Source organism: Ascaphus truei, chromosome 7 (assembly GCF_040206685.1).
Source record: "Ascaphus truei isolate aAscTru1 chromosome 7, aAscTru1.hap1, whole genome shotgun sequence".
In the NCBI taxonomy this organism is placed as follows: domain Eukaryota; kingdom Metazoa; phylum Chordata; class Amphibia; order Anura; family Ascaphidae; genus Ascaphus; species Ascaphus truei.
The window spans coordinates 78,900,072-79,044,250 of record NC_134489.1 but is presented as its reverse complement, the minus strand read 5'-3'; the positions used below and the strand labels follow the sequence as shown (position 1 = coordinate 79,044,250).

General features: G+C 41.7%; 2 protein-coding genes across 6 annotated transcripts in view; both read right to left on the bottom strand.

Annotated features, from left to right (window-relative positions):
* The window catches only part of GALNT3 (polypeptide N-acetylgalactosaminyltransferase 3), a 45,340-nt gene extending 27,402 nt beyond the window's left edge, over positions 1-17,938 (bottom strand). Inside the window, exons 1-3 of one of the 4 annotated variants that reach the window (XM_075609180.1) lie at positions 17,680-17,938; positions 5,808-6,394; positions 255-427 (exon numbers count right to left, since the gene is read on the bottom strand). In XM_075609180.1, coding sequence (XP_075465295.1) covers positions 255-427; positions 5,808-6,316 — 682 coding nt within the window. In that variant the 5' untranslated portion in view covers positions 6,317-6,394; positions 17,680-17,938. Of the gene's footprint in view, positions 1-254; positions 428-5,807; positions 6,395-7,597; positions 7,693-13,165; positions 13,556-17,679 lie in introns of those variants that run through there. The other 3 variants (XM_075609181.1, XM_075609182.1, XM_075609183.1) reach the window with 3 other exon arrangements.
* Positions 17,939-28,589: 10,651 nt separating this feature from the next.
* TTC21B (tetratricopeptide repeat domain 21B) lies at positions 28,590-107,999 on the bottom strand. 2 transcript variants are annotated; one of them, XM_075609179.1, is made up of 30 exons: positions 107,688-107,999; positions 105,053-105,182; positions 104,830-104,940; positions 101,120-101,286; positions 89,171-89,293; positions 88,654-88,811; positions 87,922-88,006; positions 85,946-86,044; positions 85,134-85,326; positions 83,390-83,487; positions 82,958-83,158; positions 82,109-82,238; positions 81,197-81,354; positions 80,692-80,916; positions 79,246-79,484; positions 77,153-77,225; positions 76,165-76,275; positions 75,808-75,946; positions 74,401-74,507; positions 73,981-74,169; positions 73,537-73,647; positions 71,221-71,302; positions 69,983-70,133; positions 69,560-69,721; positions 67,107-67,302; positions 64,958-65,182; positions 61,765-61,885; positions 61,433-61,500; positions 53,478-53,568; positions 28,590-28,686 (listed from the first exon to the last, which is right to left on the bottom strand). In XM_075609179.1, the coding sequence occupies exons 1-29, from the start codon at positions 107,724-107,726 to the stop codon at positions 53,491-53,493; spliced, it is 3,969 nt and encodes a 1,322-aa protein (XP_075465294.1). In that variant the 5' UTR covers positions 107,727-107,999; the 3' UTR covers positions 28,590-28,686; positions 53,478-53,490. The 2 variants fall into 2 exon arrangements, with proteins under 2 accessions (XP_075465294.1, XP_075465293.1); XM_075609178.1 differs by lacking the exon at positions 28,590-28,686 and having other exon boundaries at positions 50,257-53,568.
* Positions 108,000-144,179: the final 36,180 nt, after the last annotated feature.

The window sequence follows — 144,179 nt, the reverse complement described above, 5'->3', positions numbered from 1 at the left end:
TTTATTTTTTTACACTTCATTAACACCTATTCTTACTTGTTATCTATTGTATCTTAAAGACGGGTTTCAATATTTTATTAACTGATTTTATGTAATTTTATAGAGATTATTACATATCTTTTGGTACTACTACGCAGTTTAACAATTTAAATGTTGTAGAGGCCGACAATATATTGTAAAATTGACATGCTGGTTACTCTACTTCATTAGCAACTTTACTCAATTTGTGTTCCTTTCAAAAACAATTGGCTTACCATCTACACTTGCATCGTCCACCATAATGATTTCTTTGAGAAGTATGGCAGGAGATGTATACATAACACTGTAAACAGTACGAAGTAGTGTGGACCATGCTTCATTGTGAAACACAATTATAATGCTTGTGGTGGGTAGAGGTGGGCAGCGCTTAAACTTTTGTTCAATACATCTGCAGGGTATAAAAACATGAATTAATTTCCAGTGGAGCACCTAATCTAAAATGTAAAAAAATGTTTACGTAATCTATGTATAAGTGTCCCGGGAGACCAGGCCAGTTACACCTTTTTATCCGGATCATACATTGAACAAAACAAGATTATGAAATAAATTGTAGTTTATTCAATAGGCATACACACAATGATACACAAACTACAGGCAAAAATGACACTTACTTGGGAAATGAGATAACAACCTAACTTTCCTAGGTGCAGGGAAACCTTAATTAAGGATTTTCCCCTGATACCAGTTGCAAAAACAGGATAGAAAATTCCAGACAGCTTTAACTGAAGCAGCCCTTTCTTGCTGGAGACTTAGGGGCCTATGCAGAGAGCAGCGCTAGAATAAATTGTAGAGTTTAAGAAAAAGTAGCTTTAATGGAGAGTTTTATTCTCCATATGCAGAAATGGGCGAAATCCGCTATTTTTAGCATTACTGCATGTGGATAATTGTAAATGAGGAGATGCGCGCAGCTTAAAGGGAGAAAAAAAAATCGCGCATTTTTTTTTTTCCCCCTATAGCCGGCGAGCTCCTGCTTCTTGCCAACTTTAGTTGGCGGAGAAAATTGAAGAAAATCGCGCCAAAAACAGCCGCTAGATGGCGAGCGCGCCTTTCTGAATTTGGATATTTTTCAGACTGGCGAAATGTAGTTTCTCGCCAGCCGCGCGGCGAGATTTTCAAATAGAAAAAAAAAATGGCGCTTTTTTCCTACCTCGCCTTTTTCAGCTGTTTTTTTGCGCGATTTTCGCCGGAAAATGGCGAGATTGTAAATAGCGCTGCTCTCTGCATGAGGCCCTTAGAATCTAGAGAATCTTTAAACATTGGAGAACCTTAAAAAATTGGGAGAATCTAAAAATCTGAACTGCGTAAGGGTTTTTAAAACCTCTCAATTTCATTCACAAACTAACTGCCCAATTAAAAGCATGAGAAAAGTCTCAGTAGCCAATCAGAGCAGGGCTCACCTGGCTGATGTCAGAGGCAGGGGGCGTGTTGAGCCGTCTTGAAAAAACCTTGTGGGCTGGGAATATGAATCGTCAAATGGAAAATATTCCAACAAGCAGCAACTTTCCCCCCCAGCTAACTCCTTGTCGGCTCCGCTAAGTCTGGTGTCACAATCAGGGCCCCAGTGGGGTGCCCTCTAATCTCTGTGACGGGCACTTGGCCTTTTCCTGCTCACCAAATGGTTCTCCCACCTCCACATCCTGGATTCTCTTTGAGGCTAGAAGGCAGGGTAGGCATCATGTCTCTTATGCAAATGTGGCTAAGGCGGACAGCATAGATTTTCATACATACAGTATAACACCCTCTGAACCATACTTTACCAACGTATAAACATTGGGGACCATAAACGCCCCTAAACAGGTCAGGTTTTCTAATACTTTACAAGGGACTTCCATAACTCACAACCCAATACCGGTTCTGGGACACCTTAGCACAAACTGGGGTACCCCTATGTTACCTAGAGATCCCCGCAGCTACAGGAACACTTTTCATTCCTGTGCATCATTCTACTGTGCACAAAGCATACATGTACTTAAACTTTGTTAATAAAATATATCTTACACTTTTATGCTGCTAAAATGTCTTTTTGGTGATGAGGGATAGAATGACAACTTGTACTTTTTATTCCCACTAGCCATATGCCTCACATTCTGCAAAACCTGACTTTAGACTTTAACAAAACCTCACAGTCATATAGAACTGGAGCACCCTCTGAATCTTTATACTGGGTTTAGGGTGATCTGTGCATCCTCCCTTATACTAGGAACCCCTACACTGTTCAGGGACACCTCACATCCCTATTTTACCTTTCTGGTCTATGCTGAAGCAGGGAACCCCTAGTGGCGAGTCGCGAAAGCGTTTTCAAGGGGAAGAGATTATTACCAAGACCATGTGTCTACATGCATCCAGGATTCCTGGGTACATTTTTAGGGGATCCAGTAACTCTGGGCCCTGGCTAGATAGACACAATCTGGCAACACTTTCTCCACAAACCCCCCCTTGAAACTCATACCACAGCAATCTCTGCTTGCTGACACTCCTGGAAAGGTAAAAACACCTCAAATATTTTATTGGCACAGATTACAGTTTATGCATGAACACTGGGCTCAAGAGCTAACACTCTATACGCCCAAACACAGATCAGGGATAACCAAACAGGCTTAAACCTTTGATAGCCTGGCTACCCCCTACCGTCACAATAAGTAATCTATAAAATAACTTTTATAAAGAGGTCTTATGACCAATGATACTGTACTAGTATGCAGGTTGTAAATGGTAAATCTATCAAAAATTAGAAGGAAAGATGTTTTTAACACCTGTACCTTCTAGGTTGTAAATTGTACTTTAAAAAAAATTAAATATTTTTGCATACCTAAAATTAATGGTTACAAGATTTTCAAATGGATTAGTACAAATCTGCATGAGTTGTTTCACAATGTTTTAATATTGGCATAGAAACGACACTATGCTACAGAGTGTAGGAGTTTTTGTTCCATGTTCTTTAAAAAAAAAAAAAAAAAAAAAAAAATACAAATTTAAAAAAAGCCAGTTCTATTTACGAGATAGGAAAATATTTTTGAATCAATGTAATTAACATCCTTGGAAAGATTATGACTCTTAAAACAAAAGGAAAGCAAATGTGTGGTGCTCAGAAAAAAAAAAAAAAAAAAAAGCCTATAATATGGTACCAAAGGAAACCACAATGATAGTTCAAATATACTTGATTGAAGAATCCTGCAGTATAAACTCCCTGGTGGAAGAATAGGGGATATAAACCCAAGACATGTACAGTATAACAATCATAACTCCTTTATAACCCGACTAGTGGACTAGGGTCCCCACAAACACTGTTGTAAGAGACCTCAATATAAAAGTGACCCAGCATAATATATCGGAATGGAGAGTGACCAGGTGATAGAAATAACTCACTCTGAGTAGAATATGTCCTCAAGATTGTTCAATCTTCATCCACAGTAGGGGGTGGGCTTCCGTTTTTTCAGAGTGCTGACAAAAGAAACAGTAGGAAAAAGCAGGCACCAATAACACAGGATAAAAAATATTGAAGGATATCCAAGGCAGCGTGTGCCCATTAAAAAATGTATTTAATGGATTCTACAAAAATAACAGCAGCATTATGGGGTACAGGGTCCCCCACCAATGGGTTTCAAGCGCAGGGTCTTTTTCAAGGGGACTAAAAGATACTCTCCGAGTCGTTTTTATAGTCCCCAGAAGCGCGCCATTATCCACCAGCCGTCCACTTCCTGAAACTCTCAGAAGCAACGTCGGCGTGATGACGTCAGCGCGCGACATAGGGAATACAAAAAACACACACAATATACAAACTTTATTAACAATATGAAAAACGAACACATCTAATACTAAAGATACCAATAGGAGTACCTGGTATGTCCTCCTATAGCGGAGAACCACTGAAATAATTTTTTTTAAAAGAAATAAAGAGAAAAACTATGAATATTCCTACTAAAAACAGGAAAAAACATACCAAACAAACGGATAGACTTAATGATAATTATATAAGTCATTTGATATCATTTTGATAATATATTATACCATCTTAGTGTTACCCAATGGGGTCAAACACTACAATTGTTTAGGATTTATTTTCAATTATTTTAATGTTGACCATAGTTTAGTCACTTCTAAATACATTATAGCACATTATACTACTTTTTCGTTTTTCAAATGGATTATGACGTTTTTTTGATGTGCATTTATTTAAACAGCTTTAATCTACACCTTGTGTATGCATATGCACTTATATAATTATCATTAAGTCTATCCGTTTGTTTGGTATGTTTTTAGTAGGAATATTCATAGTTTTTCTCTTGCTATTTCTTTTTAATTTGTATTTTGTTTTTTATTTCAGTAGTTCTCCGCTATAGGACATACCAGGTACTCCTATTGGTATCTTTAGTATTAGATGTGTTCGTTGTTCATATTGTTAATAAAGTTTGTATATTGTGTGTTTTTTGTATTCCCCATGTCGCGCGCTGACGTCATCACGCCGACGTCGCTTCTGAGAGTTTCAGGAAGTGGACGGCTGGTGGATAATGGCGCGCTTCTGGGGACTATAAAAACGGCTAGGTGAGTACCTTTTAGTCACCTTGATAAAGAGCTTGCGCTCGAAACGCGTTGGTGGGGGGCCCTGTACCCCGTAATGCTGCTGTTATTTTTGTAGAATCCATTAAATACATTTTTTTAATGGGCACACGCTGCCTTGGATATCCTTCAATATTTTTTATCCTGTGTTATTGGTGCCTGCTTTTTCCTACTGTTTCTTTTGACTCTTAAAACAGCAATCCGTACTAGTCATTTATTCTACCCTCAGGGGCACAAAATGGTGGTGGACCAGGACCAATAGAAAGCCACATTAAAATCGGAAAATGTAGTCGACATTCTACAGGTGATCGCGCAGTCATATTTTTAGTTTTTGTCTCTCTCTCACCGACACAAAAATACAAACACCTTGTGAACTTGCTAGAAAGTGAAAGGTTTGTGTTCTGAACATATATTTTTCTCTTTCTGCTGATAAAAGCAAATTCTTATATTTTCAGATATTCCACGCTCGTCTTCCGATTGGTCCTACATAAGTGAAATGGTGGGCTAAAATTTGAGCAAAGCTTAGTTGACATGTATTTTCTTGCTTAGAGACCCCTTACAAAAACGTATATATGTCGATTCCCCCAAAAGTAACAATAAAACAAGGTGCAAGCATTATGGAGCAATCCAAGCAATAACCTACATGTGTTTCTCTCCAATAAATCAGTTCTGCAATATTAAATACTTGTATTGTTCCCTTTGTCCAGGTTTGTATTTGTTCCCTTTGTCCAGGTTTGTATTTGTTCCCAATATTAAATACTTACTACTTTTTTATTTTAAAATTCAACTGTTAATGCCATTTTTACTGAGTTTTAATATAAGGAGCACCCTTTGGTTTCTATAGCAGGTTTTAGCTCACTTCCCCCAGCAGTGCAAGATCTTTGTAAAACGTTCCTCTGTGATAATTTGTTGCCACTGTTCCCAGCAGTTTGAGCTGTAAACTGTAACAATAGATAATGTTACCTTAGTAATACAAGAATACATTGTAGCTGCCAAGTTACACTGACAAGGATTTATTTGAATCTGAAAGACAGCCATTTATTGAACCCTGGTAAACTGGATTTAACTGATCGATCACAGGACACTCAATCGGCAGCTTAAGTAATTAGTTTTCAGTAAATCTGTCGCTTCCATGTATACCCATCATCTGTGTACATACAAACAAGTACCAAATAAAACAAGATAGAAAATGGGAAGAGAGGCATACATACTCAGGAGGCCTTGTATCTGGTCCCAGATCACGGTGAAGTGAAATCCTATCACTAGCAAATGCATTAAAACAATGTTTTTTTTCTCCACTCTTCCTTTCTTCTTCCTCTTCTCCGGTAAGTTTCTCCATCTTGAATGGTTTTCCAGAAGCTCCAGGGGCATTCGGGTCTTGAGGATGTCTATCACGGAAAGGCTTTAACTCTGCTGCTGTATAATATCCAGGCAAGCACTGCCTCTTGTCGTCATTATCATTCTGCCTTTCAGGTGCATTTATTTGCATTTTTGGTAGTGCTTCTTTAATATTGTTCACAGCTTCCATCATGATGTCCAACATTTTTTTCTTCTTGTACGAGCCTTTGTGGTCCCCAAGTCCATCCTGCTCTCGGTCAACTACTTCTCTTTGTATTAAAAACAAAAACCCAATAAAAATAAGAGTTACTGCACCAAGCTTCCAATGCATAAAACGTCTTCCTAAAACTAGCCTTTTAAGACCCGCCATCCTAATTTTCATGCTTGCTGTCTGACAAAGTACAAAATCCGCCTAGAACAGATGTTCCATTCCTGAGTATTTGCCTTTTAATATCAAATCCTGAAAGAAAAAAAAAAAAAAAAAAAAAAGAACATTTATATTGACATGTACAGATAAACAACATATGAACACACTGTATGACAATGGTATCAAGAAGGTTGGCCACCATATTGTGTCCAGTGATGATCATGGCAACATCAATGACCATTCACTGTGTTCTGCTTCTTATGGAAACATGCATTCCGTGAACACCCATAACAGATCAGGATCCAAAATCTGTGGCCAGGCACAAGCGGTTAGAGGGAAGCAGGGAAAATAATAAATATATCCGCAGCTATTAGAAAAATGAGAAATAGATACCTTGTTCTGGAAAAGTCTGTTTCACTACATTGTTTTAAAAATAAATGTAAAAACATTTTAGGTATCAGCGTAGGAAGATCATTTTTGTTATTATAAATCACTAAGATTATAAGCTCTTTGGGAAGGGCTTCTCTTTGCCTTATGTTCTCATTTACCTGTTGCACTTGTCCTTATTCTTTGTACTTATTTAGAGTACCTTGTATTGTAATTTTGTAAAGTGCTGCATTCACTTGGCACTATATAAATATTATACATTATTTCAATAAATGCGTTCATCTAAGGTACATTAAAAAAAAAATATACACTGCCTTTTGAGCCTCTATTTTTTTTTAAATGAATTCTAGTTGTCAATATAGAAGGATTAACGTAGTTGTCATGAACAACTACTTCAATAACAAATAGGATCCTTTTATACCACTGTTTTCCGAGACCTGATGACAGTTACTGTCCCTCCCAATGCTTTCATTTTCACTAAAGTTCATGAAATGAGTAATGTTAGAAATTTGCAGCATTTCACTGAGCCACGCAATAACCATTGGATACAAGTAATTACCATTTGACAGGCACTGCAACGCCTGCATGCAACAGGTGAAGAATGGTTATTAAATGGGAGTAGTCATGTATTATTACACAAACATTTCTATAGCCATCACAACTTTCTTGCATAATTTAAGAAATTGAACGATAAAAGTTAAGTTACCAAGTTGTGTGTGCTAAATTAAGGGCAAAGTGTTTTAAAACGATAACACAAATCATCTAAACTGAGTCAATCAAAAACAGAATCAGTCCAATGGCAACTACGGGACCAAAGATGAACTGTACTAAAATATAATTGGGCACACATGATTACTGTATAATACAACACACAGTAAATATGCAACCATAAAAAAAAAAAAAAAACACCACAACAGTAGCTTAGCTTGTCCTCCAAGAAAATCAGGGGAGCGGGAACCCGGAAGTGACAATATTGGTTGAGACTTTGAGTGGGTGAGTGCGACTCACGCGGCTCTTATGCATCAGACAAATGTTTTAAACGGATCACCCTGATGTAGGCCTTTACTGCAGGGGGTCTTTTTGTGATAAAAATACACTTTTAGAAGTACCATCTGCACTATCCTAGTCTTTTTTCTTTCCCCTTGGTCCTGCTGAACTGAGTGCACATCCACCCATGGTTACCACCGTTTTGGATATGCCTATATATTTCTTACATGTGTGATTAGAATTATTGGAGGTTCTATTCACAACTGAACCACAAGGGTCCTATGTCCATTTTCTCCTCTCTCCTTTGGTGATACATCCCCCCCTCCCCTGATTTTCTTGGATGTCGACTGTGGAGGATATCGGAAACATATCCTGTGCCAGGGTTTTGAGTGAAAGAGTATATCATGTGACATTTTTTTTTTTACATTTCACAGATATCACTCACTTATTAATTGATACATGTATTCTATGCACTAGTGTATTATCACCATTACCATTCTTATGCACTGATAGAAAAACAAAACTTTCACAGATTATTTTATGCAACTTTAACTAGTTGCGTACTTTATTATTAACCAGTGTTGAGCATCACTTTCTGCCCTTTTATAGTAGCTTAGCCTGTGTAATAAAACAGGCTTGTTGATTTACTGGGTTTTTCCTTTACATACAAGTTGTGTGTACTCAAGGAAACTATACCTATATCACTGCCACCATCCATAGCACTATATTTGTTTCTGACGTCAAGGTTAAGCAGATATGACTTTTCAGAATGAGCTAGTCTGATGCGTCTTAAGTTTCCTTTACGGTAGGCTAGAGGTCTTAGTGGCAGTAGACACACAGTCATGGTTTCTGTAGTAAATGTCACCCCTGTCCTGTTCTGTTGTGGTTACACGCTCGTATTAAGTGTTGAAAGATGAACCTGCTTGTGTCAACGTGTTATCATCTTAATACTTAACAAAATAGTGGAGGGTTTTCAAATGTGAAATGCAAGAAATTACTGTGGCACTTTAAAGCCAGCATACAACAGCTATTGTTACATGGTAGTGTACAAAAAAAAAAAAAGGAAGAAGTTTAATGCCAGGTCGCAATAATGCATAAACAGGATCTAGGGTCAATCAGCACTACTAATCTAATACACATACACTGGCGACACACTTTATTCGAGCTCGGCTAGTCCCACGAATTCGGGTATACCCGGGTGTATTGAGGTTTGTGACTGTTTTCTGCCCGAGTGCATTGAGTTATTTTCCAGGCAGGGATTGAAGCATTTTATTCCCGCTGGCTGCAATACTGCACAGTATATATATATATACTGCATTACAATTCATGAATTTATGCCATCTGGTAGACACGCGAAGCATTGCAGCCTATTAAATCCTAATCATTATCATTTAACAGATCAGCCGCCCATCAGCCAGGCATGAACCCAGGCTGGGAAGGCAAATGCAACGGGGCTTGTCAGAGGTGAGGAGCGGCGCATTCCAGGTATCTGCCAGGTACATACTGGGTATTTGCTCAAATAAAGTGTGTCGCAGCAGTATAAACAAAAAGAGTGGTGCACGCAGGTATAAGGGTTTCCCTAAACCCTGGACAGATACAACAATAATAAGAGTACCTAGAGCACTCCAACAGCTGTGACACCCCTCTCTGGGGGAGTATTTGTCTGGCTAGTTGCATCCTGACAGTGCCCTGTGTAGTATGCTCTGTGATGAGATTTTTTTTCTGCTCTCTCTTTGCATTAAACTGTTTTGTGTTTGACCTCTATTGGTGTAACAGCTGTTTATGAGTGTCGCCAGTCCTCTTTTATTAATGCCTATACAGGCATCTTTTATGCCTATTACATGCCTGGGAGGGGACCCCTTTAATTCAGCACCATGCACATTTGTATACACAGGGCAAATTTCTGTGGAGAAAAGAATAGGGCTCACATTTACTAATTGATGCCGAGCCATTAGGCATATTACGACTCATTCAAGTAAATTAGCCTACATTTAATTTAAAAAAATGTTTTAAGGCTTAAAAGTTGTTTCTTATTACAGAATGTCACCATCGCTTCTTTTATTGGTACATTTGATTAAGCACGGACAGGAAAAAAGTACTCCTACTCTAGTGACCAAGTAAATAATGTCAAAGTTTAACTGACTTCCCTAAACAAATATAACCATGCAACATGCAAAAATTTGTCTGGTTTCATTTTTTCGGGGTTTTAAATTAATGACATCTTTAATTTCTAAGGGGCCTCTGAATTGGGAAGTGTTTGACAATCAAGTCGGGTTTTTTTTACGCTCATCTCACCCGGTCCTCAGAGAACTGAAATAAAGGTGAGACGACATTGTGCCTGGCTGTAGAAGCATTTACTAAACACACAGGGACAGAAACAAGAGAGCAGTCAGAGGAAATCAAACTCCTCAGCTCACCATAGTTACATAATAACTTTAGAAGTCCCTATAGGTACAGATGAGGGGTTAAAAACAAAACAAAAAAAACCACACACACCAGACACACTGCATCTATCACCTAGATGTAACCCCTTAAATACGTCAATGCCATTATTACAATTTGGCCACAAGAGGCTATGTCCCCTAACATTTTGAAACTCTGCATTTTTTTCCCATTACCATCCTTATTTTTTTTTTTTTTTAATAAGTTTCTTCTCTGGCAGGAAACAGCAGCCATTTGCCATTTTAAAATTGGTCAAAATCATTGACTTATATGGCAGTTAACACGGGATAAAACCCCTTATCGGAGCCTAGTGAATCTCTACCCTAAACTTTTTCTTGGAAGGACCGGATGATGGAAAGAGGTTATAATTCCTGAATGCTTGAACGAGTACAATAAAAATGGTTACATCCAAGTGTTTTCTTGTTATTTCACAGTTGCAATTGGATGAATAAGATTGTCCAATAACATCATATTATCCAATAAAATGGGGAGTAGAAATGGGATCAGAGTACCTAAGTGCTTTCCTATCCTTTCACAATTGCTAATTACTATTACGCCACAAATGGATCGTCCAATATATAAAATAGTGGCTTATTCACAATGGACTACTTGATCATGGTGATTTACAAAAATAAATGTGGCCAGGTCCCCCTCACCTCTGCTACAGCTGGGGAGAGTGGCGGGCAGTTAGGGAGGTTGCTGTTGGGCGAGGGGGTCGCCGGATGTCCGCGGCACACCCGGAGAGCGGGGGCCGTCATGTTGGGGTTGGCGCAGGCGGCGATGACATCTCGCGCATTCGCAGACTTTCTAGGTTGCTGTAGCCATTAAGTGTATGCGCAAAGCACAAGAGAGAGTGGCGGCCATTACACATAAGCTCCGCAGGGGAACTACAAGCCCCAGAATGCACAGGGGCAGCTAGTCAGATGGTGCACAACAGCCAATAGGGCTGTGGATATCCCCTACTCCCAAAGAGATACATTTGGTGCACTGGGACCACGCACCCTCAGTCTTGAAGGGGAGCAGAACAGAGCAGGTAGTGCCCAGGGAGCTGTGCTTCCCTGGACCAGGCCTAGTTTGTCCCGCTTAGGCCCAGAGTCCCCAATTAGCTTGTTGGTGCTACAGGGACAGGCCCGTCAGATAGGGACATTGCCCCTGTAGTTGTATAGTGTCTGGGGCACAGTATGATGCCGCGCAGTATTTGTGGCCTGTGGTTTGGGACTAGACCACCGCCACGAGATACAGAGACTATCTTCATGGTGGGAAACTCCAGCTGTAGTTCACCCCACGCAGGAGGCAAACGCCTTCGCAGGCGACGACTATGTGGGACCCGACTGATCCCTTCTACAGCCGGCGGTATCCGGGTGCTGGAGCACCTGGCAGGTATCACATCACAACAAAGTGCACCAAACGGCCATACATACTGCGAGCAGCGCTGTCACACACACACTTGGGGTGGAAGTGACAATTGTGGGCTGGACACTGGTGCCTCTGCACCCAAGTACAGTCGGGTACGGTGCGGGTATGGCCGTGCGAGGCCTGTAATAGTACTGTGGTTACAAGGTACATATTCAGTAACACACACACACACACACACACACACAGTGTGTATTTATTGCATTGGGTCCTGTGAAGGGGTTATCCGGCACTGCCAGGATCCCTCACAGGTGGAGGCGCTGTTACCGGAATTAATAAGATACACCCCAGGCTCCCTGCAGCAGAGGATCAGGCCACCTGTGAGCCATCAGGTAAAGCACAGCACGTAGTCACCCTACACACAGGGGAGAGGCCAGGGGGCTACATTAAAAAAAGTAGACTAATTAATACATAGCTTATCCGGACCCAAGAAGTAACAGTTTTAAAATTGTACAGCGCAGAAGAATATATGATACAGGTATTATTAAGACACAGTAGAGTCTAAAAAAAGAAGCCCCATAGAAACCATGCAATGCACCCAAGGGACCACAGTTGTCTTATAAACACATGATCATTCCTTAGAGAAAATTATGTATTTATAGTATTTTAAGTGATGTAATATACAAAAGTGCACAAAACATGAAATAGAACGTAACTTTTGGTAACCCAATTGACTTTCTTGGCCTCAAAATAACGGATGCCTAAAAAAACTAAAATATATATATATTATATATATCCTGGAAATATTTATAAATATTATAATCTAAGTTTTAATGGGATGTTTACTGCCCTCGTCTCTCTACCTTGTGCCTTTTGTATTATTTTTTTGCCATTTTCATTGACTGGCTTTCTAACAAAAGGTTCCTCTTTCCAACACACAGATCTACTCCATTAAAATACATGGAAATAAAATCTTCTCCAGGACCAGAAACACACCTTCCCATTACATTGAATAAGGATCAAAAAGGTGTGTGTGAATTAAAAAAAGCAGAGAAGAGAGACTTCTGCAGAACGGACACTCAGACCCCAACAGTGTGATAGCTAGTATATAACGGTAAGGATGGTGCTGCCACACTGCAGCACTTGCAAAGGTGAGAAAATATGCTGCACTGAAGTGGGGTGATGATCACTTAAGTGAACCAAGCATATAAGTGTAACTGCAATGAAGGTGATTAAAACATAACGTTATTAAGTAATGGGTAAAATATGTAGTGCTCACAGCAATGCAAACGAGGGGATGCTAGTTCCCCAACAAAAAGACACCGACGGACAAATATATCCTAACACAAAAAACAAATGGTAAAAAGATCCACACTGGTGTTGATGATAATTACACACTCAGAGGATCCCCACTAGTGTCCGTTGCTAAGCCCCAGGATGTCGGTCGCTGAGGTAGATATGAACCAGGTGTTCAAATAGAGAAATGCCCTGATCTCAGGCTCATCCCTGGGGAAAATTCAACTGCTCATGGTCAATTGCACACAGTTTAAAGCTGATGGCTTTTGTGAGAGATGTGCTGCTGGAGCAGTATAAAGTACCTGCTCTATTTATGCCACCTAAACTTAAATTAACCCCCTATCCTAGCCACTCAAAGCCTTAAATTAACCCCCTACCCTAAACAGTAATTAAACTTACCATAGAAACAGCCGGTAGTGGAGATTCCAGCGACGGATCGGCTGAGGCGGTGTGATGAGTCGCGGCAAAGCACCAGTGGCCATGGCGAAACAGCCGCAACCAAATGTCCCATTCTGGGTGTACCATGCTCTCAGGTTTGCCTACACACTGAATAGTTCTAGAGAAAAATGTGCTGTAGGAGCAATTTAGGATACCTGCTACAATAGTGTCTCATGTTGTCTGTCACTGCTACTTGGAGAGGTCCCAACCACATACAGGGAGAGGTAATCAGAGCTAATGTCCTATAAATAGCAGATAGTGGGAAAGCCCTGGGTAGTGGAGGGGGGGAAAGGGTGTGAGGGGGAGGGTTAGCAAGCCCAGATCAAAGATAAAGGTGTCTGGTGACGCTAGCCAGAAAGTCTCCTGAATACAAGAATAAATAATATATAGTAATATATACCGTATTGGCCCAAATATAGTGCTATGTTTTTTTCCTAAAAATGTCCTTTCCGAAAACTGTACTCGTATTATATGCGCAGCCTAGCACCTTTTACTTTTCATGTAGAACACCTTCGAAGCTTTAGTGTCGTGTTATGTGCGAGGCATGACTATATTCGGGCCAATACGGTAGTAAGCAAATAGCTGGCTGCTAAATATATAAGTATATAACCATCGTAGGTAAGTGAAAACAGTGATCCGGAGGGCGGCAGACCCATCCCAAGCTGCATAACACCTCCCCCCAATTCGGATCAGGAACAAACTAATGACATCAGTGCTGGTGTCAAAAACAAGACAGCCGTTTCAAACACAAGTGCTCTCTGAAGGTGACACCTACCCGTTCATGTCTAAAGGGGTTTTTAAAATGGTGTTGGGTCATCAAGGCAAAAGGCGGTCACATGATTTCTGGTATCCATGAAATGTAAGCAATTAGTTGCCGTGATCGCTGGTGCCATCCTAATGGTATTAAACATCTAAAAAGTGACTAATGATTACTGATATATAGTAGATAACCGCTAAGTTCATAGACACGTTTATCAGCTTAAATATGGCCAGTTGCTGCTGGCACAGAAGGCAGTAGAGCGAGAAAATAAATGTGCTGATGCGTTTACCCTTTGTTGAGACTCCTGATTCCTAGCACAGAGCTGGCTAAATATGTGAAGAATATATCCATAGGTAAACAGCACTAATTGAACTGGTGCAGGAACTGATAAGGAGATGAGTGGAGATATAATCTCCATTGAGGAGATGGAGGTGTTTGTTTTAGAGGGATAAATAATATGTATTAGTGTTTAGGATTTCCAACAGATGGCTGATTACACATATAGGAGATCCTAGCCATAAATACGTAACAGTGGTTGAGTCAGTGCAGATGATAAACTTCCAGGGGTGGATAGAGTGGAGAAGTGGTCCCCTATTGAGGTATCAGGGAGCTCTCATATGAATGGTGACAAGACAAAGCCCTCGTTGAGTCCCTGAGGTGATAAAGTTTTGAGAGTGAAGATCCACCTGGATTCCATCCTTAGTAGGGATTTATCCCAATTCTCCCCCTCCCCCCCCCGTGAATCCAAATATACAGTAGAATAAACAAATGAATTAACTGTCTTTCCACAGGGATGATATATCTTTCAGTTGGCGAATGGGGGAAACAAAAATGATGTGGGCAAAACCAAATAGGTATTCAGATGCAGAATCCTCAAGCATGTTGGCTCTATCAGTAACCACCTAGACACTCCAATTGCCAGACATATAAATTATACCCATTCTGGTAATATCAATGTTCAGAAATTCATGGGCATCAACCACGTCAGTTTGGGCTCTCAAGGGGGGGGAGGAGGTGAGAGAGAAAGGAATCCAGATGGATCTTCAACCTGAAAATGTTAGTTTCCCTGGGTTTAGCAGACATCCACCAAGCTAAATACATGCAAAAACAACGTCCCTTGGTGATCCCATTAGTATAGACTTAACGCCATGTCAAGTTAGCACTGTTTTGTGTTAGCATCAAATAACTTTGTGTTAAGCCTGTCTTACCCAAAAGGTGTTGGTACTTCTATCAGGTCCATTAATTGTTGTTTAATTAAAGTTAAAAAAAAAAGACAGGAGGGGAAAAGAATCCGGCAAAATAACAATATGACCGTTAAATCATACCCAACTGTGATGGTCTTACACTTATCCAGAGCCTGTAAAATACCTATTTCAGGGTTTGGATGTGAGCAACAACACCTTTTGCTATGACCCAACGTTAAATACCTACATTAACAAACGGAGCCCTAGGGATGTGTTAGAGTGAATGCCTCTTTTGCAAATCATTGGAATATTGCGTCCATAATTATCAGACAAGGGCTCATTACAGCTGAAAACAACACTTAACGCATCGTTACTGAGCTATGAAGATCCCAGCTAGCATTTAACGATACGTTAACTGAAGTTAACGAACCGTTAAGTATTTAATGAACTCCTAAAGATCTACCCCTGTGACAAGGGGGAAATGAAAGACTAATGTGGTATCTATACATGGATAGGCAAAATAAAGGCATATCACTGCAAAACACATTTCTTCCTCAATTAAAAAAGGAAGTAATTGCGATACCATCACCCTGAAAGTTTTCTTGAGAAATATAAATATGGCCAAAGCTCATATTCTTGAAGTGCTCTTATATTGGTCAAATAAAAAGTATTTCAGCTCTGCCACCAAACAATAGTGATGAAGTTAAAGGGCACACGTGCACTGTGTAATACAGACATGTAACCCATTCAATTAACACCAAGCATAAAAGTCTAACAATTATTTTACCTGTTAATGCAATAAAATTCAAAATCGAGTAGAATCAACTGATGAGGGCAATAAATGTAACCTTGATTGATCAAACACTGCACATCGATGTGCAATGTTTACACTGATATACATAAAACAGCATATAAAAAGAAGAGGCAAGTTGATATAAAAGGCAAGTTACCTTCTCTAAAATGGTTAAAAGTACGGAATGATAGCTTGCTATAAAATTAATTAGTTGATCTGTAAAATGTCATAGAACGTTTTGCAACAGAATCAACATGATTTTTGAGCTAATATTAAAGTTGCTTTCAAAGAAAAACAAACGTATACAGTAGTTAGCACATTGTCAATGGTGACATCCAAAGCAGGATCAACTTGAATGAATGACTATGGTAATTTGCCCTTGTTTTTATAGCTAGTCATTAGACAAGGGGATAGAGATAGAGACACACATATATACACATATATATATACACATATATATATACACATATATATATATACACACTATATATATATATATATATATATATATATATATACACATATACATATATACACACACAGTATATCAGATTATTTTATCATAACAAAGTTATTTAGGTGTCACCAATTAAATTTGTCATTAGTGCTACTTGGCCCTGCATGGGAATAAGGTCACTGAATAATAGGCTAACAAATGCTTTCATTGCAAGATCCCTTGGGGACCTGCATACAAAGGAAGGATACAAATGTTTGACACCAACTACTAATATTTATAATTATTTTCTTCCATAGCAAAACTCTTTGGGATTCCTACATCCTAAACCGATTTCACGTCAGACCTCCTACTAGTCCCCACACTAGAAATCTGGGATCAACACCTCTAAACGTCAACGCAGGTAGTTCTCGCTATCCATTGTTTCACTTTACAACGAATGGCATATTCAACGCTTTACAATACAACCCTAAGGGCCGTTTTTCAACGCCGGAATGCGTTATCCAACGCTCACTGCCACTGATTAACATGGGACTCACTTTACAACGGTTTCACTATCCAACGCTACTTCCAGAACGGAATCCGTTGGATAACCGAGGACTGCCTGTAAATCAGATGCAACCGTTTTAACCCATTCATTGCCCAACGAGTACACTAAAAGTAAAGCCACACATTGCAAGCCTGACACTATTGGGAATAGGATTGACACCAAACATACGTTACTGGAATATAAAAGAGGAACTCTTATCTGGAAAAGAATGTGTTGCAGGCGCCTCTTGTATTGCATGAGAGACAAATACATCCAAACTGTATTAGCAAATTGAACATTTACACCAAAAAAAAATAATTTCTTTTTTTAAACAAAACCGATAACATGATAACACTATGGTGCATAGTTTGGCTGCCTTTCACTGGTCACAAATGGGTCAAGTTGTGGGCAAGAAACTAGCTTTTAAATTGTGACGTGAATATTTAAAAACGTGACTGATATTTCACACTGCAAAGCAATCCTCCGGCACATTACAGGTTAATTCGGGGGCTCAGCATGCGCTGAGCTATTGCAGAATGGGGGGTCCCCAACTGTGACTTGGGGTGTCATCAGAAAACACAACACACCAACAACATCCAGGGGAATAAAGTTTTCAGATCTCCCTTCCCTCCCTATATCCTCTCTCCCCTATATCACGCGAAGTTCAGGGGGGAGGAGGGGGGGGGGGTTGGTGGTGTCAGGCTGTAACCCTCCAGCTCTGCTGCTGGACAAAGTTTGGGAAGTTTGTCACTTACAGAGATGGAGAGGAGGACTGAGCTGACCCCTCTCACCGTGGCAGGCGGACTCCCAGCGCCCCGTACACTGCCTGCCCTCCGCCGGTCCCCGGGTTCCAGCTCAGGCAGGTGGTAGGAGAGGAGGCGGAGGATCCGGGTGACGGGGAGAGGCTGTGACCTCGGTGGTGGTAATGATGACAGTTGCAGCGCTGTGGCGGCTGCACCCACTTCCGCTTTGCTGGACCCAGGTGAGATGATTGTGGAACGTAGTCAGAGGCGAGGTGGGAGCTGCGCATGCGCAGTGCTCCGCCTCACCTGCTGCACGCCCTTACCTGTCAACCCCACACAGGTGGGCAAACCGGAAGAGCCGGCGGAGTGTGTTACAGTCACCCTCCCCCCTCCTCCCTCCAGCATTAGGGTGTCTACCAAATACATCACCTCTCCATTCACCCTCCCTCCCTCTCTCACACATCAGCAGTCACCATACACTTCACACACATCATGTATTCCTATAGACTACAATTAGTATATCATTTGTTTCTATAGCTTTTATTGGGTTCACTTTATGACTATCGCATAATGTTACTGTAGACCTCAGCAGTTGTTACTATAGATTTGAGTTAACCTTATTCAAATCATTTTACTTCTATAGACCTCAATGGATTAACATAACGCACATTTGTTCCTATAGATTTTAATGGATTAACTTTGTACAAGATAATAATAGATAAAGCTGCACACCAAATTAAATAACAAAAATACTTGCAATGACCGGTGCTCTTGGTTCTGGGGTATTGTAGCACAAAAAACACGACGTTTCGTTCTTCCATGCCAGTAACTTGAAAAAGTCCTCATAGAAGGACGAAACGTCGTGTTTTTTCTGCTGCAATACATTTTTGAAAAAGACGATGTGCCCTGGATTATTACTTCTCATCCTTAACTTTGTACAAAACATTTGTTTCTATATACCTCAATGGGTTAACTCGCTTATGCACATCATTTGATTGACCTTGATAGGTGAACCCTTTTATGTATGGTAAATGATTTGTTCCTATAAACCTCAATTGGCTAACTTTATGCACATCATTTTTTACTATAGATTTTAATGAACCTTATTCACATTATTTGCTTCTGCAGAATTCAATGGGTTAACCCTCTCATGCACATCATGTGTTCATGTAAACCTTAATGGGTTACCCCTACGCACTATATTTGTTCCTTTAGACTTTTTGGGATTTATTTACTTGGGTCTTTTATATGCCCGATGTGGTATTAACTGCCATTTAAGTCAATGGCATTTAACGCTGGATCGGGTGTGTTAACTCGCAAAAGACTTTTGTGGATTAAACCCTCTTATATACACAATTTGTTCCTATAGTCTTCACTGGGATAAGCACGATTTGTTCCTATACATTTCGGTGGGTTAACACTCCTGCATACATGCATTGTTCCCATAGACTTCAATGAAATCATCATGTTATAAATATCTGCAAGGAAATCTGGCTCATTAGAGAATCGGTAAGTTTATGGCTCTGACAGTGCCATCAAGATTTACTCATCTGGACTGAGTCCCATTCATTCTCTGCATTATTTAGATACCTAAATGTAGAGGTACTTGTAGAAATCAACACTCTGCCATTAGGTTATTTTTTAGTGCAGATTCCTGAATTATCACTTATTTGGAATCTTGGGACCTGACTATGTGCTTTCTTGTTCCAGTTTAGTGGGCACCCATTAAGAGTCATAGCTGTCCGCATTAATGCTGCAGACCAAGCAATATCCTACGTTTTTTTTTTGGTTTTTTTTAAATAAATCAGTTCTGTACCATGTGAAAATACTTGTAGCATTTTTTTTAAACTCTGAAATACATTTTTAATGTACTATAATGTAACAAGATTTTTTCTTTCTATAGCAACCATTTACAAAGTCACATCCCCTTCCTATTCTCAAACAGACTCTGGCACACCCCTTTTTGAGCCCTGTCCCTCTCTATAGCAGTGCACTAATTGTATCTAGTGACTGCCTGGTGACATGAACTTCCCCACAGAACTTTACTTCTTTGATCCCCTTCTGCTGCACTGACAGCCATTTAGTGAACCCAGAGCAGAATCTTCGCTGATTGGCAATTTAGCTAATTACTTATCATTGTGTGCATTGTATTGATGCATTTTAAAGGGGGGGAGGGGGGAACGGCAGCTTGGACTGCTGCTTTAAAACATCTGCGAGCAAATTCTAAAATACCAATACCAAGTTCAGTTAGTGAGTTTTGTGCTTTTTACATGTATTTATCAGTTTACCAAATTTGCTATGTTGCCTACAACAGCAGACACTTTATTTATTATGGAATCTTACAGCTATAACTTTCTTTTTAATATCTTTGGGCGGCTGTTAAACCGGTCTCTGTTTCCTATCATAGGAATTGTTGGTTTTTGTTCTCTATAATTAAATATGATTTCTGCTGCTCTGTGCCTTCCCAGAAAAAAAAACATAAAACTGAAAAAGGAAAAATTAGAAGTGTGGTCATTTGAACTCTTGAAGGTCACTGACCTTTTTGCTGCAAGTTGGGCCATCCCCGCATTACATAGCAATGCGTTGTTAGCTTCTTTTGCTGCAAAAGTGTGAACGTGAGAATGTCCATCCGCATTGCTTTCAATCAGTGACTCTCTTAAAAAAACTTACTGATCTATCTCCATTGCCACAGAGAAACAGAGCGCACGGTTGACACATTACGGTCGAAAGGAGCCCGTCTGCGGTCAGAGTTCATGCAACCTATGACCAGAACCCTGCCCGAGTATATCTCCCAGCCTGGAACGTCGGTGACTGTTGTCTCCCCGTTGGGAGATATGTATACCCTTGCTTTCACTGTATAGAGATCTTTTATGATTGACCAACTCTGAACCATGATGACTGTGAAAGCATGGGTATACCTTTAAAAGATCCCTGTTTTCATACCACCCTCATGGTGTATAGTTTAAAGGTATCTAAGCATACTGTTTGGACAAGCTTCCTAAATGCAATTAAGCAGAATTAGTAAATCATATAAAACAAATCCTCCCTAATTGTTTAGCCAATTATTGTAAGATAACGTTCCCACTACTATCAGCTATAGAAGCACAAGTTTGGGCTTCCAATGTACAGTTTGTCTCGGAAATGGCGGGATGCGATTAAATATCTAAAATAATATATATATGTATGTATGAGACCCGGATGTTCAGATGTATTACGTCTCCACGAGCGGCTAGTGTATCAACACAGATTTATGGTATGTGGTATGCGCCTCTTTTCTCTCTCTCTCTCTCTCTATCGATATACAGTATATATACATATACACACACATACACACGTTCTATGTAAAGTGGGAGTTGGAGGGGGGTGATTTTTTTTTAAATTAATCAACAGTAAATTCACTAATCACTGTCACAGGTCACTCAATAGTTGGGTTTCTAAGGTTCTTACCATAAATCATGATTAGAAAATGGAGAGCTAGCCCTCAAATTAAGTGGTTACCAACATTCTCGCTGACACTGAGCATCCTTTTGGACCAGCTGTGCTATCATGCCATTTCCTGTTTCTCTTGCCTCCGTAAGTTCTCAGTGCTGAGTACTGTGTTGCTACAGTGTCACCCCCAAATAGTGTTGTCTTTCCTCTTTGGACCGTTTAATCTGGCTTAAGCTAAAATACTGCATTATTTTTCCCCATTTAGTCATTTTACCTTTCCTCTTTACATTTCCTTTTTTGAAACTCGTTCTAGGTTTAATGCCAGGGTTCAGAGGGCTCATTTTGGTCCATCCCAGAGTAGGCTATAAAGATATTAGTTTTTTCATAATTAAGTTTAAAAATATATATACTAAGATCTTATCAACCACATGCCACTTAGATAAATTTCCCACAATACAAAGGGACTTAACAACCCCACTGAGACAAATCGCCATCACCAACAACACAAACATATCTGGTGACATAATGTTTCTTCAAGAAACTAATTTTAGCACTACTTCTGCCCTGAAGTTCTTTGACAGACATTATCACAAGGTGTTTTTGGCCTCTGCAAAAGTTTGAAAGGGGTCATAGCTATTCTCATTGGGGTGAAATGGCAGTTTCTGGCAGACAGGGTGAAAAAAGATGTTGATGGCAGATAACTCATTGTCACAGGTGAGATGAATGGTGTACAGATAACATTAGTAAACATCTAAGCACCCAATGAAAACCAAGGGCAGTTGAAGAGTTTATGCTCTATATTTAATAAAAACGCATCGGTCACATAATAATGGCTGTAGACTTTAGCATTAGGCTGCGCTTATACTGCCGATGACGTCACCCGTTGCGATACTTGTAATGTAAGTTTAGGCGATGCCGCTGGCTACAAGGCCAGTGACGTCAGAAAGGGGAAAGGCAGAGGGACGGAGAAGCTCTGATTGGCCACAAGGGGAGACCGTCGTTGAAAAAATCAATCAGATTTTTATAGCGCTGTCGCTTGGTCGCGCCCACTATAAAAGCCGACGATGGCAACAATGTAGTTCTTTTGACGCGACGTCGCAGGCACTATAAGCGCAGCCTTACACTCAATCACTCAGAGTATTAGATCTAAACCTCCCTCTGGTACCCACTTAACCTATAGAGCTAGTGAGCTAAAAGCCCTGAAAATGGGTCTTAAGGAGTTTGAGTTGGCAGACACCTGGTGGGAAATGCACCCTAAGCCGAGAGACTACTCATTCTACTCGGCCCCTCATTAAAGTTACACTAGGAATGATTCCATTTTTGTTGACTCTCCACTTCTGCCTAAAATTACAGAAGCCAAAATACAACTATAACTTGGTCAGATCAGACACCAATAAAAATCCTAATTAATAACGTATACGTTCAAGCAGGCAGAAGTTCTTGGAGATTAAACTCATCTCTTCTAATGATCCCGGATGTTCTCTTAAAAGTTTCTTTATTTTCAGACTAAAGAAAGTGTCACTTTTTCTTTCATTCTCTGGGAGGCACCTAAATAAGTTAAGAGGTAAACTAATTAGCATGCAGCTCATAGAAAAAAGACCAAACTGTTACAATCTTCCTGCTTACAAGCTAAAATTATAGAATTAAAAGAATTCATAAACAAACTCACTATGTAACAAATCTGAAGAAGTTATAAACACTCTGAGGTGAACCTCTGCCCCTTTGATGCGACTATGAAGTCCATGACCTGGTGAAAACAGAAATATTTAAAGAAATCAAATAAATCAAGACACCCTTCTGGCTGCCCGCTGAAAAACCGACAGGTTAATCTAGAATCCAATAAATCCACAAGAAAAATGGGAACCTTACGTGAAGTCCACATATGCTAGTCGGTGTACAGTATTCACTATTTTTCATAATGATCTTTATAACAGATAATGTTACTCCGGGCAGAGACTACACTATCAAACTCTCATTTTAGCTAAAACAAACAGCCCATCCTAGACTAAACCAACTTAAAATCAAATCACTCTCTCAGCCCTTCACTCAGGAAGAGGTAGTGGAAATAATGAAGAACTAATAAACTCTAAGTGCCCAGATACAGATGGCTTCTCTAATTTATATTATTAAAAGTTATCTCACTTATTAACTCCATATCTCCTATGCCTATACAAAAAGATACAGGGGGATAATTTCCCACAATCCATGCTGGAAACAAGGATTATACTAATAAAGAAAGAGGGCAAAGACCCCGCTAGCCGTAAGAGCTATAAACCCATTTAGTTGATCAATGTAGATTTGAAGATCTTCTCCAACAATTTGGCTACTAGGTTAAATAATTACCTTCCCAAGATGATAGAGGCTGACCAAGTAGGTTTTGTACTAGGCAATATGGAAAATAGCTGAAGCGCTCAAATGCAGGTATATCTCAAAATGATAATAAGCCAGACCACTGTACCAGGGTACTAACAATTGATATAGTACCTATTGTATCATATAATGGGTACTATCCTGAAGACAGGTGGTGTGGTGCATTGGATGGGTCTTTTGCCACATTAAAGTGCCCTTTTAATCATTTTTTTGTCCTGGTTTCTTCCTGCTCCGTTTGTGCTGGTGCGCTTTTTGGTCTCCCTTTTCTTTGTACTAGGCAAATAGGCTGTGGAAAATATGAGAAGAGCAATACATCTTATACATCTTATACAGATTGCAAAATACCACAATATGCTTTTGACCAGGTTGACTGGGTCTACCTGTTTGAAGCCCTGAGAGCATTTGGGATCAGGAGAACATTTTTAAAGGCATTCAACAGCCTTCAGTGCAATCAGTTATATGAACATGCCTGCAGAGATTATCTTAATCAAGAATGGCATATGTCAGGGACCCCCCTCTTTCGCCACTCTTGTTTGCGCAAGCAATCAAGCCACTGGCAGCCCTCATCAGATTAAATTGAGGCATTAATGCAATATAAATATCCCAGAAAATATATAAGGTGTCGTTGTTCGCAGATGACATCTTGTTAACAATTTCCCATCCCTTGACTTCTCTCCCAAATCTTTTCTGTGAATTGGACAAATGTACAAATTTATCCGACTTGAAAATGAATATCGATAAATTGTAAACATTAAATATTAATATCTCACAATTTCAGATAAAACTAATTTATTTAAATATCAACTTGAAATGGAAACCCCATGTTTATTATTGAGGGCATACTGTAGCAAGACATTCTATATGTGTCATAATCAAAGAAAATGCCTTCAAAATGTTACATCACTTGTCCTGTCTCTATCAGAATACACCCCTTTTATGCTCAAGAGGAAGTGCCTAGATAGGCTCTTTATTTCATATGTGGTGGCATCCACGACATGTTAAAAGCTATTCGGGACACATATTTCCCTCTGAATCCCTGGTCCACTTTTCTATGCAAACCATTGAAGAATTTTAACAGATATTTAAACAAACAGGCAGCTCACATTTATTCAGCTGTCAAATGCAAAATAGTTACTGCTTGGAAAAAGATTACCAGTTGAGAGTTTGGCGGGTCTTCCTTGTGGAAAAGATAACAAGTATACTATGCGACTCTTTTATAGTACAGGTATGGAGTACCATGGATAGTGGCCGTTGGCAACACAAATTTCCCAACAGCAGTGGTACAAATCTAAGTGGGCTTTCTTTTAAGTTCTCTATTTCCCTGACCATGCTTATGAGGCATACAGAATGGCTAACTTGTGTATGAGAAGATAGCCCTCTCATTCTTCATGGAACTAATCCAGGATAATTATCATTTATACAGACGTACACTACTAGCCTAATATGTTAATCTATCAATATATGATCTTAATGTATGATTATTATTTTGTCTTTTCCCCAATTTGAGAATAATAATGACGGATATGACAACTCTGCAAATTCCGTCATGATTTTGGAGCTCCATTTCATAAATGATTAACTGCAAGAAGTCTTGGGTTTATAGTTACAGAAATGTTAGAAGCATGATTTGATACATTTGTAAATAATAACAAGGTTTTAACCGGTTTGTCACCATACTTTGCACACCAAACCGCGTTCATACCTCACATCTCAAAATGTTTGCGTTTATATATTGTAGATAACATTGTCCTGACAACAAGGGCACAACCAGTGAAAATTTTATTGGTACATTAAAACCCTATTATAATTCACATTTTCGTTCCTGGTTTTGATGCAATGTATTTGGTGTGTTGATCCTTTAGCCTATAATAATATTTTTTTCCATTATATATATATATATATATATATATATATATATATATATATATATATATATATATACACACACACTATATATATATATATATATATATATATATATATATATATATATATATATATAACATTTCATATTTCCTTTTGTAACCTGCTGGTTCCATAAGGTCGTTCAATGTTCCAGGAGACATATTGATCTTTGAGAATTGGAGATTTGCTGTAGGTAGTAATACTTTTTAATCGACTAATATGAGTATTCTTAATAGAGGAAAGTATAGTGTACAGATGTTTTTAAACCACGGGTCTCTTAACACAGTACACAGGGGGGGGAAAGGATCTGTCTGGTTTCTTAAGCTCTGTACATTATAATTTCAACTATTAAAAAAAACCCTCTCAAATTAATCCAGTAAAAGGATTCACAACCTAAAACAAATGTAAATCATGTCATAAGGCATCCATATTTAGATGTACTACAGACCTGGGCTTGAACTTGTTCATAAAAAAAATATTGGTTCATTAGTTCACTTGATCAAATATTAAGAGATAAACTATTACTGAGTCTTTCTCTCACCTTCCTTTTACTAGTTGAGCAAAGTAGAGAGTGATGCAGCGCACCGCGATCCAAATGAGGAACAGGTCTGGCCAAAAATATCCAATCTTTATTGAAGTGTCATAAAATCAAGGGATGCAACCCTTCTACGCGTTTCGTGCATAGCACTTTATCAACGAAACGCGTAGAAGGGTTGCATCCCTTGATTTTATGACACTTCAATAAAGATTGGATATTTTTGGCCAGACCTGTTCCTCATTTGGATCGCGGTGCGCTGCATCACTCTCTACTTTGCTGGACTACATTCTCTACAGCAGCACGCGATGGAGGGGAGACTCTGGTGAAAGCAGTGGTACAGTGAGTACTCAGGGCCAACCCAATGAGGTGGAGGAGGCTGTCTTTGGACTACCTACCCCCACCTTCAGGGTATCTGGTGCCCCAACCTTTGAATACTCAAATGCATGTATTGATAATAATCAATATCCAGATTGTACTCCCCTCTTTCCTGTGTATAGGACACTACTGAGCACCTTAAATCACCCTAACCTCTTTTACTAGTTGAACCTGTGCCTTATTAAGTAAGACTGTATTGTTAGCTCATATGTAAAGTATGCAAACAGTAGCCTTAAATCAGGTAAAATCACTCAATTTACCATTAGTTCTGGTAGCATCATTGTGAAAGCTATTTCAAAGTGACAAAAGCTGATTAAATATTTCATTGGCACCTTAAAACGTTTTTCTTGGCTGCATGATAAATCTCACATACATTTGAACTATATCCGTGCCAATGTCAGCCAACCTAAGAGACATTAATAAGGCTACCGTAGTTCATGTGATGAAATTATGTTGAATTAGTTCCAACTTTCAGTGTCATTGTCAGAATATGTTGGAGATTAAGACATTTTTCAATTAGATATAAAGTTGCAGATTCTTCATATTCTTTAAGAATGAGTGTGTGTAGGGATTTCCCAAAATCAGGAAATGTTACGCAGGTGGATTTTTCACCTTTTTCAAGATGCCCACTGTCTGTGGTGAAGCAATCAGGAAACACTGCCCTTACAGGTCACAGATACTGACTGTCTTACAGGCAGCTTCCTGTCGGCAGCCATTTTAAACTCCCAAAATGTTTTTATATCAACAGTGAATATATCCTTATAAGACAGGCATGGGGCTGACGCCCAATTCACACAATATCAAAAGAAAATAATAGCAGAGCAGCAAAAACCCTAAGGCCAAGCTCATGGTTGTGGTGCGAGCGCGCGCTAGCATGCGTGCCACCGCGCGCACTCCTGCAGCCCCACCCCCACCGAGCTGGTTCGCCTTCATTGGCTGAACCAGCTCACGTGACGCTGATGTCATGCGACTGCAGCCCGAAATCTCAATTTGAGTTGTGGCAGCAAAATGTAGCAGAGTAGGCGCGCGCATCGCCACGGGCACTTGAGGAACTTCCATAGGTAATCAGGTAAGACTCCTGGACATGCGCACGGACGCAAGCACTCGCACGTAGCACCGCCGTCACCATGAGCTCGGCCTAAGGCACACAAAGCAGTACAGAGCTGAAGTTTTAGGACTTGGCATTTACAGATGCCAATGTGAGGTATGTTTGTCCGAAGAAAGCTTGATGTGCAACACGGTGTAATTTTTATGATTAGAATACAGTAATAATGCTCCCATATTAATAGAAGCAAAAGTGCAGTATGTTTCTTTAGTAGTAATAAAGGGAAGTTATATTGTTTACTTTTCCAATAGCACAAACATGGGGACATATCAAAGTTATGTATGTGTTAAGATACAAGTGCCCTTCAGATGTTAAAGTGAGTATATTTAGATAAGGGGAATGTTGCTATGAAGAACTGGCAGGCGCCAATTCTTAATGCTAGAATGAATACAGTTTTTCATGAACCAATACACTCCCAAAAGCAAATAGCAGCATGTTCTTGTACCAGGGCATGCCAAAAACAGAGTTTATTGAAGGGATTACTGCTTTATTAAAGTGACGTAAATCCAAACCCTTAAATCAGCCGGAAAGATGTTTGATACATAGACGGAAAGGTACAATGATACAAATAAGGTCGTTTTCATGGATAAGTGACTTCTCTTATGTTGCTGCTCACTACTACCTGGTCAGGTAAAAGTCAAATTGCAGCAATCGTAGAACAAATGTTGTGAGTCACTAAGTGCCGATGCTGGGTATCGTACTGACTGGAATAGTAGTTAACATACTGTAGGGGTACCTGTGCTATACCTTGCATCAGTGGTTAGTGAATCTCCCCCAAGGACAGAGATATTTAGGGCCGTTTTCTATATCTGCTGAAGCCTCCATTTAGGCTGTTTGTGGATGAAAATCATTGTTGAAGTCTTATGGGTATTTTCAGCCGAAAAACAACCCAAACAGCTGCTTTGGCAGAAACAGAGTTACCCCTAATACAGGGGTTCTTAACTCCAGTCCTCAAGACCCCCCAACAAGTCAGGTTTTATGCATATCCCAGCTTCAGTCTTCGTCTGAGCCGGTGATTGAGCCACCTGTGCTGAAGCAGGGATATCCTGAAAACCTGACCTGTTAGCGGACCTAACAGTTAGACGAACACACTGAAACAGATGTTGCCACCGTCTGTCACCATGTTTTATTAAGCTTACTCATTTTAAATGACAATACTCTTGGCTAAGGTTACAGAAATAGAATTATACCAGGCATACTGCATTAGTCTCAGTGTATTTGAAGAATGCACCCATCATGTCTGCATGTGATCTGATTCAGAGATTTAAATCTCCTTTCCAATGGTAGTTTTATTCTGCTGTGAAAAAAAAAAATCAAATATTAGTTTAAAAGATTGCAGTTTTAGATGGTACACTTTTGAGCTCTTGAGCAAGCAGTTAAATGCAGGAAGTGTATTAATGTGTTCACGTCAGCTGGTTTGTATAACAAGCAAGTAGCTGCATCAAGATGTGGGGATTTTATTATATTGCCATTTCTGCCCTAAATTTGTGATTAAAATGCTAAAGCTGTTTAGTGAGGTTCTATATTCATTTGTCAAGAAACACTATGCAGATTCTAAAATATAAAGAATGTTTTTCTTTTTTTTTTTTCAAATAAAGTTCACGTTTACTTTTATGTTATTTTCATTTCCTTTACAATTAACATGAGTAAAAGCAGACCTGTCAAGTTGCAAAATATGTTCGTGTTTGTTCATAGCGGTATGCATGATTAAAAATAAAAAAACACATTGTAATGCTTGTAGTGTCATTTTTCTACATGAGCTGCCGCACTTGTGAAAATGTTTCTCAAATCATAGTTTAGGACTGAAATATGGTGTAAGAAAATATTACATAAACCTTCAAATTGGAATAACTGACATAGTGGAATCTATGAACTTTGTAGTCAATATGACTTATATACTGTTTTCCATTTCAACATTTTTATTAATTGGTTGTGTTTTTCTACACAGAGAAATCTGTATGGGATTTTCCATGGTTCCTGTGTGATATGGTAATACTAGCTGTACCCAGCGTAACATATGCCAATCTAAGAGATCTGAAAGGTTCTTAATTAAACATTACTCTTTGTTTTCACTCCTCCCTGTAATGCCTTGCTGTCTCAGGGCCAGCAAAAGGTGTTCCACTGCTGACGATTTGTAGCTGTTCACATTCTAGAAAGGTTTTGTTTTTTATTTAGACAGTACTTATTAGTAGCTCGGTGTATTATATGTTATTTTACAGTGGAAGTTTTGGCCAGACATAAAACTATTGTTCCAACCTATGTAATTATTGTCATATTAATGATAGTTATATGTATTCTAAGTATCCAGGATACTCATGTATTTTTTTTCAAGACCTAAAAATGTTATGTGCAATGTTTACTATAATGCATAGCAAGTATAAAATGTATTCACTGTTCAGTTAACTGAGAACTTTGGCTAAAGTTGTTTCTATATTGTCCATATAGGAGCAGATTAATTCACAAGGTTATGTTCAAATGGACTTTCCTTCTGTGTCTTCTGAAAAGGCATATACCATTTCTTTCAAATTACGTAGGAAACCATTGATTTTCAGATAGTTTACCAACCAGCTGGATATTAAACTCATACTGCATACCTATGTATTAAAAAATATGTAGCCTTTCTTAATGCAGCAAACATTTAAAACAAACGCTATAGGTCTCCTGATAATAATTTGTATTAATCTAAAGTCTGCAGCAACACTTGCTCACAATAGTGTGAAAGCCAGTCTTGTGTAAAACTCACAAAGCGGGCAAAGCAATCGTTTTCAGTTTTTCTGTGATTCATTTGAAAGGAATAAACCACTAGAATTCCAGACATTATTCAACATCACCACAGGGAAACACAGACAGAATATACATGCACAAATGACTTCTGTACTGCTGCTGCTGAAAGGGAGGCACGAAAAACATTGTTTAGTGCTGGCAGAATAATTCTGTGGCTTTCAGAATGAATGCTGAAACTCGTTATCACCAAGACATCCCGTAGCGCCATCCTACGGAAGTGTGCTCTTACCAGCAACAATGAGAACACTGTTGTATCCTCTACTTCATCAATTTTGTTGGGAGAAAATACATGAAATAATTGAGGACAGCGCTTAAATAAAGTACTTTAACTTTGCTAAACATTTTAGTCATTGGGGATTGTTTATAAGGTGCAAACAGAAAACAAATAGCGCAGTTGAACAGTCCAATGTATTGTTCGCACTGATCAGCGCAAGTTACCCTCATGTAGTATGATATACTGCGGGGAGTGGCAAATTGCTAAGGAGAATGTGTGCTGTAACATAAATGTATGTTATTTTGGAGCATGTTGGCATATTTAGCTGGATTCACATCAGACGTGTGTAGCTGGGCCTTGGCCTTGGCTGACATTATTTAGGGTAAGCCCTTTAGTTGTTGCTCTGTGTTTTTGCAAGCACACCGCTCCCTCACCATCTACTGTTGTTGCACAGTCTAGGTATCTAGAAAAGCATCCAATACTATAAAACAAGCTCTACTGAAATAGGCGTTTAGTATTCCTTGTTTGAATCTACTGCATGTCGTCTATGTAGATACTTACAACTGGATGTCTAATATTTATTAGACCATGTCCCTTCTAGGCTGCCCTATTGATTTTGCTGTGTTCCATTGCCCTATTACAGGGGTTCTCAACTACAGTAGGTCAAGTTTTCATGATAGCCCTGCTTCAGCACAGGTGGCTCAGTGTTTGACTGGGCCACTGATTGAGCCACCTATGCTAAAACAGGGATATCCTTAAAACCTAACCCATGGGGGAGGGGGGGGGGCGTCTTGAGGACTGGAGTTGAGAACCTCTGACCTATTTCACTCAATTGGTCCAGGCTCCTTCCATTTGTAGACATTCAATATTATTGATATCTTCTATGCCTACCCCATTACACCTGTTGCTTTCATTTTACCCTGATTAGCCCACTGAACTGTGCCCGCAGCCAGTGCTCTTTTTTTTCCGTTCTCTTTTAATATTCCCTTTAATTTCCTTTACCTGGAGAGGACGTCGCCGGTGTTAACTTTAAGTAGATGGACTTCCTCTCACCCCACTGCTTCTAAGCACTGCTTCCAAGCAGCAGTGTGGAAATGTAGTACAGATCTCGCTCTGTTATTTTTTATTGGAGCCTATTCTTGCTGAATGGTCAACACATCACCCTTGAAAAGAAGTTAATTTCAGCTCAAGGATTTTTTACTAGATTAAAATTAAACATAGTCGTTTAAGCTGTGAATCAAATCGCAGAGGTACATTGGCGACTGCATTGCAAACTTATGTTGCTATGCTCTCTGCGTCTGAAGACGTGGTTTACCACCAATAGAAAATGCATTTTGATGTGTACAGTATATGGTCATTCTTTCATCTGTTGCATTTGGCATGATCTGTGTATACATGGTATCTTGCATGATGATCCAATCCTTACACGGACTGTCAGTGCTTTCCTGCGGCTGCCCAGGCTCCCATCGCGATGCAGGGCATGTCCTTGTTTACATTTGGTTACCTTGGCTACAGTGTGTGACGCGGGACATCGCGAGCATCATGACGTCATCGGCGTCACGCGTGATGATGTCAGAATACCGCTGTGAACAGAGAAATACTTAAAAGAAGAGAGGGGCACACAAAATCCTACACCATTCACCCCTGAGTAAGCTCTTGTGAGTGAAACGCGTAGGGTGAGTGTGCAGACCCTTTGGAGCCTCCTAAGCTGTGTGAAAGACCATTCTGAGGATCCTGGGCCTAGTTCTGCCTGGTCTCTGCACCTGAGTAGCATTCCCTTTGGATGGTCACCACAACTGCTAATCCCAGGAGCAAGTGACAAGATCCTTATCCACTTTCTGACCCAGGGTGGTCCACATATCTGCACCTCTAGCACTGTAAGTATATTACTTTTGAATTTCTGTCCATAAAACAATGTATACTATTTGTGTCCTCTTTGTTCTGTTCACATATGGGAATTACCCCATCTCCCTAGCCTGTTCCTGAGGATTATCCACTAGTATGCATTGGAAGAATTCCTCTACGAGTTGGTGACTCTGAATAACCACAACACTTATTTTCTACTTCTCAATTGTGAGATACCTTCTATTATAATCATAACATTGATTTATACGTTATTGCACTATTTTGTCTCTCGCTTATTTTTCCAAATATTTGGGGAGTATTTGCGCTTCTGACCCCTTGCTTCAGTGTACCTGTTTTGGACACCGGTTTGAGTCCTTTTCTGGAGCTGCACTACCTCCATATGAAATATATTTATGTCTGGTATCACAAGTGTGTTCACTTACAATATTGTCAAATGGTATTTGCACTTGAATTTCTTTTCTTCCTCCATTGCTTTTTAATGTGTTGCATGTGTAACCCCCCCCCCCCCCCCCCAGGATCACTATGGCTTTATGGGTTTAACGGTGCAGGCTCACGCAGAATAAGTCCCGCCCAGTTCTGCCTGGCGACAGTGACATAAGACTAAAGTATATTTATAATAGGGTAGAAGGTTCTAGAAGTTAGGTTCTAGAAGTTAGGTTCCAGGAGGATTTCACTGTTGAGGGACCTCACTGTGTATAGTGTAAATAAGTTAGTGTCCAGATGATTCTATAATAGGGCAGGTATAACCTTTCTTGTTTTGTAGTTAGGGACAGTGTCCTTACCAGCTAGTGTCAATAGAAATGGCTCATCCTTACTCTCCCAGCTCACACGGAGGAAGCCTATGCCCAGATGGGATTCCCGAAAAATAAACCCAATGCTTACATAGCAGGATCAGCCCAACTGGAGGGTCCCTAGCTAACTACTCCAGAAGGCCATATAGTGGCATTCAGTACCTGAGGCAGGGATACTGAGATCAGTACGAGAGGAGAGGAAGTAATGCCCAGAAGGGGGTCTCAAAGGGATGAAGCCCCATAGACACTACCCAGGAAAGGAATCAGTTAGGTAACACAGGATGAGTAAAGACTAAGCACCTCCCTAGCGTGCTGAGATTGGGGCAGCTAGGAAAGAGAAAAGAAACTATACAAACAGTGGAGAGAACAAAGACTGTACATGCTTAGAAAGTGTATGATGTGATTGAACAGTTATCTACGGCGGTAAAGATCCTGTTTGTATAAATAAAGTTCATGGTGCCCTTCATTGCGTTGTCAACGCCTACCATGCACAAATCCAGCACCCTGATAAGGTAACAACAAAGCACTGTCATGTAAATAGACTTAGGAACCGGGCAAGGAGGGTTACACATGGCATTTCTGCCAGCAAGCAGGTTTAAGAAATATGTTGATCTGGGCATCGTGCCAGTATTGAGGCAAGCTTGAGGCAGATTTACAGGTAACAAGGATCCCACCAGGGAAATGGGGAATTTCAGCTGAAAACAGGTTGATCAAGCAGCCCCATAAGTCTGGGTGATTGGTGCCTTTGCCCAAATCCAACACCTAGAAGGATGTTAAAATATATTGTTTTAAGTTAATTGTAAACATAGTAAAATGAGACCTGGTTGAACAAATAGAATTTGCTCTTATTTAGCAAAGAAAGAAAAGCATCCAAATGTTTGCTTTAGGGATAATTACATTTGTTTGAAGAAACTAATTAGATTGTTAAATTATTTTTTGGTCAGCTGCAAGGGATTGCACATTTAAATCAGTGTTTAAATTATTCTCAAATTAAAGTACACATCCTTGTTTTTAAAATAATTTTTAAAAACAAATTATGACACCGCAAAGTGCTATAGTATATCTGTCTATTCAACATAAACACAAGATATTCCAAGAAAAAAAAACCCAATAAACTACAGCTGTTTGTTTATCCAGGTAAATATGCAGTATTCATGCATTCATTTAAAAATAAAAGTGAAGATGTTAAATATTCTCCTGTATCTGTCAGACACCATGAAAGTGAAACGCATTAAAACTACTCACCCCTCTCCCCGTCATGGTATGTGGCGGGAGGGGGTGAGGAGGTTTGGCCTGGGAAGCAGCCGACAGGTCCCCATATGGGCCTGCTAAAGAATGTGGAGAGTGCATAGAAGGGGGGCTGGGGCCTGAGGGGTGAAGAGCAGCCCCCCTTTGGGACTTGCAAATGGGGGGGGATGGGGGGCAAGTCTGAGGAACGTTTTTATATCTTTAGTTCAGCTATTTATTTTTTATCTATTTTATTTTACAAGAATAATCACAAAGTAGCCAAAATCAAATACTGTACTTTTCATTGTAAACAGTGTTTTGATAAATTAGCAAATAGTCAATAGTGAAGCATTAGAGATCAAATTATTAGCCAGCAACTAGTTCACACACTGCTCTCGAGATATATTCTTCTGTCCAGCTGAATCTTCCCACACAGAGCACGTCTTAATTAACATCCTATCAGGACTAATATATACTTTATTTAAAATATTAATATATTTACCATTGTATTTAATTATCTGCAATCTTTTCTATTTGCAATGTGTGGCTTATTCTAGTGTATATGGCTATATAACATACCTAGTCATTAAAATAGCTCTGTCTACAGCACGACTTGTTTCCTCTTTTACCTCCTACCTAATTTATGACAGGCTATGATTCTTTTCCATTCTCCTTTTATCTAATCGATCAATGCTACAAAAAAAAGAGTAAGCGATTCATAAAAAATGTAGTGTTGGTGACACACACCTTCTATATAATAAGTGGATTGCTTCATCAGCTCACTTTCAGAAATATGGTGCATGAAGCACCTTCTTGTTGCATAGGAGGTACTCATTTAGAATGGCATTCCTGCTGCGACAGGTCACTAGTAACCGAGTGTCAATCATCACGAGACAGCTGTGGTATATGTGTCTTATTCATTTTTTTTTTTCCTTTGGCGCCTGCTATAAATCACATAATTGGCCAATCTCTTGGTCCTAATCATGAGTCTGTGCATGGAGAGCAAAATTAGCAGGAGCAGCATGGAAAAGCACAGTGATTAATCTAATACATAGGCAGATATATTTTTTTTTTTAGAAAATGTATTTTTACAACTACCAAGAGTTTATGTAACGTTAACCCCTTAACTGCTGCATGATACTAACATATAAGTCACACTATAGTTCTGCATAACGTAAATAGTTAGGTCATAGAAAGGGGCCCCTTTAGTAGGATTTCCCTTTCTCCGCAAGTATTGAAAGGTTATAGAGAGATGCCTCTTTTGAAATTAAATTGGGGGACATCAAACTTTAGATATTGGGTCAGGGGTCCCCTCTGTGAAATTCCATAATTTCCTGGTGTCGGTCTCCTGTAGCTTACAAATCTCTATTAATGGCAGCAACCATTGGAATAAGAAGGGGGGGGGGGGATAAGGCAAAAACATTGGAGGGTTTTTTCAGATCCTGTGTAGTTTAGAAAATGATAGAGCTTGGGATAGGGGTTCTTTCTTAATTGTGGGTTCCACAATTTTTCTCGGGTATAGTGTTTTCCCACATAATATGGACTGCTGCTGAGGGCAGAACCTGTGGCAAGATACTAGAAAGTTGTATAACTTTGCAGATAGAACACAACTGAAATAAGAGCCTAATTAATCCTAAAGAAAATATGCATTAATAAAATAAAATCTTTGATAACGTTTTATGCCATGTTGAATCCTACACACATATTTTTATATTTACTGTTAGACGAGTTTATCACTGTTTCCAGTGCTTTTATACTGCTGAAGCAGTTCTTTACAAATAACATGCTTAGACATTCTGGTAGCTTTAAGGGTTGTAGACATAATGCTATTTAGATTGTGTATGTGTGACATGGATTTAAGGATTTAATCAAGTTCATATTCATTTTACTTCATTCAATTGTTGTTGTTTTTCTATTCTTTTTTTAGCAATTGGGCTAACATTTCTGTAATATGTGACATCCTTTTTCACTGACTGCCCCACACCTCTGGAATGCCCTTCCCCTCAGTACCCGACTAGCACCCTCTCTATCCACCTTTAAGACCCACCTTAAGACACACTTGCTTAAAGAAGCATACAAATAGCACTGTGAATATTCTGAACACGATACATAAAGCTTGGCCCCCTGCAGACGCACTTACCAGAACTCCCTCCTACTGTCTCTGTACTTTCTCCCTACCTACCTATTAGACTGTAAGCTCCTCGGGGCAGGGACTCCTCTTCCTTAATGTTATATTTATGTCTAAAGCACTTATTCCCATGATCTGTTATTTATATTATCTGTTATTTATTCGATTACCACATGTATTACTACTGTGAAGCACTATGTACATTAATGGAGCTATATAAATAAAGACATACAATACATACAAAACATTAAACCATGGATATAATTATAATCTACAGGTTATTCTGAAAAAACAAAAGACACAAAGCCCTAGTGCTACATTCAAATGGACAAATTATATAGTTAAATACTTATCTGTTTATCTTCTCATAAGCAATAGTCATTTAGTTCAATTACAGTATTTGGCCAAAGTACAGGCAGTCCTCGTTTTACAAAGCTTCGCTTTACAACGAATGGCTTATCCAACGCTGTGCAATGCATACCTATATTCATTTTTACAACGCCAAAATGGCTTATCCAACGCTCTGCAACATTGTGTATGTGTGTATATATATATATACACATTCACATAAACAATGTTGCAAAGCGTCGTAAGAGCGTATAAATATAATTTTATACTATAAAATATTATATTATACTATATAATATATTATTTATTATGTTATATTATATATATAATACAGTATATACACTATATAATTTATGTGTGTGCTGCATATCTTATTGCCTGCATAAAATATTTGGTGTATTTTAGTGTTAAAAATGCTTTCAGCAACGGAACCTTTCATTTAAACAGTGTTCCTATGGGAAAGCGTGTTTACAACGCCATTTTGAGTAACGCATTGTGTCAGATAACCGAGGACTGCCTATATTTTAAGCCTACAACCATGGCCCATCTGTAGGTCCTAACACTGCTGTACCTGCAAAAAGCTCTCATGACCTCCCTAATGGAGGGAGAACTGTCTGAATAGACTGGTCATTTACAGGTGCTTAGCAAGAGCTGCTATTAAAAAGGGGGAATGGGCGAGCTTGAAATCATGGAGGGTTCTACAACCAATTGATGTCCTTGTAGGCTTAAAATTCTTTGGCCAAAGAATTGAAGTAAATGGCCCTTGCTTGTGAGAAGATAAACAGATAAGTATTTAACTATATAATTTGTCCAGTTGGATGTAGCACTTGTGGCTTTGTGTCCTTTGTTCTATACAGGAGTTAACAATCATAGTAGCAGTCCCTTTGACACACACGCGCGCGCGCACACACACACACACACACACACACACACACACACACACACACACACACACACACACACACACACACACACACACACACACACACACACACACACACACACAGTGTTTATTCTGAAAAAAACCTGAATATAATTTGTCTAGGTTTATGTTAAAAATATTATCATTAATGCATCTTGATCATTGATAGCCCCCAAAAACTCCAACATTTCTATCACACTCTGGTACAAACACCCTCAGCATTTAAAAGGTTAAAGATGACTATTTGAATGTTAGCTGCTTCATGGTTTAATCGCTGCCACTGTGTAGTTCTTTTCTCTCTATGTACCTTCTTTCTCATTCTAGTCTTTAAACGTAATTTCGCAAATCTATTTACCCTTTCTTCAATTGGGTATATTTTTAGACAAGGGCAGGGAAAATTTTATTTTAGATGACGCTCTATTGCATTTTCTCATTGGTTTTGTGCATTAACCTGTTCACTGCCAGGGGCGTATAAAACATTGCTTTTTAATAGTGTAGATGTATTACACTGCACACAATACACTTGGGTAGGCCTTTATTTGGATAGAAAAGCTCTGTACGCTATAATTTCATTGATAAGGAACGCTTATGTTTTTCCCTCAAAAACTAAGACAACCTAGAATTAATTTTCACTTCTCCAGAAGCAACACGGCTACTAGAACTTGGACTCACTTTTTAACCCCTTGAGTGCCCGCAGGGCCGCGGCACCTTGGCCCCTCCAGCAGAGGGCGTCCCTTAACCCCGGAATGTAAAGGAGTCCTCTTCCATTACCCTTCACTGCAGATTGTGTCCTGCGCCCCACAGCGGAACCTGAAAAACAAGCACTCGGTAGGCATGACGTAGCCATTACATCATGGAGCCCCCGGAGTGCCAAACCCCATGACGTAGTGACTACGTCTTGAGGAACCCAAAGGGTTAATGCCTATCTGGCAGCCATCAGGTTAAAGAAATGTTTCTTTGGGCATCATGCCACTAGTGAAATATGCTTGAGGCAAATTTACAGGGCACACAGGTAACCACACACACACACAGATTGTGTTGCCATAGAAACTCCGCACAGGCTTTTGCTTCCAGTCTGAATAAATGAATGAACAGGAGAGCAGAATAGGCTTCAGTCCCTTCGCGCAGTAAATGCAGAGACGGGTAGGTGGGTTGCCAAGCAACAGTGTACTGAAGGCTGGAGCCCTTTGAAATTAACAAAGCTCACCCAGTCGCAATTTTGAGACTCATTGAAGATCCTTTATTTGGAGGTCAGTGGGAAAAGCTGCAGCAGTAGGAATAAGAGAGGGCAGAATAATTGGATACCATGTCTGTAGCAAAGACAAAACAGAAAGGAAATGGAAGGATAATATTGGAAAAGTAAAAGACAATGGGGTTGGTTATTAATTATGCCGGAAACTCAACTGTGAAAAGATTACACCTTTTTGAAGGATGAGGCAGCTGTCTATTGTATTTAGAACATGGCATTTTAGAACATTTATGAAAGCAGCAAAATTTGAAATTATATATATATATATATTTTTTTCTCAATAAATCAGTTCTGTAGTATGAGATAAGTGACTTTTTTTATTATACTCTTCAATGCCATTTTTAATGAGTTTGAAAGCATCCTTTGATTTCTGTAGTAGGTTTTAGTCCACCTCCCCAGCAGTGCAAGACCTTTGCAATACTTTCCTGTTTTGTATTCATTTGTTGCCAATGTCCCCCAGCAATTTGAGCTGTAAACTGTAACTGATAATGTTACTGTAGTAATATAAGGATTGTTGTAGCTGCTGAGTTACACCTAATGAAAGATTGATTGAAACTGAAAGGCAGCCATTATGTTAGGCACACAATCAGGATTTATAACAGGAGCACCAAACAATTGTCAGCTTAGCTAAGGAAGTAGAATTATACATTGGGAATAAAAAGGAAAGGGGGTGGGAGGATGGAGTAGTATTGCTGCTTGAATACTATGTTGGCTGTGCCTATTTAAGTGCCAGATTTAAAGTGGTTGTGGAGTTGAACAGGAGGTGAACAAGAAAATAAATATTAGATTTAGACTTTAAAAAAAATGCTCTGACAATTTATGCATAACTGAAACACTAACTTTATATGCCAGTCTAACCTCCAGTGCTACTCCACCTTCTCAAGCCTGATTTATACATCTCTCAAATTACACACCTCATATCCTGGAATATCTGTGAACTTTCACCTACTGCCTCTCTATCCCTATTTGTATCCCCAATATGCCCTCCCGATTGCTTTTTCTGTTGGCAGTTTCCTCACGCCTTTTGTACATTTTTTAATTCTCTCTACCTTCCCCACTTTCCTTCGTTTAATCTACATTTCATCTCTCCTTCCCTATGTCTTTGCCCAGACACTGCACCACTATTTACAAACCTCTAGCCTTGCTACTTCTGCACTTCTCAGTAACCCCATCCCACAAATCTTCACCTCCTTTCTCTCTCACTACTACTCCTTGCTGGTGGTGATCTCTCCTAATTCTGGACCTGGCCATATACACACCTGCTCTCACCCACACCTTCCTCTCCCTCCCCATTAAAAGTTGTTAACACATCTAACTTAATACCTACAGGTGCGCCAACGAGTATTCTAAAACTTGCCTTAAACTTGCCTTGGAAAATCTGGGGCTATCACCAACAAGACCCAGGTACATGCTGGGTACATGCTGCAACATTTCTGCAGACTAATGGCCCAGCGGATTAACACAGCAGGGGTCCCTGGCAGACCCATTCAGTTTGAATGGGACTGCCAGGGACCCCTGCTGTTAATCCGATGGGCCATTAGTCTGTCTGCAGAAATGTCACTGAAATGTTGCAGCATGTACCTGGGTCTTGTTGGTGATTGCCCCAGATTTGTTTTAGAATAATCGTCGGCACTACAGTATTCATCAGTATTCCTTGTTTCACTTCTCTTCTACAGTATTCTCCTGTGCCCTATGTAATGTCCGTTCTCTGACCACAAGGCTCTGGCTGTACACAACCTTTTCTGCTCTCACACTTTGTGATGTAACAGAAACCTGGCTCTCACAACATGTATCTGCTAGGAAGGCTGCAGTCTCCTATGGTGGGCTCTCTTTCGCCCACACTCCACCTTCCCTTCAAGCCTTTGTTGACCACTTTAAAGACAAGGTGGATGCTATCCACAATGAGACACTTTCTGGCTCTTCCCTCTCCTCTGCTTCTTTATATACCACCTCCTTCCAATCCTGATACCCTTTCTGCTGTTAGAGTTGGTTGTTTCTAAGCTGATTTTCTCTTCTCCCTCTACCTCACATGTGCAAACATTTCTGTTGTGCCCCCCCCCGGCCTCCCCTTAACAGCTCTCTAACATCGGCAGTATCATGCGATGTCACGTCATGCCATCCATTTGACCCCGCGGCTGAGCAGGTAAGAGGGAGCTACAGAGGCCTCACGCCTACCCTGGCATTTCATTTAAATGTTGTGGGGAAGAGTACGGGGGCCTCTGTAAACGCCGCACCTCCACAAAAAAATCCTGCACCCCTGCTCTGCCTCATGCCCTCTCGATCCCATGAGTACACTGTGGGCACTATATAGTAAATAAGGAGACCGATAATAAAAATTTTAAGGTTATTGAGAACAGCAAAAACATTGGGATTCATTTTTACCATGCAAGATAATGTCTCCAAAATGATTTCCACTTAGTACTGAACACCGTTTCTGGTTTAAATGATAAAAGATGGAGATTTTATTTAAACAAATGAGCTAAGGTATTGGGCATTTCCTAATGCCTTTACACAGCATTGTATGGAAGCTAATGTTAACAGTATGCTTAGAAGGGTTTTAATGGAAAAAAAAATTGCCACAACAGCTGACTAAATATAATTACAACAACAAAGAAACCATAAATGTAAAAAAATTTCTTAAGACGTTTATTAGCCTTAAGGGTAATTCAATCAGAACGATACATTTATGATCGAGAACATGGTGTATGGTGGTATGTGTATTACAAACATCTTTTCATTCAGCGGCTTTGTTCTCTAGAGACCTGTTTTTATCAGTGTTGAGTTTGTATTTTGGGTTAGAAACGTGTATCACTTTGTGCTAAGTCCCACAGGTCAAGTCGCAGATTATACAATTGAATAATAATGTAATGTAGCACTACTCTGATAAATAGCAAGTCATATGGGAGTCCACATCCCCAGGAAAACCAGATGCATCATTCATGACAGCATGGACCAGTGTCCTGATGTTTCAGATATGACTGACATGCTTTGCCCATAAGTAAAGGGATTTTATAGTACAATAGTTGTTTTATTGAACCTTTATAGTATCTTACCTACCAGAGAAACCATTTCCTTATTAACAGGGCCATCTACTGTACATAAGAAGCCAAGTGGTGGAGAGCCAAGCCCAACCAGGATATTTGTTCACCTTTGTCAACACAGATACGCAGTGAAAGTTTAGCAAACACCCATCTATTGCCAGCTTACCTTTAAAGTAGTACACACCCAGAGCACTATGTCACTGGAAAAATATTGTTCAGATTTAAGAGGACAACAAAAAGATACTAATTCACCGGAAGCTGACTTTATATTAATTGATTTCAGAAGCTGAAAATCAAGTTTGGGAGGAACTTTTAAAATTAATTTAAAAAATAATTACGGATATATCACTTTGTACAAGAAATATAATGGAACAGAGGGAGTGGCTCAGTAGGGAGAGGGAGCGGCTCAGTAGGGAGAGGGAGCGGCTCAGTAGGGAGAGGGAGTGGCTCAGTGAGTAAAGACACTGACTGGCACTGAGCAGGGGAGCCTGGTCCAATTCCCGCTGTCGACTCCTTGTGACCTTGGGCAAGTCACTTTATCTCCCTGTGCCTCAGGCACCAAAAACATAGATTGTAAGCTCCACGGGGCAGGGATCTGTGCCTGCAAAATGTCTCTGTAAAGCGCTACATAAAACTAGCAGCACTATTCAAGAACATGCTATTATATAAGAACAAAGTTCTGGCACTTTACCATTTTTATTCAGCTTTTTTTGTGTTTTTATTTGAACTTTAAATTTGATCCGTTTTAAACAATATGTTGGGGTACAAAAGAAAATTGGGAGAGGGTTAAAAAAAAGGGAGTATCACAAACAGTTGAGACACATGAAATACATTACATAAGAAGGGCACACTGATGCAATGAATTGAACAAAAAAACAGATAAGGTCAGTAGTTGGTAAATAACAATTCCATTTTTTTTATTTTTTGTAATTGAGGATTAGCCATATTTCATTCTTAACAGCTTGAAGCAGGAGGCTCGTTGCTTCCAGGAAGCCGCTACACAGCGCTTGGTGGCTGCAATTATGTGCGTAATAATTTTGGTTAATTTCTCGTAACTTTGATGTGTTTGTTTAGAAGTGCTGACCAGGGATCCAGCTTAAGATGAATATCAAGCAAGTTATTTACGAGAGTAGATTCCAGGGAGACACAAGTCCACCATATATGTTCCAGGGAACCTATTTGCCTACATCCTCTAAAGCAGGGAAACGCAAACTTTTGCTGCTGCGTCCCCTGCTTTGCCTCCTGTGGTGCTCGCGTCCCCCCCCTGCTTTGATGCGGCGTCAAATGACGCCGTGGGGTCACACATGACCCGCAGCGTTGCCATCGTGAGACATCACATGACCCTGCAGCGTCATTTGATGACCCGTTGCCATGGAGACAAGTCCTGACGCCGGCAGAGTCAAGGTAAGTTGATGTTGCAGAGGCCTCACGCGATCCTCCGGCATTTAATTGAAATGCCTTGGGGAAGCGTGCAGGGTCTCTGCAACCGCCACATCGCCCCAGAAAAATCTCACACACCCCACTTAGCGCAGCTCTGCTCTAAAGCATAATGGCAAACACTGGGCATATAGTAAATTTAATTTTTGGTGTGATAAGTACCAACGGTACAGCAATTTGTACCCATTTTCTTCCATAACGATGTTTAGAGGTCTTAGATACTCGTTACCAAATATCCTGCCACGATTCTCGTTACCAAATATCCTGCCACGATTCTCTCTCAACCAATTAATTAAAATCTCTTTCCATTGTTGCATATTGTCATGATAATATCATGAGATATTAAGTCTTTTAATAAATCTGGTGCTTCAGGGGTTAATCTAGCTACAGTTTTAAAAAATACAATATATTGGGTTTATGGCAGGTCAAGACTTTTTCTGTGTCTTTGCTGATCTTCAGGGGACTTAATTGGAGGAACGCCATCACTAAAAGTGACGTGTGTCATTTAGAAGGCAGTAAACGATAGCCAGATACGATTCTGTCAGCCTCAAAGAAAACAAAATGTTCCTGAATAATTACTGGTGCATCCCAGAGAGAGGCGACCCAGGTCACAACTTAGTTGGAGGACTTTATTAAACAATTAGGATATTCGGTGACAACCTCTACGCTAGAGTATAATGTTCAGATATCTGTAATCGTTGCAATTATGCCACGCACAATGTGAGTAGGAAGTGCCAAGGACAGACATCCTTTTGTCAGTCAAATTTAGGCAAAAGATGGTCAAAATTAGTCTTGTCACATCCATCATTATAGCCTGAATCTGTCTAAGTATTGGGGAAATTAAGTTATTATGAGCGTTTATATATTGAGTCAATATTTTAAACGCCTTTTTCAGAGCAGGGTTTTTGTTCGCTGTTGTAAAACAGTCAACCTAGCAGCTGATTTACAACAGGTGTGGGCTTATGTGGTTTCAATGGGGGGAAAATATAGTACATAAGTCTTAGCAAGGTATTATGAAAGGCAGAATTCAATAGGTGTGTTTTGGACTAAACACGTGCACTTTCCCTCCCTATTGCTTTTCTGTTTAATGTTTTCTCACTCCTTTGTAAATGTTTCTGTTCTCTTCAACTTCCCCACTCCCCTCCTATCCACATTTCTTCACCTCTCCTCTCCGCCACCTGTGCCCATACACTGCACCATTATTTATACACCCCTTTACCAACAACTTCTTTACCCCCTCAATAAAAAGCACCCCACAAATTCTCTATTCACAACCTCTATCTACTCCTTCCTGCTGCTGGGGATATCTCTGCTAATCCTTGACCCAGCCATGTACACACCTGCTCTCATCCATGCCTTCTTGCCACCTTTTCCCCTGATAATGGCGTTAACCTACATTTTCTCATTTAATACTGAGTAACCTTAAAACTCACCTCACAAATCAGATATCCCAATAGCCTGCACTCATGGCTATTGTCCCACATTCAGTCACTCCTACCAACCATTGTGACAAAGCATTGCCATCTACAGCACGTATTCCTTAACCTGCTGTCTGCAAGTTTCCCATCATACCACTTAGATTGTAAGCTCTTCAGGGCAGGGATTTCCTTTCCTATTGTCCGATTTTGCTGCGCTTATTTGTTATTATAATTCCCTGTAATGTATGCTTTGTGAAGGGCTGAGTACACCTTTAGCGCTATTTAAATAAAGACATACAATTTTCATATTTCTATGCCATAAACTCTCTGGGGGGAAAACCTATGACATGGTAACATACTGTATAGGGATTTATGTTTTATCCTGTTATTTTAATAAACTGTTCTGCATTTACTGTAATTGTATATTCTTGTAATTATCTTTTTCTGTAATCTGAAGTACTGTATTTTTATATATTAAACAATTCTTTAAGTAATGCTTTGGGGCTCTGAACAAACTGTTGCATGCTCTGGAAAGTATTTACATTTTCGGACATATTTTGCAACAACAGGTGTGTTAGGTACATCGTTTTCTATAATAAACAGGGACCTGAGACCCTGGTAGATATATTAATTTACATATTTTGCATAATTTCTCAGGTGGTGGAGCGTATATAGGATTGCAATTGAGTAAGGGGTTAATATTAACTCATTGGAAGTATCTTGCGGAGGAGAAAGGTGAGTTGGTTAGAGAAGCCATGTGAATTAACCCTTGTTGCATATATAAGACACATGCTCACTTATGTAACATGGTATATTGGGACAGGGGTAAGGGGAGATATTATTAATTTGAGGAACCTTGTCAAAGCTGAAAAGTGGGCCAGCTTGAAAGCTGTATATTAACCCTTGTCCCATATACAGGTCACGTGCTCACAGGTGTGCCATACGTGACACACATACTTATCTGATCAATTTCAGGTGACATTTGTTGACAATATGAGATTAGTCCATTGCTTAAGGGGGAAGCCCTGCAAATGTGCTTAAAGTTTCAGAATTTGAAACTTTACTATTAAAGTACTGAAAATTGAAATGTCGTAATTGCACATATCTGAAAAGTTCTGAACTTTGGATATTATATTGTTTCCTTAATTACACAGAATATTTAACATGATCCCAAGTAATAAAGTCTTTTGAACTCTTGATATTTTCTTTGATCCATCAATTAAATTGTCGGGTCCATGCCCGGTTTAAAACAGGACATTACAAAAAAGTAGTGTGGAATTATTATGGCTTTGAAGCTGGTCTATCCTCTGTTAAGTCCCAGATCCAAAGACTGATCAATAGGTTTATATTTTGCTTTTGGAGCTCACATTAAAGCTTCGTTATAAAGCGCTACTCTGTCCTTTTCTATTTTCACCCACCTGACGAACCTTGGCAAACATGCTATCTTGATAACTGAGATTCTTGTGCTGCTCTATAGTATGTCCACAGGCAGTGCACAGACAATCCATCCCCCTCCAAGCCCCTCGTCTAACTAAAATCTGCCTGAAACTCTCGCTTTCGTACCTCCCCATCTAAAGTTGATTGCCTTCTGCAGGGCTAAGATATCTGGTTCTTAAAATCAATAGGAAGTGCTCTAAACAGGTAAAGTATTTTTGGCAATAGAAAATTTTAACTGAATAGATTTTACCAATCCAGGAAATGTTAAGACTCTATAGTTCTAGTTAAAATCTAGTCTCTTAGATCTTTAAGAGATTTATATAACTTTATATAGTATTCTTAACAGGAGCTAAAGGAATTTATGTGTACTGTACATGAACCAGAAAGTTTGTATGCAGCACACAAGAAAATAAAGCAGTTTATTTTTGTAGCATAATATACTTCGAGCTTGATACAAGACAAGAAAAAATAGAGCAATAACGTTTCAGGGCAGCAGCCTTTTCAGCAGACACCCCAAGTGTTATGTTTACCTCAAAGTTAAAGATTTCTGCTGCCATTGGAAGTTGAAAATTAAGGATAGCCATTTGACCACTTTCTTGGGAAGGTTCATTTTTAAAGCTTCCAATTTAGAGTGATTTACATTGAAGGCATCTGTCCAAACATTTGGCGAGAACGTCAGAGGTTCAGTAGAGCCGTGAAGGGTTTCATTACAGTGAGCAGGATGTCGTCTGCAGAGACTGGCCTTGTATGCCTGCTTTTCGTTGTGAATGCCTCAGGTATGAGTCTTTCCTTATTGTTAAAGCAAGAGGTTCTATGCAAAATAAATGGGGACAGGGAGCAGCCCTGCCGCATGCCATTTTGTATCTTGAATGGATTTGATCAGTGGTACGCAAACTGGGGGGCGTGAGATTACCGGCAGGGGGTGTAGGGTTTACAGAGGCCCCGTGCGCTTCCCGAAGGCACTTAAATTAAGTGCTGGGGGAGCTGCAGGGCCTCTGTAAACAATACTTACCTTGATTCAGCCGGCACCTGGAGACGCATCGCCATGGCAACGCGGCGTCAAATGACGCCATGGGGTCATGACGCCCAGACGCCGGGTGGAGGAGGGTGCGCTGAGAGGACATCCGGCAGGGGGGGCGCAGGGAAAAAAGTGTGCGCCCCCTGGATTAGATGCAAAGCTGGAGCTTCTTACAGCTGCTTAGGGGGAACCTTGCAACACCCCAATTAATTTTAGGATATTTACTTTCAAACCAAAAGCATGAAGGGTTTTAAACAGCTAGGGTTCATTCAACCCTATCAAATACTTTTTTCACATCTAAAAGTAACAACATAGATGGGATATTAAGGGCCTTCGCTCTATGTATTTAAATTTGTGACTTTCTAAATGTTGTCGGAAGTGTGTCAGTCCGTTATAAACGTGACTTGGTTAGGACCAACAAAAGCATAACAAGCAGAGCAAAAAAAAAAAAAAAAAAAAAAATTAGGGATTTATATAGATTAGGCAGATGCTATTTTCAAAACCTGGTAATACTATTAATAAACTGTCATTCATCCATTAATGTATGCATTAGATTTACAATAAATAAATGCTTCTTTACAGTTTAACATACAATAAAGGCAATTCAATGTACACAATTTTTATTTCTTTTAGAATTCGAAGCAATTTTTCATATGCATTATTTTTTTTTTAAACACACATTCAGTATATAGACATATTTGAATAACTCAAGTGTTGCTTGTTGCTACAAAAAATTGATTCACCATGGACGAATTAGAATATCTGACAATTTACTAGTAACAGAACCAATGATATTATAGAAGCACTTTAACAGTATGCACTCATCTTGAAATCATTTTTCGTTTCAGATAGAGTTCATTCATAATACAAAATAAAGGTTAATGGGCAGTGTACCTAATTCACAACTTCTAAAATGCAATAGTACCCTCTTCTGGACAAACAGAAATTCACAGGTCCTCCACACAGGCTTCTTGTTACAGTATACGGTGAATCTCTTGTGGTTGCTTAGAACAGGGGTGTGCAAATTGGGGAGCAGGCACGGCAGTTAGAGGCCCTGCACTTCCCCGAAGGCATTAAAATTAAATGCCGGGGGACCGTGTGAGGCCTCTGTAACTTCACTTACCTTGGCTTCCAGCGACGCAATTCCATGGAAACCTGGCGTCATATGACACCGTGGGTTCACACGACGTTGGGTTGCCAGCAAGGGGGCCGCAGGAAGAAATGTTTGCCCACGCCTGGCTTAGAAGACATGGAAGGTAATAGCCCCACTTAAGCAAATGTTTTTTTTTTCTGTTCGCAACCACTTCACCGCATTGTAAATAACCACTTTAGATTCCCCCCCCCCCCCAAGTAATTCATTAGTGTATTATTGGTAATATATGCATTATTTTATGCAAAGTCAGTTAATTTATCCACAATGTAAATGAGTAATTAACACCAAATTACCAATTCACTTAACTCCAATGCTTGGGAAATATCAGGATAAAGTAAAATAATAAAAATAAAAATAGTGGCAAATTTTTATCAACTACCCCAGTCTGGCATTAAGCTCATCTTGCCTATGCATATATGCATATAAGGACACGGACACACAAACTAGCCAACCTAGAACTGGTAATAAAAACACCCCAAATTAGGATTGCAGAATAATTCTATATTAACCTTTTATAAACCCAAGTGGTCAGCTACTCATGATCACCCCATGACTACGTGGCCACTTGGGCTACTAAAGGCTTAACCTTTTGGGTGCCCCATGACATAGCCACTATATTAATGGGTCCCATGCCCACAGAGTGCTCATTTTCTAGGGGAGATTGCGACCTGTGCTCCAATCTGTAATGCAGGGAAATTAAAGAGGACTCTTCCGTTTCCATATGAAGTGGTGCCCGATTACGTGACCACTCTAAGGTTCGGTCAAATTATCAAGTTTTGCTGGAAGGGCCATGGCAGTTTTTTTTTTGTTTTTTTTAATCTGTTGTGTAGTATTATATAATTCCTGCATTTTTTTTCATTTCCATTTTTTATGTATTACACTTCCTTTGGTTGCTATAGCAACTATTTAGCAAGCTATACCATGTCTGCCTTTGAAATAGGCAGCAATATTGCGTGTCCTGGGAAGCAGAATCTTCACAGATCGATCACAGGAGAGCAGAGTGATCAGCAGCTTAGATATTATTGTGTTTAAAACCAGAGACATAACATAAAACACAGACAAAGCTCAATGCACATCCAGAAAAACTTATATACGGTACAGTGCCTAAATATACATGTATAAATAAATAAAATGACCATTTTATTTATTAGTTATTAGTTATTTATACATGTATATTTAGGCACTGTACCGTATATAAGTTTTATGTTATGTCTCTGGTTTTAAATATATATATTGCCATGCTCAGTAGCACTCCTCTGTGAAACTTATATGCTTATATATATATATGTTGTGGGTATTTTGGGGGTTCAATATGAGCCTGTAGGTGTTCTGTATGTTTTATAATTCTTGTTCAGCTAGTCTTAGCTGATTGGAGGGTGGCAACCTCCTACCTAATTGAAGCTCACTCCCTCCCACATTTAAATGGTTAAAAGCTCACTCCATGGCATCTCCCACTATCAGGGGAACTTGCCTGCTTACAGTGTGATTGTGACAAATCTATTACAGAGTGCTTTTCCTGGTAATGTACAGGTTAATAAAAGCTTCAATCAGACTTAGAACTTTTGCAACTAATATTGACAGATTTATTATAAATCATTCTTCCTGGCAATGCACATGTTATTAAGAATCTATATTAGTGTAGGGACCCTTGAAACATGGTCTGCCGTGCAGTTGGCTCAGGGGCTTACAACAATTTGGCCAAAATGTTAAACTAAATGACCATTTTATTTATTAGTTATTTATACATGTATATTTAGGCACTGTACCGTATATAAGTTTTTCTGGATGTGCATTGAGCTTTGTCTGTGTTTTATGTTATGTCTCTGGTTTTATATATATATATATATATATATATATATATATATATATATATAGCCATGCTCAGTAGCACTCCTCTGTGAAACTTATATGCTTATATATATATTGTGGGTATTTTGGGGGTTCAATATGAGCTTGTAGGTGTTCTGTATGTTTTAGATATTATTGTGGAAAGGCAAGGAACTGCTGCATTTATTAAAATCAAACTAAATATGGGCAAGAGGAAATTGCCCTTTAACATATGGCTGTTCTAGTTTTTCTGTTTTATTTGTAGTGTATTTATGTTGTATGTAAATCACTTTGGTGCCTGAAGGCATTCCTTTGGACTGCATTGGCAGCCTCAGGAGTCAAAAGTTAAATTATTTTGTTTTCATGTGTTATTTTTGGTAAGCTCACCCAGTACAAACAGCACTTAAAATGTTTATTTTTTTAGCATTTACTGAAGTGCTGTTGGTGCGACCAAAAAAGCTAAAATCACAAGATCAACGTACATCCAAATTCATCGAAACCCTTTTTTACGACTTGTCATGCTGCATAAGAACCTTCACATTTAGGCAGCGTTCACACTGGGGACTTTGTGACGCAGCGTGCGCGCGCCTCTGTCTGCTTTGCGATGTGTGATCATCCCCAGCAGACGGAATGATTCAACAAGGCGGCATCCAGGAAGTGTGTGTGAGAGCGTGTGTGTGTGTGAGAGCGTGTGTGTGTGTGAGAGCGTGCGAGTGCGTGTGTGTAGATTTTTTAATAACGTTCTCTCAAAGGGAAATGACCATAAGAAGTTTAGAAGTTTGTGGATAAAGTCCAATGGTCTGTGTATATATATATATATATAAAAAAAAAAAGATAATTCCTACCTTAAACACACAGGATGAGACATTTGTTTTTAAAAATGACAGCTGTTAAGATCTGTGATTTACTTTTCAAGTTTAAATGGTTTTGCATTGGAGCCAAGGAAGGGGGTTAACATTACAATCACTTGTGGCTGGCTCCCAGTTTGGGATGTGTAGGGTAAAGTGGGGGTACTTAATGGGGCAGATCCCCCTATAATATTGTTTATGGAAAAGGAGGGTCTGCTCTGGTTGTCTGTCTTTAGAGTCTGCAGGATTGGCAAAGTGGGACTCAGCTGGGAGTAGAAGGACTTTCTTCCCAGCTCGTTGCCAATGAAAGTAGGCAGGCTGGAGAACACGGAGGCTGGTGGGGGTATAGGGCAATGTGTTGGTTGGAAAGAGAAGTTGGCCCCTGGGTGATGCTGGTGGAAGTTCTGCAGTTGAAGTCCATAATTGTAGCCACAATGTCCATATCCAAAGCCAGGCATGAAGCTGCTAGGGTCTCCGCCGAAACGCAGGTCAATTTCAGCAGCCAATCAATGTAAACGTCTGGAACTTGATTGGCTGCTGAAATTGACATCACACTGCTGCAGCCAGAGATCACAGATTGAAAAGACTCCCGCTACTGCAGCAGCGTCGACGCCGTACTGTGCAGCCAATGGTAGTTTCAATACTGAACACTACCATTGGCCGCCAGGAATATGTGACGAGCGCACGCACGTCGTGTAGCGCGCTGTGTGAGCGGGGCCTTACCCATTCCTATTATTTCATGTACATTGGGGTTTTAATTACTTATTTTGGCCAAAGTATGATTATCTTTCCCACCATGCTATGTAAATCGCAGACCAAGAAAGTCATAACTTGTAATCTTATTATTATTATTTTTTTTACCATGTCCATGGAGCTGAATGCCTCTTGTTAAAAAAAAAAAATACATAATGAAATTACCAATTGGGACTTGCGTGACCTGGGGTTACACTCTGGCATTGTGGGCAAGATGATCATACTTTGGCCAAAATAAGTGTAACCCCTTTAAAGTGGAGGCAGCTTTCTCATACTGTATACTACTTCCTGGCTGCAATAGGAAACTACAACTTCCAGCTGCAGCAGGGTGTTGGCGGTTGGGACGATCAACAACCAATCGGGTTACCGGTGTCGTGCTTAAAGAACAAGGGGATCCTCAGTTACTGACAAGGGTACTGAAGGCTTTGCGAAGAACAGGTCTGCCACCATTACACAGTTACTAAGAGCTCCAACATTGTCCCGGCACCAACACACAGGCCCCTCATAACACAAGGTTGTGGGAACTTGGAAGAGATATTGGTACATAACTGCTTTTAAAAATACAGTAATAGTAGGTGTATCATCCTCTGATTCAGGATCAAGGTTATGTCTGTATATCTGTGGCAATAAGGGGTTTATATAAATACGTTTTGTTATTCAATGCCTAGTGTCGTGTTCTATTGTCTGACCTTTGGGCTATGTGTCCAGCACAGGGTATTGCACGGTTATAACAGGATGTAGGACTTGAGCCCCCACCGTAGCGAAGAAATCAGTCTAAGGAGGGTTATATACTGTATGCAACTAAAACCTAAATTGACACGAGTAAAATGTGTAGGCTTTTAAGTAGAATGACATAAGCAATAATGATAATAAAAAATGCTCAATAATGAAATGCAGGGTTTCAGTGAATTTGGATGTACAGTGATCATTTGCTTTTAGATTCTTAGGCCCCAATTTGAAAGCGGTAGACGTGTCAGATTTTATGCAGCATGATATAAGTTATAAGAGAGGGTTAATGAAATGTTGGATTTCCGTAATGTAGATGTGCGTTTACTCTGTCTTTTTTGCTGTAAAATAATTCTGTACCATAGGATTTTCCAACAAATCCTGCTACATACCCCCCTATTTACCACCTGCAATATTAACTAAAGTTTAACAAAGTTTAGTGAATCTAGGCCGTAGGGGATTATTCATTAAATTGACAGGGTGAATTGAATTGTGTTTCCTTGCATGTATTGCAGTTAAACTAAGAATTTAGCTGGAGAAGATTATAGTTTCATTCATTTGAGTGGAGATCTTTTCCAGCACCAGGAAGAAGCTTTAAGGCATACTGAATAATGCCATAGAATAAATAAGTTAACTCAAGGGTCGTCAATCTAATCTGCAGACCACTAGTGGTCTGAGATATTGAGCATGACATTACATTACACTTACATCTGGACATTACATATTGTATTTGCCATAAATAGATTGATTTTTATCATTATTGGTAGGTCCAGTATTTTCAACATGCTGATCAAGATGACTAAGCAGCAATGAATTATGTTTGAGAGTCACAAAAGTTAGAATTAATCTTTTTAAACTTTTAGAACCAGGCTAAATAAATAGGTATATAGGTTTTTTTCACCATCTTCAACACTTCATGTCCTTAATGCAGCTCTGCATTTGTCAAGTATATCCTTTCTTATTTTCGGGTAATTTGGATGAAGTTCTAAAACCTGCAGAAAGAATAAAATAAAGTGATAATAAATAGCATATATTTAAGCTAGTCCTGTTTTGCACATGCAGTATATACATACAGAAAAATGAGTGCACAGAATATTGACATCAATAGTGCCCAATAGATGTCCCTTCATTGACAAAGCAGATAACCTTTTCTACTACCCCATTCAAATATTCTGCAATAGGGATAGAACATTATACATTACAAGATTTGATATTCAATTAATTAACATTCAAAAATACAAATATATCGGGCATTATCCAGGAACAAGGTAGTAATGTGCAAAACAAAGCACAGCCAGCGACTTTCAGCTTTGAAAAAAATCCAAGGCAAACTCCAAAATAGCAAATCAAAATTTAATTGCAAGCTTCAAGCAATACATGGACTACATGAACGCACCTACGCGTTTCATGCAACAGCACTTTATCAAGGTAAATGTGTAGCACTTGATAAAGTGCTGTTGCATGAAACGCATAGGTGCGTTCATGTAGTCCATGTATTGCTTGAAGCTTGCAATTACATTTTGATCTGCTATTTTGGAGTTTGCCTTGCATTTTTTCCTTTTTTTTCAAAGCTGAAAGTCGCTGGCTGTGCTCTGTTTTGCACATTACTACCTTGGATCTTCTACACGGACGGATTGCACGCCACAGATGCTGTGAATGTCCCCACAAGTCAACAGGTAAAGGGCCGTAGTGCCCTATAATTCTTCCTGTTTATACTGGACATTAAACTATATTCGTTATAAATCCTAAAAAAATAAACTGACAAACAAAATGGGTTTGAAAGCCTGTGAGTGTACTGATTTAAACACTTTATTTTGCCCATTACTTTTAAAATAGAAATGGTATTTACAAGATAAGTTTCTAGGGAAATGTTCTTGAAAAAGAAAGAAAAAAAACCCACCACAAGTGATATGTTGATTGTCATTTCTAATGGAACATATGATTCACAATTCTATTATTCTTAAGTGCAAATTATTGCATGAATAGCTACCATGTTACATTTAGATATACTCAAATTATTACAACCATTGTAGTACAGGGGAATTTAGATTAGTAATAAAAAGGGTTAGAGATAAAATGTAACGATAAAAGGGGATAGCGTAGGCGGTCTATACTTCAGCAATTCAAAGTCTTTTGTACACTAGTCCATGCATCACGTTTGTAAGAGAGCTGAAGTTGAAATTTGTTATTAAAACGTAATGTAATGGAGGTCGAATGCACATAGTGTTGGAACATGATCACTTGAAATGATAGCTTTGCTGCACCCCAGTGGGAAAAAGCATAAATACTGTGTCACATTTTCATATAATTTGTTTTATTGGACTATCTTGTTAAACTTCACCCATGCCGCATTGTAAGGATCCGTCATTCGCGCCCTCCGCGGTATGCTCTTAGCCTACCTAGACCCGCGATCAGGTGTCCTGCCTCCTGCGGCGCATCTCGTGGACCAGCGAATGGCAGCGTTCCTTCTAGGGGCGCGTGCGGACCGCACTCGGCACTAAGTGCCATTCCCGCTGTCCCCGCCTCTGGGCTTCGCTCACGTCATCGTCCCGCGGCACCCGCGCACAGTGTCTCCTCTGTTCCTGTCTAAAGGGATACACCTGTGCTGCCTCTCTCAGCCAACCACAGCCAGGCATACTCCTGAGAATGCTTCCAGCTCATTGGACCGTTCTGCCTTATATGCTCAGCCTGCCCTCTGGCACATTGGCTGAGCATAACCTCGTTTATGTGCACTGTGTTCACTGCAGTCTTGCCCCGTGAGCCTTGCCTGTCTTGTCCTGTGTTGCCTGACTTTGCTTGTTTTTGTATTCCGCACTTCTCTGCTCATGGACTGGCTTACCAACGACAATTCGTACATCTCCGCTCCTGACCCCGGCTTACCCACGACGATCCACACCTCTCCAATCACGACCGTGGCTAAAGTACCTGCAACAATCCGTACCTCTCAAATCCAGACCTCGGCAGATATCACTGACCATCCTGACCTCTCCTACCCCGACCCGACTACCTCGACCTATCTACACTCCAGATGCATCCGTGGATTTGCGTTTACCAAATCCCCACCTCGGCCTCGCGGTCACGCCTTGTTTGTGGTGAGCACAGCGTTACACGCATCAACTGAAAGCAGGTCAGGAACACTTGCAACAATAAAAACAAGACAGTTGCTATATTCCCAGAAACATGGAAATTTGCTATGTGCAGAGTGACGTTCCTCATCAAATTCTGAAGATAAACAAGCACCTACTAAAGCTTAGCTAAACAAGCTGTTTTTGAATATCAAGTCCACTCTTTCAAAGGCTCTAACAGAAATCTTTCAAGAAATCGCATGCCTGGGCGAGAGGACGGACAATCTAATACAGATTAGACTAAAAGAACCAGGACCAAAAGGAGTCAGAGAATGTCATCTTTGATCTCCAGGTTCAACTCAGAAGTAAGGCCTCCTTTCTCTGACACAACCTGATCAGACAGGATTTCTGCTGGGCAGATAGACCAAGGACAATACCAGAAAGAGTACAAATATTTTTCACAAGGCTAAAGTGACTAAATCTCAATTACTGCTTTTAGCTTTCAGTGCAGCAAAAACCTTTGACCACATTAGTTGGACTTTCATTTCTGCTGTCCTAGAGAGACTTGGTTTGAGAGAGAAGTTTGAATGTAGTCCGTTATACACTTTACCTCAAGCAATACTCAATCCTGTGAGTGGTACCATGACCCCTTTGACAGAGTGCCACGGCCCCTCCGGCACATGACCGCAGCAGCCCGTAACACGAAAAGGAATAGGAGTCGTCCTCTTCCATTTTCACGTCACTGCAGATCACATCCTGCGCTCCATGGGAATGAAGGACATGATCCAAGCTGGGAACAATTAAACAATAAAAAATAAACCCTTTCCTTGAGCATGACATTGCCACTATGTCATTGAGCCTCTGAGTGCCAGACCCCATGACGTAATCACTATGCCGTGGCGTGCGCAAAGGTTTAAACTCAGATTTATGGGATGAGACAGGGGTGTGCACTACTGCCACCTTGCCTTCTTGTCCGAAATAGAAACAATGGCAATAATAATAATAATAATAATAAAAAATGGTCTAATGTGAATATTTCTAGTTTCCAAATTGTGTGTGATGAAAGAAAGACTAGGGCGCTTCCCAAACTGAAATGTTTGTTAATATATGTGATCAACACAGTATAGACAAGATGGTGCCGATATGAAAGAAAGTACAAATTTTACAATACTGGCCCCAGCTGTATCCTGCTGCTGGACCCGATAAAGAATCTCCCATGATCCTTAGGTTAATGGTGAAACACAGAGTAGGAGAGCGCAAGACAAGTAAGAAAGATATACAAACAGTAGTCAGAAATTATGCTACTAGTGTGATACAAACAAAAGGTATATGTAATATGCTGTGTGCCAAAGGGGAACACAGTGGGTGGGAGGTGGAGTGAGAAGGATATAATATACTAATGACTTACACGGCCATGTGCAAGTCATTACTTCAAACAGTTTCTCTCAGTCTTCTCCGGCAAGTGGTATTCATGCAATCTAGGTGCTTCACATCTATTCACAATAAGTGCAGCAGTAATGACGGTACGGGGGGATAGGAATGGTAATAATAAATAATTGACTCAAACGGCCGTGTGCGAGTCACCACTCTGAAATTGTATCTTTATCTGGAGTCCGGTAGCCTCGGGCTGTTCTCCCACATCAACATGTGCTTGTAGTAGGTCAAGTGTGGGTGTCCCGTATATGCCACAGATATCCAGAAAAGTATGGGTTAAGATAATATATTTATTCGATGGCTATATAAAAAACAAACAAGGTAAACCACTCACAGTGTGGATAAAAACGATGAATATGGCTTTTCCGTTTTCTTGCTGCAAGCTGCTCCGCTGTCCACTGTGTCCGGAGTTCAGGGAAGGCAGCAGTCGCAAGTTGTAAACTACAGCAGCCGGCAGAACCTGACGAAGCACGAATTAGTGCAAAATGCGTTGTCCTATGAGCGTGGACACTTTTGGACTCTGACGGCTGCCGTAGTTTCCAACTTGCGACTGCTGCCTTCCCTGAACTCCGGGAGCGGCAGACATCGGAGCAGCTTGCAGCAAGAAAACGGAAAAGCCATATTCATCGTTTTTATCCACAATGTGAGTGGTTTACCTTGTTTGTTTTTTATATAGCCATCGAATAAATATATTATCTTAACCCATACTTTTCTGGATATCTGTGGCATACACAGGACACCCACACATGACCCAAGCGCATGTTGATGTGGGAGAACACCCCGAGGCTACCGGACACCAGATAAAGATACAATTTCAGAGTGGTGACTCGCACACGGCCGCTTGAGTCAATTATTTATTACCGTTCCTATCCCCCTGTACCGTCACCGTACTGTGTTTCATCAAATTGTGTGTGATGAATGCAACATCACTTTTCAACGACAATGTCATTCGTTATATAACATTCTTAACATAAATCCAAATAAATCCAAACTCTTCCAAATCCATGCAAAAAAAAAAAAGAAACAATTTAAATCCATGTTCGGTCTGAATCCAAAATCAATACATATTAAAACGAAAGGCACTAGGCCTCAACATTCCATCACAAGTAAATTAAGCTTAATTTCAACTTTAAGTGAAATTAACAGTGCTTCAGTTATTTAGGAATTTATATTACTAAAAAGTAACTAACACTTAACAAAAGGCATGGGTAATTTACGATCACTAAAATGTAGAATGTTGGAGTAGTTACTGCATATTCTGGGTATGCACGTTTGCTTCCATAAAAATGAACTTTCGGCCCAGGGTGCGTTTATCTTTTTCAGAGCCTTCCTTTTCCTTTGTGCCACTTAGGATCCTAGAGGACATTCCCCACTTATTTTTTTTTTTTAAAATTTTTGTTTGGAATAAACAGCTCCCTGCTTTTGTGTCCTGTTCAGGGGACTTGCACTCCCAAATGTACAAAAATATTTTATGACTGCTCAGAGGAGTCAACTCCAACAGTCACATTTCTTTTGGGGTATAAAGATGGGTAGATATTGCAATTAGCAAAACGTCAGCCAATCTATATTGAGTAATTTGGCTCCAAAAGAGGCACAGAGCTCCACACCTTTACTCTCACCCAATTATAGGTTTGTCTGCGTGTGAGAGACAAAAGCGGTTTTAGGTGTTCACCGTTTACATCCATTATGGGCAATCTCATTTGCTCATGGATCCAACTTAAAATAATTTAAGATCTGGGGGTGGGGTGGGGGAGTTTAACTTCATAAAGGAGAGCATGTAATTCAAAGATTGTCCTCTTTAAAAATTTACAGTAAGTTCTGCATTAACCAGATTAATTTAATTGCCGCCGGGAAGCGCGCTGGGCCTCTGTAAACCCCACCCCCCTCGCAGCGGCGCGCCCCCACTTTGCGCACCGCTGAGCTACAGGGCCCACATTATGCAAGATTTTAAAGATAAACATTTTAAAAGCTTGGGAGTGGGATCCACAGAGTGAGGTGGACGAGGAAGTTTGAGTATATTTGGGAAAGTTTCTAAAAGCTCAATTTGCTCATCCCCTAAACCACCCCCAAAAAAACAACCTACAAGCGTTAGTTAGGTGGTACCTCTTGCCTGTCAGACTAGAAAAGATGTATCAAATGTTAATCGCACATCAAGGCACACTTACATATTTGGCGAGTCCCAAAATTCAGCCCTTTTGGAAGAAAGCATTTAGAATGGCATGTACTGCGTACAGTGCTGTTGATCTGTTATCTGCTCTCTTGGGCAGCCAAACTAAAGGCCAGTCTAAAACTGAAATTCTGTCCTTTATGTGAAATTGTGTCCTTTATGTCTTGCAGCAAGATTTAAAATTAATTGTGGAAAAAGCTTTAACCCCTTCTGGTTTCACAGGTAGAAAAAGTTTGGTTACGTCAATGGAATAGAGTCCGGGGGTCTCCAAACACAGTCCTCAAAGACTGAGCCACTGATTCAGCCACCTGTGCTGAAACAGGGATATCCATAAAAGCCGGCCCGTTGGCGGCCCTTGAGGACCGAGTTTAGAGACCCCTGGAATAGACCACTACTTATTTAAGGGGTACTGTTTGTATGTTTCATAAGATTTTATCGCCTTAGCTGGCCCCACCTAAGGCCTTGCCCCTGCTGCCTACTACAGCGTCCGCCCCACAATGGCGCCGGGCCCGCTGCGAGGGGGGGTTGCAGCGCGCGCGCGAGAGCTACTCCTGCTCTCAATAGAATTGAGAGCAGGACTCGCGTCGGGCGATTAGGCACGCCCCCCGGCGGTTCAGCCAATGAGGGCGAACCTGCCGGGTGATGTCATGGCCGCGCCCCCGTCACTCCTCCGCCACGCCCCCCCGGTCTCTCCTCCTGCAGTGAGCTGCAGACCGAAGAATCGGCTGAACGCGCCGCCAAAAGCGCGGGCGCGCGTTACAGCGGAGAGACCGGGGCCTTAGCCTAATGCGGTCTGATCATAAAGGGACATTCCCTCCTAGGACCAAATTGAATTAATTCCAATGACATGTTTAAGGGATCCCATCTGGGTAATTGCTACCAAATCTGACAAGTTCTTTACTTTTTAAACTTAAATTTTGAAGGGGTTTGATTTCCTCTAGCTACTCCATTTCGTCTGATGTTGTTCAGCAAGTGCTTTTACAGCCACAGCCTCCTCACAACTTTATTGGTTCTCTGATGAGGACAGGGTGGGAAAAGGGTACATAAAACATTTTATTGACTAACACCGCCACTCAGACCTTTAACAAATTAAACTAGCCAACTATTTGGGATTGCACGTTTAAGCCTGTGTAGTGTATACTGCCAGAATAGTGAATATTGATAGAACCTAGACTCTAGGTCCTAGAGCTTCTAAAATTATTATTGATGGTAGTATAGCTTGTGTAGGGTTTATTGAAATGAGAACAGGCTTGCATCTAATCCATTTGATTAATTAATTTGTCACTCACCTGTTTTGTTCATTGTAATGTTATATCATGTTACAGTCCTCTTTCCCCACTCCCATGCCCTTTTTTTTCTGTACCTCTTCCCACATTTGAAATATGAAGTTAAGAAATGCAAAGGACAGCAAAGAAGAACATTTTTAGTTACAGGCAGTCCTCGGATATCCGACACAATGCGTTACTCAAAATGGTGTTGGATAGTGAAACGTCTTAGGGCTCGTTCAGGGTGCCTGCTTTGGGATATGGAGGGGGCGCGTCCGCGAGAGCGCGCGTTACTTTTGTAGGAGACGTCCGATCATCCCCTGCCGACAGCCCCAGCGTTCTGTCGTTCAGTGGGCGTGTCTTTGACGTCACATGCTAATCCTCCCGGTCACAGACAGAGAGCAGGGATCAGTGTTGCAGTCTTGAAATCATTCTGAAGAATGATTTCATTGACTGCCTGGGTCCCTGTGACGCTGCTACAGTTCCAAAAAACGAAATTTTCGTTTACTGAAACTGTCGTCAGCGTCAACTCCTGGCTTCGGAGGCAGGGCAGTTGCTACCCTGACAACAAGTATTCAAATTGAATACTTTGTTTCTCACTGCAGCAAGCACGTCAGCACACCCTCCCTCCGAAGCCAGCACCCTGAACGAGGCCTCAAAGCGCAACACGTTTTCCCATAGGATCACTGTTTAAATGAAAGGTTCCTTTCCTGAAGGCATTTTTAACACTAAAATAAACCAAATATTTTACGCAGGCAAGAAGTGTCTCAAAATCTGCTTACTAATGACCAGTCTTTATTTTATCAAACAGTTGTAAGGCAGATTCTATTATCAGTGGTTAGTATTTCAATTTCTCACACACCGTATTGTATCCTTTGTGAACCAACTGCAAACATTCAGTGCATCTTTAATTATAAAAGCTTACCTTGTGACACACATCAATTGCATCAACGTATCTCTTTGCTTTCAGGTAGTTAAAAGCCAGTTTATATCCTAAATACAAAAAAAAATGCATGTGATCAGTAAATTGGGAAGGCACATGACAGTCTTCTACCAAAGTACAATTTACCCAAGTGACAATTTATTACATATTAAATACTTGGCTCTCAGTGGCCTCTGAGTAGTGAATTTGGACCACCCAGGTCTAGACAACTACAGTATTAGAAAATCAAATCTGTTTTGTAATTCTGCCAGACTGTATAACTTTTTAAGATTGTTTTCAAACACAGACCATAATGTAATTTTTTCTGCACTTACCCACACTTGGGTTTGTTTGGTTTCCGTATTTCCAAGCCATCTCATAGTTGCTAGCAGCATCTTTATAAGCTTGCTCTTTTTCCATTATGTAGCCCATGTATTCATAAGCTTTGCAACAGGACTAGGAAAACAGATGGCTAAATATTAAGAGGCGTAAACATAATGAAGAGTGAATTACAAGACTAGGGCTATTAAAAGATAAAGCCCTTAAAAGCCATTATGGAACTGTAATAACATTAGAAACGTATACTATGTTAATACACTTAATAATAAATAATAACTACACCAAGTCATTAAAGCTGCAGTTAAGTCTTTTTTTTAATTTTTTTAATTCAATAGTTTCATGTGGGCAATCTCTAATTACCTAAAGAACTGTATAGCTGCCAGTCAAATCGTTCTCTATGTATTGATCGGCGAAATTTGGCAACACCTTTAGATATGGGATATGTTTTTCCTCTGTTTCTGTCACTCAATGGAAGCTCATGAATATTCATGAGCACTCCTGTACTGACATGTGCAAGAGGGAGGGCAGGGCTGACAAAGGGGTGTGCCAGGGCTTGTGACAGGACATGAAGGGGCAGTGCCTTAGCAAATGGCTGTTAAAATAGAATACAAGAAATATGGTCTTTCAAAGTTGTTTTTTTAAAAACAGAAAATGCTAAAAGTATTTTTTCTTACTACAGAACTGATTTATTAAAAAAAACACACATGCAGGATATTGACTGAACTGCAGCTTTAATGTGCTCTTGCATCTTTGTTTAAGACTGTGGCAAGTGATAGAACCAGAGTAAAGTGAGATTCTGGAGGTGGGCAACACATTTGATGCTTCAAAGTCTCCTCCGCCACTAAAGAGACTATATAGTCAAAGTACGGATGTAATGTCCATTATTCTACCCATGAACATGTTTGTTATATTTGAAATATGAATTTGTAGACCCTGCCAAAACATGTTAGCAGACACAATAATGGCTGATACATCTGAACCTTTAATGCCCACTATCTTCCCACACTCCTCCCCCATAAAGATCACAATATAGTTTAATTTGTCAGTAATGTGTTTACCAAAAAAAAAAAAAACGCCAAGTAATTTGCCTGTCCTGGTCGAGCATTTGGGTACAATGGCGATATTGAACTTAAAAAAAATACAATAAAATAAAAAATGCAATCACCTACATTTATCCCATTACATTTTACCAAAATTAATTCAGTTGTCCTGGAAGGGACTGGCGGTGGCTAACTCCACTCCTCAAGGGCCACCAACAGGTCAGAATTTAAAGATATCCCTGCTTCAGCACAGGTGTTGGTCTCTCGAGGACTGGACTTGGCTACCAGAGTTAGATAATGGCACAGCCCTCAGATACCCTAACCACAAGTTTCTTCTCATCTTTACACAATTAAACACAGAACGATTCAAACTGTTCCAGATATCTGCTACCGGTAAACTGTTCATGCTGTTCAGAGAAAAAGGTATCACATACTGCGAGTTATTTCAAAGTCACAACCTGATGCTGCAATTTCTTCTGATAAGATATCCAAGCAGTGTTATATTCCACAACACGTTAAGCGTAAAGTGGTATACAATGTGTTTAAAATACTCACCACATTGGCATTGCATACTATACAGTGTGTTAAAGAACGTTTACAGCAAAAGTAGTGAAGTTTTATCAGCAGAAACACAAGCAAGATAACATCTCTCTTGTAATAGTAAAAGGCAGGTCTCTGTACACCGACTTTCTAATGGTCTTTGACAGTTCTGCTGAGTGCGATAGTTATAAGCAACAGTTCATGCCTCGAGTAGAAAAAGGGGGAAGGGTCCTCAGGCGCGTTGTTCTGCTTGTGGCTCCAGGGCGTGTAAAACGTAGGAAATAAAAAAGAGAGAGGGGAACCACAGTGAGAAAACAACTCAATAATCGTATATAACTCACTTCTTCATTCAGGGGGGTAGACAGTGAACATTCAATGTGGGAGGAGACACACTCACATCAGGTGTCTAATCTTGATTAGATGACTTCTCCTCTATATGGGGTGAGATGGGTTGAGGGTGAGGGGATGCCTCCTGGTATCGCATACATAATATCACATGCTTCTTCTGGGAACAGGGCTGGGTGGGCAGTCGCCTCGGACACACTTTGTACAAACAGTAACAGCTTCCTGTCTGCGTTCTGTAACGGACACGAGTAACTTTGTGGCGTAACATCGGTTCTTAGTGGCTTGCTCACATTCCTCTGCACGTAGCGCTCCCTGCGATACCAGGAGGCATCCCCTCACCCTCAACCCATCTCACCCCATATAGAGGAGAAGTCATCTAATCAAGATTAGACACCTGATGTGAGTGTGTCTCCTCCCACATTGAATGTTCACTGTCTACCCCCCTGAATGAAGAAGTGAGTTATATACGATTATTGAGTTGTTTTCTCACTGTGGTTCCCCTCTCTCTTTTTTATTTCCTACGTTTTACACGCCCTGGAGCCACAAGCAGAACAACGCGCCTGAGGACCCTTCCCCCTTTTTCTACTGTACATTTACACAGAGGCTGGTGAATCACCTCTGAGAGACTCGGGCAGCGGAACTGCATTGTGGAAAGGACTGAAGTTACGTATTGAACAGTAGGATATTCCTTTTTGGCGCAACTTCTCTATTTTTCCCTAGTTCATGCCTCGAAACTGTTTAATTGTAATAATATAGATCCTACATAAACTTCATACTAACGAGATTTTTTGTATTTGAGTGCCGTCTACAAATGAGAAAGCAGTTACTCTAAAGCAGTATGCATTGTCCACGTAATTGCTTCTGGAAATTGAACACCAAGCCCTCAGAATTATTTTTGCGTTTTGCTTGATAAAAGGTGTTTTTCTGATGATGCATAAAGTAGTCTTTTTTATATCTAGAAAGTGAATTATGGCAAAGCCTAATTTTGATCACATTTATTGGACTTTGCAATGAATATATTAAGTTTTGCTCTATTACATTTGAACCATTCTTGATAAGAACGGTGTCTGCAAATTAGGCAAAAGGAAGCAAATTGTGTAAAAGTAATGAAAGCAGCAATATTACTTACTCCGTATTCAGGTTAAGCAAGTCAGCATGCTACCGCATACTCTAGTTTAGAAGTAACCTTATTAAAAAGGTAGAACATTTCTAGAGAAGTTAATATGATAAAGAAAGGGATCAAACATATAACTGTGACACCTACCCTGTTGTGTCGAAGGCACCGTTTCAGCAGTTCACCTGCCATGTCATATTTTCCTGACTGAATGTAAATATCGGCCAGAAGCAACCAACTCTTTTCAAACTCCTCAGCATCTATTGGATTCCAGTTCATTTTGGAGATTCGCTTCAATTGATTTCTGGCCCTGGGAGTTTGTTTCAAGATCATGTAAGCAGTAGCCATACCCAGAAGTGCTGGGATGTGGTCCTTCTGCAAGTATAAATATATTTTAAAAATAAAAAATAAAAACAATGTTCGCCTTTTAGTATTTTATACATACAGCTCTGGGAGATTAATGTGTGCTCGAAAAAACAAAATATTGTTTTACAGATAGAATCATTATTGAACCATCATGAAGGTTTTAATTGTTGGATGAAAACTCAAACGAGCCATTTGTGGCCTTGACACCTCAAACAACAACTTTGCTGAGTCTATCTGTTGTGATTTGCAGATTATGATACTTTTTACTGTACAAAACCAAGATTGAGATATTGCATTTGTTCATGTTCCATGCATAAGATACACAATGTTGCCACAATAATAATGAATACCATAACTTGTACAATATATAATTTCCATGCTGGTGTATACAATCTGGATATACTGTAGTGGGAATAATCACTTGCAGTCCCATAACCCCTATGTACATATGAATACAGTTTACAGCAAACATTACAAAAGGAGTCTAAGGATGAGTCTATAGACATTTCTCCCGTGCAGAGGCGCGCGAAGGCTGAGGGAAAGCGGGTGCTTTCCTTGGCCTTACTACGTGCGCCGTCTGGGGCGTGTCTATGGGCGGGCCAGTGACGTCACGGAGCTGGTTCGCCCTCATTGGGCGAACCGCTCACGTGAACGGCCCTCAGCTCCCCATAGCGCTGAAACTAAAAAAAATTGTCTGCTACGCCTCCGCACGCGTGTGGAAGCGTGCGCGAGCCCCTGCTAAAGCCGCTCTCATTGCAGCTGCAGGGGCTCATTGACAAGCATGAGCGCGGGCCCGCGGCCTTACATTTCATAAGGTGCAATAGAAAACATTTAAGCTGATGGAACAGGTAAAAAAACAAACAAACAAAAAAAAACACAAACAAATTTGGCTTCACTGGTGAACAAGGATAAATTATTTGAATTTCCTAGTGCGGTAGGTGTATTGCACTCCACCAAGTATACATTTTTCCTCAGGACCAATACAACTATTAAAACGGAAGCCGATTTAAAAACAAAAGCAAATAAGGAAGTACTAAATACATTCCCAGTAACTAAAGATTTGATCATTTCTACACTGGTCATTCAGAGTGAACATTTTCAAAAATGCAACAATGGCAGAAATCGGCAAGAAATTGACCATTACAGATCTGTGAGAGTCACAGACAATATGGTTCGGAGCTGCAAAACGACAACACTGTTTCATATACTGTAGACACACACACACACACACACACACACACACACACACACACACGGCAATGTAGACTGCAAATATACTGCGGGTGCCATCTGGCGCTGATCAGATTTTATTTTTCTTTATTTTCGCCTGCATTGACACCTCCATTAGCGAAGAGTTTATCAACCAATATCATTTCAGCATCCATCCGTTTTTCACCATTTATTTTTAGCTTTTGTGCTACCATGTGCTGTCTCTTTACTTTTGGTTGAACCCTTTCAGTGCCAGTGAACTGCAAGGCAAACGCGTTGCAGGCTCGTCCATCACTGAAAGGGGTAACCTTATGTAACAAACCATCCACCAATTAATAGTGTTAACTGAACATGACAAACAACTTCTATGCAAAGAGAAAGAAATTGAAATAAAGATAGATTTCTTTACACAATTACTTACTAGGGAAGATAAATGGAGATCAATAGAAAAGTTAAAACTCTAATGCTACAAAATGAGTCATCATAAATTGCACGATGGACACAAAATTGTCCTGGGTCAGGCCAGTGGCCAATAGAAAATTGCAACATTGGGAGAGGAGGCTGTGACTTTTTATTCTTGCTAAACTATAAATATCTCCTGAACTGAGGGGGCCCCATAATGTTGGAGGACCAGGCAAAGCAAAAAAACATGGATTGTTTTCACACTCAAAAATGGTGTAAAATGTAAATGTATACATGATTCAAACGAGGAAAAATTATTTACCTCTGTAGCTGCCACCTCTGTGAATGTATTCAGAGCTCGCTCAACATTTGTTTTCTGTTTGGTTGCCAGTAAGCAGTAATTTTCCATAATCCGTAGCTGTATATGTCCTTGAAGAGTCTGCGGTTTCAGTTCTTTAAGGAGCTTCTCGGCAGTTCTCACAGCGAGTTGAACAGATTCTTGCTTTTCAGTGGAATTTCTACAGAGACACACACACTGTGATTACCAGTATTCCCGCTACGTGTAATGTAAAGCTGACCCCGTACAAAATAGTACTTGCAATTACTATAAACAAATTACCGGAGAGCTATTGAGATGTGACCAAAAACACTAAAAGCAAAAACACACAAGATCAATGAATATCATAAGTAGGAAGTGCCCTGATCTTGTGCTGTTAGCTTTTGTGGTCACTCCTGATTAGCACGCCACTAAACTATAACATTGTAAGTACGGTTTCTGCCGAGTGAGTTTACAACACATGAACTGGATTAGTATTAAAATGGCGATCACACCTGTTTTAATCTCCCCACCCATCTACTCCCAGGTGATCTGCTAACGGCAAGGACTACAATGCATTTTTGTGTTCAAGTCAGAGAGCTTTCTTCCCCCCCCAAATTAAAGAAACAGGATGAGCTTAGAGAACATGGAAACAAACAATTAAATTAGGACTTCTGTAAACTGTTGTTAATTTGCCAAAATAGGCAATTAAAGACAATGCTGAAAGAGCCACGGCTCCTCAGGCACTTGCGATCATGTGACCGCTTCTCTAAAACGGTCATGTGATCGCTCTCACTGATGGAACAGAAGGGGAGGAGTCTTCCTCCTTCAATTCCTCTTCCTTGTAGATTGCATTCTACGCTGCGATCTCCCCTAGAAAAACGAGCGGCCATTTTATGTCGTAGCTACTACATCATGGGGCTTCTGGAGGGCCAGGCGCTATGACATAGTAGCTATGTCCCAGCACACCCAAAGGGTTAAATGAAATATTAGAAATGGTAAGAGATGTGCAGGCATTTATGTAGCATGATATCATTAATAAGAAAGGTTTATTATGATGAAATGTTGTGTTTTACTAAATTAGGATGTGGGCTAATCTTTTTTTTCTTCTCCATATTAGCCTATCGGGTGTCAGGGGGACTGGCACCAAGATAACATTGGATTGTTTTCATTGCTTAAATAGTTGTTTATCCAAATTTAGGGGCTTATTCTACAGTAGATCAGCAAAAGTGGCCACATAGTCGATTTTGGCCGAAAGTCTCTATTGAAGTAAGTGGGGAATAGCATCTGAAAATGGATGATCAGCAGCCCCGGCTAATCTAGAATAAACCCCTAAAAGTGCAAAACAAGGCATTTTACTACAGGTGTGCTCAAACACCGCTCTTACAAATATCCTGAACACCTAGGCGTTTGACAGCCCTGTGTTACAGAACAAAATGTACTGTATGCTCTAGGACGGGAATTCTGTAATCCTGAGAAGAGAAAGCTCCTGCTCATCATTTATTCAGGCAGTCCTCGGTTATCCAACGGAATCCGTTCCTTAAAGTAGCGTTGGATAATGAAAGTGTTGTAAAGCGAGCCCCATGTTAATTCTCAGTGGTGAGCGTTGAATAAGGCATTTTGGTATAGGAAAACAGCCAAATAGCATTGCATTATATGATGCGTCGGATAGGCCGTCCATTGTAAAGTGAAACGACTTATTGCGAGGACCGCCTGTATGCCACATAGTCTTTATAGACACCCGAATGCCACAATGTAATGAACTTCACTAGCACAATTATTCGGTCAGATTTACCCGGAGGTGAAATGCATAACTTGAGTGTTGTAGTTCTTTCCTAGGTGTTTTCTTACTTTGTAAAACACAGATTGATGTGTGAGATATACTGGAGCAGCAGCAAAATAAGGTACCAACCTATATGTAACCTTATTTCCACACCACTAAAAACAAGCTTAATATCTCTTTGACCTGGGTTTTTTTTTTGTGCTTGCAGGGCTTAAGTTTAAGAGTTACAAAACATAAGTACCACTGCTCCACCAAACCTGCTTTATTCAGCATACAAAACGGTAAATTGAAGACTAGGATTATGGATAATAATATGCAAAAATGTACAAAGAACAAAAATCACCCCATGCTCATTTGCAGATCATTATCCAGAATCAATTTTAAAAAGGTAGAGGAACGGATGCAGGTCCAAACATTTTAGTAAATGCACTTTCTGGTACTTCGCCTGCGCTGCAAAGACATTGCCTTTTATTTGGTTTTGCCAGCGCTGGACACGGTTTGCGAAGTAAGTATCATTATTACCGTAGTTTGGTATTTGGTTTACATTTTAAGACAAGCAGATTTCTCTTATCTTTCTAGTGTGTCTGTTTTGCATATCTGCACTGCAAAGCATTGTGTACATGGTTAGTCCAACAAAAGGACAAAGATGCAGATTTAAAATGAGAAAATAACTTACCCCATGTCGCCATCAAGATTGTCAAACACTTCCCCACCCACGGTTTCATTATCTGGATTCAAACAGATCTCAATCATGTTATAAACTGCATTTTGTCCCCAGTCACTGTCCTTGCGGGCTTTATTGAAATGGCGAAGGGCATCATTAGGTTCTCCAGTGTACCTTGGGAGATGAGGAAAACGTGTCATTTTTATTTTAAAGCAGCAGTCCTACTTGTTTTAGTCCTTCACCCCTACAAAGACTGAAACACTGATTGAGCCACCTGTGCTGAAGGGATATCCTGAAACCTTGACCTGTTGGTGGCCCTTGCGGCGTGGAGTTGGCCACTCCTGCACTATGGGCTACGCACAATACGTAGGCATAATGGTTCCTACCTTCTGCTGAGGTATGCATGTGTTTTTGTACTTTGTCATGATAACATACCAGAGGTATAGTCCTTTGCAGTAATGGAATCCTGGTTCTAGTTTTGCTCTAGAGGAATGATTTTCTGCCAGATCAAGAAACTTTGGAATTTCTTCAAGTTTACCAGCCCTTCGTAAAAGGTCAATCAAGCGGGAAAGAGTGGCATAATTACCTGGAAAAGAAAGATATACATCCTATTATTTTTGTTATAGTAATAACTTCTCAACCGCCAGCTCTCTAATGCTTTGCTACTTGCATACTGTTTTGTGGAAAAAGTTAACTACACAAGTGGAAGGAAGAAGCCTCCCTAATTTCTACAAAGAGGCAATAACAGAAAAATAATGCTCTGGACATGCGGTCATGCTTTGAAACTGGATGGTGCTGGATTCATGAAATATTAAAATACTTTATTTTTATAAACTGATACAGTAGTAGATGCACAGGACAGACTCCAGAAGTGATAAGTTCAGATACAAAAATCAAGGAATTGAAAAAAAAAGTGTAGGTAAGTAAGAGAGGTAGAGTACTACTTACAGAAGTAGGGAGTACTGAATAATTGGCATGCCTATGATTTTGTAGCGAGTAGGCAAAGCGGTGTTATTTTATAAAACACCTTATGGTCTATTCACACGGAAGGTGCATTATAGCAGGGGTGCGCAAGATTATTCGGGGTGGGGGGGGGGGGTGTTGGGGGGAGGGATACGGCGGTTGCAGAGGCCCCGTGCTCTTCCACAAGGCATTTAAATGAAATGCCGGATCGAGTGACGCCTCTGCAGGGTCTCCTGCAGTACCTTGTCTTCGGCAACATGTCGCCATGGCAACACACTTCAAATGATGCCACGGGTCACATAATGTCACATGACTGTCATTTGACGCTGGATCTTGGGTAAGGGGGGGGGGCAGGGCGCGATAAGGGGGGGGCAGGGCGCGATAACAGGGGCTGGCAGGCAGGGGGGGCGGCGCAGCAAGTTTGTGCACCCCTGCCTTATAGAATAGCATCTTCTATCAATTTCCATTTTCTGTCGGACAAGAAAATCTAATGGATATTCATGTATTTATGAATTTTGTTAACAGTTGTGAACTGTGCATCTAAAAATAATGATTAAGCATTAGATGAAAGTTTATTTTACATATTGTTCCTTCAAAATAGCTGCATCTGCTGTGTGCATTCATAAACAGGTTCTTTTAGTCTCCATACTATTATGTAAGTGCTAAATAGAGACATTTCTCACAATATAAGAGGTGTTTTTGCGCAATACCTGGCTTGCGCTCTAAGAGCTGTTGAAAGTGAAATACAGCCTGCTCATAATCCTGCTTCCTGAACATGAGATCAGCCATCATCTGAAACATTATAAAAGAGGTTTTTTGTTGTTAGGTTTCCGCCCCGCCCCCCCACAGTATAGAGATAACAATTACTAAAAGCCTTTCCACTTATTCCAGCATTGACAACATGCACACACAACTGTTTCCTTATATGATATCTATGTACCTCTTTTACTTTGTATGTAAAAACATAGTTGATGTGATTCAATAGTAATGCGAGTTTGTATGGAAAACATTGAGTTCCGAATATGTATTTATTAAACAGTTTTATGTAAAAGTTACAAGCACATTCTGTGCTGGCGGGCTTAGAATGGATATTCTAGTAAATTTAAATAAATGGGACTTTTCTTCAGTTGACAATATTTTCCTGGGTGGTGCAATGACTCCGTTTGGAAATAGCAGACAAAAGTTTGCCCAGATTAAGAAAGGATTGATTTCAACTAACAAAAGTCTGTTCAACTTACATTGTTAGGCCATTTCAACTATCTGCACATATTTACAGTAGTATAAAATAAATATTTTTACATGTATACCCCCTTCTGGGAGTTATATTCAACTAAGGGGTTAAAGAGGATTTTAACAGTTAAATGAGTAATGCCCCATTTGACAGTATGTTGCAATGTAACCAGGCAGGGGCCCAATTACTTCCGGTTTCTAGAACATGATGGGTTGGTCATGTGATTTAGAGTGACTCAGCAGAGGCTGACAAGGAGGAGAGATGGGGTGGGCGGGGAGGGAAAGAGGGATCTTTATATGCTTAATTTGGCGAGTCTCCCTATGGGAGCTCACTTGTCTTTAGGAGGTCGTGGAGCCCTCCCAGGCAGATGGCAGCAAGAAAATTACCAACAGTGTACAAACATTTAAAGACAGCACCAGCGTGTAGCATCAATCTTTCTGATATCATATCTATCTCTATGATATCATAGATCTATCATACAATTCTCAAATACAATTTTTTGTTTACAGCACAGCTTTATTTTGGATTTTCTTGATAGAAGTTATATAACTTTATATAAGTTCACTGAAACAGGATTGTAGGCACGATTTGATCTGAATGAGGACATTAAAAGGAGCAATCATCCTTCTGTGGCAAACAACTGTAAACAGAAACTTATAAATATCCTGAATGTACTTTAGTAGTAAAGATTTACTGTACAGGTAGTCCTCGCTACCCAACGTTTCACTTTACAATGAAGGGCATATCCAACGCTTTAAAATGCAACCCTATCGCCCGTTTTTCGATGCCGAAATGCATTATCCAACACTCACCGCCACTGATTAACATGGGACTCACTTCACAACAATTTCACTATCCAACGCTCCCTTCCAGAACGGATTCCACTGGATAACCGAGGATTGCCTGTAATAGTACCCATCATATAGGGAGGGACTATGTGAAAGACTGAAGGTTCCTTTTGTCAGACTGTACATACTGTGTTACCAAGTAAAATATACATTGGCATACTGTTACTTGTACAGGCAAGCTGCTGATTTCAAAATTATATGATGGCAAATGCCCAATTGAACAGCAACCACTGTGAAATTTTATATGCAAAAGTGATGTTGGGGAAAATAAAAAGTTTGACCATTAATTTAATTTTCTTCCCTCATTGATAATGACTGCTTTATATAGCCTGTAAATAGAAGCTTTAAGAAAATAAACTTCTACAATGCATATGATCCACAATATGGCTAGCAAACAGAGTATATATTGTTCTATTGTACGGATGCTACTCAATAGAACCTAAATAAACAATTAACGAAGTATATGGGTAGGTCCGCTGGCTAATACTATACATCTAATATGCACTGACCTTCACCCCTTGATGACACCCTTACCTCCTACAGTCTCAAAGTTCTCCTTGCTTACCGCTTAGATTGTAAGCTCTTCGGGGCAGAGACTCCTTTTCCTAATGTTACTTTTATGTTTGAAGCGCTTATTCCCATTATGTGCTATATTAATATGTCACGTGCATTACTGCGGTAAAGAGCTATGTACAGTACATGGACGGTGCTATGTAAAGATATACATATTTAATCATGTAGGAACTGATACATAGTTTCCAAGCAAAGGTAGTGACAGCCCCATATAGACTTGAAAAAAAAAAAAAAAAAAAAAAATAAGCTAAAGAATTGCATGCCTATCTCTTGACCGCTATACAAAACGACATCAGAGAAAGGTAAGGATCGCGGTAGATACAGAAATTCAACTGGCTGGCTATGTAGGTTTGCACCTTTAAAATCATACAGACCATGGTAGCCGCTTCGTTGTCTTGGTCATTCTTTAACAGCAGTGCACACTGTTGCTGGCAGGAATCTGTGTCATCTTGTGCAAGATACAGATGTGCAAGTTCTAGCATCACCTACAGTATATAGCACAAATAGGAGTTGTATTTCTGCAGCCAACATATGACAGGATTACATTTTGGACGCACACATTTAGGTGTAATACCCATTTATGTAATGCTAAAAAGTGATCTGATCTTATACAGTACATACCACAATATAACTCACTTATGCCATGTTTGAGATATGATAATCCATTTAACAAGGGTTGATTTGAACAAAGTTAAAGAACCTCGAGCACCAGGAAAATCATCTTCTATGATTTATACATCTATCAATCTTAGTTTGACACAAAGGGACTTAGCATCTGCCTGTGGGATGTCAATAATGCTTTTTAAAAAGTGAATCACCTTATTGTCTGTTTCACAGTAAACAAGGGCCTCTTTATAGAATTTAATCGCCTTCTCGTAGTCTCGCTGGGCTGTGGAATGTTTCGCAATTTCTGAGCAAATTTCGGCTGCCAGATGTTTCTGAGCCGGAACTGCATCCGGTTGGTCCAACTGGGCTCTCTTCAGCACTCTGGCTTGCAGTTCCCGGGCCTGAGAGCAGCGATACGGAATTACAAAATAAATACAATTAATATGGTTAATATAAATTCTCCAAACTAAAGTATCAAAATACTGTAAATACAAATATAGGCTATGTATCTGTCGTCTAAATTTAGTATAGGTTGAAATTTATGGACATATGTCTTTTTTCAACCTCATCTACTATAACTATGTAAAGTAAAAAATAACACACATGCAGCAAACGTTACACATTCTTCTTACCCTCTGTAATGAAACAATAGCTTCCTCGGTCTTTTCCATTTTGCTATAAATTTTTGCTAGTAGCACATGATAGCGGCTGTCATCCATTAGAGAAGATAGTTCATTGACTGCAAAAAAACAGAAGAGAAACATGCTAAAACATTTAGCAATGCTATCCACTACACCGCTGAATAGCTGCTTTGTATTGCATTCGAATATATATTGCTAATCTCTTCAGGAGTACAAGGCTAATGCATGAAATATACACAAGCAATAAAAAACACCACTAATGTACTCAACCAACTGATGCCTCAAAGATGTCATTAGGATGTGCATAAACATCAAATATACATGGAAACGAGCCCATGGTATATATACTTATGCACGCCCCATTTAAATTACTATATTCCTCTCACATGAATTTCAATGGACTAGAAGGTCTCTTCCAGCATCAAAATATATCTTATGGCACAACACTGCTCGATAAATATGACCCTACGTGCCTTCTCGAACTGTATCCCCATTATTGTTACAATGATTAGCTCAGCTTAGTTTATTAAATGTATCCTCCCCTTTATTCTTTGGCACCTGACATTTCTATATTATTGTTTATTTGTAACTCACCAACAGAGGGCAAGATTATTAATTATATTTTGGACATGTTAAGCTTCAGATAACGATGGGACACCCAGGAGGAGATTGCGGATAGACTGTTGGTGTAACGGACAAGAGAGAGGGGAAGAGGTAAATTTGGGTGTCATCGGCATAGAGATGATACCGAAAGCCAAAAGTTCAAATTAGTTTGTCAAGAGAAGAGATTTAGAGTGAGGAACATAGGACCAAGGACAGAGCCTTGTGGGAACCCAACAGAAAGAGGGAGTGACGAAGAGGAGACACCAGAGAATATACCATGATTAAGGATATAATCATTTACTCTGCTACGGGGTTTGTGGCAAAAGGCCAGTACTTCCTTCGGATTCTACATTATAGGAATGATGTATAAAAGTTGTATAGCTAGAACATGGACAAAAATATTCAAACATCCCCAGCACTTCTATACAGCTATTTTAAAGCACAATATGAACCTGAACATTGGTGTCTCCCGATATATGTCCACGTTCGATTATATGTTGGAATATATTAAATTGCAGTTGCCTTTTTCAGTGAACATTTTTTTCAGCAACTTCCTTGCAGGAGTACCAGTTGTGTGTGTCATAGAAAAGCACTGGTGCCATCCTGTACATTAAAATAGGCTTCTCAACCCAGCTATATCAAGTTTATTAAGAAAATGGTCTCACATCGAAAGAGCACAAGGTTCCCATTCAATGCAGAAAAACCAAAGCAGTGAGTGAGCTAGTTTAAAGCCTTTACTTTAAATTAATGAAAACATGCTGATAAAAATTATGATTTATGGAATCCATTCCATACCAGTCTCATGATCCAAAGCTTGTTGAAGTATTTTTTCAGCTTTTTCATAATTCTTTAGCTTTAATAAAAGTTCAGCCAAGTCATAACAAAGAAAGTTCTGCTGGCCGCTTTTCAGAGCAGCTTCGTAGTAACTAATTGCCTAAAATAAAAAAAAAACGGAATCGTTCAGTTGCTTTAAACACTTGCCATGGCCCACTAGATATTATTCAAAATTAAATTACACTGAGCAAGAACAAAACATCTAATGTTGCAGGCTAGCATTAAAACCAAGCATGTTACCTACTGTACTAAGCTTGTCTAAAGTTAGTTTGTCATTGTAAGGTAACTCACATTGATGATATAGTGCCACTTACGTACCTTTGCATAATTGTGTGTTTTGACTAGAGCTTTTCCAATTTTACTTGCTAATGTTCCATCTTTCGAGTTCTTCTTTAACGCCTGCTCATAAACATCAATGGCTTTTTCAGGCTTTGCAAAACAGATATAAAAAATGTAAAATTAAAAAGTTGAAAGCATTCACTTAATAGGCTTAGATTACAGGCCTGGACCAAGAAATGCATCATGGTCCTACCGTTTTTGCTTTGCAACCCAACCCCCACTTCTACAGACAATTAGCAATGTGACTTTGTAGCAATTAATATAAGGAGCCTACATATTAGTCAAAGCTGCGGGTAGTGACCTCCAGGAAATGTCCACATGATAACATTTATAATTGGATTAATGTGCGATCTAATGGAGCATTCATTTGTAGTTGGTTATAGCCCCCAGTTTTGCATCAGGCTTTAGCTCTTCAGTCAGGCCAGAAACAGACAGTTTAAGCAGCAATCTGTGCTTCCCTACTAAAAAAAAAACAAAACATTGCTTTTTCAACAATACCATTTGAAACAGAAACTGCTCTTCCTACAGCAATACCAAGTCTAAAACAACAAAAACTCAATTCAGATACTGAATCAAAATGCTAAAAAAATCAATAACGTAATCTTTATTATGTTAGAGAAAAGGATATGCTTGGGTAATACTCGTATGAACAGCTCTTGTGTAAAGGACTGCTGCTTTTGGCTGATTACAGTAGATCATTGGTCAAGTGACTGCTTTTGAAACGGGTGAACCAAGTTCAAATCCCTGTGTCTGCTCTCCTTGTGACTTCATCTCCCTGTGCCCCGGGCACCCAAATTTGATTGAAAGCTGTTCGGGGCAAGAACTCCTTATGCTTGCAAAATTCTATGTACAGCACTGTGTACAGTACATTGTAAATGCTATACAAGACCAAACATTTTATATTAAATGCCTTCCACCCCCCCAGCCATTTGTACTCCGCATACTACACGGCTATGCCAAGACGTACCTCTTGAATATTCATGTAAGCATCACCCAGAAGATGAAAGGTGTGAGAGCTTGGAAGTTTCTCCACCAGATCTCTGAAAAATAGATTTAAAAAAAAAAAAGGTCAATAACACATCATACCAGAAATGTTACATTATTTAATTGTTCTTATAACGGTGAATGCACTCTTACAACCATATGCTTATACATTTCTTATGACATCTCCCAGCATTCCACCGTATGATTTATTGTACTTGTCTGTTACTAAATACAGGGGTGTTCAACTCCAGTCCTCAAGTACCTCCCCCCCCCCCCCCCCCAAGTCAGGTTTTCAGGATATCCCAGCTTCAGCACAGGTGGATCAGTGGCTCAATCAAAGACTGAGCTGAAGCAGGGACGGATTGAGCCACAAATGCTGAAGCAGGGATATTCTGAAAATCTGACCTATTGGGGGGGGGGGGGGGGTCTTGAGTTCTGGAGTTGAGAGCCGCTGCCCTAAGTTATTGTAATTTTACTTGACTGCTGCCTAAAAAAAAAAAAACAAGAAAGTTTTTAGGTGGGGCTGCATTTCTGTGGAACTTCAAGAAACGTAAACATTTTCCAGTAAAACTCTTTACTCGTCGATCTGTTCTTAGCCCTTTCAACATTCCCCCCCCCCCCTCAATCTTTGACTGAGCCAACTGTGCTGAAGCAGGGATGTCCTTAAAACCTGACCTGGTTGGGGTTTTGAAGACTGGAGTTGAGCACCCTTGATCTAAGGCCCCGGACATGTTCCCTGCGTGCTTGCGGAAGCGTGCTGACGCGCGCTCCCGCTCAGCACTGAGCCCCTACAGCCGCAATTAGAGCGGCTTTAGTAGGGGCTCACCTGCGCTTCCGCGCGCTTGCGGAAGCGCAGGTCTTAGGGGAATTTAAAATTCCCCCGCTTGCCGGCGAGACAGGCCGGTCACGTGAGCGGTTCGCCCAATGAGGGCGAACCAGCTCCGTGACGTCACTGGCCCGCCCCCGGCCAGTGACGCGCCCGCTCCCGGCCCGCCCCCTGACGGTCTGTCCCCCTTCTGCCCGATTCCTGCCCCCCTTCTGCCCGATCCCTGTCCCCGCCCCCCTTCTGCCCGAGCCATGTCCCCCTTCTGCCCGATCCCTGCCCCCCTTCTGCCCGATCCCTGTCCCCCTTCTGCCCGATCCCTGTCCCCCTTCTACTCGATCCCTGTCCCCCTTCTGCCCCGATCCATGTCTCCTGTGTGTGTGTGTGTGTGTCTGTGTATGTGTGTGTTTGTGCATTGTGTGTGTGTGCATGTGCGTGTGCATGTGCGTGTGCGTGTGTGTGTGTGTGTGTGTGCATGTGTGTGTGTGTGTATGCATGTGTGTGCATGTGTGTGTGTGTGTATGCATGTGTGTATGCATGTGTGTGTATGTGTATGCATGTGTGTGTGTATGTGTGTGTGTGCATGTGTATGCATGTGTGTGTATGCATGCATGTGTGAGTGTATGCATGTGTGTGTGTGTGTGTGTGTGCCTTTGTGTGTGTGTGTGTGCCTTTGTGTGTGTGTGCGTGTGTGCGTGCGTGCGCGTGTGTGTGTGCGTGAATATATTTATCAAAGTTGCACAATGTTAATAAATAATTTATTCTCACAACATGTCTTTTTTTTTAATTTTTAAAATATTATATAATATACACACACACACACACACGTACTCAAGCACGCACGCACGCACACACACACACACACACACATGTTCCCCAGTGACACACACACACTGACAGCTACCAAGTGACACACACACACACAGTGATACCCGCCTCCCAAGCGCTTGCTGTCTCCTCTGTAAGGACAGCAAAAAGCTCCTGGTAGAGCGAGCGGCAGCAAGCGAGAGCGAGCAAGCGCCAAACATGGCCAAGGCCTAATACACCACGTCCTTTACTCTTCCCTTAAATCTAGTGTCTTTAATCAAAGTTACACTTAGTCTGTATATGATAATCCATCAAATAAAAGCCTTTAGATTTCCCTTGTTTATGGTCAAATGTATTTCATATGATGCAGGATGAATATTTTAGGACTTTCCGTGACTGTCAAATTAACACAATTAAATACACTATTTTTACAATGAAACCTTTACCTGTAACAGCTGGTATACAGCTTCTTATCTTTCCTATGCTGAAGGTAAATATCAGCCATCTTCTCTTTGGCTTGCACAAAATAAGGCTGCTCTGCAGAGATGTTTCGAAGCATGGTCAACGCTTGTTCAACATCACCATGAGCCAACGAGAGTTCAGCATTAGCAATCATCAAACGTACTTCTTCTGGGGTGCCAGAAAACTCATTGATGGCATCTTGTAATACTTTTGCAGCTTCGTGCTATAATAATACAGAGATAAAATAACGAACAAAAGTTTATAAAGCAAAAGTGCTGTACCAGAGAAGCAAATGGAGAAATCACCCACCGTATAAAGTCAAGGCACTTTCTTTTGCTTAAATGCAACCCCTCTGCTGTCAGAAGGTCCAGAAATGCATTGGTCTCACAGCAAAAAGGTGAGGACACAATTAATTTTGTCCACATTCAGACTTATGAATATTATTAATGACATTCTTGTTATATTTCATGTCAGCAAGCATTACATTTGCTAAATGGAATTTTCAATCAAGTATGTGTTTTGGCACTAGTTGGAGATATACAGGAAATTGTTATTTGAATGGAGGAAAAGCAGATATATTCAGGGCAACTTGCATTCTCTGTTCCCTACTGTTGCGTTTCCAGGGAAATTTAGCAGATTTGCATTGTAGGAAAAAACTCATCTGACTTTTAGGTAGGTATTGTGATTTGACTTGTACATCATAACGAGGATTGAAAACATTTCTTGATTTTTGCCAAGTTGCTTACAAATTTAATAAAAATCTACCATGACTTAGTAACCGAATTTTCAAGAGCTATAAAGGCCCAGTCCCTCTCAGGTGTAAGAACAACGTTGAGGTGTACGACTGGTCTAGAAATGGCCAAATGCTCGAACCTGTTCAGGCCTATGTTGCAGAAAAGTCTCCCCTCTTGCTCTAAATGTGATAACTTTTAAGTAGCCCCTGAGCAAAAAGCTTGGAAATTGCCTGTTCCTCACTTATCACGTTTATTACTCCTTTCTGACGCTACTCTTGACAACCCAAGGATGAGAAAGTAGTGAGTCGGTATATATGAGACAAACAGCCTGCAAAGCCTTACTACTGAAGACATCTGCACTGTGACAGTGACAAAGCTACCTAGTGTGAGGAACTACTTGTGCTCTATGCAACATGCATGAGGCTTGACAAGGCTCAAACCAGGTAGTATAACTGGAGTAATTTCTGCAATACTAAGGCCCAGATTAAATAGTGCTAGGCTTTAGCACACTTTTACTCCTGTTCATTTGAATGCTATGCTAAAGCATAGCACCCTTAAGTCAATCTAGGCCAAGCCTGTTGGCTGGAAGTATATAAAGAATCTCAGTATTTTTGTACAGTGGAATATGCTATTTTATTGCCCACAGAAAACACAGGACTGTTTTTTCTATTGAAGTTGGATTGTATTCAGCATTACCTGTTCTCCATTCATTTGATGAGCATCTACAAGCTCAAGAAATATGGACACACTGTCACTGGCACTGATCTCTAGTTTCTTCCCTTTGGATTTTAAGGTGGCTCCAGCTCTCCTCATCCCAGGTAAACTCATTGCTACTTGTAGTGTCTTAATAGCTTCTTGTACTTCTCCCATTCGTTTCTGGGTCTGAGCTTTTATTAAATTATATATGGGATTTTCTCGCACCTGCAATATAAAATTAAGTTTTATGTTAGAAATGTTCATATCCTGCATTACATAACTCGTTAACAAAATGTTATTGATGAATTCCTGAACTTCATAGCCTGCTTTTGCGAGAGATGAATGACCAATTCTATACTTTAATAAACATTTCCATGCGGGTGTCACTCCCATAAACTAGTGTCAAATACAGGCTTGTCTAAAAATATAAGAGAACTACAGTGAAAATCGATAAGCTCTGGAAAACAGACTTTAAAGGCTTTTGTAAGCTTTAAAAATGACTCACCTCAAAACTATAACTCAAACAGAGCTCCAAAGACTGGGAGCACAGTTTTAAATTGTCCTGGGACAAGTAAATTTGAGCCATCAGGAGATGAGAGTCTGCGTAGGAAGGATTCTGCTCAAGACAATGCTGAAGGCTACTTTGAGCTGCTTCAACATCACCTAAGACAAAAAAATACATTAAATAATGACAAAAAAAAAAAAAAAGTAATAGTCCTGGCCTGCTGCTCTTCTGCGGACAGAGCACACGTCACAATGTTAGCGAATAGCCAAGTTACTTACTTTTTTTCCTTAATTCATTATTTTGAAGTCAAAGAAAAACATCAAATGCAACCACAATATGCATTAACAGACAGTAAGTATATGAGCTTTGTAATGATTGCTTTAATTCAGTTACGTCTTTTTAAAACAGTAAACTGAATTTCCAGCTAACCTTTCTAGACATTGTTGAGCTCCCATGCAATCTGAAACGACCAACAATTAAATGAAAATACTGCCCCTGCCATATTAAACCAGAAGCCCCGTTTACAGCTACGTGCCGAAACAGAATACGCAGTCACTAAAGTTTGTCATTTCATCTACCAGTGACTTATGTGGCTATTAAACTTTAGTTTGGGAATGAAGATTTGGTAAACTAAAATCAACCCGCTAATTCTATTTGGAAAGCACTACCTAAAGAACATTGGCTTCAGATTATAATATCTAAAGTGTTCACATTTTTGTTTCATACAGTACCAGGACTTTCCATAGGATGAACATCACAAATGTAACCGTTATAACACAAACCATCACACCATTGTGTGCGCGCCAATTGAATTTTCAGCCTAACATCCTAACCAAATCAACTTCAGATGCCGCGTTGAGATGTACTGCATATTGTTTCTTTCATCAATAAAAATTGTTAATATCTGCTTACCTGCTAAATATTTCACCTTCGCAATCAGGAAAACGGCTTGTTGGAGTCCTGGAACTGTCTTCACTACAGTTTCAAGCACAGAGGCACAGTGCCTTAACAATGGGGAAATAGGTTGGCCTGGAGCCGGAGGCTGGGAAAATAAACGTATATTTACAAAACATATATTTTTTCAACAGCTTGCATTTAAATTGAAAGAGCACCAACACTCACAAAACTGTGATGACAGTTCAATAAAGTTAAAGCTCCCTAAAGCATAACCACTTTTCTACTTTTTCTATTTAACATTTGTCTTATAATTTAAGATCTATTTCGAAGCCTTCCTTATTGAAGTCCAGAAGCCAAGAGCAATACAATGATGATTGCAAATACTATTACTATTAAAATACTTTCTATTTTTTTAAATACAAAAACCTATTGCATATGGTATTTACAATAAAGTATGCAGTCTCTATGATACAGATGCAGCGGTCGTTATTCAAACATATCACTGAGCCGTTTTCGTGTGCGCTGCTGTACTCCACGTGACCAATCACGAGGTAGCTTTGTTTGAATTTCATGGATTCCGATATCTTTGGGCGCAATTCTTCGCATTTCCATGGCAGAAATGAATAAATTGTAATGTGTACAGTACAGTAGTGTCTATTTTGCAGGTTTTTAAAAACCAGAACACTAAAATTCCATTTTCTGCACTCGATAAAAACGAGTCAACACACGGTAATTACGCGCCATGACATGGGTATTCCGAGGTATACAACGCGTGATATGTTCGAATAACGGCCGCTGCATCTGTACCTGCAAGGTAAAAACAGTTGGTCAAGAGTATATCATTTTTTTTTATAGATTTTTTACCTGAGTTGGGCAGAAATGTAGATATTCTCTTATGATTTCTAGCAAGAAATCTGGATTTAGTTTTTCAAAATACTGGATGCCAAGTGGCAGTCCTTGTAAGGAGGAGAAGTGGGTGTCCAGGACATCATTTAGCAAGTGAATAACTTCTTCCTGTCCTTTGTGCTTCTTCATGGCTAAAACAGCCCGCAAAAAGGACAGCTCCTGCATGAAAAGATAAAACATACCAATGTTGAGTATCTCTTTCTGAAAAAATGTGTAATTTTCTGTATTATACTTTAAAAAATGTGAAAACTACAGTACAAGTTAAACTCACTTTTAAGAAGATCAAAATGTATCCCTCATTGTCCTTTTTGGGTTGTTAATTGCAGTACCCAATTTAAAGTACAAAACAAAATATTCCTCCAGCAATTTAATTTTCGTTACTGAGCTTACCCCAGATTTTCCAATAGACTGTTGAATTTCCATCAGAAACTCCAACTGCTGGTCAGCGTCTTGTAACTGCCCTTCTATCAGCTGGCACCGAATAATACCTGGAACAAATTACAGTATGGTTTCGTTCAGGGGTAGCCAACTCCAGTCCTCAAGGGCCACCAACAGGTCAGGTTTTCAGGATATCCCTGCTTCAAGCACAGGTGAAGCAGTCTTCGAAGGAGCACCTGATTGAGCCACCTGTGCTGAACTAGGGATATCCTAAAAACATGACTGGCTGATGGCCCTTGAGGACTGGAGTTGATTACCCCTGGTCTAGTTCTCACATATTTTCAGTACTTATGTTTACCCTTTTCTCAACCCTTTGCAGACAGAGGGTTGTAACACATTATTAATACCCCTGCAGTACAAGTGGAAAGGCATTGAAACCCTTCCATTGTAAAGGTATTCAGATATACTGTATACCGTTAATGGAAAATGAGAACATATTGCAAATTGGCAGTGATTTCACCAATAATCCTTAGGGGGACCACTCCATATAATGTAATTCAGGTATAATTTTCCATTTGGGAGCCTAAACTAGTTAAAGGTTTGGAATTTGTATAAAACTATATACAAAAAAAAAAATATATATATATATATATATATATATATACACACACACACACACACACACACACACACACACACACACACACAGGACATACTTGAAAACGAGAGGTAGCTCTTAAGGTATTACTTCCTGGTAAAACATTTTTATAAATAAATATTATTTACATTGTAACATATACAAGTATAGATATACACTTGCTGTTGCCTAAGGCCATGCTGCCGCAGACTGCACAAAGGCGTCCCGCGCGCGATCACACTGCCTTAAGGCATTGATCGCGCCCATAGACCGTGAGGGCGGAAGCAGGAGGGGGGCGCGCGTTGCGCAAGGAATCAGTTGAAACTGATTTCTCGGCGCGACGGGCGGGTCACCCAATGAGGGCGAATCAGCACTGTGACGTCGGTGGCGCGTCTAGCATGTCCAAAAAATAAAACTGCGCGGGCGAAGGCAGTATGGACCTGCCCTAAAATCACAGCAAATATGAAGCAGAAAAAAAACAACTAACAAACGAGATCTGGGAGCTACTTTCTCTTAAGGTTTCAGAATTCTATTCCACAGAAGTATATATTAACAACACCTACACTTTGTAACAGTCATGCTTTATTCACACCATGCTTTGATATGCCATGTTAGGCCAAGGCCACAGTGCGCGCGCGCGACGGGATGCCTGGCGGCGCTCCTTACCTGCATCAGTGTGACCTAGTGGACTCCGGGCAACTCTCGACGGGGAGGCGGGGTGCGGCCATGACGTCTCACGGCTGGTTCGCCCTCATTTGCAGAACCGCCGCTGTGACATGGCCAATGCGCCAAAAGACAAAAATCTTGTCTTTTGACAAAGGTGGTCGCGCATCGCACCTTGTGCACGCACGTACACATGCCGACTGGGGCCTGCCCCATAGAGAGCTGTGCCTTGTGTGTGGCGCGCACGCAGCCGTGGCCACCAGGGACGAAGCCTTAAGGATAACCCTCTGGAGTGTTTTCAGTTGTAAATTGCATGTGCAATACATAGACATGTCTATGCATGGTCTTGAAAATTAATCGCCAGCTTCTATAAATTTCATGTTAAAAAAAAAAGTATCGATCTGCAAAATAGCAAGTCTTCTCCAGGACAGTTATCACTACTATAGCTTTTCTTACCAGTTAGTGCATAAACGCTGGTCTCATCAAGAGTCATAGCTGTTTGGTACCATTTTAAAGCTTCCTTCACCTTTCCTTGTAATATATGCTGATAACCAAGCTCGGTAGCAATTTCTGCATCATGGGAGGCCAAGCTGAACGCTCGTTCCACCAACACTTGTGTTTGTTGTAGGATGAGCGGATTACGTTCACACTAAAAAGAAAGAGAATCCATTACCATGCTCTTCAGCAAAGAAGCATAGGCCAGAAGTGTATTAGCCAGTTCTGAATCAGACAGACTGAACCATTTCTAACCAATCTCAAATGCTTGTAAAAGCGACTACAGATCCTGAGCAAACCTTTGAAAGAGCTAAACCATACTAGAGGAATCATGATGTGTTATGTTTCTAATTTGAATGTGTTCTTCAAAGATAATAAGTTTTCACTTTTAATTAGCTTGCTGGAACAAGCAAAAACTAAAACAGAAGTTAATTTTAGCACGTCATTCCCTTCCCCAGTTATTGTGAAGCTATTTAATTTCATCAAATAGAAAAAGGTATAGTTAATCACTTGTTGTAGCAGTGGCCGAGTAAGAGTGAAAACTGCATTCAACTATGTTATCAGAATATTGGGCTACAGACTTCTAGAACAGCCACCCATTTGTTAATTTCTCAACTACATTGCGAAAAAGGTACGAATGTTATTGTAGTATTTGTAAATAGAAGTAATGCATAATCGGGGTAAATTATAATGATGAAAAACATCTATTGGCATGATGGAACAAATAGTAGTTTAACTGCTTAATTATCCACACATTACAGTGCAATACTTACCATTCTGCTAAAAGCTAATGACATGCTATAATATAGTTGAGCATTGTTCGGTTCAAAACGATCCAAGGCATTTATCAGGTCCCCCAGCTTAGATGTAGCCTAGAATGAAAACAGCCTTTTAAGCTAATTATCGGGCAAAAAAATTGGCAAATTTTGCATTGCTTGTGACTTTAGGCGAAAGTTTACATAACTTCTATTCTATCGAGTTAATCCATTGGCTCCCGGAAGGGGACGCGGCACAATAGTGTTACGTCCCCTCTGGCAAATCCCAATCCTGTGATTGTGGCATTATTTCATCTGGAACCCGAAGAAGAGGAAGGAGAGCAGAATGCAATCTCCCAGGGAAAACTAGCACAAAAAAGCATGATGTAGTAGCTACTACTCATGGGGACACTGGATTTCCAGACCCCAAAGGATTAATCTATGCTTTTGTGTAAACAAAGTTACAAGTGGTGCACACCCTACTCAAAATAAATGATCCATTAGTAAAGTTGCTGTGTACTTACGTCAGCAGGTGCTGCAGTTGCGCTCATATTTTCATGTACACAGATGTAGCACACCAGTATCCTTATTTTAATAAAAGATTCTTGCTATATTCAGGTCAACGTCTTAGTGTTCCTGTCCCGATGAAGGTGTGATAGGAACACCGGGAAGCGCAAACATGTGGAAACAGAAAAAATATTCTGATGGTGCAATATTGTTAAAACAAAAATGTGGAGATGATTGACTTTATACTATGTGTAGAATACTCACAAACGTGAGGTGAACTGTATACACGTAATGGTATCTTTAGATGATGATCCGCCAGAATGCGGTGGAAATACAAGTATTCCGAATGGAAATGTACACTCCGGTAACCTTAGTATAAAACAAAAGAACCGGACATAGTGCAGACTGTATATGGTATTTATAAAAGGTAAGTGTAATGCAATGCACTCACATGATAAAAAGTATTAACAGGCATTTAGATCTCACAAAACGGATCTCGGCAGCAGGATCAATGGTCTCTCTGCTTCCCCTGTGTTGTGGCGTGCGTGTCACGGATGCGTCTCACCGATACCGGAAGTGACGTCATCCGCTTCCAGGGGTTCCGGCCGGTTGTGGATTTGATTGGTCAACGTCACTCTACGAGTTTCAGCTGACGAAACCGAGGAAGGTGAAACGCGTAGAGTGACGTTGACCAATCAAATCTCCAACCGGCCGGAACCCCTGGAAGCGGATGACGTCACTTCCGGTATCGGTGAGACGCATCCGTGACACGCACGCCACAACACAGGGGAAGCAGAGAGACCATTGATCCAGCTGCTGAGATCCGTTTTGTGAGATCTAAATGCCTGTTAATACTTTTTATCATGTGAGTGCATTGCATTACACTTACCTTTTATAAATACCATATACAGTCTGCACTATGTTCGGTTCTTTTGTTTTATACTAAGGTTACCGGAGTGTACATTTCCATTGGGAATACTTGTATTTCCACCGCATTCTGGCGGATCATCATCCAAAGAAACCATTACGTGTATACAGTTCACCTCACGTTTGTGAGTATTCTACACATTGACTTTATACTATCATCTCCACATTTTTGTTTTAACAATATTGCACCATCAGAATATTTTTTCTGTTTCCACATGTTTGCGCTTCCCGATGATCTACACCTTTTCCACTCTCCACGGGATTGAGAGAGCAATCCCACACTGGGTCACAGCAGCATTCATCAAATGTGTTTGTATTAGTATCACTGTTCACTATTGCACTAACGATTTGTCACACACTGATAATTTTGGAGCGCCACTATTGATAAGATTGTTTTTCACGTGATAGGAACACCGAACCGTTGACCTTAAAGTAAAAATATTTTATTAAAAATGTGCTGTTTTAGGAAATATGAACTACTGAACAGAGTGCATTGCTTTATTAGCAGTGTTTAATTGCAAGAAAGAAAATGTATCCTCCATCAAAAGAAAAAAACATGCCTCATGTACATTCCCCTCTCTGCACAGGTAGTGAAGAGCCAGCATTCTCAGGGCTTCAAGGTTATGGCTATCCTTCTGCAGCAGCCTGTATAAGAAAACACATTAAAAAATGCAACTTTAAATAAATCTACAAAATGCCATAATTTCAGTGAAAATGGCATTTAGCAAAATGCGAATTAAATATGAAAACCAGTCCTCATATCATCTAGTTGACTAGACACCCTCTATATTTTCTGCCCAAAGAAGAACTTTTTTTTATCAAAAGCATCTTATGCAGAACCACACGACTGTGGGCACCTATGTGGGAGTGTAAGGGGTTACCGACAAAATGTACTAGGTCCAGAATAATAGATATTGCATTTCTAAATATAGGTACAGTGACATCTAATTCTAACTGTACTAATATTGCTCACGACCGATGTTAAACAAAGCTAATCCACTGTTAGACAAGATCATGACAAGACTTGAGTATTAAGGTGTTTTTTTTCCGTCATCAATGAGAAATCAAAACACAGAATTAAAATGATCTCTAAAACAGCATGCAATAAAATATATCAACAAAAGATCTCTACCCTGTATTCACAAAAACAGCTGAACAATTTTATTTCATACTTGTTTTTCACTGCTTTTCCAGCAACAAAAATATCACCAGCCCACATGTTTTTCTAAATCTTTAACCATCTGAAAGCACAGCACGTGACAGATCCATGGAGCATAAGCTGCATACTCAACCTTAGTGCGGTCTCTACTGTCTGTTCCCAATCTTGCAAAGCCAGTTGTAGCTTCATTTTCTTAATAAGAGCAGGAATAAAGCCGGGGTAGTTTACTATTATTTTGTTCACTGTTTCTAAGGCTCCTGAATAATTTTGGCGCATCTCAAAATAGTGAGCCTTTAAAAAAAAAATACAAGGACTGTCAGTAACATGAAATTGCCCCAATTTCAGAGCCCAATACACATTTTAAAGGCAAACAGCAGAGAGGGGGACCTCTTGGCTATGGAATGCCTTCGCAATAACAGTTTATACCATCAGGATTAGAGATGACAACTTTGTGTTTTGCTATAGCTAATGAGGATGTTAACAGTGGCGCATGCAACTTAATTATAGGTGGTTGGTAGTTAAATCCTTCAGTAAAAGGAGTACGTAACAAACTCACAAAAGGACAGGATAATGGTCATTTAAAACAAGTCTATACAACAAAGTTCTCAGTCAATAGTGTAGCTTCCTAGTTTATTTTTCCAGAAACGTACCTTTCCCAACATAGCAAATACATCCATTCCATTGTGCAGTCCTTCATCCAAGTACTTCAGAGCCTTTTTTGCATAAGCTTCTCTCCCACAGGTCAGATCAAGCCATGCTTTCAAAACCAATCCCTGCAAAGAAGCCAAGTCATTCTAATTTAATTTATCTTGTCAGACAAAAAAAAAAAAAAAATGTATTCTATGATTTTTCAGAACCAATATACTTTTTGGTGATCAACTTCAGAGTAATGCAAGATAGCCAATCTTGTATATATCTCTTCTGAATTCCAAAGTGCCGGTCTAAAAAAAAGCACACATTTTCACCCTTTAAAGGCAGAATCTGATATTTTCAGAAGCCAATTCCACACAGTCAAAAGACTGTGAAAAAAACACCATGTACGCTAACATGTAGCCCCACACATGTATACCTGCTAACAGAAATAATACATCTACAATCACACAGCCCCCAAACATATTAGATTCCAGAGTCTGTCCTCCAGTTCTCCCCTTTATAAAATGATTGCGCTTGCTTTACGGGGGTTAACAGTTGGGTGTCTTGGGGAAAACAATCATTTGCCTCCCTCGTCAATTTTTTTTTTTGGCACACTTCTCTAAATACGTACAGCATGTACGTAGCAACAAAATTCAGAATGCAAAGCCTAGCCAGGCTTAGCAAGTGTTAATCTTGATTTTAGTGAAGGGTGTTAGGTCAGGCTCACCTTCATAAACCTTATGCTCCGCAATGGTGTGTGCAATTTTGTTCAATTTTGGAACTATCATACACCACTTGTTTGCTGAATTGGGAGTTACTTCTCAAATCTAGATACATTACTTTAACGCAGGATATACATCTCGGCCATAGTTACAAAGCAGAGTTCTGCCTGAGGACAACTTTACAGCCTATTGTGATCTAGCATTGCAGTGTATTGCAAGAGACTGCTTAGTAGTTATGGCCTCATTTTTCCTTGTGACATTTTTTTTTTTTCAATAATAAAGAAGCAAAACCAATAAAGAATCCACTTCCTCATCATCATAAATAAATATTGTAAATTAGTTTAAGATCACATGTTTATCGTCTCCAGGTCTTGTGGCACGAAACTGGGGCCTGCTATCTCCTAGCAGGCCAAGAATCTTTGCTTGCAGGCAGAAATTGCCTCTTATCCTAAAAGACATGACAGGCAAAAATACCCTATGAGCATTTTCAGTTTTTTCCTGCAGCACTCGCAGCGGTGATCTATCAATCACTGCCAGTCAGCAAATGCGCACCCCCACAATCATTTGCCGCGAGCCATGTGACTGACTCCATCGTGTGGCTTCTCTGTGCTGTTTCCACATGCAATATCTAGAAGAGCCCTGCAACTTTTCCGAAGGTGCTTAGTGCTCTCTGGCGTGTTCCGCACGGCAATGTTTGTCTGCATTCTAAATTTACTCTTCTGTTGTAATTTAATCCGGTATAATAATTACCATGTTCCACATAGCAAGGTCACATTAAAACATCTATATGCAGATTGTTTCTAGTTTATGCATTTTGCTAGGTTTGATGTGTATGTTTTTGTGTTCTGCCTTAATTTTATTTGTTGATGCGGTTATATAGTATGCAATTTAGTTTACAATTGTGAGCCTTTAGATGAAATCCCTGTTTTATATGCCTTTTGGTGCCTCGAATGTACGGGTTGGAAGTGACCATTTTCACAAATTTCTGTAGGGCGGGTGAAGCCCAAATTACAAAGTTAAATTATGTTGTTTTTTTATCATTTAACATTTAGGGAGATAAAATAAAATAAAAAAATCTAGTGGCAGGTGACATTGTAAACTTGCATGTTAACTGGTAGGCCATTTCAGGAAAAATTACATTTGTATATCCATATTTGTATTATAAATAAACCTTCAAAGCCAGAGTGTTCTGTCCTTTACACGTGTACATATATTTCAGAAAAAGCTTTCATGTACACTGATCTCTTCAAATGACATTAAGAACCTACAGTATATCATTTTGAAAGTTCAAGTACATCAACATTTTGTGCATCTTTCACAGGCAAGTCCAACCCTTCCCCCCACTAACGTAAATTTGAGAAATTAATCTCCAAGTACTTCTGCAGGTTATCCTTAATCAAGCTATTATAAGGCAACGCTGTAGATATTATCCTTCATATATAGCAGGATGAAATTAGAGGGACTGGATTTAATAGACAAGCATCTTTTGCATTACTAAACATAGTAGACTAGCAAGTCAAATTTGTGCCATCTTTTGAAGCATTGGAAAGTATTAAACCTTGACAGAGACATTAAACATGTAGTGGAAAAGGGCCCTAATTTTGCCTTTTGGAAGGCTAAATCTTTAGCCAGCCACTTGTCTCCAAGTTTATTTTGTTCCGAATCAGTTAAGGCACAAAGATTTGAGAAGCCACATGGGTTCTTTCGATGTGGTAATTGCATTACACTGGCGACACACTTTATTCGAGCTAGGCTAGTCCCACGAATTCGGGTATACTCGGGTGTATTGAGGTTTGTGACTGTTTTCTGCCCGAGTGCATTGCGTTATTTTCCAGGCAGGGATTGAAGCATTTTATTCCCGCTGGCTGCAATACTGCACAGTATATATATATATATACACTGCATTACAATTCATGAATTTATGCCATCTGGTAGACACGCGAAGCATTGCAGCCTATTAAATCCTAATCATTATCATTTAACAGATCAGCCGCCTGTCAGCCAGGCATGAACCATGGCTGGGAAGGCAAACGCAACGGGGCTTGTCTGAGGTGAGGAGCGGCGCATTCCAGGTATCTGCCAGGTACATACTGGGTATTTGCTCGAATAAAGTGTGTCGCAGCAGTATGTGCAAATTTGGGATATCTACAAAAAAGGTGTATTTCAAAAATGATAATTATTATGGTATGATTAAAACCTTTATTATCTGTAACACAACCCATGTCTACTATCTCACATGTGGTTGTGGAAAGGGTTATGTGGGGAGGACCAACAGGCCCCTAAAAAAATAGGATAATGGAACATGTGAGATCGATTAAAAATAAGAATAGCATTCTTCCAGTATCCAAACATTTTATCAAATGTCATTCAGGTGATCTCACAATTTAAATTTGTGGGTATCAAGCATATACCAACCCCAATACGGGGAGGGGGATAGACTTAACCTCCTTAACAGAAGGGAGATGTATTGGATACATGTTCTCAATACATTATCACCTAATGGGATATCAATCACTTTTTGTGAACTGTTTTACATGTCTCATCTGTGGTCTGATGGTCTCTACCCTTTGTAAATTTTCCGAGTGATCCTACATATATTTAGTGTTATTCTGGATAACTTTTTCCATTAGTGGTTTAGAATTTTTTTGACTGTTTGTTATCCATATGAAAGGTTGATTAAAACAAAATGGACAATCTAGGGCACTATATAGGTGTGCAAATGAAATTAATTATGATGGGTCCAATTATATTATATAAACAATAGTTTTTCAACCTACCGATGTTGGGCCAATAATTTTTTTCAACTATCAACCACTTTGGATTTCCTATTCATTTAATTCCAACCTTTTTGAGGTTTCAGTCCTATTTGTATCAGGACTTTAATTTGAATATTGTTTCAATATACAGTATCTAGTGTTGCAACTATACCATTATTTTACATGTACTTGAAACCATGTATTATTTGTTTTACTCGGTGCCCAGGACATACTTGAAAACGAGAGGTAACTCTCAATGTATTACTTCCTGGTAAAATCTACTATATATTTCTGAAATGTCTGTATGTTTGTCTGCATGCCCTGTGTCCCTATGGCCAATCGCATTGCACCTTTGGCCTGTCACTCCACCTCAACACTGTCCCACTCCTCACCACACTGTCCCACCCCTCACTGACTCTCATTGGCCTTCGGCCAACACCACTGCCACACTGTCCCACCCCTCGCTGACAATCCTCACTGCTCTGGGGCGACCTCTCAACCCACAAAACCCTCACCGCCTGCTACCACAGCATTCACCTCCACACACCGCACGAACAAGCAGCGCAACACTGCCTCTGACAAACACCCCCCTCCACCACCACCCCCCTCAACCTCATGCACCCCCCTCCACCACCACCCCCCCAACCTCATGCACACTACGAACGCACGCCACAGCTCTCCCGCTACTGCAGCCCATCACCAACCCCCCTCACCCAAACATACAACGCACGATGCTCCATCACCCCCCCCCTCACACGAACATCCCCGGAGCACACCCAAAACCACCCCACCCCCCTCACCCATACATCCACAGCATGATGCTCCTCCGGAGCACAGCCCTCACCCCCCCCCCCCCACACTCACCCGAACATCCACCGCACGATGCTGCTCCGGAGCCCCTCACCACCCCCCCCCCCCCATCACGTGCGCCGCCCTGCACCGGCTCAGGACGGGAAGCGCGGCCCTCCTACCCTAGCCGCTCCCTTACCTCCCCGGCGCTACTTCCCGCTCAGGTAAGTCACGTCCCGCCTCAGCTTATGGCACCAGTAACAGCCTCGCGCCTCAGGCCCACCCGCGCAGCCTCGCGCCTCAGGCCCACCCGCGCAGCCTCGCGCCTCAGGCCCACCCGCGCAGCCTCGCGCCTCAGGCCCACCCGCGCAGCCTCGCGCCTCAGGCCCACCCGCGCCTCAAGCCCACCCGCGCAGCCTCGCGCCTCAGGCCCACACAGGGCGCTACCTGCCGCCTGCACGCGCCTCACTCAGCCGGACGGCACATCGGGGGACCAAGCGGGGGGGGGGGGAGCGCGAGTCACGGGCAACGGGGGGGGGGGGGGGGGCGAGCCAAGAGTCACGGGGAGGGGGGGGGAGTCACGGAGAACGGGGGGGGGGGGGGGGGGGGGGGCACCAGCCGAACCAGCAGGGGGACGGACGCACGGAGGGGGGGGGGGGGACATGCACATACATTAATTATGACAATACATATGCCCACTGCTCTCCACCCCGTCCCACACTCCCCTTCTCCCCCCCCCACTCCCCTTCTCCCCCCCCCACTCCCCTTCTCCCCCCCCCACTCCCCTTCTCCCCCCCCACTCCCCTTCTCCCCCCCCCACTCCCCTTCTCCCCCCCCACTCCCCTTCTCCCCCCCCACTCCCCTTTCCCTCCCCCCACCCACTCCCCTTTCCCTCCCCCCACCCACTCCCCTTTCCCTCCCCCCTCCTCCCCTTTCCCTCCCCCCTCCTCCCCTTTCCTTCCCACCACCCTCCCCCTTCCCGCCACCCTTCGCCTTCCTGCCCGCCTTCCTGCCTCCCCGCCCACCCGCCTTTGCCTTTCACCCGCCTCTGCCTTTCACCCGCCTCTGCCTTTCACCCACCGCCTCACAGCCGCTGCATGCACTCAACAGACACCCGCCACACTCGACACATACCTGCCGCCTCACACACCTGCTGCCTCCCGCCCCTACGCACCGACATCACTGACCCACCGCCTCACACCCTAGCAGGCCCCCGACTCACAGACAGCACTCACAACCCACGCGCCACCTGCCGCCTCACACGCTAGCAGGACCCCCACTCACAGACAGCACTCACAACCCATGTGCCACCCGCCGCCTCACACCCTAGCAGGACACACGCCTCACATTTTTACATCTGTTATGTCACCAAAATATACATTGTACTGTGGTGTGTTTACAATAAACCATTTTTAAACAACATCGTATTACATTTTATTCCATCTTTCTTTTCAATATTATTATCCAACCTTTACAACAAACACTCATCTATTGTTCCACGATTTATAAATAATACTACCTATTACGCATTTACATCCCGGGCAACGCCGGGTCTCTCAGCTAGTATTTTATAAATAAATAAATTATTTGGAGCTTGCCTCTATATGGTTATAATTTTTAACATCAAGATATAATTTCTGATAAATTTCCACAATGTGGATTGGCTGAACACTCATGTTATTATTCTGATGTAAGATTTAATCGCTAGCTATATAGAATTTGTATTCAATATCTAAATGCAAACTGATTAGTAATTATTCTAACTATTTCAGAACAGTGGATATATATTTTTTGCTTCAACCAATCTCCTGTTTAGGATTTTCTATATTTCTTTGAAGCTTTAGTCGTTTTGTTTTCATGCTCTAACATTCTCTGTTTTTACTATTTTTAAAATGGAAATTTGTTTAATTGCTCATTTAGGATTATTTAATGTGTTGTGTTACACTTTGTGCGGTTAAGGGGCTCCGGCAGGGGGCGGCCACCTTTCATGTGGTCTGTCCAATGATACCCTGTGGTTGGTGTCGTCGGTCAGTTCACCTGGAGGGACATAGGGGTGGCGCTTCCGCTGGGGTTTCTTACCAATATAAGGTTGCACAAAAACAAACTCTATAAATCGCTCATCCTAATAATGATTCTTTTTTTATTTAATATTGTTATTTCCAGGTAAGTCACATGGTGCATGAGGATATATATATTGATGCCAAATATGATCAAAGAAAATCCAAAGAAAGAATCCTCCACTAGAATGCACTCTATGTTGTCATGTGTACATATATATATATTGTGATTTGCAGTATAACTTGCTATACAATTGACTATCTATTGATCAAAGACCAGCTACCCAGATTAAAAATAAAAAACAATAACATTTTATTACATCTCTAAATTGTAACTGTGCTATTATTTACAGTGTAAATTGTTTAAAAATCCCTTATGGAGATTGTAATGTGTTATCCAAATATTTGGAGACTTGTAATCACATTATTATGTGTGTCTATACAGTGAGTATATCTACTTCAACATCCCTAGACCCACGGAATATGTCTTAATGTGGACTAATATATATATATATATATATATATATATATAATGTAGTAGTAGTTAATTCATATACTTCCCATAATATAGTCCATATATACAACAGACTTAGATAGCCCTATGTAGCAGCTATGTGTCTCGGTAAAAAGGGAAAAAAAACGGGCGCTACCCCACAGTGTGGTGAATAAGAAGAACTTGCTTCCTTAATAAAACAACATAACCTTGAGTCCTAAACGCTTCTCATCTGTTTTTCGGTCTCCGTCTATGACTCTAACCCGATGAAGGATCTATCCAGGATCCTTAGGAAATACAGAAACAAAGAGAAAAAGGGGGAGCACAGATGGAGAAACACTGAATGATAGTTTAACAGCTACTAGGATATCAATCCCCAAGTTAGTGGATGGGCTGATGGTAGAGTGTATAATATAAAAAATACTTACACGGCCTTGTGTAAGCGATATCTTATCAAGGTTTCTTTTCTTTATCTTCTTCCTTTCTCTTTCTTCAACTTCATCTCGTTACTCTTTCTTGAGTCTTGATGGTAGATTCTTCTGATAACCAGCTGCTTTCCTCAGGTGGAATGTCCCTCAAAAGGAATTGATAATAAAGAAAAGTATCAGGGTTGGTATAATACCTGAGGGGCCACAATGCGTAAGGTGATAACAGGGATATATTAAAAGGCAGAAAATTAATACTGCATGCACTCACACGGACTCGTGTGAGTGGACTCCTTGAAGAGGGTATCTGTAATCCCACACCACCCCAGATGGGTGGTGTGGGATTACAGATACCCTCATCAAGGAGTCCACTCACACGAGTCCGTGTGAGTGCATGCAGTATTAATTTTCTGCCTTTTAATATATCCCTGTTATCACCTTACGCATTGTGGCCCCTCAGGTATTATACCAACCCTGATACTTTTCTTTATTATCAATTCCTTTTGAGGGACATTCCACCTGAGGAAAGCAGCTGGTTATCAGAAGAATCTACCATCAAGACTCAAGAAAGAGTAACGAGATCAAGTTGAAGAAAGAGACAGGAAGAAGATAAAGAAAAGAAACCTTGATGAGATAACACTTACACAAGGCCGTGTAAGTATTTTTTATATTATACACTCTACCATCAGCCCATCCACTAACTTGGGGATTGATATCCCAGTAGCTGTTAAACTATCATTCAATGTGTCTCGGTAAGCCTCACAAGGATGCAGTGTCCACACATGTCTGACGTCACTGGAGCAACATCCCTACCCCACGAGACACGACTTGTAGCTGAGTATACCTGAATGTTCCAAGACACACTATAAACTGTTACAGGTCCCCTGTGACCTGATTTGATTTGTTTGACTACTAAGTATCAATATCCCTGCTCCATTGTCGGGTCCGCCGAGACCGGAGAGCAGGGGAACACGTGTGGACACTGCATCCTTGTGAGGCTTACTGAGACACACAGCTGCTACATACAATAGGGCTATCTAAGTCTGTTGCAACTTGAATCTCACACGGCTACTGTGTATAGAGATAGAGCCTGTTACAAAAAGAGTCACACTGCTATCATTAAAGCCTCTATACACTGTAAATTTTGGAACATTGATACTATATCTAGGATATACTCAATAAATGCTATGATCTAATATATCATTGAGTACACAATAGGGGTCTATTCATCTACTTTAAACACATAGGTTTTCTAGCAATTGAGATACTTATATATGTGATGGTGATAGTCTCCATATATTTCAGTACCTATATATTAGAGAGCATGGTTTATTAAATACCGTTATATGACTGGACTATATTATGGGAAGTATATGAATTAACTACTACATACATATATATATATATATATATATATATATATATATATATATATACATACATACATACATACAATCCACATTAAGACATATTCCGTGGTTCTAGGGATGTCGAAGTATGTATACTCACTGTATAGACACACATAATAATGTGATTACAAGTCTCCAATTATTTGGATAACACATTACAATCTACTTTACTCCATAAGGGATTTTTAAACAATTTACACTGTAAATAATAGCACAGTCACAATTTAGAGATGTAATAAAATGTTATTGTTTTTTATTTTTCATCTGGGTAGCTGATCTTTGATCAATAGATAGTCAATTGTATAGCAAGTTATACTGTCAATCACTATATATATATATATATATATATATATATATATATACACAAGACAACAATATAAGGTTGCATCTTACCTGCATCAAACACTCTTTGATAAAGCGCCATCTACGGCGGGAAACGCGTCAGAGTGTTGCTCCAGTTTCCTTACGGGCACTATGTGCTAATAAATTTTTATTATTTTTGACTTTTTGATCCTGCCTCCAGGTCTGTTTCTTTTTGGCTGTGATCCATGTTACTTTTTGTACTCCCCATTAACGTACGTAAACACGAGAAATAGAAGTTAGAACAAGTCAAATACAAAAAAAAAAAATTGTCAAAATGTATATATATATGAAAAATACAACTCATTCAGAATAGTATACAAGAGAAGCAGTTTTATGCTGCCAGAAATGCCAGTGTGGGAGAATCTCCAATAACGCCTTCAACTGAAAAGATCTAAAAAACAAAAAACTGAAAATATGGCACAGAAAATAAGAAAAAGGACTACAGTGTAAAGTTTTAATATAAATTCAGAAAACCCCAATGCCTACACACTAACGTGCCAGCCTTGAAAAAGCACGCCCAGCGAAACGTACGTCGGCATATGACGTCATCACATCAAAGGGGCGGACCTAGTTTTCGTGATCGGAGCACGACCGCTTCTACTAGCTTTCCGTTTGCAGCTATGTTAACGCATTAACGTGCCTTATTGGTTTGAATTTTAACAGTACCCACTGGTTCAGTCATTGACTGCATAAGCACCCTGTAATTGTTAGGGGGTGCACCGCTATTAAGCGCAACTACCAGGGCTACTGAACAGTCGGATACATTTTATACTGTCTGGATCTCAGGACACCACGTTTAAACAGGCACTACTTGTGCACTGTTATATCAGCTTTGTTCCTACCTTCTTGTACCTACTGGTACAATGTGATTTAGGGCTAACCGTGTCTAGGCTAGCACTTTGATCTCAGCTACACACCTTTTGCACTAAGCTATACTGGCTGGCAGACCCACTAACCTATCCCTGTTATAGTGTGTGTGTTTGCTGTAGCACTAACAACATATGTGCTAAACTATTGTGGACAGGCACCCGCCATTGGTCAGACCGAGATTTTGGACCAGTCATACTAAGACTGTACCTTAATCCAGACCATAAATGTGCACACCTATAGACACATTGATAAATGTATTCAGTGTCTTATTACACTGATTAGCCCATTATATCACAGGCCAGCTATCCTACTCTGGGAGGGAGCCACTGATAGCATCAGTTCAGATCTCCTCATTCACTCAGTGGCCATTCCACACTGACCTTAGGTTGAGGAAGGATACTTATAGCTGTCATTACCATACAGTACTGCACTGGTTCTATACACCTCTTGCGAGGCTAGTATATTGGTAAGATCTATTGTGGTATCCGACTGGATTTTAATATTTTGCTGTCAATTTGGCTTCATTAGAGTCTTATATATTTTGATCCTATAGCGCTCTATTTTATTTGAGTTATTACTCCTAATAAAGTGTTTTAAATCATACACTCCTCACCCATCACACACTTACACTACGTTTCTCCACACATTGTACCTGTGATCTCTAGTGACTGAGTGCTCTCCATTGGGGTTCTGTTTCTCTGTGTTTAAAATGTAAAGTAGCAGCAAATCTGATGGCTGGGGATTGGCTTCCGTGGGGAGAGGAGACAGGACGCTGGTATAGCACTACAGTAGTTTCTTTCCTGCGCACTTCATAGCTGTGCTCCTTCGCTCCGCTATAAAGTGCTCACAAAAGCAACTAACACTTATCTTGGCATCTTACCTGTCACCTCTCCATCTCGGGGACACACGGGACAACCAATTGCCAGGCATCAGGTGAACTTTTTCTTTTGCATAAGTGCGCATTTGATTTTCTGAAATTAGATTAATCAGGCCAAGCTAACTTTTTTTTTCTTTCTTCCTTCCCCTTTAATATGTGCAATCAATACAATCAACACAATGATAAGTAATTAGCTAAATAGCCGATCGCTCCGTTCTCCTGTGATCGTCGGCGAAGATTCGGCTTGGGGGTTCACTAAATGGCTGTTAGTGCAGCAGAAGATGACCAAAGATGCAAAGTTCTGTGGGGAAGATCATGTGACCAGGCCGTCAATACATACAATTGGTGCACTGCTAGAGAGAGGGCAGGACTCAAAAAAGGGGTGTGCCAGAGCCTGTTTCAGAAGAGGATGTGACTTTGTAAATGGTTGCTAAAGAAACAAAATGCTTGTTACAGGCAGTCCTCGTTTTACAACGCTTCGCTTTACAACGAATGGCTTATCCAACGCTATGCAATGCATACCTATATTCATTTTTACAACGCCAAAATGGCTTATCCAACGCTCTTACGATGCTTTGCAACGTTGTGTATGTGTGTATATATATACACATTCACATAAACTACGTTGCAAAGTGTCGTAAGAGCGTATATATATATATATATATATAATACTATATAATATATTATTTATTATGTTATATTATATATATAATACAGTATATACACTATATAATTTATGTGTGTGCTGCATATCTTATTGCCTGCATAAAATATTTGGTGTATTTTAGTGTTAAAAATGCCTTCAGGAACGGAACCTTTCATTTAAACAGTGTTCCTATGGGAAAACATGTTTCGCTTTACAACGCCATTTTGAGTAACGCAGTGTCTCGGATAACCGAGGACTGCCTGTACATTAAAAATGTCATTTAATTTAAAAAAAAAATTTTTTAAGTATTTTCTCATAGTACAGAACTGATTTAAAAAAAAATATATATAAAGGATATTGCTTGGTCTGCAGCTTTAAAGCCTACTACACTATATTTCCTCTCCTCTCTGCACCCTCTGATCCCAGTTCTTTGTTCTAAAAGCCGGGCCATCCAATAAATTATTATTATTTTTAGAGGTAGTTAATACGTTATTTTATACTGTATCTATAAGAGCTCACATGCAATCCCCTCCAATTTCCCCAAATTATAACAACTTACTTCTTTACTGCCATTTGAAATTTTGATCATCCTGTCAACATATTCTCTGGCTTTATCGTGACGTCCCACATGCCATAAAAACAAGCCAGTAAAATATAAGGCACTTTGTCCTGCTGTCTTCCGATGTTCCTTCATTTTGATTTCCAACTCTTGAATAGCTTCTCGGTCTATAAAATTTACATATATGTTAGCAGTTCATTTTGGATTACATCTTGAGACCTAAAAGGTTGTGATATGCTACTACAGTAGCTAACTTATGAGCAAATGTTATTTTATTTGCATGACATTTCTCATGTGATGTTTTAAGCACATACTGTATGCAATACCTGTAGATCACTCATGTTGATCAAACATTAGATATGATAAACACACATCCATTTATCATACTTAAATACGTCTCTTTCACATCTGTGCATAGGTATTTTAGCATCCCTTAAAACATATTTCCATTCATGGGATAAATGATAGATAACTTAGTATGTTGCACTAATATACAGTTAATACAAATATTATTTGCAACTAGTAAAGTCAATAGATTTCTGCCATTCAACCAAATATTATTTGCAACTAGTAAAGTCAATAGATTTCTGCCATTCAACCAGGAAGAATTTCAAGTGTACATCACTTTTGTACTGGAAAAAAATCTACTCGCCACCTAGTACCACACGTGTGCTGCTTGGGCCAATAGGAGCTCGCCGCGATGTTAAATCCACTCACCCGGGGCGTGCAAATGTATAGGTTTGTCGAACACTGTGTGTGTGTGTGTGTGTGTGTGTGTGTGTGTGTGTGTGTGTGTGTGTGTATATATATATATATATATGCAAATATAGCTGTATGCTCATCTGCATGTCTTAGGCAGGTCTGCAACCCCACCTTTCCCCATTATCACCCAGCATACAGCACTTCCACTGCAGCAAGGGATTCTGGGAAATGACATGCAAATGAGCACACAGTGTCACTTTTTGCCTCAATAACCATTTTTAACATGGTTCCCTATAGGCTTAAGCTTGCTGCATGGTCACAGCTTTGAGCACATTTCCCAGAATCCCTTGCTGCAGTGGAAGTGCTGTATGCTGGGTGATAATGGGGAAAGGTGGGGTTGCAGACCTGCCTAAGACATGCAGATGAGCATACAGCTATATTTGCATATTTGCTTTCCTGTGGAGGGTTTTTGCCACTTTTTTTACTCACCATAACTTAACTCAGTATTATGGTTTATATATATATATATATATATATATATATATATATATAAAACAAACAAAGAATAGACTGCGCTCCTCAGGTGTAAACTCAGACTGATTACCAATTGATTGTATTAAGTGGATATAGCAAAGGTGAATGGCAAAGGTGAATGCAACAATAATATGGATGATTGACTCACACTAATAAAAATACATGCAATATGTTATAATAAAATGCTGAGTGCCAATGTTTAAAAAGCTGCTGTGAACACAAATATATGCCAGTGAACAATACAAATATATTAAAATGGCATGTGTTGGTAGTTATGACTACTGCACTAATGAATCCCTCCTGGATGATACTAAATAAATGATGAATGGAAAAATACAGAAAGAATGACACTGTGTCAAAAATGAAAATAAAAATGAAAAAATATGAAAAATATAAAAATATATCAACCAAACCAAGAGTCCATGCTAGGATCTGGCTGCTCTCATCAAGGACCAACGAACTCCCAGAAATCTGTGAACAACAAGAAAAGAAAGCGCCCGATCCTAGTGCAGCATGAAAAAATACAATTTAATAAAAATGAATAAAACCAACAAATGCGAACTCACAAACACAGGATAAATAAAAGCATATAATGAGTATACTCATTCGCCAACCGCCCACGATGTGCCTTGGATGGCGCGCCCTCTCTCTGTCTGGGTTTTCTCAGCTCTTCCGAACCGACATCCAGCAGGGGATATAGGAAACAGCTCACCACAATGTGACCCGGAAGTCCTCCACAATGTTAGTGTATTCCGGATGTGAGGTCTGTAGTCCGTGACCCCGCGATGCAGGGGCTGATCAGAGAAGTCTCTCTGCACTCCCAAAGGCAGTCCGTAATGAGGTGGGCAGTGAGAATGGAGTAGAATTGTATATCACAGTGTGACAGCAGCTGAAAAACGCTCTTCCCTACGCGTTTCTTCACATAAAGTGATTTCATCACTGTGATATACAATTCTACTCCATTCTCACTGCCCACCTCATTACGGACTGCCTTTGGGAGTGCAGAGAGACTTCTCTGATCAGCCCCTGCATCGCGGGGTCACGGACTGCAGACCTCACATCCGGAATACACTAACATTGTGGAGGACTTCCGGGTCACATTGTGGTGAGCTGTTTCCTATATCCCCTGCTGGATGTCGGTTCGGAAGAGCTGAGAAAACCCAGACAGAGAGAGGGCGCGCCATCCAAGGCACATCGTGGGCGGTTGGCGAATGAGTATACTCATTATATGCTTTTATTTATCCTGTGTTTGTGAGTTCGTATTTGTTGGTTTTATTCATTTTTATTAAATTGTATTTTTTCATGCTGCACTAGGATCGGGCGCTTTCTTTTCTTGTTGTTCATATATATATATATATATATATATATATATATATATATATATATATATATATATATATGTATGTATATATATATATATATATGAAAAAGAAAAGAGAAAAAGCGCCCGATCCTTGTGTAAAATCAGATGAACATTTTAATAAATCACGGACAAGACAAATGCACACTTACATTTCCCCCTGATGAAATCCGCAAAGGCGGAAGAAACGCGTAGGGACAGTTACCATTGGAACTACGGTGGCTGACCTGCCTTGGCACCAGAGAGAGATCGTGAAGACGCAAGTAAAGTCCTTCCTGGTTCCGGTATCACATGCGTGCGAGCAATGGCGGACGCTCGCTGCTAACAAGCTCCATACAAGTGGACTTTATCTATCCTGGAGCGAACGGCGTTCACAGACACGAGATACAGAACCATCCTGGATATCGCTGAGCGGAGGTGACCGTGGAGTCTTCATTTGGTGCATGGGCAGGTCCCATAAAATGCCTGTTTTTATCAGACAAATTGTAAGTGTGCATTTGTCTTGTCCGTGATTTATTAAAATGTTCATCTGATTTTACACAAGGATCGGGCGCTTTTTCTCTTTTCTTTTTCTAATAGGTACTATGGGAACTTGGTGAGCCCAAGAAGAAGCAGCCTGGACCTTTGTTTTATTCATTCATGGACTTCATTTGGACTTAAGTATTTCTTTATATAGTTCATTTTTGGATTTTTACTTTATAATTTGTATGTACTGTTTAGTAGTTTATTGCAACATCTTTTTAACATTTTTTGCACATTTTTACTTTCTGTATAGTTTCTTAACGTTTTATTATAATCAATATATTTTTTTGTAACAATTTTTTCCTATATAGGCTAGCACTGGTTGTTTCAGGTAACATCCAACAATCAATATTGGTATTTGGTGCAACATCTTGCTACACGTCACCAGCACGGCAGCAATTTGGGTGTGTTGGAAAAAGTGCGCTGTCTTTAAAACTGTTCCTATATATATATATATATATATATATATATATATATATATATATATTATTATATAAAATTCACTTCATGAAAATGGCAAGAACTTGACAAATTACTAATCATTTATTTTAGATTTACATGATCAGTCCTATTTAATCGCGTCCCCACTTACCTGGATGAGAACTTTTCTTGTGAGCATAAATTAATGCCATGATAGAGCATAATGAAACTTCTGGTTTGTCTTTAATTAGTTCCAATTCACGGATGGACTCCTGAACTTGATCTAATTGAAAAATAAAATAAAAAGAAATACTGGTAAAGTGAGGGGGGGGAGGGGAGGGGGGTTATAACCATACAGTTACATCTGGTGGGGAAACATCCCTAAAAGCAATTACCTTCCATTAGCATCCCAAAGGCCCGAAAAAAGAGCAAGACTGGATCGTTACCATACTCCTTGAGACCCTCATTAGCAGCGATTTGAACATGATGAAAGTATCTTTCCTGGCAGTAGTAATTAATTAGCGCCTAAAAAAAGAGGAAACATCCGGAATAAATAATGTGTGGAATTCCCTTGTAAATGCAAAATGTTCATTAGCATGGCATTTAATGGAGAAAAAAAAGACAATATTGAGTAAGGCAGCGCTTATAGTGCCGGCGACAGCGACGTCGCGTCAAAACAACTGCATTGCCGCGTGTGCTTATAGTAAGCGCGACGCGAAGGAGCAACGACTTGGTCGCGATCGTTGGAAGTCATCTCAATTTGATTTTTCCAGCGACCGCGTGACGTCGCCGGCACTATAAGCGTAGCCTTAGGCCGAGTCCCCGCTGGCGCTGAGCTTGCTATGCGCTTGGCGCGCTTACCTTCTGCAATGTTGATCATGACATCCCCTCTCCCGCTGCGCTCGCGGACAACTGCTGCTGGGGTGGGGGGGGGGGGGGTACCGGACTACTACTGCTGCTGGGGGGAACGGTGGGGGGTGGGGAAAACGGACTAGCTGGGGGGGGCCTGCTGGGGTGGGGGGGCAAACGGACTGCTGCTGTGGTGGGGGGCAAATGGAGTGGTGGTGGAATGAGTGGTGGTGGGGGGGCAATGGAGTGGTGTGGTGGAGAGAGAGGGGGAGAATGGGTGAGAGAGAGGGGGGAGAAGGGTGAGAGAGAGGGGGGAGAAGGGGGAGAAGAGAGAGGGGGGAGGAGAGAGGGGGGGAGAGAGAGGGGGGGGAGAGAGAGGGGGGGGGAAGAGAGAGAGGGGGGGAAGAGAGAGAGAGGGGGGGGAAGAGAGAGAGGGGGGAGGAAGAGAGAGAGAGGGGGGGAAAGAGAGAGAGGGGGGAAGAGAGAGAGAGGGGAAGAGAGAGAGGGGGGGAAGAGAGAGAGAGGGGGGGAAGAGAGAGAGAGGGGGGGAAGAGAGAGGGGGGGAAGAGAGAGGGGGGGGAAGAGAGAGAGAGGGGGGGAAGAGAGGGGGGAGGGAGAGAGAGGGGGGGGAGAGAGAGGGGGGGAGGAGAGGGGGGGAGAGAGAGAGAGGGGAGGGAGGGAGAGAGAGGGGAGGGAGAGAGAGGGGAGGGAGAGAGAGGGGGGGGAGAAGAGAGAGGGGGGAGAAGAGAGAGAGGGGGGAGAAGAGAGAGAGCAAGCAATGGGGGCGGGGGGGGAGAGCGCGCAATGGGGGCGGGGGGGAGAGCGTGCAATGGGGGCGGGGGAGAGCGCCTATACAGCCAATGACACGACCCCTCCCGTAATAGCCACAACCCCCCGCTCCTGCTCTAAAAATGTTGCAGGACAGCGAATCGCTCATGCTTGGAGAGCTGGTGACATCACCGCTCTCCAAGCATGAGCGAGCTCAGCAGCAGCCTAAGGCCGAGTCCATAGAAGGACAGGCCGTGCTGAGGCGTGCGGGACGCTCAGCGCTGAGCCCCTGCATCCTCAATGAGGATGCCTTGAGAGGGGGCTCATGCGAGCGTCCGCAGGCGTGCTGACGAGTTGGAGTTTTCAGCCGAGCGCCAAGCTGTTTTTCAGCGCGCTGTCGGCTGAAAACCTCCAATCACAGCACAGCAGTGTCAACGTCACGGCGCGTGACGTCAGTGCGTCGCGGGCGATTGGCCCAGCGACGTCACTGCCCCGCCTCCAACCACCTCCCCCCGGCTCCGATCGCGCCCGCTGGCTCGCCTGTATGGGCATGAAATCGCCCAGATTTCATCAGGCGAGCCTCAGCGTCGTCTCGGATCTCCTCACCCTTCTATGGCCCGGGCCTTAGGCCTCGTCCATGGTAAGCGCTTGCTCGCTGAAGCATGCCGACGCTCGCTCATGCTTGGCATTGAGCCTCTACAGCTGCGATTAGAGCGGCTTTAGTAGGGGCTCGCCTACGCTTCCGCAAGCGCGCGGAAGCATAGGTCTTAGCAGATTTTTCAATTCACGCTCTTGCCGGAGCGCAGGGCCGGTCACGTGAGCGATTCGCCCATTGAGGGCGAACCAGCTCAGTGACGTCACTGGCCCGCCCCCTGACGGCGCGCAGGGCAAGCAACCGCAAGGCCAGGGAAAGCACCCGCTTTCCCTGAGCCTCAGCGCGCCAGCGGGGAGCCTGGCCGAGGCCTTATACAACAAAGGGTTCATCCCCGTTATCACTGAGCGGGCGGTGCTTGCCGCGGTTACTTACATATATAGATATATGCAAGTCCCCAGTCACGCGGTGTGCGCTCGTGCACACGCTCACCGGCGCTCATGTAAACAAAAAAAAATCTAACTTTACAGCGCACTTAATGCCCCCCCGCGCATAAATGACAGGACACCCGGCGCCAGCGGGGACTCAGCCTTATTCACAGGACATGCCATATACTGTACACATGCCCCAAATTGTATTAGCTCAAATAACTACGTGGTAATATATTATCTATTGCATGTGGGTTATATGTGGAACACAGCTGCTTTTTCTGAACCCACATTTTTCTTTGTTGGGCTTGTCTTTGTGTATTATTTTTACAGAACCTTAACCAGAGATATACAGTATAAATATATATATTTTTTATTTCAGACTATCCCCACCTGGGCACAGGAAGAAGCAGCAGCAGCAGCAGCAGACATTGGATACTACTCTGCCCCACCTGGACACTGCAACTACAAGCGGCGGCTCAAGTTGAATGCTACATGCACCGCACTACCCGAGTGTCCATCCCTCATCATGTTACTGAGATACACATCCCGCCGGACAAGGGGGCGCTTCCCCGGCGTCGACTCCAGCCGCTCCAGCGCGCTCCCGGTACTGCTGTAATCTGTAGCCGATACCCCGGGCATCGACGTCAACCCGCGCACGCACAGACACACACCGAGCGCTGTTTTCCAATCTGACGTCAATCAGTGCGTGCACGCGCGCTCTCTCTCTCTCTCCTAGCGCCCGCTGTTAATCGGACGTACGAGGGCGTGCCCCGTGTCAATTTTTTTAATCTGACGTTGGGCCGTACGCATCCCCGTCACTGCGGCGTTGCTTTTGAATTCGACGTCATGGCGCGCGCTGTCTCTCGGCCGGGTTTGACGCTGAAGATAAAAATGAAAACAGAAAAATAAAGCATACTAAATAAATGCACGATGGCAATTATTCAAATGAAAACGTGAAATTGCAGTTGTTGCACATCCCTATAGTTTATGGGCCAAAATAAAAGGCCTAAATTCAGTTTAGCAAGAAGTGTTGCCACGGAGACTACAGATTTCAGGCATGTATCTCCGGAATCCGGGTTTAGGCCTCGTGCAGGGCGGTGCTGAGTGGGCAGGCGCGCTCACGCTGGCCGCGATGAAACACATTGCGGCAATGTGTGTGTCCAGCGTGAGCAAGCACCTCCGCCCACTCGGCGCTCAGAGCAAGCAAATTTGAATTTGCCGCTCGCAGGAGCGTCACGTGAGCGGTTCGCCCAATGAGGGTGAACAAGCTCCGTGATGTCGTGGCCGCGCCCCCAGGCGAGCGCACGCCTAGCCAGCCATGAATCGCCGAGCAGCGCACAAGCGTCAGCGCGCCCATCCCTGCCTGGCTGCAGCCTTACACGAAAAATCTCCAGGAGGCGGCATTGGCATCTCCCTCTGCAAATCACGTCAACATGGCTCCACAACGTCAAATGACGCCACGTTGCCAAGACAACGGGACGCTACCTGATGTAACGGCCCCACGTGGTGTCGCGTTGCTGTGACAACGGTGTGTCACTTGGCACCATAAGGCGTCCTGTTGTCATGGCAACTTGACACCGCATGATGCAGCAATGTCACGTGACATCACATAGCCATTTGATGTCACGGAGCCATGCTCACTGGACGTTGCATGGGGCGATGCCGCTGCTGCTGAAGGTAAGAGAAATAAATATATAAATAAATATAAAAAATGTCATTGCAAAAAATCTCTAGGTTAAACTTCAACAGAAGGTGGCAACCCTGGTTGCCAGGTGTCTAGTATTGAACCGGATTGTCCTGTATCTGGACACTGTCCAGTAAAAAAAACCTGACCAGTTTAGGGGATTTCCCCGAGCAGGGAGAGAGCAGGACTTGCTAGTGGGCTTGGCAGCTTCCTCCATCATGATAGGCTGCTGCTGGGCAATGCAGCCAATCAGGAGCCAAGTGAGGTGGAGCCAAGTAGAGAAGGAAACAGCATGGAGTGGAGAGAGAGGAGAGTGTGCCTCGAGCATATCCCACCTTTCACCATTGTGTCCAATATTTATGGTGAAGCCACCTGGCAACCCTATATAGCAAGGACAACTCAACAGGTGTTTCAACTACATGAGTTTTCCCTGGTAGGACGAGCATAAAGATAATATATATACAAAATAAAATAATTAAAAATTCTGTTCAGTTTTGGTCTCCTGATCTAGCTCTTTACATAATTCTCTTTCCCATTGAGTCATGTATGCCTCTTTGGTGTATGGGTACTCTGGTACTAAAAGGCCATAAACCGTTAAAGTGATTCCTCTACTGTCAGCTCCACAGTCACACACATTTTTTAACTGGAATTTTAGGGCTTATGTTGTGTTGGGTCTGTAAGTAGTGGAAAAACTCAGAGTTTGGTATTCCAAACTTCTGTAGAGAGCTAAACGGTTCGACTACCCCTCTGGAGACAAAATTGTTCTATCATGTGAGGCCAGCCATTCACCATTTGTCCATAACCCTGACCCATAAGGAACCAATGGTGGTCTAGGATGGGAGTAGCATTGATGGGAGTCTGGCTAGGCCGAAAGTTTTCCTATTCACATCCCACAAATGGCAAGAAAGTTTCAGGTAAGTTTATTGTTTCAATAAGTAAGTATAGATATAGGATAAAGTATCTGTTGTCTAAATGTAGCATAGGTTGAACTTGATGGACATACGTCTCTTTTCAACCTCATCTACATTGTAACTACTATTTAACTATGTAAGATATGTTTCATGGTATGGAGAGGACACACAGTAGTCTATCGGCTTTTGGGATCCACAGAGCGTCCTTGATTTGGAGGGGGCTAGTAAAAGAGAATTCTAGGTCAACCCATTGGTGGGATCCAGGTTTTGAATGCCATTGGACTAGTTTTCCCAGTTGGGCTGCTCTGTAATAATTAGTAATATTGGGTACTGCTAAACCTCCAATTCTAGGTCTATGTCAGGGATGGGGCGATAGGGGAGCCCCTGTTGCTGCCACAAAGAGATTTGAGAGATTATAACTTCAGGAAAATGCATGTGCAGTAAACAGGCTTAAATGCTCACTTTTTAGCCATAGTGTGGGATATCAATATAATGGTAAAGAAGCCCCACAGTGAGTGTGTGAAATGGGCACTCAATGAAGAGAGCACACCCCACACCCACTAATGGGACAACACACCTCAATCCCTAGGCATGAGCAAAAATCTAGCCATACATTGTATAAACTGCATAATGTGAAAACACAATCAGTTAACTCACAAATCATCAGGTCCTGGAAAGGTACCGCGTGCCTCCTTCCGGTATAGGTCAATCCAAGTAGAGAAGAATGGTGGAGCACTGCTAGAAAAAATGAAGGGCTGGAGGCTTGTGGCAAGTTAAAAATGCTTTAATCTATGACATAAGTAGACTGGGCTACATAAAGAGAGGTTCTCTAACGCGTTTCGCGCTGTCAAAGCGCTTTGTCAAAGAGTAACCATTGTGCGCATGAATCACTCATTTATAGATGCCGAAATGCGGAAGTATGTTCGCGCCAAAAAACCACCCCCCGATCACGTGGTCAGGTGTAATTACGGGTGCCTATAGGCTTAAGCAACCTCCCCAGTATCGTGCATGTAAAAGGAGAATAACAATATTAAAAAAAAACAAATATCTACCCACTTACTGAGTCTCTACTTGCAATTAATATAGTTTATGTTTTAATTTACACACTTATCACCAGAGGGTGAACTAGAGTGCTATATTGGGTTCTCTACCTTCTCCCCCTATGTCAGAGATGGCCAATTCCAGTCCTCAATGGACCACTAACAGGTCAGGTTTTAAGAATATCCCTGCTTCAGCAATGGTGGCTCAATAAGTGGCTGTCAGCTCTCCGGGTATGTCAGATAGGTAGGCCCTTTAGAACGCCTTCACGTAGGCCTCTAGCCTGTCGAGCCTATCTCGTCTGTGATATTTCTGATGTGGATGTTTCTCCATCTCTAACGGTTCTCCGCGTCCTCCATGCTTTTTTTAAAGAGGAGAGCTGATCGCTGAAGTTTCTGTTCTCCCAGTCAGCATCATGCTGGAAGTGAGTCAGTTCATCTTACTGTTGTTCCAATCTCTTTTGTCTTTCCTCTAGTCTGATACAGATGCTTGGAGTTCTTTTTTGATGGCTTGCAGTAAAGCTAAGGTCTTTTCTAATCAGGGGCCGTGTGTCTTCATCTTTCGAACTAGGTCCTAGTCCAGTCAGCCACATGTTGAGCCATCTTCCAATTCTGGTATCTCACTAGTTCTTTTCCTAAAAAAGGCAGAGATCTCCTATGATGGTATTTTGGGGGGCTTTGGTTTCATATTAGCTCTATGCTATTGAGCTTATTGGCTTTATTCTGGGCCAGATTTAAGGGTGCTTAAAGGATTTTCTGTCCCCTGGTGGAGCCCCACGTTTATTCGAACATGCTCCTTGGTCATGTGCCCCCTGCAGTTTATTTTTTTTAACAAACTTTGTTTATTTTCTTTAGTCTGTATATTAGTCGGTGTAGTCTTATAAAGTTATAAGAGTTGTAAGTCTTTGTCTGAAGTTTCTATGTTATAAAAATAAGTTAATTAGATAATCAGTGTGGGGCTCTCTGGAGCAGTGCATGCTGGGAGCTCTGATTGCTATAAAAGGCTGCACCCAGCTCCAGCACTCGGTCAGGTTCTTATGATATGCAGACCTAGTTGTGGGACTTTTCTGTATATTGGGTTACTACTTAAATCCTTTGTCACTGTGCTGTTTTATTATGATCCTCCAAAAAAGCTTAAATGTGATACATTCAAGCATCTTGCATTGTGAAACCCCTTTATCTTGGCTTTGTCTCTCTTCACCACTGTCCTTTATTTAGAAGGAATGTGGAGCCCTGTTATCATAACAGGTAATGGCATTACAATGAAAAATAATTAGTATGTGCTGGATATTTGAGTTCTTTGGTTTTCTTGTGTTTTAGTGATGAACTGTACTTCTATAAACTTAGTTTTTTTATTGTGTCTACACACCATAGTAGGTGCTTCACTCAACTTTTAATTAAGAGTAAAACAGCAGCTTGAGAAAGAAGCACACAATACCCAATTAACACATGTACTGTAATACCTTGAGGTACCTCCATGACTAGCTGATAAAAAGGATTGTATATTGTACCCATAGAGGAAAACAGTTTGTCATAGAAATATGAAAAGGACGTAAATGCAGCTAGTGCCAGATTAAGGGGCGGGCTGGCCGGGCAGTTGCTCGGGCGCCAACCGAAAAAGGGCGCCGCACACTCCGACCCCGGCGCCATCTTTAAATGGCTGAGTTTTTTAAGTGAAACTTCTTTGCTTGCACCTACAGGGTTTTGATGGAGAAAATATCCTTCGTTGTCACAAAAACATGTGACGGAAGTGACGACATGATGCAGAAATGGCCACGGGTCTCGGCGCATGCGCAGAAAGATCCTAGGGCCTCTGGCACATTGCACATGCGCAGAGGCGTCTGGTGCGCATGCGCAGAAGGATCCTCTGGCATCCGGCGCATCGCACATTCACAGAGGCCTCTGGTGTGCATGCCTAGAGGCCTCCGGCGCAGCACCAACACTTGGGAGATGAAGACCACACAGACACAGAGAGAGACACACACACACACACACACAGAGGCACACACACAAGGAATTCACAGTTTGTATAGATAGAAGTGCAAATAACTAAAACATGAGGTGTGTGCCGAGCACATGCGTCCTAAGTCAAACTTCTTTGCGTTTTGTCACTGAAATTGTGTTTTGATTTTTAATTAAAAACATCAGCATCACAAATAAAATTTCGGTGACAAAACAGTGACAAAAGACAAAGAAGTTTCACATAAAATGCGCGTGCTCAGCACACACACCCTTTTTTCATTTTGTAAAGCGCTGAGTACACTGCAGGCACTTTATAAACAAAGATATATATATATATATATATATATATATATATATATATATACATACATTACTGCATAAAACTCACTATTAAAAATATTAAATCTCTTGTTAAAGCTGCAGTTCAGTCAATATCCTGCATGTGTGTTTTTTTTAATAAATCAGTTCTGTAGTAAAAAAAAATACTTTTAGCATTTTCTGTTTTTAAAAAAACAACTTTGAAAGACCAATTTTCTTGTATTCTATTTTAACAAGCATTTGCTAAGGCACTGCCCCTTCTTGTCCTGTCACAAGCCCTGGCACACCCCTTTGTCAGCCCTGCCCTCCCTCTTGCACATGTCAGTGCAGGAGTGCTCATGAATATTCATGAGCTTCCACTGACGGACTGAAGCAGAATATAAACAGATCCCTTCACTAATTATGTCACCAAATTTCACCAATCAATACATGGAGAACGAATTGACCTGCAGCTATACAGTTCTTTAGGTAATTAGAGATTGCCCACATGAAACTATTGAAGTAAAAAAATAAATAAAAATAAAAAAAGACTGAACTGCAGCTTTAAATGGCTACATTACCAAAATGTGTTTTTTGTGTGTGTGCTTGCTTCTAAGGGAATGTGTTGTACTAACTCCCGGCTGGAATCTGCCAAAAAGAATTATGTTACTAATTCTTAATCCTTCAAAAGAAAATTGTAGAATCCTCGTTGGTCTTTGTTTGTTGAGGCGCAATTTTTTTTTTCCCACTCTACTCCTCTTAGTGGCTCACGAAAAAATACCCCTGATTAAATGTGGTAAAATAAAGACTACTTATCTGTGATCAGAGTAAGGTGTATGAATGGGGGATTAATTGGTGCTAAGTGTTACCATAATATCACATATCTACACTTGCCGTTAAAAGGAAAAAAATAATGTAAAGGAACAGTACTACATAGCAGGCAAAACAAATGATATATATTTAATTTTAACAATATCAGTATAATTGGCTTAATTAGAAAGATTCTGTCATCATTAAAGTGAAAATTGTCTTTCTGTTCTTTGAAAAATTAATATTTTCATCTTCAGCAAGTCCTGTGAAATTCATTATATTAGATGGTAATTAGAAGCTTAGGAAATGATTTTAAGAGTATTACTGTGCATAGTACAAGTATTTTTTGTTAAGGCATTAATGGCCTAAATTCCATCACTACCAGAGCTGGGCAATTTTTCCGCCAAAATCCACATTCGATGTGGATTAGTCTCAAAAAGGCAGATTCGAGTAAAAATATAAAGTCCAATTTCAATGAATCCCGAGTTCGGATTCTTAGGTGTTCCAATGTAGTAGTAGTAGTAGTACAGCTGAACCCCGTTATAGCGCGACCCGTTATAACGCGAATTCGGTTATAACGCGGTTTTCACGTGGCTCCCGTTTAAAAAAAAATGTAAATTTTTTAAAAAAATTTTTTACACACTGCACACACTCACGGCACACACACTGCACACACTCCCAGCACTCACTGCACACACACTCACTGCACACACACTCACTGCACACACACTCACTGCACACACTCTCACAGCGCACACTCACAGCGCACACTGCACACACTCCCAGCACTCACTGCACACACTCTCACTGCACACACTGCACACACTCTACACTGCACACACTCTCACTGCACACTGCTCACAGCACACTGCACACACTCCCAACACTCACTGCACACACTCTCACTGCACACACTGTCACTACACCACTGCACACACTCTCACTGCACACACTCTCACTGCACACTGCACACACTCTCACTGCACACTGCACACACCACACACAACACTGCACACACTCCCAGCACTCACTGCACACACTCTCACTGCACACACTCTCACTGCACACACTCTCACTGCACACTGCTCACAGCACACAGCTCTCACAGCACAAAGCACTCACAGCACACTCTCACAGCACACAGCTCTCACAGCACTCAGCTCTCACAGCACACAGCACTCACAGCACACTCACAGCACACAGCACACTCTCACAGCACACAGCTCTCACAGCACACTCTCACAGCACTGACAACACACTCTCACAGCACTCACAGCACACTACACCACACCTCCCACTCCCCCTTCCTACCTTTGGTGTCGGCTGCTGAGATCGGAGCGGAACAGGCATCAGGAGGAGGGGGGGTGTCGGGAGGAGGGGAGGGGAGTGTTGGGAGGAGGGGGGGGTGTCGGGAGGAGGGGGGTGAGTGAGGAGCAGGCTGGGACTTCGGAGGGCCGCGTGGGCTATGCCGCGGAGGGCCGGTAGGTGTGGGGGCAGGAAATGGATGCCGGTGGTGGGAGGTAAGGAGCAGGTTGCGGCTGGACTCGCCGTTGCTAGGGGACGTGTAGGGCTTCCGGCCACCTCTTCCTTCCTTCCCTCCTCACTCCCTCCCGATCAGGCGCTCCGCGGCCATTTTTAAAAAAAATTAGCGCGACCCCGGTTCTAGCGCGGTCGGATAGGGTGGCCCCCGAGGACCGCGCTATAACGGGGTTTTGCTGTAGTAGTAGTAGTAGTGGTGGTGGTGGTGGTGGTGGTGGTGGTGGTGTGTGTGTGTGTGTGTGTGTGTGTGTGTGTGTGTGTGTGTGTGTGTGTGTGTGTGTGTGTGTATTCTCAACCAGAGAAATTAAGATTTAATTGGCTTCTGGGGTATGTTTGTGAGCTGACTCCTATCAATTGAGAGAGAAATGATAATCTAATTAATTATTTTGAATGTCTGAGTCGATTAGACAAACCCCTCCCTTAAGTGTTAGTCAAATGCATGTGAATAGAATACTTAAGTCACTGTAGCATGGCTGTTAGCCATAAGGCTGTGTAACATCAAAAGCGTCACCTCATAAGTGTAACATCAAAAGCGTCTACAAGAGTTAATTTTGGAGTTGAAATTGGAGGTGAAGATTGGAGGAAGATCTGGACTCTGTTAGCCATAAGGCTGTGTAACATCAAAAGCGTCACCTCATAAGTGTAACATCAAAAGCGTCTACAAGAGTTAATTTTGGAGTTGAAATTGGAGGTGAAGATTGGAGGAAGATCTGGACTCTGCATTACAACTTTGCCAGTGTGAGACATTAACTTTTAACATCTGTGATTCATTTGTACACTTGTATCCTCCAGTACCTTGGAACTCTCTCCTTCTGCATCTCACTATGCCCTCCCTATAGCTTTTTCTGTTTACTGTTTCCTTAATCCTTTATGAACATCTCTGTTCTCTCCAACTTCCCCACTGCACCATTATTTATACACCTGTCTCCCAACAGCTTCTTTACCCGTCAATAAAAAAACTCCCACATAAATCCTCTATTCACGCCCTCTATCAACTCCTTCCTGCTGCTCGGGATCTCCCCATAGCCTGAAGCCAGACATACACACCTGATCTCACTCATGCCTCCCTGCCACCTCTTCCCCTGTAAATAGTGTTAACCTTTTCATTTAACACTGACCTTCCTTAAATTTTACCACACAAATCAAGCATCCCAATAGCCTGCACTCATGTCTATTGTCCCACACTCAGTTACTCCTACCACCAATTGTGACCAAGCACTGCCATCTACAGCACTTACTCCCTCACCTGCTGTCTCTATAAGTTTCCCATTAAACCTCTTAGATTGTAAGCTCTTCGGGGCAGGGATTTCCTTTCCTATTGTCTGATTTTGCTGCACTTATTGTATAATTATAATTCCCTGTACTGTATTCTTTGTGAAGCGCTGAGTACACTTTTAGCGCTATATAAATAAAGACATACAATACAATATATATATATATATATATATATATCCATCCCCTCAAACTTCCCTCCAATTAAATTAGGGATATGCTGAATAAGGAGCACACCTGAGGTACCGTGGGAGATATGCTAATGGTTATGCAAAGTATATTTAAATGAGTCACATCACACTTCCTGAAAGGTTGTCCGTAAGAACTAAATGTAGTTGACAAGCCTAAAGCACCTAGTGACTGGAATGATGTACTGGTGTCAGACCCAAAAGTAGAACCACAACCTCTGCTACTCCGGGCATCAGCACTAGCTGTGTGAGCTAAACCACTGTCACGGCATACTTTTGAGCTCTACTAAGTGCTCATGATACCTGTACTTAGCACTTAACCCTCTTCTGGGATCAGGGCAGCCGACGGGGGGGGGGGACGGGGGACGACAGAAAGGGTCTGGTGTCCCGGGCCCGGTGGCTGGGGGGGCCCGGCGGCCCAGTCAGGCTCTTCCTCAGCTGCAGGCCTCTATCCTCTGACCCATGTGAGCTTCCGATTCTGCTGCGCAACGGGCCTCTCTGACGTCAGCGCGCCGGAAGTAAGCGTGGCCCAGCTTCCGGCGCGCGTGCGCTGACATCGGAAGCTCGGAGTAGGACAGAGGGATATAGGCCTGCAGCTGAGGAAGAGCCGGGGCCCGGCCGGGAGAGGACCGGCAGCCGGGCCTGGCCAGGGGTTATGCCCAACTTGCAGTACCAGCCGCCGGGCCCCCACAGCCATTGGACCCGCCCTGACCATCCACAAGGTAAGTCTGTTTTTTTTTATATATATATATATACAGGGGGGGGAGGGGGGTCTTTTTTGATATGTTTTGGGAGGTGTTTTTTTAATATGTATTGGGGGGTGGTTGAGGTCTTTTTTATATGTATTTGGGGGTGGGGGTCTTTTTTTATTTGTATTGGGGGTTGGGATTTTTTTTATTTGTATTGGGGGTTGGGGTCTTTTTCTATACGTATTGGTGGGGTGGGGGTCTTTTTTATATGTATTGGGGAGGCGGGGTCTTTTTTTATATGTATTGGGGGGCTGGTGGTCTTTTTTATATGTATTGAGGGTGGGTCTCTTTTTTTGAAGTTAAACTTCTTTGCCGGCAGGAGGTCATTTCCTTCGATGGAGACGGAAGTAAGGTCACGGAAGTGACATGTGGGCAAAAGAGGCCGACGGTGCGCCTCAATGTGGGCACGAAGATGCGCAGTAGTCGTCGCCTCGGCGCACATGCGCACAGCAGGATTCTCGGGCCTTTGCGCATGCGCAGACATTGTTGGCTCGCACATGCGCAGGTGCAGCCATCGCCGCGATCAAGCGCATGCGGGCCTTTGCGCATGCGCAGAAGAATACTCCGGCCGGTCTCTGGCACACATGCGCAGACTCCTCTGGCAGCCGTCTGCAGCAGCACCAGAGGAGTACATCCGAGAACACCCACCAACCCACACCCCCTTACAGTCACACACACACGACCAGGGCTTGCATCTCATGAAGTAGGGGTTTTGTATCATGAAGTAGGGGGTCCGTGAGGCAGAAACCAATGCGGTTCAGACCCCCTGCATATATACACTAGTATTAACATGTATATGTATACTGTACGAGACGCAGTGTCTCCATGCAGCTCTTACAGGCGGCTTTTGTTTCTATCAGCTATTGCGCTTTAGATTTTTAAGCACAATAGCAGGGGGTAAAAAAAAACAGCTCACGCGATCGGGCATGTTTTTGCCCGCACCAACTTAATGCGCTTCACTTCTTAGTGAATCCCGCGTCGGCTTCATTTTTTATGGTGGGATTACAAATTTTCCACGCGGGCGCAAAAGTTCACTGCTTAGTGAATCGCCCCCATTATCTATAAATAGCCTCTCTTTTCAATGCATACATTTTAGAGATCGACAAACCTTTTGCTAAAGTTTGAATATGTTGCACATTTTGTATTTTTCACATGGTCAAACAAGCGTGAATTTGTGTGAGTGTTAGAGAGAGTGAGAAAGAGAGAGTGAGAGAGATACCTTTATACAACACATGGAAAAACACCTCTTCACAAAAAGGAGCACACCAGAGATATATGCTAAGTTGGAGATGCAAAGTATTGTATATTGACGTATAAAAGTATATCTTTCTCTTTCTGTCTCAAAATCCATATTTCATGTTCTGGACTGAGTTTATAAAGTTTGTCGAAGCAAACCCTAGTGGCGAAAAGCAGATGTGCAATCTTTGCACGATTTAAAAAAAACTAAAAAGTTTGGAACACTTTTACCCATCTCTAATAAACATCCATAAATAATGCAATTCTCCATTCATTCAATACAAAAGAGTGCTGTTGATGCATATTATTTCCAAAAAGCAAGACATTTATGTGATGTTTGCTACATTGTCATACTCTGTCTATATCATTAATTATTGCACGTACCTTTTAGTTGTGTGTATGTGTGTGTGTGTATGTGTATATATATATATATATATATATGTATATATATATATATATATACTGAAAATGTTAATGTTTTGCATAATACACTTATGCTGCTAGAAATATTTTTCAGATCAAAATAAATTAACAGCAAACAGCATTAATTTACTTTATTTGCATACATTTATTCAAGTGCTGGGCTAAGCCGCCTAACAGTAGTCATGTGTTAGCTTTCTGTAACATTTCATATTGCCTGCTTCTATTTGCTAATGCCTGTATTTTAGCTACTGGCAAATGATAATGTTTTTAGTAACTGCATCACTGACCGCATTTTTACAAGCATTTTAATTTATCCAAAACATACATTCATTTAATATTTTCATTTTTTTTTAAATTGTGTGTGTGCCGAGCACGCGCATTTTAAGTGAAACGTCTTTGTCTTTTGTCACTGTTTTGTCACAGAAATTATATTTGTGTTTGTGATGTTTTTAATCAAAAATCAAAATACAATTTCATTAACAAAACACAATTTTTTTTTACACTCCCCCTTGTATTAGCTTTTTGCACTCATTGAGAATTCCTCGTTTGTGGGTGTGACCGTGTGTGTGGTGTGACCGTATATGTGTGGTGTGACCGTATGTGTGTGGTGTGACCGTATGTGTGTGGTGTGACCGTATGTGTGTGGTGTGACCGTATGTGTGTGGTGTGACCGTGTGTGTGGTGTGACCGTGTGTGTGGTGTGACCGTATGTGTGTGGTGTGACCGTGTGTGTGGTGTGACAGTCTGTGTGTGTGACTGTGGGGGGTTGGGGGTGGTTGGGGGGTGGGCTCGGCTCCGTGTCCTCTTCTCTGGTGCTGCTACCCAAGCGCAACGCGCTGACGGCTGCTGCGCTCCAGAGGCGTCTGCGCATGCGCGTCGGAGACTGGCCAGAGTATTTTTCTGTGCATGCACAAAGGCACGCATGCGCTTGATCACGACCCTGCTGTGCGCATGCACTTGTGCACCGAGCCAATGGCTACTGGGCATGTGCACAGAGACGCTGGCTACTGCACATGTACGTGCCCACACTGACGCGCACAAATGGACTCTTTTGCCCACATGACGTCACCTCCAACGAAGAAAATTCACTCCTGCCAGCAAAGAAGTTTCACTTAAAAAATCATGTTTTGCTTTTTTCGAATACGAATAAGCATGAAAATGCTAAAATAACATCATAATGCACACAAAAGCTTAAAATGAATATAAAATCATAAGAACATTTAGGAAAATAAATTAATTCGACTGTAAAACGTAAAATAATTAAAAAAGACAAGTCAGCAATTAGTTAGCAATGAGTAGGACCTCCTCCTTTTATCCGCATCTTGGTCATCTTCTTGAGTGTTCATGTCACAATCATCATCTATGCTTAAAATGATAAGCTTATGGAACGGTTTTGCATCATCGACATCAAACAGCGTGTGGCACATCCTAATTAATATGAATATCTACTCAACTTTGAGCAACAGCTTCCTGCAACCCTCACTAACACTGAAAGGTGGACAACTTATATGGCTAGCAGTGACTCTGAAAAGAGGATTCCAATTACAGTGGGGGTGATGTGATTTTAACTCATGGTGGCTGTGACCCAGAATGTAAAAGGACTGTTGCTGATGTTAAGGCTTCTTTTATCTTTAAAATAGTCCTCCCGTACTGACAGGCGAGTGCAATTTAAAAGCATCAGCACTATTATCTGACATTTCCTCACACCTTGACTAGATGTCATCTGATATCACAATGTCACTACTCTTTATATGGAGATGTTATAGCTTGTTGCTGACTGGCACAAGAAGATGGAATAGAACCAGATGTAGCTGTAGAGCTTGGTGGTGCAGACTATGCCCAGGGCTGAAGACAGTGGGTGAGAGCGGAGTGTCCCAGCGGCTCTGTGGGGCCCAGCTGGCCTATATAGGATGTTGGGCCCAAGCCAAATTCGGACCTAACTTCTGTAAAGCCCCCCCACCCCCTTCACCAGGCTGGTCCAAACTCTATTCAGTGCTAGGATGGGTCCGCTCCACCTGCCCACCTCTGTCTTCCTTACAGGGCCCCAGCTGTCCCCCCACTGCTGAAACTCCAGGGCCTCCCCCCACAGAAGTACTTTCAGTGCCCTGAAATACCTTCACCAACCCAGAGCCCAGGACAGTACTCTCTCCTGAGCATCATAAATGCAAAGAGTTAATAATCATGCAATCTTGGGTTTCAGTTTATTAGCATGAGCGTTGTTGCAAAGTATTTGACTTTTAGATTTCTTACTGATACCTCAAGAGCACAACATTAAATTATAAAAAGTTATGTTTTTACTGGGTGATCTATACATAACATAGGGGTGAGCAAACTTTAGGCCGAGCCCCCCTTTTTATCCATGATATTTGTCGGGCCCCCCTGCCTTATGTAATCAAAATCACGTGGGGAAAAAAATCTTTATTGAACGGGCGTCCTCATCTGAGAAGGAAGGACGCCGGTGCAGTGTTTCTCATCATCAGGGGATCCAACCCGGATGTCCAGGAGATTCACAGAGAGATGCTGAGGAGAGGAGTGGTGAGAATGCTGCCAACCCCGGATCTCTTCCCAAACTGTGTTGTTTCATGCTTTTAAATGATTGACACCATGTCCTCTCTCAAATAGTGCTAAGGGGTTATATGGCCAACACCATTACCACTGATTTGTGACACGCTTAAAGAATGGGGGAATATGTGAGTATATCTCCGTAGAACATATGCTCATTCACAATTCTGCCACCAGACTTATTGCACAATTGTGTGTTCTTTATATCTTTTCTGTATATACTGTATATCTGTGCTCCTCACAACCTACAAATCTACAATACGGGATTGAAAAGCAAGCCATTGAGGTTTTAGAACAGTTTTTTTTATAGTTTATATACAATTGGTTTGCATTGTTTCACACATTTTCACGTTGGATTCATTTATACCGCACCTACAGGTTTAATTCACTATACTGTACGTGTTAGATGTGACCAGGTGTAAAATTACAGATTCACAAGTCACTAGAAATTTTACCTGAAATACTGTAGGTCCATTGGACTTTATTTCACACCCTAATTTTAGGATTTTCACTTGCACTTTAAGTATAAGTGTCACACTTTATTCTAGTCATGGATTAACCTTAACGACCTGGCCACGTTGTCTATTAAGGGGCTAAAAATAACAAATACGAACCGGCGCCTTAGGGTAAGTCCATAGAAATGTCCAATGGGCTTCCAAATGTGGGAATAAACTGAATAGAAAGTACAATCCTGCACCTCTGAACCGACTCAATGAATCCGTAGAGATGCGTCCCGTGATTTGTGGGATTTAAGCACAAAAGAAAATCATAGTGTATACTGCTGACAAAATCAAACTACACTTAACATACAAACTCACCACATAGAGGACAAACAAACAAAACAACACACCTACCAAGACACTACAAAAAAAACGAACATATAAACGAAAAACATCAAAAAACATACAAGGCTGAAAATATTTAAGCTAATTTATTTAAAAAAAATAAAAGGCAATAAAAATGCTACAATTGGAAAAGCGTCATCACGCAGCGTGTGATCTAGCTGGACCACACGTGGAGCAGACCGGTGGCTGCATAATCCAGGAAGCTGCAGTGAAGCTCCATACAGACAAACTGCAGATATCCAAAAGGTGTCTCCAGCCCTCCAGTGTACCGTAGTGTTTCTTATACCCATGAAGTGAGACTGTGAATTTGATGCAGAGACATCTGGCTGGTGGTGAATTAATTCACAAATTGCCTTATTTTTACTTACCCTTGTGAGTGAGATTCCTTCCCCCTCCCTTACCTTTCCCATCAATAAATGTACTTTTTTACGCTATGGGGGGCGTGCGCTCTCTCTTCTCTTTTTTTCCCTAGGTTTTATTAGGATTTGGTTGATCCACCTGAGAGCTGCCTGAGACCCCCCCTACTGGAGTAAATTGTCTTGAGAACTGTTTTTTATACTTTTTCTTTCATCTTATTTGTTTGTATGTTTAAACATTGGGATTTTATGTTGTAAGTATTTACACTTACCATTGATTGCACGTAGTATATATATTTGTGTATTTAGTATATTCACTCTAGTTTATTATACCTTATCCAATTAGTATTTCAGTAGGATTTAATATCACACAGTGTTTGGCGCTACTATATATGTTGTTTTTTATATATATATATATATATATATATATATATTTATTGTGATGCCTCCGTCACAGCGTTGGATCTTATGTCCCAGATTAAGGCAGGAAACATAGTATTTCTCTATATGGGGTATATTTACATGGGTATATTTACAAGGATAAATAATACACCAACAGGCCCACCGTCCTTTTAAGTAAAAACAAATCATAAAATAACTCTACTCCTCTTAGGAGACTAACTACACATTCAGCTTCAACCCTTACTAACTGGATGGACAGCTAAGGTGCTTACCACCCCAAAACAGGTACTATTATAGCTAAACATATACAGTCTCGGCAAACAGCAATATAGCATTTCTCTTCTGTTACTCCAAGGTTATCGAGCTGACGTCCCCGCTTCAGCACGGTCTCACATCCTTCCTTCCTAGGGGAGATCAGCCACACGAGAGCTCAGAGAATCTCTCCTCTGTAAGTCCAATGTTAAGGACAGGACATCCCCACTTCAGCACGGTCTTGCGTCTTCCTTTCTCTTCATGGGATTAAGACCCAGGCAGTCCCAGCAAACTCCGTGACCACCGTCCAGTGGGTCTAGGGGACTGTGCCAGCTTCCACAGCTGGGGAGAACTCTTCTCTGTCCCCCTTATCTGGGAACAGCAGTCTCTCTGTGCGTAGTTGTAAGGAATCGGGGAACACGTCCCCCACGGCGTGTTCCCTCATTACCTGCTGCTTCACACACCTCCGTGACGCTTACAGAGCGCGCGCCCACATGGAGGTCTTTTTACCCTGCTACGGAGCTTCACTCCGCCACCCACCCGTGACACGCGTCCGTCACGCGTGGTGCGCACACATGATGCCGTGCACCGTTCCCAGCTGGGAGGCAAGTCTCTCCCACCTGTCCCCTGCACCTTGCAGCCAATCTCTGCCTCCGCAGAGGCCACGCCTCAGCTCCTCCCCACTGTCTCATTCGCCCAGCTGTCCTACAAATACCCAGCTCTCTCAGTCTAACGTTGCTGAGCATAGTTCATGGTAGCCTTGTGTTTTCCTCATTCTGTTCCTAGCTTCTGCCTTGCCTTGTTCTCTTGCTGCTTGATCTAACGTGTACTGACCCGGCTTGACCTTGGACCCCTCTCTGGATTACAACCCCGGCTTGCTTCTGACTACCCGCTCTTCTCAATCCCTGACCTTGGCTATTGGACACACTACTATTCTGCTGGCTCCAACTCTTGACCTCGGCATTACGGATACTGTCTATTCTACTTGCTCCTCCCCATGACCTCGGCAAGTATCAAGACTAACCCAGTCTCTCCAATCCAGACCCGGCTACGCTGACTATTCACCCTCCAGACGTGCCTCCACTGCTGTGGGTGTGCAGTTCTATACTTTTCCACCTCAGTACCGGGGTCCCACCTTGTTCGTGGTGAGCGTAAGCGTTACAGTAGTCACTTCCTGACTTTTAAAACTCCATGAGCAATCAGGAGTTCAGCCTTCTCAATTAGTTTGCCGCTGCTGTCGGCTTCTCTAGGGAAATGAACTCTCTGTACGCTGGAAAGTCCCATAGCTGCCCTATTCCAGCACCTAGAGACAGTGATTGTATCACAATATATATATATATGTATATATATATATATATATTGTGACAGAAACCAGGGGTTGGTAATAAACTCCATATACAGGGCTCCCAGGATACTGAACAGTTTCTGTCCTGTCTAAGCTGAACAGGGCAGCCTCGTGGTACAGGCACTCCATTCCACAGTTTGTCTGCTGCCTGTTTTCTGTCACCTGTCATGCTGATTAGAGTTCAGGTATATAAGACCTGTTTCCTGTTTCCTCTGGGCCCCGACCAAGAGCCTGGAAGGCTGCTGAACTGCAGAGGGGTGAGAAAGCCTCTTTCCCAAATCGCTTCATTCATTCTGTTAGTTTGTCTAAAGACTGCAAAGGTACTTATTTTGTTGGTGGAAGTGGATAAGCCACTTCCAACTCTGAGTCAGGGACATCTAAGTTTAAGTTATCGCTCAGACGAGCAGCTTTTTGTTTGGCTTTGTTTTCTGTTTAAACTGTGGCAGTCTCAGTGCCTGGGACTGAATAAACCAGGCATAGCCTGTTTAAAGGAACAGTACGTGACGTCTCATCATTTAACCTACCCTAAAAGACCGTGTTCTAACAGTCCCGGACAGACGGCGGAGCCCCGGAGTAAGCCGTTTGTCACATATGGTGGAGAATGCGGGCAGAACACTAAAAGGTCTGGGGGTTAAAGAACTTTAAAGAAAAAAAAAAAAAAAGTTTTTTTTTTCCTCTCTCCAAACAAGATGGAAGACGTGGTGAGTGCGCTGGTACGCAATGTCGCTGTCCAGAGAGACGCGAATGAAGCCCTGCAACAGGCGAATGCAAACCAGCAAGAGACAAACCGCTTGCTGAAAGAGGAGCAACAGCGGTTCGCTCAGGGCTTACAGCAGGAACTCGAGATCCTGAGGGAGACTATCAGTAACCTTCCACTGGCAGCGGCAGCCCCAGTTCCGAAAATGACCAGGGCAAGACACTACCTTCAGAAGATGGGACCCTCGGATGATGTGGAAGCCTATCTTCTCACGTTTGAACGCACGGCACAGAGAGAGGGATGGCCAGAAGCTGAGTGGGCTGGTCTAATCGCACCCTTCCTAAGCGGCGAACCCCAGAAGGCTTACTTTGATCTAGAGCCAGCCGAAGCTAACGTCTATGCAAAATTGAAGTTCGAGATCCTCGCCCGCCTCGGCGTAACCACGGCTGTTCGCGCCCAAAGGTTTCACGCATGGTCCTTCACGATGGATAAAGCCACCCGAAGCCAGATGTATGACCTCATCCACCTCGCCCGGAAGTGGCTACAACCCGAGATCAACTCAGCAAGCCACATCGTGGAACGGTTGGTCATGGACCAGTTCTTGAGGAAACTTCCCTCTGCCTTACGCCATTGGGTCAGTCGGAGTGACCCCCACAATGCGGATGAGCTTGTGGCCCTCGTAGAAAGGTACAATGCAGCAGGAGAGCACCCGCAACCCACAGTCGTGGAGCAACCCCACTACCCGAGGTTCCAGGACTCTTCCAGAGACGGTAAAAGGGTACCGGGGTTAAGGGGAGCTGAAGAGCGGCGACCACCTTCACGCAGCACCAGCAACAGTGGTTCGCACACTAAGGGCAATAGCCAACATGGGGAGCCGGGAAAAGGCTCTAAGTGGGACACAGACTATGTACCTAAATGTGTAAATTGTCATGAGAGGGGCCACACAGCAAAAATCTGCCCACTAAATGAGGAGCCCATGCAATGCAACAGCGTGGAACCTTATTCGCTGTTGTCCCAATGTATGGGCCCTAGCCCAGAGGACCCCTTGAATAACCATCTGTGGGCATTTGTAAAGGTTAATGGTAAGAGGGTTCGGGCACTTCTTGACTCTGGGAGTATGGTCACACTAGTGTCCGAATACCTATTGCCCATTAAGAAGAAACAGGTAAACAGTTCACAAAGAGTGGCAATTTGTTGTATACATGGGGATAATCATGAATATTCCACTGTTGATGTTTTTTTTTAAACAGAATTTGGTTCTTTAGATTTCAAGGTGGGTGTTGTACCCAAACTGGCACATGATGTGTTAATAGGGACCGACTTTCCCCATTTTCTAAAAATGTGGTCCCCAGCTCAGAATAGCGCCCAGAGTTCAATAGCAGACCATAACGAAGTGTTAGAAGAAACAAATCCTTTCCATTTTTCAGAAATGGAGGTTGACGAGGGCCCAAATAAGAAAGGGGAAAAGGAGGAGTGCTGTGAAATTCCCTTCCCCATCACTACTTTGGTAGGGAATACCCCAAATCAAGATGTTGATCAGGCACTTACCACCCCAGTACAGGATAAGACCCTCGCTGACCTAGAGGTCAGTCCTGGGAGTTTTAAGAAGGCCCAGTGGGAGGACCCCACATTAGCGGTAGCAAGGGGAAATATACGGGACCAGAATAGTACTCATGGCCAACCAGATAGGTCACTTGCTTACCCCTACTTCGAGGTAGAGAACGACCTAGTATATCGGGTTGATAAAAGAAAATCAGTTACAACTAAACAATTGTTGGTACCACGGACATTCCGTAACGTAGTATTACACCTCGCACATAGTCATCCATTGGGGGGACACCTAGGGGTGGAAAAGACAAAAGAAAAGGTTCTCCGAAGCTTTTATTGGCCTGGGGTTCTGGCAGAAATTACAAACTATTGTTCCTCATGCCCAGAATGTCAGATCACCGCCCCGTTCAAAGCATACCGCAGCCCATTGGTACCCCTTCCCATAATAGAGGTACCATTTGACCGGATTGCTATGGATCTAGTAGGACCCCTAATAAAGTCTGCTAGGGGACATCAGCATATATTGGTAATATTAGATTATGCTACCCGATATCCGGAGGCAGTTCCCCTACGTAGCACCTCTGCTAAAAACATAGCAAAAGAGTTAGTACTTCTGTTTTCCCGGGTCGGAATTCCTAAAGAGATCTTATCTGACCAGGGAACACCATTTATGTCCCAAGTAACAAAAGAGCTATGTAAACTCCTAAAAATCAAGCATCTCAGAACCTCAGTCTATCATCCACAAACAGATGGTTTAGTGGAAAGGTTCAATAAAACCTTAAAGAGCATGTTACGCCGGGCGGTCGATAAGGATGGGAAAAACTGGGACTGTTTGTTACCATACCTGTTATTTGCCATTAGGGAAGTTCCCCAGTCATCCACAGGCTTCTCCCCGTTTGAACTATTGTATGGCCGACATCCAAGAGGCTTACTGGATATAGCCAAAGAAACTTGGGAACACGAGGTTACCCCTTACAGAAGTGTAATAGAGCATGTTGCCCAAATGCAGGACCGCATTGCTGCAGTCCTACCCATAGTGAGGGAACACATGGAGAAAGCTCAAGAAGCACAAAGGAATACGTATAATAAGGGTGCTAGGGTCAGATTTTTTTTTCCAGGTGATAGGGTACTAGTTCTGGTTCCCACCGTGGAGAGTAAATTCCTTGCTAAATGGCATGGGCCATATGAGGTTTTGGAAAGAGTGGGAGAAGTAAATTATAGGGTAAGGCAGCCAGGTAGGAGGAAACCTGAGCAAATTTACCATATAAACCTACTCAAGCCCTGGAAAGATAGAGAGGTCTTGTTAACCCTAGTACCCCCAGGTCCGTCAGAGAATCAAGAAACTGACCCAGAGGTTAGCATAGCTGAAACACTGTCCGTGCATCAGAAACGAGAGGTCCAGAGTTTAGTGAGAAGGAACAAAGAAATCTTCTCTACACAGCCAGGTAAAACTAACGTAATTAAACATGACATAGTCTCTGAACCGGGGGTCCGAGTTAACCTTAAACCGTACCGAATCCCAGAGGCCAAGAGAGAGGCTATAAGTTTAGAGGTTAAAAAAATGCTAAAACTAGGCGTAATTGAGGAATCCCAAAGTGGGTGGAACAGCCCTATAGTTTTAGTCCCAAAGCCAGACGGTACAACAAGGTTTTGTAATGACTACCGGAAACTAAACGCGGTGTCAAAATTTGATACTTATCCTATGCCCAGGGTGGATGAACTTGTAGAGAGACTGGGCAAAGCCCGATATCTCACAACCCTAGACCTAACAAAAGGGTACTGGCAGGTTCCCCTCACAGAAAGGGCAAAAGAAAAAACAGCCTTCTTAACCCCAGACGGCCTCTTTCAATATAAGGTGCTGCCTTTTGGCTTACATGGAGCTCCCGCCACATTCCAAAGAATGATGGATAAAATTTTAAAACCACACGTTCGGTACGCTGCCGCCTACCTGGATGATGTGGTAATCCATAGTGAAGATTGGCAGTCCCACCTTCCAAAGGTCCAAGCTGTGCTCGACGCAGTTCGGTCTGCTGGACTAACTGCTAACCCCGCTAAATGCACTATTGGTCTGGAGGAGGCCAAGTATCTGGGGTATTCTATTGGTAGAGGGTTACTCAAACCACAAACACTCAAAGTAGAGGCGATACAAAATTGGCCAAGGCCAGTCACAAAAAAACAAGTAAGGGGTTAATTGGCTACTATAGGAGGTTTATTCCCAATTTTGCAACTAAGGCAACCCCACTAACCGACCTCACAAAAGCAAGAGGACCGCTAATGGTAAAGTGGTCCCCCGAAGCCGAACAGGCCTTTAGAAGCCTGAAAGAAGCTCTCTGTGCCCAACCAGTGTTGGTCACACCTGACTTCTCCAAAGAGTTCGTAGTCCAAACCGATGCATCTGAGGTAGGGCTGGGGGCGGTACTCTCCCAGGAGTCTCAAGGGGAGGAGCACCCCATCCTTTATTTAAGTAGGAAACTAAATCCCCAGGAGAAAAATTACTCCATAGTCGAGAAAGAGTGTCTCGCAATAAAGTGGGCTGTAGAGACACTCAAGTATTATCTGTTGGGGAGAAAGTTCCGATTGGTCACAGATCATGCACCCCTTACCTGGATGTGTCAAAATAGGGAGAAGAACGCTAGGGTGACCAGGTGGTTCCTAAGCCTACAGCCCTTTAAATTTTCTGTGGAACACAGGTCGGGGCACAAACATGGCAATGCCGACGGGTTGTCAAGGATGCACTCCCTAATATCCATGGTCGCTCACCCCTCGAGGTCTGAGCTGGGGGGGAGGATATGTGACAGAAACCAGGGGTTGGTAATAAACTCCATATACAGGGCTCCCAGGATACTGAACAGTTTCTGTCCTGTCTAAGCTGAACAGGGCAGCCTCGTGGTACAGGCACTCCATTCCACAGTTTGTCTGCTGCCTGTTTTCTGTCACCTGTCATGCTGATTAGAGTTCAGGTATATAAGACCTGTTTCCTGTTTCCTCTGGGCCCCGCCCAAGAGCCTGGAAGGCTGCTGAACTGCAGAGGGGTGAGAGCCTCTTTCCCAAATCGCTTCATTCATTCTGTTAGTTTGTCTAAAGACTGCAAAGGTACTTATTTTGTTGGTGGAAGTGGATAAGCCACTTCCAACTCTGAGTCAGGGACATCTAAGTTTAAGTTATCGCTCAGACGAGCAGCTTTTTGTTTGGCTTTGTTTTCTGTTTAAACTGTGGCAGTCTCAGTGCCTGGGACTGAATAAACCAGGCATAGCCTGTTTAAAGGAACAGTACGTGACGTCTCATCATTTAACCTACCCTAAAAGACCGTGTTCTAACAGTCCCGGACAGACGGCGGAGCCCCGGAGTAAGCCGTTTGTCACAATATATATACATATGTATATATATATATATATATATATATATATATATATATACCTGTATATATATATATATATATATATATATATATATATACATATATATATATATATATATATATATATACAGTGTTCGACAAACCTATACATTTGCTCGCCCTGGGCGAGTGGATTTAACCCCTGGGCGAGAGTAAATATTGGCCCAAGCAGCACACGTTTGGTACTAGGTGGCGAGTAGATTTTTTTGTGTGGCGAGTAGATTTTTTGGTGATTTGTCAACCACTGTGTATATATATATATATATATATATATATATATATATATATATATATATATTGTGGCAGGATGGCCGTGGTAAGTGAGGAGACAACACGACTTTTCTGGTGAAATAGCGCTGGTGGATTTATTTGTCCAAAACTGGTAACTAAAACAATGGGTACACTGTTCTTTTAAATAAACAAAAACCTAACCCCGGTTGGGGCACTGACGAAACAAAAGTGCAGGCTATCTACCTGGCTGGCTAGCTAACCTAGTCCAGCCCAACAATGTTCAACAATACCAGTTGGCTCCTTACCTGGGAGCTTTATTCCCCCTTGGGACAGGATCAATCTGAGCAGCTTGTGTCAGTATGTCAACACTCCTCTGTCTTCTCTCTGTGCCTGAGAGAGACTGCCGCCCCAGAGGCATTTCCTCTTCCTGTTTTAAAGCAGGTGAACTAGCTTAATTTGAATCACCTGTGGACTGCTTAACAAGTTGGGTTAACCCCTCGTCTACTGGAAAGCATGCAATCTGCCATCTCCTACTAACATATACAGAGTCAAGGACCCTGTCACAATATATATATACATGCAGATGAGCATACAGCTATATTTGCATATTTGCTTTCCTGTGGAGGGTTTTTGTCACTTTTTTTACTCACCATAACTTAACTCAGTATTATGGTTTAGCCTATCCCATAGCCTCTCTTGCATTCCCAGTAAAATCAACCCCACACTGATGAGACCCATCAAGGTCGAAACAGCTGTCTGTGGGTGGTTTTCTGGGTATGCACCTTAACCCTGGCTGTGCTCAAAGCTGTGACCATGCAGCAAGCTTAAGCCTATAGGGAACCATGTTAAAAATGGTTATTGAGGCAAAAAGTGACACTGTGTGCTCATTTGCATGTCATTTCCCAGAATCCCTTGCTGCAGTGGAAGTGCTGTATGCTGGGTGATAATGGGGAAAGGTGGGGTTGCAGACCTGCCTAAGACATGCAGATGAGCATACAGCTATATTTGCATATATATATATATATATATATATATATATATAGCAACTGTAAATATTCCTGTATATTCATTTGCATGTCTTAGACAGGTCTGCAACCCTGTCTTTCACCATTATCACCCAGCAAACAGCACTTCCACTGCAGCAAGGGATTCTGGGAAATGACATGCAAATGAGCACACAGTGCCACTTTGTATCTCATGCTCACATTACATGAGCAACCCTTAGTCAATGCATGCTGCTTTAAACACAGCTTTTAAGCAAGGACTTGGGAGATGCAAAGTCAGTTAACCCACTCACAGACATGTTTCAACCTTGATGGGTATCATCAGTGTGAGGTTGGCTCGCTGACATTTGCTCAAATGAGATAAGAGTGGGTAATCACCACGACTATTAAGGTTATCTTATCTCATTTGAGCAAATGTCAGCGAGCCAACCTCACACTGATGATATATAAATATATATAATCCAATGCACAGCCGGCACAACATATGCAAGTAAATAAGTTTTGTATTGTATTGTATTGTATGTCTTTATTTATATAGCGCCATTAATGTACATAGCGCTTCACAGTAATACATGTGGTAATCGAATAAATAACAGATAATGTAAATAACAGATCATGGGAATAAGTGCTTTAGACACAAACATAACATTAAGGAAGAGGAGTCCCTGCCCCGAGGAGCTTACAATCTAATTGGTAGGTAGGGAGAACGTACAGAGACAGTAGGAGGGAGTTCTGGTAAGTGCGTCTGCAGGGGGCCAAGCTTTATGTATCATGTGTTCAGAATGTTCACAGTGCTATTCGTATGCTTCTTTAAGCAAGTGTGTCTTAAGGTGGGTCTTAAAGGTGGATAGAGAGGGTGCTAGTCGGGTACTGAGGGGAAGGGCATTCCAGAGGTGTGGGGCAGTCAGTGAAAAAGGTTTAAGGTGGGAGAGGGCTTTAGATAAAAAGGGGGTAGATAGAAGACATCCTTGAGCAGAACGCAAGAGTCGGGATGGTGCATAGCGAGAAATTAGTGCTGAGATGTAAGGAGGGGCAGAAGAGTGTAAAGCTTTAAAAGTGAGGAGAAGAATGGAGTGTGAGATGCGGGATTTGATTGGAAGCCAGGAGAGGGATTTCAGGAGGGGAGATGCTGAGACAGGTCTAGGAAAGAGTAGAGTTTTGGTGCTTATCCCATAAAGCAATAACAGACCATACGATACCGGTTGCAACACGACATCAAGGGACAGCACGCAGGTAAGTAAATCAAAACATGTTTATATTTGATAGGAAAACATACTGGACACCTAACAAGCTCCTATTGAACCCCCAAAATAACCACAACATATATATAAGCATATGAGTGTCACAGAGGAGTGCTACTGAGCATGGCAATATATATTTAAAACCAGAGACAGAACATAAAACACAGACAGAGCTCAGTTTTAGAACATCCATTGAAACTCATACATGGTACAGTGCCTAAATATATATGTATAAATATCTATTAAGTAAAATGGTCTTTTAGTTTGACATTTTCTCTGACAACTCTAATACAGAGTGCTTTTCCTGGTAATGTACAGGTTAATAAAAGCTTCAATCAGACTTAGAACTTTGCAACTAATATTGACAGATTTACTATAAATCATTCTTCCTGATATTACACAGGTTATTAAGAATTTATATTAGCGTTAGGGACCCCTGAAATGTGATCTGCCGTGCCGTTGGCTCAGGGGCTTACAACAATTTTGGCCAAAAATGTCAAACTAAAAGACCATTTTACTTAATAGATATTTATACATATATATTTAGGCACTGTACCGTGTATGAGTTTCACTGGATGTTCTAAAACTGAGCTCTGTCTGTGTTTTATGTTCTGTCTCTGGTTTTAAATATATATTTGATAGGAGACACAAAAACCGACGTTTCGGTCCCCCAGTGGGACCGAAACGTTGGTTTTTGTGTCTTCTATCAAATAAAAAAATGTTTATATTTACTTACCTGCGTGCTGTCCCTTGATGTCGTGTTGCAACCGGTATCGTATGGTCTATATATATATATATATATATATATATATATATATATATATATATATATATATATAGTGGCAGGACGGCCTCGCGGAGGGGTCAGTAAGACGCTAGACACGATGGGAAACTTTAAACTGTAGTGGTTTATTAGCCACAACCAAATAAACTACGGGTGCACCGTCCCTTTAAGAAACCAAATTATAGAAAATTAAACCTATCCTGTTTGGAAAACTAAGTCTGCGTCCAGGGTTGCAGCAGCCGTACGAGGCGCGCTGAGGCTGAGGGAAAGTGGGTGCTTTCCCTGGCCTTGGTTAGCGCGCCGTCCGTGGGCGTGTTGGGGGCGGGCCAGTGATGTCACGGAGCTGGTTCGCCCTCGTTGGGCGAACCGCTCACGTGACCGGCCCTGCGCTCCCTTGAGCGCTTGAATCTAAAATTCTCCTAAGACACACGCTTCCGCACGCTTGCGGAAGCGTGCGCGAGCTCCTGCTAATGCCGCTCTCATTGCGGCTGCAGGGGCTCACTGGTAAGCACCAGCGCGCCTCAGCACAGGTCAGCACCTAAGCGCTGACCATGCCCGAGGCCTAACTCAACTTCTTGAGCCCTTACTAATAGGGCAGCCAGCTAATCTTGTTATGCCCAAAACATGTGCTCCACAAAGTATAACAATAAAGTATAACAATAAAGTCTTATCTGTATTGTAGCTCCAATAACAAACAGGAACGCCGGTTCCAGGGAGCAGGCTGTGTCCAGCTGGTTGGTTTCCCAGCTGGTCCCAGCAGCAAAGCTCCTCGCAGGACTGGGGGACCAGAGCAACAGCTAGGGCTTCCTAGCTGGGAGAAGTCTCTCCACCCTCCTGGGGAAAAACAAGCTCACCTTGTGTGAGCCACTTCCTGCTTTTTAAACCTGCAGTCTCTCAGGCATCCTGCTTAATTAGGCTGCAGGTGTATGCAGTTCTCCAACTGTGGGTTAACTGGTTTAGTGCTGGAAAGTACACACATCCTCCATTCCAGGTTACCGAGTCAGGGACTCTGTAACAATATATATATATACAGTATATATATATATATAGATAGACCCTTACCAGGCAGACCTCGAATCCCAGGACACCACAGCAAAGAAGAGACAACACTCAAGATAATCCTGTGTCAAAAGGGTATTAAAGGAAACATGGCACAATCACCCGACGTTTCGGTCCTAAGAACAGGACCTTTATCAAGCACTCCCTTGAAAAAGGTCCTGTTCTTAGGACCGAAACGTCGGGTGATTGTGCCATGTTTCCTTTAATACACTTTTGACACAGGATTATCTTGAGTGCTGTCTCTTCTTTGCTGTGGTGTCCTGGGATTCAAGGTCTGCCTGGTAAGGAACTATTTATCTACTCATTACCTATGGGACAAGCACCTGTATTTTAACATTATATGTGAGTGCCATCTGACAATTTTGCATATATATATATATATATATATATACACTTTTTTTTTCTCTCTCTGTCCGGTGCTCCAAAAACATTTAAAAAAAGGTGTGTCACTGGAAACATTATAGTGTATAGTCCAGATAGAGTCTTATCTTATATCTGTAATTTGAAAGATGTAAGCCACTGTAGGTATAAAAAGTATGTATAGCAATGTCTCTGTAGAGATGATCCTAGCATGGCATAAACTGACAACTGGCTGATCACGTTCAGCACAATGATGTTGTAGTGGATTACTCACAGACCAGCGGCTCTGGCGGCTTAGGGGATCTTCACCTCCGCATTGACGCGTGTCTCCTCACAAGGGGACCCAAAGGGAAAATCCTGCGATGCCAGTAGGAAAGACAGGCACCAAGTGACCGTCCACCAGGAAGGGACACACAGCCCCCGGTCGCTCAAGCGGATCCACCGCGGGCTCCTTGAGCACCAAGCTAGGATGCATGTGGTCCCAAGGTAAGTATATGATCTCCGGCTGTGTGGGTAGTCAAACAGCAGGGCTCCCAAACTTCAGGTGGGCACACACATGGTCACAAGCAGCTGCCCCACAGGGAAAGATGCATGATCCTCCGTGTTGCAGGGTACATGCAACTACACACGCGGGTTTCTTGACAAGGCTTATTTATTTAGCCTTGAGAAATATACAGCACACAAAACAAAAATAGCTTTTCATCAGCAACAAAAAGGAAAATGGCTTTTCTTCAGCAGACAGACAAAAACAGTTTCTCTTTAGCAGACAGTGTATATGGCAGTTGCCCTTTTCTATGCAGGGGACAGACAGTTCACAATTCATCTACTTTTCTAAACAGACCTTGTATCAGGAAACTCTTTAGCAATCTCTTTAGCAGCTTACTCCTCACTCAACAGACAGCCTCCATGTGTCTACAGCCTGGGTTTTAACACACCTTGATTAGGCAGCTGGGATCCAACTAATTGTCCTGAGGTTCCCAGCTGAAGTTAACCTAGTCAGTGCTGCACTGCAGACTAGACATAGGTTTTCCAGGCATATAACTGGTGGCTTTTGTTTACCCTGTCACATTCCTCCCCTGTTAGTGGGTGGCTGGGGCTACGCACGGCTGAAGCCCGACCATCCACCCCTTCTCTAGAAAAGAAGTCAGCATTTGCGTTCTCTTTTCCCGGCCTATGCTGAATCTCAAATGAGAAGGGTTGGAGGGCCATATACCACCTAGTCAGTCTAGCATTGGAATCCTTCATGCTATTTAACCACTTCAGTGGAGCATGATCCGTCACCAAAGTAAAATGGATTCCTGCCAGGTAATGCCTCAAAGCCTCGATTGCCCACTTTACTGTGAGGCACTCTTTCTCAATCATTGAGTAGTTTTTTTCCCTTGGGAACAATTTCCTACTCAGGAAAAGGATAGGATGTTCAACTCCCTCAAACTGTTGTGACAACACTGCCCCTAGCCCTATCTCTGATGCATCTGTTTGCACTATAAAAGGGCTGTTGAAGTCTGGGCTTCTAAGGATGGGACCCTCTGATAGACACCTTTTTATGTCCTCAAAGGCTCTCTGACAATCCCTTGACCACACCACTTGTGTAGGGGCACACTTTTTTGTGAGGTCCGTTAAAGGGCTGCCACTTCCGAATAGTTGGGGATGAAACGCCGGTAGTACCCTGCTAAACCCAGCAGAGAGCGTACCTGCGTTTTTGTTTGGGGGGTCGGAACTTCTTTCAGGGCAGCTACCTTGTTGCCTAGTGGCCTTACTTTTCCACCTCCCACTGCATACCCTAAGTATTTGGTTTCCGCTTTACCCAAGGCATATTTCTTAGGGTTGGCTGTGAGCCCTGCCTCTCTTAGAGATTTGAGGACCGCTTTCAGCCTTTTTAGATGTGCCCACCAGTGTTTACTATAAATGACAATGTTATCTAGGTAGGCTGCGGCATAAGTCCTATGGGGCCTCAGTACCTTATCCATGAGTCTCTGAAATGTGGCTGGGGCTCCATGCAGTCCAAATGGCATTGTCACAAACTGGTATAAACCCATAGGAGTAGCAAAGGCTGTTTTGCATTTGGACTTTTCCTCTAAGGGTATTTGCCAGTATCCTTTTGTCAAGTCCAAAGTGGATATATATTCCGCGTTACCAAGGGCGTCAATTAATTCGTCCACCCTTGGCATCGGATATGCATCAAACTTGGATACTGCATTGACTTTTCGGAGGTCCACACAAAACCTTACCTTCCCATCGGGTTTAGGGACCATAATTAGTGGACTACACCACTCACTGCATGATTCCTCAATCACTCCTAAGAGTAACATTTCTTGTACTTCCTTCTCTACCAGAGCCCTACGACTTTCAGGCAACCTATAAGGACGGGAACGTACTTTTACCCCAGGTGCTGTCTCGATTGCATGGGAAATTAAGTTAGTTTGTCCTGGTAAGTCAGAAAAAACATCCTGGAATTGAGTAATTATTGCTAACAAGTCCCCTTTTTGTTCAGAGGACAACTGTTTACCCATTGGGATTTTATCGTCACTCACAATGTTCTCCCGTGGAGGCTGACGACCCAAGTCCGTTTCCTCCTCCACCGGGTGGATGAATAGAGACCGCTGCATCTTCCAGGGTTTCAGCAAGTTCACATGGTAAATTTGTTTACCCTTCCTGGACCCTGGCTGAGCGATCTCGTAATCCACATCACCCGTACGGCAGAGTACTTCGAATGGGCCCTGCCATTTGGCCATGAGTTTACTCTCGCAACTGGGTAACAATAACATCACCTGGTCTCCTGGGTGAAACACTCTCATGCGAGCATTCTGATTGTAATGTCTCTCCTGACTGTCCTGGGCTGATCTAAGATTCTCCCCGGCAAAATGGCCGACCACATCTAGGCGCTTCCTAAGGTCTAGTACATATTGCAGGGTATTCTTAGAAGGGGACTGCTGTTCCTCCCAGGACTCCTTTAGGAGGTCTAGGATACCCCGGGGTTGGCGGCCATAGAGCAATTCAAATGGAGAGAATCCCGTGGAGGCCTGGGGGACTTCCTGCACTGCAAACAGCAGAAAAGGGAGAAGTTCATCCCAGGCTCTCTTCTCTGAATCTACAAATTTCCTCAGCATCCCTTTTAGAGTTCGGTTAAATATTTCCACCAATCCGTCAGTCTGTGGATGGTAGACCGATGTCCGAACAGACTTGACCTCTAGTAACTTTAAGACATCCTGCATTAGTTTAGCCATAAAATTTGTACCTTAGTCTGTCAACATAACCTGGGGAAGTCCAACCCATGAGAACAGTTCCAACAACTTGTTGGCTACTTGCTTCGCCGTTGCTGTTCTCAGGGGGAACGCCTCAGGATATCTTGTCGCATAATCAACTATGACAAGGATAAACCTGTGTCCTTTCGCAGAAGGTTCTAGAGGTCCTACCAAGTCAACCCCAATCCTCTCAAAGGGAACTGACACCAAGGGTAGAGGAACCAAAGGGGCTGGGATTTGTCCTTTTGGACTAGTTAACTGGCACTCCGGACATGCTGCACATAGCTTAGCAATATCACTATGCATCCCTGGCCAATAGAATCGGCGAGAAATACGGTCCAATGTTTTATCCCTGCCCAGGTTACCACCCCAAGGGACAGTATGGGCTAGAGTGAACACAGATTTAACAAACGCCTTGGGAACCAATATCTGTCTGGTGACCTCCCCTGTTTGTGTCTGCCTATTAACCCTATATACAATATCCTTTGATAGCTCAAAATGGGGGAATACTATCACCCCTTGTGCATCTAAAATCTGTTCATCAATTTTCACCACCTTGTCATACTGTCTAGCAAGGACTGGGTCTTCCCTTTGTTTCTGGCGAAAGTCAGGGAGGTACAGGTCTGGTAAATCTCCAGGGCCCATATCCCCCTCCTTTTGACCATCCCCAGCCATCACCTGTGACCTCTGACTACTAGAATGGTCACCTTGAGACCCAGATTTCTGCAACCAGTCCTGTTTGTCCAAGCGTCTTTGCTTCAGAGTCTTTTGAACCCGGTGTCTACTGGGAAAAAGGTCTGCCGAGAAGGGGAACAGTTTGCCAGGGTTCTCCTGAGCTCTAGAAGGAGGCTCCTCGTGAAAGACTGGGGCCATTAGGTCCGAAAAGAAAGGCCAGTCCCGACCGAGCACAACGGGGGCAGGGAGCCAAGGAGCGACTCCTACTTCGAGGTAAGTCTCCTGACCTTTTACCTGTAGCTGGATTTTGGCCGTCGGATAGCGTTTTACATCGCCGTGTATACATTCTATGCTCCATGGGGAGTCAAAAGAACACACGTTGGGCGGTAACAGTTCCAGGAGGACCAGAGTTTTCCCAGAGCCCAAATCTACAAGGGCCTGGATGGTTTCAGGGCTGGAAGTAGCCAGGGCTTGTAATTTTCCCCAGTAAAAGCCGAAGCGACGGTTCTGCTGAATGAACAATCCATCAGTGGACAGTCCACATACCGGTGGTTTTGTTCTCCGCAGGCGGAACATGGGGAGGGTTCCCTCGCAGGAGGGGGCTGTGGATAGCGCTCCGCTGGATCGGTTACTGGAGACCAGGCATCTGGTGGGTCCTGTGGGCGACGTCCTCGGAAGTTCCTCTCACTTTGCGACGAGCCGACATCCGGAAGGCGATGATGGTCTCTACGGGGACCAGCATTTGGACTCCGTCCTTGCTGGAACGACTGCTCCTTCCGTTGGACTTGGCGGTTCCGTGACCGGCCGTAGGTTCCCCATTGATCCGACCTCCCTCATTGGGCGTCCGCAAGTACCGGTGGAGTCGGGTCCAGGACACTCGCCTTCTGCTCAGCCCCAAGGAAGTTCTCCACGAGTCGGACCGCCAAAGCTAGGGTTTCAGCAGCGTGGCGTTTTACCCACGAGTGTGCGGAAGGGGGTATTATTTGTAGAAATTGTTCCAAAACCACCTGCTCAAGAATTGCCTCCTTAGTGCACTCCTCGGGTTATATCCAGCGCGTACATAAGTCCAATAATCGCTGAGCGAGGACCCGGGGTCTCATCTTAGCGGTGTACTTCATGTTCCGGAACTGCTGCCGGTAGGTCTCTGGGGTCAGACCTAAGCGATCCAGTATGGCAGTTTTTACTTGTCGGTAGTCCATGGCCTGATCTGCTGGGAGACCCTGATATGAGGCCTGGGCTTCTCCTATGAGGAGTGGGGCCAAAGCAGTTGCCCAGTGATCTGTAGCCCAGCCCTGAGCTTCGGCAACTCTTTCAAAAGTCAGTAAAAAAGCCTCTGGATCCTCGTCCGGAGCCATTTTCCTCAGGAGTACCGGGGGTTTGCTTGCAAGTTCTGGACTAGCAGACCCCTGGAATTGGGTCAACAGCTTGGCAATCCGCTCATCCTGTGCTGTTTGTAGTCTTTCATCTCTCTCAGACGACGCGCAGTCTCTCCATGAATCAATAACTCCACTCCACAGGTGTCAGAGAGGAAGGATTGAAGTCGATGTATATAAACCTGATAGATAATGTTTCCAGAAGGACATGCCTCCAGGTAGATAAACAGCAGAAAGGGATCCAAATCAGGAACCGGGGCACAGCATCACCAATGTGACATGGGACACAAGGAGTATTTATCAAAGATTTATTCAATTAAAAGGACATGAAAACAAGGTCCTGACAAGCACTCTGACATGTTTCGCACACAAGGCGCTTTATCAATAATAGTAGACACACATTTGATGTAAAGAGGCACTTTGGTTCATCCACATTACTGCCAGAATCTAGGAATGTATTGTGGGGGCAATTTATTGTTGGCCACTATTATAACATAGGTGTTATTTAATCAGTTTATACTTGGCATGTTTGTCAAATGTAATGACCTTGTTTTCTGCCACGATTACTGCTCCTTCAACAGATATGTACGTCTGAATTAAGAACTGCATGAGTAGAGAGCAAATGATAGTGATGCCCTTGCACAAGGTTAATTAATGCAGTTGTGGTCTCTGAAATGAGTAAAACTGAAAAGTACTCAGCATATTCAGAAATTAGTTGCAGGAAGAAGAAATGTCACTGATGAGAATGAGAGGGGAGAATTAGATTGTGTGCACCTTTCCACACTTTCAAACATATGCTCAGTTACGGTTTAAACCATTTTAACACATATTCAGCTACTGCAGATTAAAGATTATCAACAGCACGAGTCCAATCAGGAACATCACAACTGATTCAATTCTGGGAATACTTGATGTGTCAAGTCTATACACAAACACCCCCCCCCCCACAACATCAGTATAAATGCCTTCAAAGCACATATCACCTCGGAGGGTACATATAGGGGACTCTCTTTGGAATTTGTGAAGCTACTCATAGACTTAATCGTGAAGAAAAACTACTTTAAATGTGAAAAGTCTTTTCATCTACAACTTAGAGGCATGGCAATGGGGTACTCCCAGGATGAGATTCAGGTTTGTGGTTTGGGTTGCGTTTCACTAATAAGTTAGTAGCACACCCCACAAAGTAATCATTGAATGCATTTGCAATGCACTAGGGATGGGCGAATCCGCCCAAATCCATTTCCCGGGTTTTCTCGCATTATCTCCCCAAAATCCGATTTGTGGTGTAAAATCCGTGGATGGATTTGGACGGTTTTAATCTGCGTGGATTCATCAAAATCCGGCATTGGAAACAACCCGTGGACGGATTTGTAGAATCCAATCTGTGGATTCAGCAACCCGTTTGTGGATTCTTAAGACTCTGCCAATGGATTGCTGAATCCGTGGATTGGATTCTGCAAATCCATCCACAGGTTGGGGAATCCGTGGAGTGTATTAGTAATAATGATGAAAAATCCGCAAAACACAAATCACCATCTTGAGATTGGTCCATGGAAAGCCGTGCACCAAAGAAACTGGACGATCCGCTGAGGATCCAAATCCACCAAATTTACCCATCTCTACTAGGAGAGACTTGCTACTCCCAAAACCTAAAGTGTGTCGAAAGATAATCATTTTTGCTTCATTAGTACATACAGTATGATTGCTGAAAGCCAGAAGATTTTGATATTTCCAGCGATTAAGGGGTGATATCACGGGCATATGGGCGGTTCACCCCCCCCCCCGGTCACGATCTCTGGTCTCCTGCACCAGAGTGCAGGAATTGCTGTAGGGACGGCAACGGCTGATGTCACGCTGTCGCGTCGCCATAGCCCCTTCTATAAACTCGGCCTTAGAGTCTGTGGACTAGCAGCACAAATTATACTACCAGCCGTAGGACGAATACAGCTGACAGACTCCCCGTATTCCCCTGACGTCAGCTTGGCAAGGAGGCAAAGAACCGCGAGAATTGGAACTCAGGAACCGATAAGCTGTTCCAGGATACACCAGCATGGAGACAGAGACGTGGTTATTCGCCATCTTTGCCTTGCGGGGATTGATATCCAAAATGCTGATTTTATCTGCTACATTGTAAGTAGCTGTCCGTCTTTGCACATATAAATCCAGTATAACAGTCCTTCACTATATTGGTTCTCTCATTATTCCATAGCATTTCCAATCCAATTATCACCACTACGGATTCATTGTTATGTTCATACAGTCTATGATGGCATCAGATGTATTCTATTTTATTATCTAAATTGCGCCTGTGCCTATTTCCACTTGTATCTATCTATCTTTTTTTTTTGTGTGAGACCTGTGACATTGTGGCAGCATATTTAGACACATTTATATCCATATTACTAGGCTTCTGCTATTTTGCACATCCTATTCCCTTTCACTCTATCTTTATATCTCTCTCTACATCTCTCCGCAGCACTCACGTTTATGTTGTTTAAAGGTCGATCAAGGGTGCAGAAGCAGCACATCAGATAGAAGAAAACGGGACAGGCACTCCAAGTTACAAAAAGTGAAGATTTGTTCTCGACATAGAAGAAATCTTCACCTTTTGTAACTTGGAGTACCTGTCCCGATATATATACCATCCTAATTTTTACATATCCTCAGTGGACCTGATGGACTACACCTGTGTGAACTTTGAGTGACTTTTTTTTATGATTTATTAACACCACTTATAATTAGTTATAACACTAATAGCATTTAATAGCACTAGTCTAAATCACTATTATTATAAATAAGTATTCACCTAATTTTTATAGATTTAAGCACGTTAATATTCACATAATTATCAAGCGCTACTGTTTGTTTGTGTGTTTTGTTATATATATATGCAAATATAGCTGTATGCTCATCTGCATGTCTTAGGCAGGTCTGCAACCCCGCCTTTCCCCATTATCACCCAGCATACAGCACTTCCACTGCAGCAAGGGATTCTGGGAAATGACATGCAAATGAGCACACAGTGTCACTTTTTGCCTCAATAACCATTTTTAACATGGTTCCCTATAGGCTTAAGCTTGCTGCATGGTCACAGCTTTGAGCACAGCCAGGGTTAAGGTGCATACCCAGAAAACCACCCACAGACAGCTGTTTCGACCTTGATGGGTCTCATCAGTGTGGGGTTGATTTTACTGGGAATGCAAGAGAGGCTATGGGATAGGCTAAACCATAATACTGAGTTAAGTTACAGTATGGTGAGTAAAAAAAGTGACAAAAACCCTCCACAGGAAAGCAAATATGCAAATATAGCTGTATGCTCATCTGCATGTCTTAGGCAGGTCTGCAACCCCGCCTTCCCCATTATCACCCAGCATACAGCACTTCCACTGCAGCAAGGGATT

Bases quoted from the DNA above. Each gene is read 5' to 3' on its own strand.
- TTC21B (XM_075609179.1), bottom strand. From the start codon at position 107,726: ATGTCTGCTGCTGCTGCTGCTGCTTCTTCCTGTGCCCAG. The intron at 86,045-87,921 runs GCATGTTTTTTT...TTTTCATTCTAG, and splicing joins GAGAGGGGAATGTACATGAG to GCTACATCTAAGCTGGGGGA. The intron at 83,159-83,389 runs GTAAGCTCAGTA...CTTTTCATGCAG, and splicing joins AGTCTATTGGAAAATCTGGG to GAGCTGTCCTTTTTGCGGGC.